This window comes from Erythrolamprus reginae, chromosome 1, assembly GCF_031021105.1.
Source record: "Erythrolamprus reginae isolate rEryReg1 chromosome 1, rEryReg1.hap1, whole genome shotgun sequence".
Classification (NCBI taxonomy): Eukaryota; Metazoa; Chordata; class Lepidosauria; order Squamata; family Dipsadidae; genus Erythrolamprus; species Erythrolamprus reginae.
The window spans coordinates 282,110,937-282,235,054 of NC_091950.1; the positions used below are offsets into that span (position 1 = coordinate 282,110,937).

Here is a 124,118-nt window from a genome sequence, read left to right on the forward strand (position 1 = left end):
GGCGAGCCGGGCGAACGGTGGGCGAAGGGCGGGTGGCCGGGCGAACGGCGGGCGAGCCAGGCAAACGGCGGGCGAAGGGCGGGTGGCCGGGCGAAGGGCGGGCGAGCGGCGAACGGGGGAAGACCCAGGGAAGCCGCCCAGCAGCTGATCTGCCCGGCGCCATCTACGCATGCGTGCCCATAGAAAAAAAGGGTGCGCATGCGCAGATGGTGTTTTTACTTCCGGGTTCAAAAATCGCCATATAGCCATTTCGCAATCATCGGGAGCGCAATACCCGGGGGATCACTGTATATCTAAGAAATAATAGAAAAGAAGATATAGGAATAGAATATATCAATGAAAGAATAGAAGAAGAGATATAGGAATAGAGGAAAGGTATATAGGAGATATAGGAGAGCAATAGGACAGGGGACGGAAGGCACTCTAGTGCACTTGTACTCGCCCCTTACTGACCTCTTAGGAATCTGGATAGGTCAACCGTAGATAATCTAAGGGTAAAGTGTTGGAGGTTTGGGGATGACACTATGGAGTCCGGTAATGAGTTCCACGCTTCGACAACTCGGTTACTGAAGTCATATTTTTTACAGTCAAGTTTGGAGCGGTTAATATTAAGTTTAAATCTGTTGTGTGCTCTTCTGTTGTTGTGGTTGAAGCTGAAGTAGTCGCCGACAGGCAGGACGTTGCAGCATATGATCTTGTGGGCAATACTTAGATCTTGTTTAAGGCGTCTTAGTTCTAAAATTTCTAGGCCCAGGATTGAAAGTCTAGTCTCATAGGGCATTCTATTTCGAGTGGAGGAGTGAAGGGCTCTTCTGGTGAAGTATCTTTGGACATTTTCAAGGGTGTTAATGTCTGAGATGCGATATGGGTTCTAAACAGATGAGCTGTATTCGACGATGGGTCTGGCAAAAGTTTTGTAAGCTCTGGTAAGTAGTGTGAGATTGCCAGAGCAGAAGCTACGTAGGATTAGGTTTACAACTCTTGAAGCCTTCTTGGCTATATTGTTGCAGTGGACTTTGGCACTTAAATCTTTTGTTATTAGTATACCAAGGTCTTTAACCGAGTGGGGATTATCTGTGATAATTTGATTATTCAGTTCGTATTTGGAGTTCAGATTCTTCTTCCCAATGTGTAGGACAGAGCATTTGCTAGTTGAGATTTGGAGTTGCCATGTGTTAGACCACTCAGAAACAGCGTCAAGGTCTTTTTGGAGAGTAGTTGTGTTATCGGTGGTGTTGAAGAGTTTTACATCATTGGCGAAGAGGACACAGTTGCTTGTGATGTAATCGCAAAGGTCATTGATGTAGAGAATGAAGAGCGTTGGTCCCAGTACACTATGTTGGAAGAAGCTTTTTTTTTTGTTAGTTTTTACTTTTTCTTGCAAGCCTTTGTTCATTGTGAGCCTTAGCTTTCCTCACTTCATCTTTATAGGCTCCAGATATTTGCTGGTATTCTGCCTTAGTTATTTCCCCTTCTTTCCCCTTTTTATACTTGTCCCTTTTGTCAATTTGTCAAAGAGTTCTTTATGCAGCCATCCTTTTGTTTCTTTTGTGACATATTATTTTTCTTCTTCGTTGGTATTGTGTAAGTCTGGGCTTTTATAATCTCACTTTTCAAAATTTCCCAAGCTTCTTGAGTTGTTTTCCCCTTCAGGATTCTCATCTATGGAATCTTTCCCAAGTTCTCTCTAAGTTTATTGAAATTAGCTCTCTAATTTCTAATTCCAATATTACTTGATCACTTGCCCCCAAGATTTCTGTAGTTTCAACAGTGTACACTGTTCAACCTGTTGATGTGTACACTGTGAGCACTGGAGACCAAATTCCTTGGGTGTCCAATCACACTTGGCTAATAAATAATTTCATTCCATTCGACTCTACTCCACTCTTTCTATCTTCAGTTTTAACACTATATTACCTTTTTATATCTTGCTAACCATGTGACTATGGTGGTATACAAATATAATTAATAATAAGTGACCAAATATATGCCATCATAAAGCAGTTAACGGCATATAGATCAAATCAATAAATAAAATGACTGTGCTATATATTTCAGTGAACTTTATGTTAACTACTATTTAGGGCAAAACACAAAAATGAATAGGCAGGAGTAAAACTCAAAATTGATAGTAAAATGACAAGGAAATATCTAGAGTATTGAACCAATTAGAATATGACCCAGCTAGATTTATTTTGGAAAAATCCCAAAGAGCAACGTCTGTTACAGATTAGTGTAGTAAGGCAAGTGTCTGAGTGAAAAAAGAGAAAAGAAATAGCCACATACCAATAGTACAGCTGTTTTGACACTGATAGCAGGGAAAATTATACATCAGATAATAAAAGAATGTATTAATAAGGTACAGCTGTTTTGACACTGATAGCAGGGAAAATTATACAGCAGATAATAAAAGAATGTATTAATAAGGTAATTTTGACAATAATCCCATGTTGTTATTTGTTATTAACATCTCATCAAATAAACATTATCTTGTTTTTGATCAAATACTCAGTGCTTGGACATTTCCAAATGGACAAGATTAAATCAATCAGAGGATTACGTAATCTGCAAATTAAGAGGGAGTAGGTTTCTTCAGTCAGAAAAAAAAAGCCTGGTGATAACTATTATTCAAATTGTGGATTTCTTGTAAAATTACAATTTAAAGGAAACAAAATAATCAGATCATCCAGATATGAACCCAGCCCTATTTGCTGTGATTACATAGAAACATAGAAACATAGAAGTCTGACGGCAGAAAAAGACCCCATGGTCCATCTAGTCTGCCCTTATACTATTTTCTGTATTTTATCTTAGGATGGATATATGTTTATCCCAGGCATGTTTAAATTCAGTTACTGTGGATTTATCTACCACGTCTGCTGGAAGTTTGTTCCAAGGATCTACTACTCTTTCAGTAAAATAATATTTTCTCATGTTGCTTTTGATCTTTCCCCCAACTAACCTCAGATTGTGTCCCCTTGTTCTTGTGTTCACTTTCCTATTAAAAACACTTCCCTCCTGGACCTTATTTAACCCTTTAATATATTTAAATGTTTCGATCATGTCCCCCCTTTTCCTTCTGTCCTCCAGACTATACAGATTGAGTTCATTAAGTCTTTCCTGATACGCTTTATACTTAAGACCTTCCACCATTCTTGTAGCCCGTCTTTGGACCCGTTCAATTTTGTCAATATCTTTTTGTAGGTGAGGTCTCCAGAACTGAACACAGTATTCCAAATGTGGTCTCACCAGCATTCTATATAGCGGGATCATAATCTCCCTCTTCCTGCTTGTTATACCTCTAGCTATGCAGCCAAGCATCCTACTTGCTTTCCCTACTGCCTGACTGCACTGTTCACCCATTTTGAGACTGTCAGAAATCACTACGCCTAAATCCTTTTCTTTTGAAGTATTTGCTAACACAGAACTGCCAATACAATAGTCAGATTGAGGATTCCTTTTCCCCAAGTGCATTATTTTACATTTGGAAACATTAAACTGCAGTTTCCATTACTTTGACCATTTATCTAGTAAAGCTAAATCATTTACCATATTGCCGACGCCTCCAGGAATATCAACCCTATTGCACACTTTAGAGTCATCGGCAAATAGGCAAACCTTCCCTACCAGACCTTCCCCTATGTCACTCACAAACATATTAAAAAGAATAGGACCCAGAACAGACCCTTGTGGCACACCGCTTGTAACCTGACTCTGCTCAGAATACTCACCATTCACAACAACCCTCTGGTGTCTATGCTTCAGCCAGCTGCAAATCCATTGAACTATCCAGGGATTAAGTCCAATCTTCACTAATTTATCTATCAGCTCTTTATGTGGAACCGTATCAAAGGCTTTGTTGAAGTCCAGGTAGGCAATATCCACGGCACCACCTTCATCCAACACCTTTGTGACATAGTCAAAGAAATCAATGAGATTAGTCTGACATGATTTGCCTTCAGTAAAGCCATGCTGATTTGGGTCCAATAATTTATTGTTTTTTAGGTGCTGATTTATCCTCTTTTTCAGTAGAGTCTCCATCATTTTAACGACAACTGATGTCAAGCTAACTGGCCTGTAGTTACCAGCTTCTTCTCTACTGCCCTTCTTGTGGATAGGCACAACACTTGCCATTCTCCAATCCTCAGGAACATCTCCTGTTAACAAGGATTGGTTAAACAAATCAGTCAGGGGGGTAGCAATGACAGATCTGAGTTCTTTAAGAACTCTGGGGTGGATGCCATCTGGACCCATTGCCTTATTTATCTTTAATCGTTCAAGTTCTTCTAAGACATCGGCTTCTAAGATCACTGGAGCTGAATCCGTACAGTTGGAGGCAATGCTATATCCCTCTATAGTATTATTTTGTAAGGTGTCTTTTGAGAAAACTGAACAGAAGTAGCTATTGAAATGGTCAGCGATCTCCTTATTCCCATTAATGCATGTATTTTTCCCGGTACTAAGCTTCGTGATGCCGCAGTTTTTCTTCTTCTTATCACTAATATATCTGAAGAAGGTTTTATCCCCCTTCTTTAGAGATTTGGCAATTTCTTCCTCTTTTGAGGCTTTAGCAGCATATATTATCTGTTTCGCCTCCTTCTGTCTCATTTTATACACTTCCCTATCAGCTATACTTCCAGACTCTTTATACCTCCTATAGGCAGCCTTTTTTTCATTGACTATAGTCCTTACATCATTGCTAAACCATAGCGGTTTCTTCTTCCTTTTACCTTTAGTTATTTGTCTTACATACAGTCCAGTGGCTTTTAAGATGGCCTTTTTAAATACAGTCCACTGGGTGCTCGCTCCTGCCATTTTATCCCTCCCCTTTAATTCATTATCTAAATATTCCCCCATTGCATTAAAATTTGTTTTTCTGAAATCCAATACTTTGGTTGCATTATAGGATTGCTCACAATGAGTTTTTACATCAAACCACAAACATAGATGGTCACTGCAACCTAAATTTTCTCCCACCTTGACATCTGAAACCCAATTCCCATTCGTAAAAACTAAATCTAGAATATTCTCCCCTCTAGTTGGTGTCTTAACCAGCTGTGCCAGAGCTGCTCCTGTAAAGGCCTCTACTATATTCTTACTTTTGCATGTAAGGGCACTGGGGATATTCCAGTCAACATCAGGCATGTTGAAATCACCCATAACCACAATATCTCCCTTTAGTGCCATTTGGGTAATTTCATCCACCATCTTGTTGTCATATTCCTCAGATTGCCCTGGAGGCCTATAGATCACCCCAATTCTAATGACAGAACCGTCTTTATTTTGCATGCAAATCCAGAGGGTCTCTAGATCTTGACATGTATTTTGAATTAGTGTTGTTTTTAGAGTTTCTTTAACATAAATGGCTACTCCACCTCCCCTTCTCTCTATTCTATCCTTCCTATACAGTGTATATCCTGGTATGGATATTTCCCATTCATTAGAATCCTTAAACCATGTCTCAGTTATGGCAACCAGGTCCAAATTATCTCTAGATATTATGGCCATTAATTCACAGAGCTTGTTGCTCAAGCTTCGAGCATTCGTGCACATTACACGAAGAACATTATTTTCATTATTAGTTTGCCCCTTATCATCAACAACTACATCTATTTTATTTGCAGCTCCCTTTTCATAAGCTTCCAAAAACTGCTTTATCCTCATTGGTCGGGGACAGAAATCACCCACATCACTTACATCTCTGTCCCCTTTACCTAGTTTAAATGCCTGTCCAAAAAAGTTCTGAATTCCTCACCGAGTACCTGGGTACCTCTGTATGATGGATGCAAACCATCCCTCTTAAACAACTCCCTATTAGACCACCTACTGACATCATGACTTACATAGCCAAAACCTTCAGCTTTACCCCACTGCTTTAACCACACATTAAACTCTATGATACACGTTGTTTTATCCTCTTGGCCACAAACCGGTAACACCTCTGAGAAAGTCACTGAATCTGCTATTTTACCCAGCTCCACACTTAGACATTGAAAATATCTTTTTACTACATTGACATTTCTCTGGGACAAATCATTTGTGCCAAGATGCACCACCACATCAATGTTATTACCTTTACTCACAGCCTTGACAATGTTTGTAATCCTCCTCCTGTCCCTGCTGGCAGTGGCCCCTGGGAGACACCTCAGCACCTTCACCACGTCCTTACTCTGTCCCAAATCAACACCTCTAACAGTCGAATCACCCACAAGAAAATGTGTCCTCTTTATATTTCTACTAACTGCACTTGATGGTTTGGTGACATTTACAACAACTTCCCCTTTGAATATCCCCTCATTCTCTGCCTGAGGGGCCTTGCTAATATCTCCAACATCCTTACTATTTAAATCCGCAAGAACAGTATAGGAATTCGATAAAGAGAGACCAAAATTACTATGTTTTTGCTCAACTGCACGCAATCTTCCTGAACCGACAGTTGTCCACACAGCCCTCCTCCTCGGGTGGCGCTGTGGAAGTGGAGGCTGGACACATTACTGTAGTTTTCAGACTATAAGATATGTTAAGTCCTCAATTTACAACCAATGTTCCCTCTAATTTTTTTTCGGCGTGTGCGGAAAAGTATAGTGTTCGAACGGCACATTTTCATGCCTGAGCACCTGAATTTGTTTCTCAGCTGTCACCCAAGACAATAACGAAATCAGTGTTATTTGAAACTTAAAGTTATGTTTCCCTCAAAAATTAGAAGGAAGATTGTACCATACTATACTGTTTACAATGGCATTTTAAGGTATGATCTAAAGAAGGGGAAATATGCTTAAACCAATTATGAAAATATTGCCATGTCAGATGATTACACAAGTAGATAATTTCAAACATTTTTAAAACAAGATGCTGATCTTAAGCATCAAATTCATTAATAATTTCTTTGATTCATACTACCTTCTGATATCCCAATTTGATATATTCTAGTTGAAAAAAGTTAAGGAGACAAGTGGCTTTTGTTAATTTTGTTATATTGCTTTTTCCTAAGATATTTTTAATTGGTATTCTAATAGCAGGAAGTTTAAAAAATATGATAAACAAGCAGGAGACATCAGTTAAATTTGTTGGTTTACTGCATGAACCACTATTTGGAAACTATAAAGCATCCATCCATCCATCCATCCATCCATCCATCCATCCATCCATCCATCCATCCATCCATCCATCATACTGGTAGATAAATGAGAATATTTAAGTCATCTAAAAAAGACTGATTCTTAGTTAGTCCCACTAAAAGTAATTAAGAGCCTGTTTGGTGTAGTGATTAACATACTTCGCTTTTAGTATTGGATTATTATTGTACACTGTTTTTGATTGCTGTTAGCCGCCCCGAGTTTTCGGAGAGGGGCGGGATATAAATCAAATAAATAAGTAAGTAAGTGAGTGAGTGAGTGAGTGAGTGAGTGAGTAAATAAATAAATAAATAAATAAATAAATAAATAAATAATACTGGCCTAGAAATCAGTAGACTCTGAGTTACTCATAAAGTAATAAAGGCAAGACAAAAATCGTGTGCATAAAAATAAATGAAATAAATAAAATGCATCCACTGATAGACTAACGGTGGTGATGCTTCTCCCCCCTCAGAATTCTGAGGCAGATGGTTTTCAGAAAGGCTCAGTCCTAGGTCTTTGCTCTGGATGAGACAGCCCCACCCCCTGGATTAAATGATTGGCTACCTTCCTCCTGCCTTTCTCTCCCTTTGACTTGCTGACATCTTCCCCCCAAAAGGGGAATTGGGAAGCGCTAGGACCCAGTAGGCTTGGAGAGCTCACTGGAATCTCTTCTGTGCAGAGTGGTGGCTGCCGCTGCTGCCATTTTTCCTTGAGTTCCCTGCTTAAAGAGAGAGAAAGAGAGAGAAAAGGAGGGCTGAGGGAAGTTACCAAGGCTAACTGAACTCAAGCGCTGGGCTGCCAAGGACTGCCATATTAATAGGGAGGCACTAGCATGCATAGCAGGGGTAAAGTGATTCCATAATTATATGTATGGGCGCCATTTTTATCTCATCACTGACCATAAGTTTCTTTTTGGGCTTACTTGCTGGAGATCGACAGAGGCCTCAGATAAGGTCTCCCTGCATGGCAAGGTAGTCTGAATTCTTTATTTATTTATTTATTTATTTATTTATTTATTTATTTATTATTTAGATTTGTATGCCGCCCCTCTCCGCAGACTCTTAGCCAGGTACAATTACAAGCTGATGGCTTAAGCCACTGCCCGCTGCCTAAACCACTGATAGACCCTGCTCCTGCAGCATCTGTCCTCGTCGGGGAATTGCAGAGCCAAATCTTTGCTGGTTAGGTAGTGGCCATGATCAAAAGTGACCTTACCTTATCCCAGGTCCTCAATTGGACTCATAGGGCAAAGCCAACGGGACCCGTGCCTGTTCAATTTCAACTCTTCCTAACCAGACAACATGAGATTTCCATCCAACAGGGCTGCCTGCTGTGGGGACATAGGGTGATAATTCCCCCTGGGTATAGACAGGCCATACTTTAGTGCCTGGACTCTGCACATCCAGGGATTGTGCATATGAAGGCACTTGGCTGCAGCTATGTCTGGTGGCCTGAGATGGATCAAGAAATAGAGGTCCCAATGCCCCACCTGTCGGAGTTCACAACCAGCCCCGCCTTCAGCTCCAATCCATGAATGTCCCTCTAGGACTCCATGGACCAGGCTGTACTTGGACTTGGCTGGCCCGGTGCAGGGGCACCTGTTCTTGATCATTGTGGACACTTACTCCAAATGGGTTAAGCTGGCTTTGATGACCACAACCAGCTCTGAAATGATCATGACCATTTTAGATAAGCTTTTTGCAACCCATGGGCTCCCCGGTGTCATAAAGCCTAATTGTCCCCATTGGGGGGGGGGGGGAAGAAAGGTTTAAAAGTGGTACTAATCTCTATGTGTTTTATTCTATTGTTTCAGGAGATGGTTCTTTGTGAAGGGAGGGCTGCCTGTCAGGCTGAAGCTACCATGGAGACTTTGGCCTGCCACAGTGGCACAGTATTAGGGGAATTGGGAGGGGTAGTTGAATGAGAGGGAAATTTACTAGCCACAACAAATTCATTTCTTAGAGCCCAAGGTCATCTTTTGTTCTGCATCAACTGAAGAAAAGAGGAAGTTGGTGGAATCCCTGCATTCAGACTGGTCCTCGTGATGAAATTGTGGGTGTGGGGATGTGGGATGAACCTTAACCTGGGTGGGGTACTGGAAAAAAGCAGTATCAGAATGGCACTAGCGTGACTAACATGGCTCTGATAATAAATCGAACCTTGAGTTGAGAGAATTGGTCTGGAATCTGCTGCATTCCAAATGTAGCTAGCCAAATTAAGGATATGCCATGCTCCCACAGTACCAGCACACCCTATAGCTAATGGGTTGACAGAGGGGGCTGTTAAGTCACTTGGCCATCATATCTCACTGCCCCAAACACCACCCCTTTACAGGTCCCAGTTCAGCCCCACTGAGTTGCTTATGAGCAGCCATCTTAGGGCAACGCTAGATGTCCAACTTCGATCCTGGACAACCAAGGGAATTCTCAGTAGAGGTTCCTGTTTTTACACTTAATTTTGGGGTAGGCCAGAAGTGGCTACTGGGACAGGTGACTCACCTAACTGGACCCTGTTCTTATATGGTCCATATCACTGATGGCCGCTTCTGGTACCAACACATCGACTAGCTTCGCCAAACATTTCCCTGCATAGACCCAGTGCCTGCAGACTAGGTCCAAGCCTCTCCAGCAGTTCCTTCACCGCCTCGGCCCCAATCTACCAGCCCACAGTTCCCTAGACTCTGTTGTGGTTAGCTCTGGCTGAGCTCCTGCCCCAAGGAATGTGCAGGTGGATGTGGGGGGAAACATCCACATGCCGCAGGCCTGTTTTGCTCCCGATGGAATCTGCCGATGAAGCCTCCTCTCTGACCAAGGAAGTGTGAGTGACAGGGAAGAGGGGAGTTTGGCAGACAGCCCAGGAGGAGATCAATCATCTGTATCAACCCTGGATTCTGAACAAGAATTAATGACACATCCACACATGCGTAGAGTGATGCATAGGAGACAACAACTGAAGGATTATTACAAGAGAAAATGAGGGTGGGGCTGCTGTAATTAGTGCTACAGATAAAAGTGCAGCTTGGTGTTTTAGCCTCATGGCAGTTTATCTGATTCATTGTTTCATCAAGATCGTGGGTTTTGTGCTGTTCAAGATTGTGTGGGGACTCTCTGGACTTTAGAATTGGACTCAATTTCCCAGTTATTGGGTGAGCAATTGGATTGCATTTAACCTGTGCCTTGTGTGTACCAGAAAATCCCTTTCACATTTAAAAAGGGAGTTGTTTCTGTTTTTCTGTTTATAAAACCTTTTGGGACAGGTAGCTCCAACATACGCCCAGCCACCTCCTTGTCCTCTCTTGTCTGGCACCGGCCCAATACTATGACGATCAGGGTGGAGTCGACATTGTCCAGCATATTTGGCCAACTATGCATATGTGAACTGGGAGGTAAGGGGTGTTAAGTTCTCGATTTACAACCCCACCAGAAACGCAAAGTCCTCAACTTATGACTGGCCAGGAAGGCTGATGCTGAAGCCTGATTGGCTAAGCACAAGAGGCCTTTTGAGTGGGAAGTTAAAGTATTGTGATTGGTTGGCTGTCTGACAGCCACACTATAAAAGGAGCTTTCAGAAGTCTGCTGTTTTAAGATGAACTGGAGTGGTACTGAAAATGCCAGAATAAAAGTTCTCTGTTTAAAAAGTCAGGCCTCTGCTAAATTCTGTCAGATTACATATTGAATATGAGCAGGCATTGTGATGTAGCAGAAAAATACAGGTTCCGATTAATAGATGTATAGCTTTCCAGTCTTGGGAAAATAATAATTCCAAATTATTTTACACTGATGAGAGTCCTGGATCCAGTTATGGTTACCATACTTGGAGAAGAGATGAAATGGAACAATGTCACAGTACAACAGAGTCCTTACACAATTGGCACTGAATATCTCAGGCACTGAAATGAAATGTATCATCTGTCATCTCAGGTTGAATTGAAATTGTATTATGAAATATAACATTGAATTAGAAATTGGTAGCAGGATCAATGCCTACATTATCCACCAATTATATTACAAAACTTTTAAGGCTTATATATGCAATGTTACAACATGAAATAATGAATGTTCCACATAATATGACCACAGCACAATACAAATATACTTTATGAATACTCTCACGCTCATTCCTGTGGTGCCAACAGGGAGGGTGGGAAGAAGGAAGGAAAGAAGGAAGGAAGGAAGGAAGGAAGGAAGGAAGGAAGCCTCTTCAACTATTGCTCAGGTACATTCAGTACAGGTGACTCAGGAAATTCCGAAGAGCTTTTTGTAAATGAATGTCAGATTACTGACACCATAGTTTCATATTTTATACTCTTAGCCTAGTTTATCATTCATTCTTTAATCTATTTATTCCTCTTTTAAATGTTTTAAATATATACAAGAGATTATACATGTTAGCAATTATTAATACACAACTTAACTTCAAATTTGTCTTATTTTTCTCCATGTCCTAAATCTTTTTCAATCATTTTGAATCTTCCTAATAATTTTAAAAACAGGAAGACCATTGAGAACAATATTTTTCTGCCACTAATTGTTATCTTCATTTAATCTTATTTTATCCTTGATGGTTTCCCAATAATTCTTGATAATTTAACCGTTTGTTTTGCCTGATGTTTCATTTCTATGGAATGCTTCTTGTGCTTAGTTTGACAAATGTATTTTGGTCACAACCTCAGTTTTTTTTCCATATTCTCAATATGGCACATCTAATAAAATGATTTTTAAAATCTACATTAATGTTAACTTTATTGTACCCTAAATATCTATGTCATCCAAGCCAAAGTAACCTTCTAACTCCAAAAGTCTCTTGGGTGGTTTGTTTGTTTTTTGCAAATCTATTCTTTACCCAGACCAAACTACAATCAGATAAACTGACCTCACCTTTTCCCATCTTTTAACACTTTTTATTTTATTTATTTATTTATTGTTAGAGTTGAAAGGGACCATGACAGCCATCGAGTTCAATCCCCCTGCCCAAGCAGGAACCCTATAGTACAGTGATTTTCAACCTTTTTTGAGCCGCGGCACATTTTTTACATTTACAAAACCATGGGGCACATTGAGGGGGGGGGGGGCGGCTAAAAAAAGTTTGGACAAAAAAATTCTCTTCCTCCCTTTCGCTATATTTCTCTCTTCCTCTTTCTCTCCCTCTTTTTTTCTCTCCCTCCATCCCTCTTTCTTTCTCTCTTCCTTCTTTCCTCTTTTTTGCTCTTTCTCTCTCCCTCCCTACTTCCCTCTATGTCTTTCTCTCTCTCTCTTGCTTTCTTTCTCTCTCTTTCTCTCTCTTGCTTTCTTTCTCTCTTGTTCTTTCTCTCTCTCTTGCTTTCTTTCTCTCTCTCTCTTGCTTGCTTTCTTTCCCTCTCTCTTGCTCTTTCTTTCTCTTGTTTTCTTTCTCTCTCTCTTGCTCTTTCTTTCTCTTGTTTTCTTTCTCTCTCTGAGCTTCGCGGCACACCTGACCATGTCTCGCGGCACACTGGTTGAAAAACACTGCTATAGTACACCAGTCAAGTGGCAGTTCAATCTTCTCTTAAAAATGTCCAGAGTGTTGGAGTTTACAACGTCCGCTGGTAGGTTGTTCCATTGGTTGATCGTTCTGACCGTCAGGAAGTTCCTCCTTATCTCCATGTTGAATCTCTCCTTGATCAGCTTCCAGCTGTTGTCCATTGTTCTTTACCTTGCCATTTAAAAATAGACACATATTTTGTCATTGTTTGAATAAAGCATCATAATAATAGTTTGTCTGAAACAAAAACATCATTTTGGCAAAACATTCATTTTTTTAACCACAGAAATATACCCTTACAGTGACAATGTTAATTTATTCCATTTTAGCATGCATATCTTTCTTGATTTCATCCAAGGTCTTAACATACAGTGTATGTCACAGAAGTGAGTACACCCCCTCACATTTTGTAAATATTTAAGTATATCTTTTCACGTGACAACAGTGTACACTATGTAGGGGTGTATCACTTTTGTTGCCAGCAGTTTAGACATTAGTGGCTGTGTGTTGTGTTATTTTAAGGGGACAGAACAGTTACAGTTAAACAAACTTTATACTCACTACTTCACAATGTAGCCAAATGTCATTTCTTCAGCATTGTCACATGAAAAGATATACTGAAATATTTACAAAATGTGAGGGATCACATTCTGTGACATCCTGTAGTTATTTTGAAATAACATACAATTCATATTTGCCATAGTAATACTAAAGTATTTTAATTTTTTCTCAATCTTAATACCATTTTTTCCATCAGTTCTAATTGGATTTTATAAATTTTATAGTTTAACACTTTCATTTTCTGATTGTTAATCTTAAAATCTGTGAACATACCAACGTCTTTTAACTTTCTCATTGATGTTTCTTCTCTCCCTCTAGTGGATCTTCTATTACTAACAGCAAGTCATCTCAAATGCCCTTAACTTATAAGTTTCTTTTAAAATCGTTACTCCCACGATTCTTTGACCTTGTCTTATGTTTCTATTATACATTTTAAGAACTAAAATGAACAAGAGTGGAGTTAGTAGATATCCTTGTCTTGTCCTTTTTTTCAATGTCACAAAGTATTGGTAGTTCTTTGTTAACAATTATTTGTGTTTTCACTGAAGTATCAATGAATGTTACCCATTTAATAACATTATCTTGAAGGTTCATATATTCCAAAATTATTTACAAGAAAACACCATTTAAATTGTCAAAGAACTTCTCTGTATAAGAATTTCAATTCAGCTTATTTTACATTACGTTGCTCCAAATATTCCAAAATATACATCATATTTCTAATATCAATTGTATTTTATGGTAAAAGCCTATATTGATTTTCATAAATAAATATTGGTAAAATTATTTTCAAACATTAAGTGAAAATCATAGTCATTAATAAATTGTCTTTATTATAGACCAGGGGTTGGCAACCTTAAACACTCAAGGAGCCACTTGGGCCTATTTCCCAGAGAGAAAAAACATTAAGAGCACAAAACCTAGGTGGGCAAGGCCAACTTGATATCAGTCACTCCCACCCAGTCACATGACCCAAAAATATGCTACATAGCAAAAATATGTTACATATATAGAATATAGTTTGTCAGCTATAAAAATTAAAGTAGAAATGGCGGTAGACTTTAGGAGAAACCCTTCCACCTCTCACAATACTAGACAACACAGTATCAACAGTAGAGACCTTCCAATTTCTAGGTACGATCATATCTTAAAATCTAAAATGGTCACCTAACATCAAAAACATCATCAAAAAAGCACAACAAAGAATGTTCTTCTTGCGCCAGCTCAGGAAGCTCAAACTGCCCAAGGAGCTGCTGATACAGCCCTACAGAGGAATCATTGAGTCTGTCTTCTGCACCTCTATAACTGTCTGGTTTGGTGCTGCAACCCAACAGGACTGACACAGACTTCAGAGGATAATAAGAACTGCAGAAAAAACAATTGCTGCCAACCTGCCTTCCATTGAGGACCTGTATACTGCACGAGTCAAAAAGAGGGCGGGTAAAATATTTACTGACCCCTCACATCCTGGACACAAATTGTTTCAACTCCTACCCTCAAAATGTCGCTACAGAGCACTGCACACCAAGACAACTAGACACAAGAACAGTTTTTTCCCGAACGCCATCACTCTACTAAACACATAATTCCCTCAACACTGTCAGACTTTCTACTAAATCTACACTTCTATTTCTTCTAGTTTTTCTCATTATTCCTATCATCCTTTTCCTCCCACTTAGGACTGTGTGACTGTAACTTGTTGCTTATATCCTAAGGTTTTTATTAATATTGATTGTTTCTTCATTGCTTATTTGACCCCTATGACTATCATTAAGTGTTGTACCACATGATTCTTGACAAATGTATCTTTTTCTTTTATGTACTCTGAGAGCATATGTACCAAGACAAATTCCTTGTGTGTCCAATCACACTTGGCCAATAAAATTCTGTTCTATTCTATTCTATTCTATATACCAGGGTGATTCAACAGAAAAAACATATAACCCTTCCCTGGTACAAAGCTGAAGGGATTAGATACTGTAGGCTAGAGGTTAATTCTCTGCCTTACAAGACAAAGGCTGCAAGTTCAAATCTCAGTGAAGGTAGGGCTAACTGATGAGACCAGAACAAGGCCAAAATAGATCTATCCTAGTCTCCCTTAATTTTCAAATTTAGCAAAAGCATGTGACATATACAGTGGTACCTCTACCTAAGAATGCCTCTACTTACAAACTAATCTAAATAAGAACCGGGTGTTCAAGATTTTTTTGCCTCTTCTCAAGAACCATTTTCCACTTACAAACCCAAGCCTCTGAAACTGTAACCGAAAAAGGCAAGCAGAAACCTCTGTGGGGCCTCTCTAGGAATCTCCTGGGAGGAAACAGGGCCTCCACCCTCACTGTGCTTTCCCCAATCGCATGCATTATTTGCTTTTACATTGATTCCTATGGGAAAAAATTGCTTCTTCTTAGTTAAGAACTTGGTCATGGAACGAATTAAGTTCGTAAGTAGAGGTACCACTGTGTACACACACACACACACACACATATATGAGAGCAAAAAATAGGTTGAAATAGATCTATATTAGTCTTCCTTTCTTTTCATTATCAGTATATGTATGTATGTACAGTATATCGAACAACCTAGCACAAGGACAAAAGCCCCAGCTTGAAGATGACGAGTGGGATCTCATTGAAACATTACCAGAAATCTTTGAAACCCTTCCCTGGTACAGAGCTGAAGGGATTGGATACTGTAGCCTATGGGTTAATTTGCCTTACAAGGCAAAGGCTCCAAGTTCAAGACCCAGTGAGGGTATGGCTAGCTGATGAGGCCAGAATAAGGCCAAAATAGATCTATCCTAGTGTCCCTTAATTTTCAAATTCAGGAAAACACGTCACACACACACACAAATATATATATATATGCTGATAATGAAAAGAAAGGGAGACTAATATAGATGTATTTCAAGCTATTTTGCTCTCATCATTAATTAACTTAGTTTTACCTTCTTGTAATTTTAATATCACATTCTTTCCTTTCTACATGCAATTTTTCTGGTTTATTTGCAAGTTCAAAATTTGTTTTGTGTATATCATCTTCATTTCCACCTGTCTCATTCTTACCACAGATAGTTCCCTCTGGAAAAGCTTAATTTGTTGAGTAATAGTTGTCATTCCTGGGTTATGGTATATATTCTTTAATTTTCTTCCTTTTTTAAGAACAAAAATCTCATTCCATCTCATTTTTGTAATCTGTCATTTTAAAATCTACCTTCAGATTTGCTTCACACATTTTTTGTTATAACTTGTTTCTCTTCCAAGGGATTTCATCCTTTTTTGGATATACATGGTAAGGGGGAAACACAGGCAATACTCCTGCGTCCTCCTTTCTTCATGGCAGCAGCCCTGTGAGGTTTGGTTGGACTGAGAAGTATCTGGCACTAAATAACCCCCCAGTTTTCATGCCTAAAATGGACCTAGAACTCAATGTCCTAGTTTTTAGTCCAGCATCTTCACCATCATGCCAAACTGGCTTATTTTTATGGTGGCACGGCAAAGAAAACAGAAAATTAGGCAAGAAATCTGGGATTCACAGAAAAGAATCATTTATTTATTTATTCATTCATTTGTCCAATACACAAATACATAGGAAGAAAAATAGACATGTAGTAATATATATAAGGGTAAAGTGAACTTAGAGGAGAGGATATATGAAAGAAAGAAAATATATATGATAAGTGAGAGAAAGGAAAGACAATTGGACAGGGGACGAAAGGCACACCAGTGCACTTATGTACGCCCCTTGTGGGTGTAGAAAGAAAAACTGAGGTTGCATAATGAGAAACTTCTCCCTTAGCATTGAAAACATGGAGACACTTATTATTATTTTTATTTATTTATTAGATTTGTATGCCGCCCCTCTCCGTAGACTCGGGGCGGCTAACAACAATAATAAAACAGCGTATGACAAATCTAATATTTAAAATAACTAAAAACCCTTATTAAAACCAAGCATACACACAAACACTATTTTTCTAACCTTAATAAGGAATTGATTGCTGCCTACCACCTATGCTGAGTTCAACAATGCTTTTGACCAAAAAAGGCAGACCACGTATCACAAGATACTTCACTATGATCACCATGAACCAATGAGGACTGTGCTGCTGACCACAAGCTTGAACAATTCTCAGTTTTAAAACAATTCTTCCCCAAAGGAAGATCTTAACAGCAGAAGTTGAACAACTAGTATTTCAGTCACAACAACAACACTGCCTTGTTATCTGCTCCTTCAAGTCCTTGGGAAACTTATTACAAGCTATAAAAAAGGCGCTGAATGATAGCACTATCATATCAAACTCTGTCACAGTTGATGGTAAGAGAGAGAAGTCACTGCCATTGCTTTCCTGCCTGTGAATGTCTTTTCCTAAGGTGGATAATGTTCAGTTTTCATGTCCCAACAACAGAATGAATTGGATTATCTTGTGTTACCTCTTCATAGTACTGCTGTAAAGATTCCGTTAGGGCCTGGAAATGAGAATAAGAAAGAATCCTTGTTTAATAATAAAGCAAACGTTTGTGCCAAATCCAAACAACCAATTGGGGGTCTTAGATTTGATTTTAGAACACTCTTCACACTGCAGGTGGTGTAAAAGATATTTTTATCCTTTATCTTTACAAAGATGATATAAAGATGATATGGTCGCGTTGATGGATGATCTCTGGCGGGCCCGGGACAGGGGTTTATCCTCTGTCCTGGTGCTCCTTGACCTCTCAGCGGCTTTCGATACCATCGACCATGGTATCCTTCTGCACCGGCTGGAGGGGTTGGGGGTGGGAGGCACTGTCCTTCAGTGGTTCTCCTCCTACCTCTCTGGCCGGTCGCAGTCGGTGTTAGTGGGGGGCCAGAGGTCGACTCCTAGGTTTTTCCCTTGTGGGGTGCCTCAGGGGTCGGTCCTCTCCCCCCTGCTATTCAACATCTACATGAAACCGCTGGGCGAGATCATCCAAGGACATGGGGTGAGGTATCATCAATATGCGGATGATACCCAGCTTTACATCTCCACCCCATGCCCAGTCAACGAAGCGGTGGAAGTGATGTGCCGGTGCCTGGAGGCTGTTGGGGCCTGGATGGGTGTCAACAGACTCAAGCTCAACCCGGATAAGACGGAGTGGCTGTGGGTTCTGCCTCCCAAGGACAATCCCATCTGTCCGTCCATCACCCTGGGGGGGGAATTATTGACCCCCTCAGAGAGGGTCCGCAACTTGGGCGTCCTCCTCGATCCACAGCTTACATTAGAACAACATCTTTCAGCTGTGGCGAGGGGGGCGTTTGCCCAGGTTCGCCTGGTGCACCAGTTGCGGCCCTATCTGGACCGGGACTCATTGCTCACAGTCACTCATGCCCTCATCACCTTGAGGTTCGACTACTGTAATGCTCTCTACATGGGGCTACCTTTGAAAAGTGTTCAGAAACTTCAGATCGTGCAAAATGCAGCTGCGAGAGCAGTCATGGGCCTACCTAGGTATGCCCATGTTTCACCATCACTCCGCAGTCTGCATTGGCTGCCGATCAATTTCCGGTCACAATTCAAAGTGTTGGTTATGACCTTTAAAGCCCTTCATGGCATCGGACCAGAATATCTCCGAGACCGCCTCCTGCCGCACGAATCCCAGCGACCGATTAGGTCCCACAGAGTGGGCCTTCTCCGGGTCCCGTCAACTAAACAATGTCGGTTGGCGGGCCCCAGGGGAAGAGCCTTCTCTGTGGCGGCACCGGCCCTCTGGAACCAACTCCCCCCGGAGATTAGAACTGCCCCTACTCTTCCTGCCTTCCGTAAACTCCTTAAAACCCACCTTTGCCGTCAGGCATGGGGGAACTGAAACATCTCCCCCTGGGCATGTTTAATTTATGCATGGTATGTCTGTGTGTGTGTCTGTTAGCATATGGGGTTTTTAAATATTTAAATATTTTAAATCTGTCTGATTGCTTATGATTTGTTTCTACATGTTGTGAGCCGCCCCGAGTCTTTGGAGAGGGGCGGCATACAAATCTAAGTAATAAATAAATAATAAATAAATTGTGCTGATTAGCTTTATTTATTAATTTATTGAATTTATATGCCATCCATCTCATCTCATCTGGGCAGCTTACAAACTTTAAAACTACAGTGTTCCCTCGCTTTTTGCGGGGGATGCGTTCTGAGACCGCTCGCAAAAGTTGAACTTCCGCAAAGTAGAGATGCGGAAGTAAATACATTATTTTTGGCTAGGAACAGTATCACAAGCCTTCCCTTAACACTTTAAACCCCTAAATGGCAATTTTCCATTCCCTTAGCAACCATTCAGATTATTACTCACCATGTTTATTTATTAAAGTTTATTAAAAAAATATTTATTAAAGGCAGACGAAAGTTTGGTGATGACATATGATGTCATCAGGTGGGAAAAAACGTGGTATAGGGAAAAAACCCGCGAAGTATTTTTTAATTAAGATTTTTGAAAAACCGTGGTATAGACTTTTCGCGAAGTTCGAACCCGTGAAAATCGAGGGAACACTGTAGTACACATTAAAATAATAAAAGAAAGAATAATAGCAATACTAAATACTAATACTCTGGCTTCATGAACAAAAATGGTATTGCCTGTGAGAGACCCTGCTATTACCTGTCAAAATGATAAAGAAATATGCAAATAGATTAAGTAATATGTGTCACTGCAAGATTAAATACATTATATTCAATTCTTAGTCCACTGATGTAGCCACCAATAGGAGGAATAGAAGAAATCTGAAGATTAGATCACTGCATTGGTAATGGGTGGAACCATTTAAATTTTAGAACATCTACAAACAAATTCAGCCTCTCAGATTAAAGGCAGTTATACAGCTACATCATAGATTATTTTACTTTGAGCACAAAATAAATAAAAATGATAGAATAGATAAAAACTGGAAAGGGAAATTGAAGTATCAAATCTTTCAAAAACCTGAGTTTTATTCAAACAGCAATATTAGGTTATAACTTAATATTATTAATATTACTATTAGTAGTCTGTTGTAGTGGCCTAGAAACCAGGAGACTAAATTCTAGTCTTGCCTTAGACACGAAACCCTAACCCTGATGTGGCTCCCAGTGAAATCGATTTGGCACCTCTGACGTAGATTAATAAAAGTATTACAGGTAGTCCTTAACTTACAATTGCAATGGTAGCTAGAACTTTGATCATAAGCTGTGATGGTTATACGTTGAAGCGACATGTGACCAGATCTGATTTTAAGACTGTTTTTATGGTACTCATTATGCAAATCATGCAGCGGTAGCTCCAAATCACACTGTTATAAATTAGAATGCAGTCTCTCAAATAAAGCTATTCTAAATCCAGTCAGCTGTTAAATGACCAGTTGTAAATTGAGGACTGTCTGCACTCACAATACACATGGACACACATTGTTTTAAAGTGTTATGGATTTACATCTTACAAATTTTATTGCATTAATCTTAATATCGTTTGAGTAATAAGTTAAAATTGGGTTATCATATTATCTAGCGTATATAAGGTGCGGTGAATTTTTGCAATATGTATATTGTATTGACTTTGAGGCAAGGATATGCCAAACTGGGAGTTTTATGTTGAAATTATAGTCTCAAGTATGATCAGATTTAAAGTATGTCACTTAGCTGGTCCATACTCCACAGGTGTATGCTATGGTTACAACATCCACTTCAGTGGGTGTATCACCTAGTTGAAGGTGTGTATCTGTTCACAAGAATAATTTTGCATCATGACTTCTGCATTAATATTCAAACTAATCTTCTCCAGTGGCTTGTGGCAATATAGTGGAGCGTAGGGAGACTGGATGTTGATTGTGCAATATGTATACTTTACTGGATTTTGATTTTGAAATGACATAAGAATTGCAATATACTTTTATGTGATAGTATGGTATTTTGAAATAACTATGTTAAGACCTGGTATAAAATTAAGAAGGGTATGTTAAGATGGGAGAAATTATAAGTTGTCATGGTTGGAGAGAATTTCTGTAATAAAAAAATTCAACGTTTTACCCAGAATGATGTTTTAGTTTCAAACAATACCTGTTTTGACAACTAATGCACCATTCAAACAAAATATATGTTGGGTTCTGGGATTAAAGAAGTTTACGATAGACTTGGCAAAACATAACTCTTTATGCAAGCAACAAGTAAGATCCAGCAAAGATCAGCTGACAGCTCTCCCTTTTATACAGAGCTGTCAGATGGCTTGACCAATCAACAGGCTTAATTTTCCCACATGAACAGTGGACCTTGGAGTAAACAGTATAGTCCTAATACCGTACTTAACACCCCTCTCTTCTTGGTTTGGTCCACCCATCAGTAGGGGAGTTGGCTTCGGACAAGGAAGTTGGGTCTGTTGCTTTTGGCTCCTCCCATAGAACCTCCTGGAACTTCTTGGGCAGGATCCGGGATTCCCCAAGAACCAGTTCGAGGACGTCATGCGGAGGGACTCTGGATCATCAGGGAGGTGTTCCGTCGCCCACGGGGTAGATTTAGCTGTAGGGAAATCATCGTTAGAGTGTGTTTAGTAATCTGTGGGATGACACCGGCACAGTTGATCTATGTGCTGCCACCATTTCCCCTATCAATATTACATAGGATTTGGGCCCTGTGATTTGTTCTGTTGCCATAGAGACCTTCTAAAAAATTCCTGGTGAATATGAGGTCTGTCTAATACAGATCGTAGGTGGTGGCCCATTGGTAGCTTGACTGGACTCCTCCCGGTAAGTGCACTGAGTGTAATATGCTGCACTAAGAGGAATTTGTCCACCCGGGCTTGCAAGTCTCCAGGGCCCAAGCACCCCAGGGTCTCCTTGGCTGATCTGACCATGTGTTCAGCTTGTCCGTTACTGGCTGGATGGAAAGGAGTGATCGATGTGTGTCAAATGCCCAGTTCTGCTCGAAAACCCTTGAACTGGGTGGCAGCGGGTTGTGGTCCATTGTCAGGCACTGATATGTCTGGTAACCCATGGGTGGGAAAGTGTCTCTGGAGCATCCGGATTACTGCATCAGTGGTGCTGGACCCCATTAATATAATCTCTAGCCACTTAGAGTATACCACCACCATAAAGGTTGCCCATGGAATGGCCCTGCGAAGTCGATGTGGATTCTCGACCATGGTGCCCTCGGCGTATCCCACTTTTGTACTGGGGTTTGGGGCTAGACTTTTGGCATGGTGTGCACCCTGCTACCCACTCAATTTGTTTATCCATGTTGGGCCACCACACATAACTTCATGCCAGCACCTTCATTCTGACTACCTCGGGATGACCCTCATACAATGCCCTTAGAATCTCCTCTCATAGTGATGGAGTAACAATTATATAATTTCCCCTCTAATAGGCAACCCCCTTGCACCAATATCTCATGCTGTCTGGTAGTCTATGGTCTGAATTCAGGTTTAACAGGACCATGTGGCTATCCCCTTCACACCTGGTTCAAAATAGTTCAGGAGACATAGTCTCATGTGGTTTGAGCAGCAATGTCAGTTGAGATCATCGGGGCACAGTTTAGACAATCCATGAGCAGTACTGGGGTGCCCAGAGTGGGGTTGTCCATGAATTCCGGCAGCAGGCACCGGCTCAGGGCATCATCATGCTCCATGGACTTGCCAGGTCAGTGGACCTGTTTGTATGAGTACCCTGCCAGGACCAATGTACACCTGGTGAGCCAGGGTGACAGTGAGGCCAGAGTGGGCTGGTCGCCAGCAATAAGCCCTAACAAGTACTTGTAGTCAGTGACCAGCTCAAAGTCTCTGCCATACAGATATTCATGAAAACATTTCATCCTGGTGACAGCAGCAAGGGCCTCCCAGTCGAGCTGGCTATAATTGCGCTCAGCACTGGAGAGTGTCCTGGAGAAATACGCGATTGGGACCTCCTAGCCATTAGGCAAACAATGGCTCCAGACACCTCTGACCTCAAAGGGGGAGGCATTGCAAATTAGCACAACTGGGAATCTCGCTGAATTGCAGCAGGAAACTGTTCTCTGAGAGGAAGCATTTGATAGCCCAGAATGCCTCCACCCCAGACCCAACAGGCAGACTTTGACAGTAGTCTATGCAGGGGCTTAGCAACGGTAGCTTTATTTACCAAGAAAACACTTTAGAACTTCAGGAGTCCTAAAAATGCCTGCAGCTTAGTTTTGTTGGTAGGAGCTGGAGCTTCTCGGATTGCCCTCACCTTGTCTCTAGTGGAGTGTATGCAGACCCATTGAACTTTTACCCCGGGAATTCTACTTCCGGCACCCCAATTTGGCATTTACTAGCCTTCAGTTTTAACCTGGCCTTTCTGAATCTGGATAGAACTTCCCTAAGTCTTTCTTTTAGTTAGTTTTTGTCTGTTGTTGAGACTAGAACATAATCAAAGTAGGGCATAATCCCAGGAATTTTGTACAAAATTTATTCTATAATACCCTGAAAAATTCCTGAACAACAGGGCGGGCTATAGGCTTGGTAGTGGGCTACACTTGGCTTGTTTGGCTTTAGTGTGTTTAGCAAAATTCAGCTGGTGGCCAGTAGAGGGAGACAGCAAGCGTATTCTAAGCTTTGGCGTATTTTAACTGAGATTCAGAGTGTGACCACCAGATGGCGCTGCTTCTTTGCTAAGGCTTGGGCATATTCAAGTGGATTTCCACATCAACCAGTAGGTGGCGCCGTGTGGTAGTAAAGGCTTAGGTGCACTGGCCCTTTAATTCCTTTGACTAAAGGGAGCCATGTGCTGTTTTCTAGAACAATCATTCAATTCTTAGGCATAACTTTCATGTAGGCTTCTTAGTGTTGTGGAGAGAGGCAAAGACTCTGAGTTTGTAGATCCACAAATAGTTGAAAAAGGCAAGCACAATATCCTTTAAATGCGAACGTGCCCCCCTTCTTCCCTTATGCTGAATAGATTAGAGCAATACTTTTCCAAGGCAATAACTGGGTGAAAGAAGTGGGGGGGATTTCTTTTCTCTTATTCTTAAGGCTTCAGAAGGCAGTAACGTAGCATGCAGCAACCTCAGGATGAGAATTTAAGACTTCCTGATGACCAAGAATTTGGTCATCAGGAAGAGGAATCAGACCTCTTTCAGGCTATTAAGTTTTCAGGGAACCAGAGGGATATTTAATCTTTTTTAGTAGGCTGATTACTTCTTTAAGGCGGCAGTGATTGCTTTGAGGTCTTGCAGCTGTGCCAGGGGACATGAATTTCAGCCTCTTTTTACTGCCTCTTTTTACTGTTCTGGTACAAATCAACTTTTCCCAGTCAGATAACTCAGCACAACGAGATATCCCAGATCATTTTATTACAGAAATTCTCATAATAACTCACAGTTATGATGCAATTCTTCTGCAGTATAATCTTTCCCATTGTGCAGGTAAAAAGAGGTTGAATTGACTCCGGCTCTAGGTGTAGCATCTACATGCTGGCTGGCTTAGTGAGTAAAGACAAAAGACCTGCTGGAATGTTCTCTCCAATTACCCCTCATCCCGAGTCAGAGCCAATAAGAATACACACATGTAAAACTACATTACCCAGAGTGCAATTTCACTATATTTCCCCTAGTGCAGTATCTTAAAGAGACATGCCTAAATACAGTCCAACTATCTCTGTCTCTGGGGACAGCACAAGCCTCCTCTGCAAATGAATGTCCTGTACCTCGCAAATTAGCTGGTCCAATAAGATATCATTGAGGTCGCAGAAATTGCAGTGTATGGCTGCTTTTTGCAATGCAGCCAGATACTGATTGATAGACTCTCCATTGTGTTGCAGGCATTGTCAAAGCTCATGACTTCTGAGTTCTGACTACTTTGGATGGTACTGGAAAGTAATGTGTCTGAAGCATGTTCTATAGAGTTGGCCAGGGAACCATCTCCACTGGTGTTAGCTCTGCTAGGTACTCTGCCATACCCAAAACCTCATGCCTGTCATGGCTATGGAATAGTGCTCTTTTTCTGTTGTCTGCTAGGCCTTGTGGATCATTGGCCTCTAAGGAGTAGCAGAATCTAGTTGTGTAGGACCCCCAGTTCTCTTTGGCCGGGTTGAAAGGAGTTGGCGGATGGAATGCTGACATCTTCCTTTAGCGAGGTTTGAATTTGCCATGCCAAAATGGCCATTGTTTGCGTTTGCTGCCGGGCTGGATCTTTGACATCTATTCAGCTCTTTTGGGGACCCTTTCTTAGAATTCCATCCTTGTCGTCAATTGTTGGGTTCTTGGATTGAAGAGACTTGAGACAAACCTGGCAAAACACAGCTCTATTCAAGCAACAAGATCCAGCAAAGACCCAGGCTGGCAGCTTTCCCTTTTATACAGATGGCTTGACCAACAAACAGGCTTCATTTTCCCACTTGAATAGCAGACCTTGGAGTAAACAGTCCTAATAAACTATATATTTAAATTTGTGTAGCAGAAGGAAAAAAACATCAGTTAAATGTAAGTTGTCACAGATGCAAAGAAGAGGATTGGGTTTACCTGATTTGAAATTATATTTTGCAGTTTGTTTGGTTTGAATAAATGTAAACCCAGGTTATGCATAAAACCAGCTTTATATTTCTCAATATGAAGCGTTTATGGAGAAGAAATAATACGCAAACAGAAACACAAAGCCTGTCATAGAATAATAGAATTTTGTCAAGAGGAATTTGTAAAATAAAATCAGAATAACTTATGGCTGAAAAATATAGTTGTCAATGGTTCTCTTATTTACTATTTTTTAAAAATATTCCATTTATTAATATCTGATTCTTGGAGACTGCCTGAACAAGTCTCTGAAATTTTCTTGATAAGGTTTTGCAGAAGTGGTTTGTCACTGCCTCCTTCCTAGGGCTGAGACAAAATGACTGGCACAAGGTCACTCAAGGTGGCTGTGTGCCTAAAGAAGGAATAGTTAGGTCCCACAGAGTGGGCCTTCTCTGGGTCCCGTCAACTAAACAATGTCGTTTGGCGGGACCCAGGGGAAGAGCCTTCTCTGTGGCGGCCCTGGCCCTTTGGAACCAACTCCCCCCAGAGATTAGAATTGGCCCCACCCTCCTCACCTTTCAAAAACGTCTTAAAACCCACCTCTGCCGTCAGGCATGGGGGAACTGAGATATTCTTTCCCCCTAGGCCTTTACAATTTATGCATGGTATGTCTGTATGTATGTTTGGTTTTTATAATAAGGGTTGTTTTTAGTTATTTTAGTATTGGATTGGATTGTTACATGCTGTTTTTATCATTGTTGTTAGCCGCCCCGAGTCTACGGAGAGGGGCGGCATACAAATCCAATAAATAAATAAATAAATAGAATTCACTGTCTCCTGATTTTTAGCCTGATGCCTTACTTAAGCACTTCACAAAATGTCCTTTCCTACAGTTTTTGAACACTGTTAGATAGGTCTGAAATAAATTATGTACATGTATTAATGAAGTTAATAAATGTATTAACCTTTATTGACATTTGAAAACAGAACAAGTGTGTGTGATAAACAGAGCTAAAAACTTTGATTGTAATATACTGATAGAAAAATGGAAAAAATTATACAAACATAGAAGATTGACAGCAGCAAAAAACCTCATGGTCCATCTAGTCTGCCCTTATACTATTTATGGCTGAAAGGATTGAAATAAGTTTTTTTTAAAAAAATGTACTATATGTGATCAGAAAATTGTCTAGAACAGGGGTGTCAAACTGGTGCCCACAGGCTGGATGTGTCACACAAAGGCACAAAGATGGAAAGGTTTTATTTCTAGTTTACTCTCCCCCCTTTAAAAGGATGTCATTATTAAAATTGTCCCCCCATGCATTGAAAAAATGTATATTTTTCCAAAACATAAACTACGATGGGAGAATGTTGATCTCCACTAAGAAAACATATATCTCACAGTAATGACAGGCCTATTTTCTGCATTCATCCTATCCTATCTCCATTTCTTGAGAGTAGAGCCAGTAGAATAGATTTAGCATTAAGGCAATGAATAGAGAAAGCTGCTGTAGGCTGTTTAAAGATAAGAATGAAAAGCAGCTTTACAGTTAAATCTAGAGATAGATTGAAAACCAAGCAAATGCCATAACATTTGAAGTTTATAATCTGCAAGCTCTAGTTAACACCTTCTCAGTTTCATTTCTCATTTATTGAAGTTTCCAAATAAACTTCATCTTAATATACAGCACATTATAATAATCTAATCTGGATATAATGAGGCAAAAATGAACAAAACAAGAAGAACCCCAGCTACAATCAATGAGACAGAAAGGTAGTCCTGTCAATATGATTGTGGTGTGTATGAATATGGTTGCATGGTTTTTAACTTGGGGTTTTTAGATCATTTTAAAATTGGGCTTTTGAATTGTTTTGCATTTTTATATGTTGTAAGTACAATAAATAAATAAATAAATAAATAATAATAAATATTCCTAACTAATCTAAATTTCCAGAAATACAGGGTGGCAGCCTTTGTTTGTGCCATCTTGGATTAAAAATATTCTGAACATGAAGTGGGTCAGGACAATTGTGGATATGTATCTGGAATGGGGTGCTCAGGCATGTTTCAAGTTGTGTGATTGGATTCCTCTAGCTTTATTTCCCCTCTACCCCCACAAAATATTCTGAACATGTGGTAGGTCGGGATATAACCTCGAATGGGGCATTCATCCATTTTTCAAGTTGTGTAAGGCATGGAGGGCAATTTCTAAAAATAGATGCAGTGCTCTTTAAGAAGACTGCTAGAATCTTGTTCAAAATACCATTGTTTGCAGGTCAGAAGCTCCGAGGTGACTGCTCTGTCTTACCGGAGCTGCGCCCTCCTTCGCCCGCCTCCTTTCCGGCAGGCAGGTGGGGCTGCCCAACTGCGCAGAGCGGCTCCTCCCCTCCAGACACACGCTTCCCCGACACGTGTCTGTGGCTCCACGCGTGCACGCCGCTTGGAGCCCTGAGGTTGAACTTGGAAAAGGGCTCACGAGGCTCCTGTCCCGCGGCTGCCCTTCTGGACTCTGGGGAGATGCCTTCGGGAACGCGACCCTTTCAATTTTTTTCCAATGTAATACATACCCCGAAAGTAAGACGTAGTGGGGCTTTTGGGGGTAAAAAGAAAGTAAGACACTGTCTTACTTTTGGGGAAACATGGTACTTCCCTTAGTGTTTTTTTTTTTTAATTGTCCCAGTAATATGTCTTACAAAAAGTCAGCAGAATCAGGGGGCGATATGATCTCCACTGGAAGGGAATGGTGTTCCACAATCTGAAAGCCCTGACAGGAAAGACTGTCTTCCAAATGATAGACTAGTGAGTTAGATCCCTTACATGCCTCTCCTGTCAGTACTGATGGGATGGGTAGGTGAACTGGGGAAAGATAATCTCTCATATAACCCCATCCTATGCCATGCAGGGCTGTATAGGTCATTAGCAGCACCTTGAATTTAATCTGAAAATGAACTGGCAACTAAAGTGGAATTTGCAGAACAGAAGCATAGTGCACCAATCGAGAGGTACTCAGAACTGATCTATATTTTGTTATCGGCTGAAATGTCAAAATATTCTCCAAGAGCAGTCCCAGGTGGATCACATTGTAGTAAAGTATTTTCCTATTTTTGATTCTTAAATATATGCAGGTATATGAAAGGACAGACCTCTAAAAATAGGCAAGATGCAATTGTGGCTCCACTTCCCAAGTCCTGCCTCTTAATTATGATGTTATCCATTGGATCGTGTTTGATGCTTGGCGATTCTATGTGCCAGGTCTTTCCACATCTTCCGATCTTGCACTACTTCTTTGAGTTTCTGCATGTAGTGTCATCTTTGATGGTGTCCAGCCACCCTGTTCTTTGGTCTCTAGTTCTTCCAAATATAATTGCTTTCTCCAGGGAATTCCCCCATTATGATATGGCCAAAGTGAGTGAGATGCAGTTTCGTGGTTTTGCCTTTTAGTGACTTGTCTGCTGTTCTGCACTCCAGTACTTCCTTGTTGGTTATCTTTGCTGTCCAAGGAATATGGAGGAGGCTTCTCCAGCCCCGCAGTTCAAATGAACCTGTTGAAAACATTAAAAGAAAAAGGCCCTCTCTCAATTATTAGTAAATAGATCAGAATAGATATAAGAACAAATGCATGGAAAACTACCATCAAAATCAATGTAAACAATTAAAATAAAATATTAACTGTGTAAATGCATGGGACAAGATGATGAATGATGGTGTGGGTACTCTAGGGTTAGCATTTCACAATCACACAAATGCAGCCCCACAGCAAAGAAGCTGTTTAGCCACCAAGATAATTTTACTTGATGGGTCACATGGAGTAAAGCCACTAGGAATGATAAACAATTACTGAACTGGTATGTATTTGGAAGATGTCGAGATTTTTCCCCCCTCTAGATTATTCAGGTCTTTAAGAAGCGATTATAAGGAAGTATCTAGTACTAGCAGTGCTGATCACTGTACAATAAAGTACATTAAAGTACATTTAAAGTGACAATAAAGTTATTCTAAGTCTGTACATTTAAAGTGACAATAAAGTACATTAAAGTACATTTAAAGTGACAATAAAGTTATTCTAAGTCTGTACATTTAAAGTGACAATAAAGTACAATAAAGTACATTTAAAGTGACAATAAAGTTATTCTAAGTCTAAGTCTTGGAAGTTCAATGAACCAACATTAAATATGCATAAGATTGCACCTTAAATATCCATAATAGTAAGTATCCATAAATATTATGTTTATTACATAAAAAGACCCTGTTAAAATTAAAACACATATTTGTTTAGGTGGTTTTTCATCTCTCATGCTTGACTTATAGTCAGAACTGTGACCTTTACACACTGATGTGGATCCCATATCATTTACCTATTGAGAAATAAATACTATTGTCCTAATACTAATATACTAACACTAATAATGTTTTGGACTATCACCTCCACCATCTCTCATTATTGGCCCTACTGGGTATGAAATAATCCAAAGCTTCAGCGGTATCAGGTTTTCCATCCAATTAAAATGAAGCTTAAACAGTGTGATCAGGCTGAACTCTTATCAAATCACTGTCCTGTGATTGACTCACATTTTTAATTAAGGGCAAGAAGAAAGGCTGCTTGAGTAAGCCAACTCTTCCAGTGTGTTTTCCTGAGCAGTACACTATTTTGCTTACTAAATAGTAGGCCACAAACTAACAGCCTCATCGCTCTGACCTTAATAAGCTAATTGCTTACTGCTTTCACCTCTGCCATGGCTTCTGTCTTCCTGTTAAGGGCTTAACAAGGTGAACAGTCTGTGCTAGTATGTAATCTTTCTTGCGGATCCCTCACTGTTTGACTCCTCCTTTCTTGGGATGAGCATTCCAAAGGGTGGGGCAAAGAATCTGAAGATCAAGAAAGGATGGATCTATCCCTTTGTGAACAGTCTGTGCTGTGCCAAACATTTCTTGTTGCCAGTGTTCCCTCTAATTTTTTGGGGGGTGGGCGGAAAAGTATAGTGTCTGAGCGGCAGTCCCTTTGGGACTGGGCGGCACAGAAATAATAAATAAATAAACAAACAAACAAACAAACAAACAAATAAAAAACCCACCCTGTTTTGCCTCAGAGAATTTCAAAATAAAATACTGTACTGTGTATCTATAACAGTGAGCTCATAATAGGGCAACTCTATCAATATCAAAATGCCACTTAAATAGTTGAGCTAGTTTCAAACTAGATTTTGATTTTCTTTCTCTCTTCCTTACTCCCATTCTTTTTCTTTCTCTTTTCCTTCCTCTCTTTTTTCTATCTGTCTCTCTCTCTTCCTCTCTTCCTCTCTCTCTCCTTCCCTCTCACTCTTTCCCTCTCGGCTTCTGGGCAGGTTTGGAAAACTCTGAGTTGATGATGATTTTTAAGTGAGCGATTGCTCACTGCTCAGCTTAAAGGGAACTATGCTTGTTGCTACAGGTAAAACTCAAAAAATTAGAACATCGTGCAAAAGTTCATTTATTTCAGTAATGTAAAGGTGAAACTATTATGAGAGAGACTCATTACATGCAAAGCAGGATAGTTCAAGCTGTGATTTGTCGTAATTGTGATGGAAATGGATACAACTCATGAAAACCCCAAATCTACAATCTCAGAAAGTTGGAATATTCATTCATTCATTCATTTATTCGATTTTTATGTCGCCCTTCTCCTTAAACTCAGGGCGGCTTACAACATGTTAGCAATAGCACTTTTTAACAGAGCTAGGCTATTGCCCCCACAATCCGGGTCCTCATTTTACCCACCTTGGAAGGATGGAAGGCTGAGTCAACCTTGAGCCAGTGATGAGATTTGAACCGCTGACCTTCAGATCTATAGTCAGCTTCAGTGGCCTGCAGTACAGCACTCTACCTGCTGCGCCACCCCGGCTCATCATATTGTGAAAATGGTGCAATATTCCAGGTTCAGCTAATTAAGCCATAATACCTTCAAAAGGTAGCTAAGCCTTTAAATGGTCTCTCGGTCTGGTTCAACAGGAATCACAATTATAGGAAAAACTGTTGACCTGACTGTTGTGCATAAAACCATCATTGACACCCTCCATAGGGAGGGAAAGTGTCAAAAGTTAATTCCAAACGAAGTTGGATGTTCCCAAAGTGCTGTAACAAAGCACATTAATAAAAAAAGTTATGTATGAGGGAAAAGTGTGGAAGAAAAAGGTGCACAATCAGCAGGGATGACCACAGCCTGGATTGCCAAGACAAAGCCATTCAAAAGTGTTGGGGACTTTCACAAGGAGTGGAGCCACCATACACAGATGGATACTGGACATGGGCTTCAAATGTCATACTCCTCTTGTCAAGCCGCTCCTGAACAATGAACAACGTCAGAAGCATCTTACCTGAGCTAAAGAAAAACAGACCTTGTCTATTGTTCAGTGGTCCACTCTTCTGATGAGAGCAAGTTTTGCATCTCATTTGGAAACCAAGGACCCAGAATATGGAGGAAGAATGGAGAGGCACAGACTGCAAGATATTTGAAGTTCAATGTGAAGTTTCCAGAGTCTGAGTTGATTTGGGGAGCCGTGTCACCTGCTGTGTTGGTCCACTGTGCTTTATTAAGTCCATTGTCAACACAGTCATTTACCAGGAGATTTTGGAGCACTTCATGCTTCCATCTGCATACGAGCTTTATGGGGATGCTGACTTCATTTCCAGCAGGATCTGGCACCTATCCACACTGCCAAAAGCACCAAAACCTGCTTCAATGACCATGGGATTACAGTGCTTGATTGGCCAGCACACTCACCTGGCCCGAAGAAAGAGAACTTTTGCATGATATTCTAATTTTCGAGTTTTACCTGTACTGCATGTGCAGAAGCAAAACCACACTGGGACGTGTGCACACACGCAAGGGAACCAAAGTCCAAATGGCTCAAGTGTTTAAGGTTGCTAAACCCTTGCCATATCAAAAGCCTTAGTAAGCCCACACTTAGAATACGGCATCCAGCTTGGTCACTACATTACAAAAGGATGATGAGACTCTAGAAATAAAGTACAGAGAAGAGCAACCAGGATGATTAGAGGACTGGAGACTAAAAACATATGAAGAACTGTTACGGGAGCCGTGTATGGCTAGACTAGTGAAGAGAAGTACCAGGAGAGACATGTTCTAATATTTCATGTTCCAATATCTGAGAAACTGCTAGAAAGGAGAGGGGTCAAGCTATTTTCCAAAGCACCTAAAGGCCAGTCAAGGTATAATGGATGGAAACTGATCAAGGAGAGATTCAACCTAGAAATAAAGGAGAAATTTTCTGACAGTGAGAACAATCAACCAACAGAACAGTTTGTCTCTAGAAGTTATGGGAAGCTTTTAAGGCAGTTTCTCAAATAGTGGGGTTGGGGAAGCGTGGAGTGATGGTGGTGCATGACCCTGGGGAACATTCTTTTTTTTGCCACAGGAAGTAGGGGATTTTTGCACCAAATAGCACACATCGCAGAGTAAGATATATGAAGTGCATATAGCAAACCCTTAAGAGACACTGTGGAAAAATATTTAACAGGAATGAAAAGAAAGGAGGAGAGAGACAGAGATAATGTGACAAACTTAAGTTTCCCGAAAGATAAGATGAGGAAATATGACGAAGCGTACAGGTTGCGTTCCAAAAGTAATGCAATTATTTTTTTTTAAAAAGTAATTTATTGAACAGATTTGCACAAACAAAATTCTTCAAAGTACTGTCCTTGGGCCTCTACACATTTTTCCAGCGACTCTGCCATGACTGGTACGTGCCCTGGAAGGTGTCTTCGGGGACCTCTCACAAGGTCTTCATCATGGCTGATTGGATCTCTTCTATGGACGAAAAACGGGTTCCTTTCAGGGCTGGGAACAAAAAGAAGTCTGCTGGGGCGACGTCAGGACTATGGGGGGGGGGCAGCGTTGGCACCTGGTGTTTGTCCAGGAACTTGCGGACTCGTAGTGCATTGTGGCAAGGTGTGTTTTTTGTCCATAGAAGAGATCCAATCAGCTGTGACGAAGAAGACACCTTCTAGGGCGCATACTGGTCATGGCAGAGTTGCTGGAAAAAATGTGTCGAGGCCCAAGGACAGTACTTTGAAGAATTTTAAGTGCTTGTACAAATCTGTTTACTTTAAAAAATAATAATTGCATTATTTTTGGAACACACCCTGTATGTAGCGCTTTTTTTCACTGTGACTATAGTGGGAGATGAGGAAAGACCGGTATGCTTATTGTGTCTATAAACATTAAATTAAATCCTATGGCATCTCAGGATTCCTCCACAGCTGGATTACAGCATTCCTGTCAAACAGACAACAAGTTGTCAAAATTGGAAGCACCATTTCCACCCCCGTCCCTGTTAAAAGTGGTGTTCCCCAAGGCAGTGTACTAGGACCTACTCTTTTCATTCTCTACATCAACGATTCTCTGCGATCATATCATAAGCAGCTGTGTTCTTTTTGCCGACGATGTAAAACTTTTCAATACCACAGACAACACAACTATTCTCCAAAAAGACCTTGACTTCATCTCAGATTGGTCTAACACTTGGCAACTTCAAATATCATCTAGCAAATGCTCTGTTCTCCACATCGGCAAAAAGAATTCGAACCTGGTATACAAACTAAATAAACAAAGTCTGACAAACAACACCCACACAGTAAAAGACCTTGGAATACTAATATCAAATGACCTAAGTGCCAAAGCCCAACAATATCGCCAAAAAGGCTTCTAAAATTGTCAACCTGATCCTACGTAGCTTCTGCTCCGGCAATCTCACACTACTCACCAGAGCTTACAAAACTTTTGCCAGACCCATCCTCGAATACAGCTCACCTGTCTGGAACCCACACCGAATTTCGGACATCAACACCCTAGAAAAGGTCCAACGATACTTCACCAGAAGAGCCCTTCACTCCACTACTCAAAACAGAATACCCTACGAAACTAGACTTACAATCCTGGGTCTAGAAAGCTTAGAATTACGATGCCTTAAACATGATCTAAGTATTGCCCACAAGATCATATGCTGCAACATCCTGCCTGTCAACAACTACTTCAGCTTCAACCGCAATAACACAAGAGCACGCAACAGGTTCAAACTTAATATCAACCGCTCCAAACCTGATTGTAAAAAATATGACTTTAGCAATTCAGTTGTTGAAGCGTGGAACTCATTACCAGACTCCGTGGTGTCAACCCCCAACATTTTTCCCTTAGACTTTCCACGGTTGACTTCTCCAGATTCCTTAGAGGTCAGTAAGGGGCGAGCATAAGTGCACTAGTGTGCCTTCCGTCCCCTGTCCAATTGTCTCTCCTATATTTTATATATCTTTTCTCACATTCACATATCCTTCCTCTACTCTTCATTGATGTATTCTATTCTCATATCTCTTCTTCTCTCCCTTCCCTGATATTTACTACTATACGTTTTTATTCTCTTTAACTTTCAATTTGTATTGGACAAAATAAATTTTAAAATTGGCAGCGGACAGCATGAAGCCAAATAAATTCAGGCATCACTTAAACACATTACACCCAAAGCCAAAAGGTGCTGAATATTGCAAACAATCGTCCCGGCGGGCGCGAAATGTTTACTTTTTCCTAGGGGGAGGCGCAACAGAAAATAATTGAGAAACACAATTTTAAGGAGACTCTTGCTCCTTAGCTCTTGCTTTTAAAGAGACTCTTGCAAGGGTCTCCTACTTGGGCGAAGAGTTGGATTAGACGACTTACGAGGTCCTTCCCAACTCTGGAATACTGAACTGCGAGACTGAGGCGACCACAGCCCACACTGAACTGAAACGCGGCCTCCAAGCGGTAAGAACTGGTTGACCCGCGAGCTTCTCTCCCCGCGCCCGAGGCTCAGTGGCCGATCATTTCGGCCGCCTGATAAAACATGTAAAGCAACCGGTCATCCAGGAGTGGCCCGGTCCGCTTGCCAATCAAACGACGATCCAGTCAGAAGCGGCCCAAGGGCCGCTCGCCAATCACACAGTGGCCCAATCGGAAGCGGCGTAAAGCTTCCGCCGTGGAATTAGCCAATCGCCTGACGAGCTGCTCCTGGGCGACGAAATTCAAACGGTGGGAAGGGCGGTACCTCCCCCATCCACCTCCCACACCTTCGTTCCTCCACGAAGTGACGGAGAATTTTAATAACACGAAGCCGGTGAGTTTCTCGGTTAACGGCGCTCTTCCCTTTCGGGCGCCGGTGGAGTTTTGCTCCGTTAGGGGAGAGAGCGGTGCTCTTGAGGTTTCTCGGGGGGGGGGGGCTTATTCGCGGCCTCTTTTGATGCTTGTTTGCGCCCCCCCCCCCTTCCCCTCTTTGAGTCGCTGCCTTCCTCGGTGTATTCGTTTCGTTTCCTCTGCCTCCTCTCCCGGGTTTTGGTTTTGACGGAAAGCCGAACCTCCCTGCTCGCCCTTTGGGTCCCGCTGATGGGAGTAAGAGACTGATTTTTAAATGAGGTGGGGGTGGGGGTGTCTGGTCGACCCAGACAAGGCCAAAGTATGTATGTCCACGGAGAGGGGCGGCATACAAATCCAACAAATAAACAAATAAATAAAATGTCGAAGGCATATGAAGTGCTGCTCTCAGACCTCCAGATTTTTGAGGGGGAAAGTGCTCCTGAAATATTCCATGGCTTTCTGTAAGTTGCGTGGCCTTGGAGGTGAAGATGTTTTGCTTTTTCCCATAGCTGGCTTATATAGTTCTCAACTTTGGGGTGATTATTATTATTAATATTATTATTTATTAGATTTGTATGCTGCCCCTCTCCGAGGATCGAGGCGACTCACAAGACAATACACAATATACAAATCTAATAGTTTAAAACAATTTTAAAAACCCTTATAAAATAGCCTTACAGCTCAAACAGACCATACATAAATTATAATAGCTAAGGGGTATATTAATTTCCCCATGCCTAGTGACATAGATGAGTTTTCAGAAGTTTACAAAAGGCAAGGAGGGTGGGGTGGTCCTAATCTCTGGGGGGAGTTGGGTCCAGAGGGCCAGGGCCGCCACAAAGAAGGCTCTTCCCCTGGGCCCCGCCAAATGACATTGTTTAGTCGACGGGACCCGGAGAAGGCCAACTCTGTGAGACCTAATCGGTCACTGGGATTCATGTGGCAGAAGGCAGTCCTGGAGGTATTCTGGTCCGATGCCGTGTAGGGCTTTATAGGTCATAACCTATAAAGTTGTGTTGCAAATCTCATTACCAAGAAATCTGTATGACTGCTATTATCACTACCTGAACACAACTCAAGCATTTCATTGGGGCTATATTACACATACACACGCATTTGCCGCACGCACACTCGTGTGTGTATATGAGATATATATATATATATATATATACATACATACATACATACATACATACATACATACATATATATATATGCACGCATAGATATATGCACACACATAATACATATACATATATACAGTATATATGTTAGCATTAGCATTTATACTGCTTCACAGTGCTTTACAGACTTCTAAGCAATTTACAGAATCAGCATATTGTGCCCAACAATCTGGGTTCTCATTTTACTGACCTCGGAAGGATGGAAGGTTGAGTCAACCTTGAGCCTACTGAGATTCGATCTGCCAAACTACTGGCAGCTGGTGATCAGCAAAAGTAGCTTGCAGTAGTGCACTGGTGCAGAGCTGAAGGGATTGGATACTGTAGCCTAGAGGATAATTCTCTGCCTTACAAGGCAAAGGTTGCAGGATCAAGTCCCAGTGGGTATGGCTAGCTGATGAGGCCAAAATAAGGCCGAAATAGATCTATCCTAGTCTCCCTTGATTTTCAAATTCAGCAAAAACATGTGACACACACACATTATCAACAATATACACAATATATATATATATATTGATATATTTTCTGTGATCCGACAGAAAAAACATAGCCTCTCCCTGGTACAAAGCTGAAGAGATCAGATCCTGTGGCCTAGAGCAGTGTTTCCCAACCGGTGTGCCGCGGCACACTGGTGTGCCGCGAGACATGGTCAGGTGTGCCGCGAAGAAATAAGCTCAGCTTCTGGTCTCGCAACTTTTTGCGAAGAGCAAAAAGTCGTGAGACTGGAAGCTGAGCTTCCTTCTTTGCGCCTTCCAAATTTTCCAGCAGCTGCAGCGCCCCGCCCGGCTGGAGTTTCCCTGGTGATGGCAGCGGGTGAGCTTTGGGGCTTGGTGGGAGGGCAGCAGCAGCGGGAGGGCGGCGCACAGCGGGAGGGTGATAGCGGCGGCAGCGGGCAGTATGGGGTGGCCAGCTGTGAGCGGAGCTCCGGAATGGAGGCACCGACCGGCGGCGGCTGGACATTTTGCTGTAGCCATGGGGCGACGGCAGGGTGATCAGCTGTGAGGCGGAGCTCCGGAAGGGAGGCACAGACGGCGGCGGCTAAACGTGTTGCTAGACGCCGTACATATCTAGCGCTGGGCATGGACGCAGCCCCACGTCCATGCCCAGCGCTAGATATGTACGGCGTCTAGCAACACGTTTAGCCGCCGCCGTCTGTGCCTCCCTTCCGGAGCTCCGCCTCACAGCTGATCACCCTGCCGTCGCCCCATGGCTACAGCAAAATGTCCAGCCGCCGCCGGTCGGTGCCTCCATTCCGGAGCTCCGCCCAATGCCGCTGCTGAGAGAAAGAGAGAGGGGGGAGAGAAAGAGAGAGAAAGAGATAGCAAGAGAGGGAGAGAGAGAAAGAGAGGGAGAGAGGGGGGAGAGAAAGAGGGAAAGAGATAGCAAGAGAGGGAGAGAGAGGAAGAGAGGGGGAGAGAAAGAGAGAGCAAGAGAGGGAGAGAGGGGGAGAGAAAGAGATAGCAAGAGAGGGAGAGAGAGAAAGAGAGGGAGAGAGGGGGGAGAGAAAGAGAGAGAAAGAGATAGCAAGAGAGGGAGAGAGAGAAAGAGGGAGAGAGGGGGAGAGAAAGAGAGAAAGCAAAAGAGTGATAGCAAGAGAGAGAAAGAGAGAGGGAGAGAGAGAGGGAGAGAAAAAGACAGCAAGAGAGAGAGAGAAAGCAAGAGAGAGAGAGAAAGAGGGGGGAAGGAGGGTGAGGGAAAGACATAGAGGGAGGGAAGGAGGGAGAGAGAAGGAGGGAGAAAAAGAGAGGAAGGAAGGGAGAAACAAAGAGAGATGGAGAGAGAGGGGGAAAGAAAGAGGAAGGAAGGGAGAGAGAGAAAGAGGGGGAGAGAGAGAAATAGAGCGAAAGGGAGGAAGAGAGATATTTTTTTGTCCAAACTTTTTTTAAAACACCCCCCCCCCCCCAATGTTCCCCAGGATTTTGTAAATGTGAATACTGTGCCGCGGCTCAAAAAAGGTTGGGAAACACTGGCCTAGAGGTTAATTCTCTGCCTTACAAGGCAGAAGCTACAGGATCAAATCCCAGTAAGGGTATGGCTAGCTGATGAGGCCAGAACAAGGCCGAAATAGTGCTATCCTAGTCTCCCTTAATTCTAAAAATTCAGCAAAAAACATGTGATACACACACATACATACACATATACGCACATATATATACACACATACTGTATACACACACACACACACATATACAGTGTGTGTATATATATATATATATATATATATATATATATATATATATATATATGTTTTCGTAAATTTTCACGGGTATATGTATGTAGATTGTTCTGAGTTCGGGTTTTGCCCTGTGTAATGTTTTGCATGTCTATGCGACGTTTCGGTGAAATCACATTCACCATCTTCAGGCTGGAGTTCCAACATATACATACACACACACACACACATATACAAACATACACACACATGCACGTGCACACACATATGGAACACACTGTTGGGGACCAAATTTAAATCGATGTATTAAGAAAAACAATAAAACCCTCTTATTTTCCAAAACAAGGTCCTTCAACTAAAATCAAGCTGGAAAGCAGCCAAATTCAAATTACTTCTCAAAAGGGAAGGATTACTGCACAGCCCCTCGGGGCACTCCTTTTATTCAACCCCTGATCCACTTTCAATCTTGATTCTTGCTTCCCCCAGCAGCAGTGCAGAAAAACTCGCTACCATCCCTCTGGGCAGAATTGGGAGCAAATACCCAGGAGCTGACATATCACTGATGCCTGCAGCTGAACCCTTGGAAAGGAAGGAAGCAAGTGCTTCCAGTTTGGCCTGGGAAGTTAATTGTTGCCTTGCCTAAAACAGGTGTGTTTTTGCATTTCCCATTATTTTTAATTCTGCCACTCACCATTGCATAAATGTTCCAGATGTTGCCAATCAGAGCAGGTTCACTTTGTATAATGAGAAAGGCAGCATATAAATTTAATGAATAGTTATATTTATATCGGAAACACTGCAATTAAAACCATTTCTGAAGGAAAAGTCATGACTTTTATCTGCCTCAGCTATCGGCATTTGGATAGGAGCTGTCAATCAAATTTCAGATTTATTATAGTCCTGAGGCCAGATACAAAAAAGTTATTGAATAAAAGTATATGGATTCTAACAAAAATGAAGAACGTCATATACTAAACTAAATCCAATTAAAATAGCATAAAAAGTAACAGTATGGTTTACAATACAAACAGTAGCACAAAATTGTGCAACTTGAGAGATTCTTTTTGAGTCATTGCCTGAAAGTAGTAGCATTAAATAGAACTCCCTACCTACTTGGAAATTTCTTCAAGATAGGATACATAACTAGAATTCTGACTAGAATTCTTATATAGGGAACAGTATAAGGGCATGTGGCTTAGAGCAGTGTAGGTGAACCTTGTCAACACTGAGTGCTGAAATGGGAGCGTGAGCGCAGGGGTCCACTAGAAACTGGAAGAGCAGCTGCTTGGCGTGCATGCACGGGAGCGCTAGTAACCAGAAGAGCAGTTGTCCGGTGTGCATGCGTGCCCCAGGAAGTTGAGCTTCCAGTTTCCAGCGTGCACATATGGTCACACATATGTGTGAAGACCAGTTGGTTGGTGCGCATGTGGGTGCTAGAACCTGGAAGACCAATAGGCAAGAGATGGCGTGCCCAGAGAGATGGCTCTGCATGCCATTTCTGACACATGTGCCATAGGTTCACCATCACTACATTGAAATAATCAAAGATAGGAGTATCTTTAAAACATCCAAGGACTGCTAAGAATATAGCAGTGATGGCTAAGCTTTTTGTTGTCATGTACTAAAGGCGTGCACACAACAGCACCCATAATGCTATGCAGGCTTTTCCCTGTGCACGCGTGCATGACCCCCCCCCGGGAATGTTCACGACCCCCCCCATGTGTCTGCCTCCCACTGCATCCCATTTTGAGCCTAGCAGGCCTCCCTACAGCCTCCTCAGACCAAAAAATGGACCACAGGGGGACGTGCATCTTCTGCATGCGCTCCTCCTGCGCCTCTCAAAAATCAGCTGGCTGGTGAGAGGCGCCCACACATGCACAGTGGAGCTGAGCTGGATGACGGTTCGCATGCTCGCAGAGGCCTCTGTGCCAACTGGCACGTGTAACATAGGTTCACCATCACAGAGATATAGTATTCAACCTGGCTGAAGTGAAGGCTAATGAAAGTTTAAAATTGGAATGAATGATAAATATGTGGCTGGAAGAGTAGTGTATGATGCCTAACTTAGAGTTATTTGGAAATCCGTATCCCAGATTTGTTGCAAAGCCTAATGTGCACAGACTTCCCATAGAGAAGTCCAGCAACTGATATTTATCTTAAAGCTTTTTAAAGTCATGATGATTTAGGCAGGATCAGTCTCTATTGCATTATTAATAGCAGGTGTTGTTGAGGTGTTGTTTTGTTATCCTCTATATACCTTTTTCTCTCTCCTGTCAAAATCATGCTATCTTCCCATCACAAAGTACTTCTTACTACTTTGCTTAGTTCTTTCACATCAACCATTAATCCAGTTATCTTTTGCGGCTTTCTAACAGTGCCCCAATTTAGGGCCCCACCCAATTAGTTTTTCCTTGGAGAGTAAAAAGGGAATGCTTTCCATAACTGGTAAAATATATAACTTTTTTGCCTTTTGTTCAATAAACTCAATGCAGCATTCCCATTTTTCTACATCAGTGATGGCAATCCCTTTTTTCCTTGGGTACCGAAAGAGTGTGCACGCACGCTATCGTGCATGTGTGAGTGCCCACAGCCATAATTCAATGCCTGGGGCGGGTGAAAACAAGTTTCCCCTGTCCCTAGAGGCCCTCTGGAGGCTGAAAATGGCCTGTTTCCCAACTTCTGGTGGGCCCAGTAGGCTCATGTTTAATACTCCCCAGGCTCCAAAGGCTTCCCTGGAGCCGGGGAGAGTAGAAACACCCTCCCCCATCCCCCTGGAGGCTCTTTGGAAGCTCTGGCCCTCCCAGAGCCTCTGTGCGAGCCAAAAATCAGCTGGCTAGCTGGCCAGCACACACATGCACATCGGAACTGAGCTGGGACAGTGGCTCATGTGCCAGCAGAAATGGCTCCATGTGCCACCTGTGGCATCCGTGTCATAGGTTCGCCATCACTGTTCTACATCTTCTCAACTTTATAAAAAGTGATGTTCTTCTGAAGTACATCAGGTTGAGAGAGAATGTCTGAACAAAGCTGAGTGACTGGGTTTAAAAGTTGGTTTTCCATAGTCAGACCCTATTTTTCTGTATGTCTTGCATTCTAACAATCCAAAATGTTCTGTGTTTCTTACAACTACAGGGCATTTTGATTTCAATCATTCCAGGAGAGCTGGCAGTGACTCCTTGGGCATACATTATTTAGGATGATGGTATAACTGGAGGAAACTGAAGGTTGCAGGCTTCCCAGGGACAGTGTACACTGCAGCTCATGTTGAAAGCAATTCTAGAAAACCAATGGGTTAGTTGAGTTGAAGTGAAGCTGATTGTGGAAGTGCAGAAGAAATGTGAGGCCCTTATCTAACAGCACTCTCCTGCTTGATCAACTGCAATTGGGGAAAAAAAGATACTGTACTTCAAGGTTACTGTTGGAGTCTCCATTAGTAAATCCTTTTCTATTAAGAATGGCTTGCCTTGGATCTAGCTCCACTATATATAATTATTTACCAGAAACCAACTCTGAAAACTTTTGCTATCCCAATGATATGCAATAGCTATCCAAACCAAGGATTTTGAGGAAGCAGAATACAATTTTACTAAAGATCTGAGGACACTAAGCCAATATTATTAGAAGTGGAGGCTATCCTCCTAACCCAAATAATATAGGCCTTCCATCTAAGCAATTATACAAGAAAGAGTTAAACACACCTTTTTGTAGAAAGAGGATATAACACAACTGTCACCCAAAATACCTTGGAAGAATTCGTGACTGATTCCTTACATTTGGGAAACACCTGGAAGTAATTGGACAAAAATTGAAAACCAGGAACACCTTGATGAGAAAACATTGCATATAGTGGCAGAATCATTAGTTTACTCTGTAGTGAATACCTGTTTATGGTGAAGAAGTCATGCCAACAAGATTGGTGCTTACCTTAATGACACAATAAGAATATCTGGAATCCTTAAATCCACACTGCTCTTGTGACTCCATGTTCTTTCTAACATTGCCCCTCCTGATCTTAGGTGGCAGCAACACAGAGTTTGAGAGTGGAATAAGATAAACAGACCATTGATTCCTGCAGATCTACCAATATAAAATATTGATTGACACTGCCTTGCATCAAGCTTGGGTCTAAGAAAGCAATTTGGAATAGTCTTACAATGTTGATGTAGAATGGTGATTTAAATGGATGAATTTTAATAACCATAGTCAAACAGATCATGCAGATCCAACAAAACCATTTCCAGGAATGCAGTTGCCTTGAAAAATATAGAGCCAACTGAATAAAATCAGGACAGGCCATGCCAGAACTAAGGCAAAGTTATTTACCAATGACTGAGAGCCTGCAATGCAAATGTTATAGGAACAAACTGTAACACAAATATCTCCTCAGGAAATTTCAAGGTACCTGGTATGACCTCATCACAGCCACACCAGGAACAGTTCTAGATATTGAATTATAACATCTATCCCATTGCAACTCTAAGGTGTCATATGGTGATTTTATTATGGTTTTATCTTAATACAGTGGTACCTCGGTTCTCGCCCACAATTCGTTCCAGAAGTGTGGTCGAGAACTGATTTGGTCGAGTACCAAATTAATTTATCCCATAGGAAATAATGGAAATGGGTTTAATTGGTTTCCAGCCCCTATTTCCTTTATTTCCTATGGGATAAAGATCTGAGGTCTAAGCACTCCAAGCTGTAGGAAGGGTGGGGGCAGCTGCAATACCGGCAGTTTCGGGGGGGGGGGCTCCTTTCCTCAGTGGTTCGTCTTGTTCCCTTTAAGGGAAGAAGACAAACCACTGAGGAAAGGAGGCCCCCGAAACTGCCGGTATTGCAGCCGCCCCGCCTCACCCTTCCTACACCCTTCCGCTCCAAGCTGTAGGAAGGGTGGGGGCAGCTGCAATACCAGCAGCTTCGGGGGCCTCCTTTCCTCAGTGGTTCGTCTTGTTCCCTTTAAGCAGCTGCACCAACTTTCTCCTTCCCGGCGGTGGCAGTGGCTTTCCTTCGAACAGCAGCAGCGCCGGGAACGTCAGCGGCTTCCCTTTCTCATGTCACATTCCTGGCGCTGCTGCTGCTCGAAGGAAAGCCGCTGCCGCCGTCAGGAAGGAGAAAGTTGGTGTAGCTGCTCAAAGGGAACAAGACGAACCACTGAGAAAAGGAGCCCCCCCCCCGAAACTGCCAGTATTGCAGCCACCCCCACCCTTCCTACAGCTTGGAGCACTTAGACTAGAGACTGGGAGGCTGTTTAGTGGGCGGCCAGGATGGGCGTGTCGGATTCCGACTCCCATTCCGTCTCACCCCGTCCCCTCAGATCTTGTAGCATTTCGGATAATAAACAAAATTTTCTGTGGCTGTTTGGTATCCAAATTTTTGTTGAGATACCAAAGCAAATTTTTGCCGAAAATTTTGTTAGGTATCCGAAATGTACGAGAACCAAAGCGTTCGAGTACCGAGGTACCACTGTATTTTATCTCCCATATTGTATTGGTTACTGTTAAATATGTAAATATGTAAAGTGTAAAAGGGTATCCAAAGTTCAGATTTGTTTAAGGGGGAAAATTGCAACAATGTCAAACTGAGCCTGTTACTGGGGAAGATCATAAATAGTTAGGGATGCCCCGCGCTTTCGACCAGACTTGGATACCTCGCGGTTACTTGGTATTCTAGCGTATAGCATTCTTGTAAAAGAGCAATGAACTGCTAATTGAACCAGTTTGCACTCCGAGCATTTATTACAGTTACAACACACAAATACACCAATGTGTGGACGCACACATATTTGCTGATGTTTTTATTTAAATTATATTTGCATATCAGTGATTGCATGACCTCTGTAGATGCCATACACTAAATAAATAAAAAATACTGCAAATCCTGTCCTCTCACCCTGAAACAGTTGCTTTCATTTCTTTCCTCCAAATGTTAAATACTATAGCTTGACTTCCTTTGCTTTTCTGTAATCCTTAAGCATTTCTGCTCTGCTACACATTTACTTTCTCACTGTAACAGATCTTTTTTCCTGATTTGCCCTGCACAAGTTGAGAACATACTGATTACCTGGGAAAGAACAGGTCAGTCCCCTGGGCAATAGTTTATAGTGCATCTTTGAGTGTGGTATCAGTATATAGAGATTTATTCGTAGAGAAAATCACATTGATGATTGTTAGTGGACTATATATTTAAGGCTTATGTACTGAGGCCAAAACAATGGCAATTTAGTTTGTATACTTTAAAAAATACAGAGAGATCCAAAATAAAGACTCTTGAGAAACATTCACTTCTACACACATATAGCAAATTTCCTTGACAGAGTGATTTAATTAATTCCAATGTTTCTTAATGGAATTTATTAGATTCATATCCTGGGGTTTTTTTTCTTTAAAAGCTTGAGTCTGTCACCTTCCTCCAATTTATACCCAGGACAATGACCATTTGTGGTGGTTTATGCTAAGACTCAGAGTCATCAAATGAGATCTGGTAATTCTGAATCTTTCCATTCTCTGCCCAACACTTTTAAGACAAATTCCTGACTGGTTCAGGAATTCTGGGAGATGAGAGGGGCCATACTTTCCCACCCTTGATTTAAATCCTACATCATGTTGGCTCTTTGGTAAGAGTAACAGCTGTTTTATCTATAGAACATAACTATAATTATAAGGCTCTTATTTATTAAATCTTTGATTTGGATATACTTCATTGGTGTATCCCATTGAGTGATGCAAGAACATTCTTACTGGATGAAAATAAGGGCATAGATTTAATAATGGTTTTATGGTTATCCTCAGATTTTGCATAGCTGGGAACATTACAGATCATTTTAGATTGATGTCATCTGGGTTAGTGACAGAAATAGTTAAAATCTAAATTTGATAGTTGCAGTGACAGAAAGGTGTTGGTAGTTTATGGAAATAAGTCTTGTAATGATGATGTTTCTCCATCATGTTCGAAGAGGACCTTGACATCTAATGGGTTGTGAGCTGTATGCAATATGGCTGGTAAGGCCTATACGGGCACAAAATGTTCTGCCAAACAGGTTCGCCTGGTGCACCAGTTGCGGCCCTATTTGGACAGGGAGTCACTGCTCACAGTCACTCATGCCCTCATCACCTCGAGGCTCGACTACTGTAATGCTCTCTACATGGGGCTATCTTTGAAAAGTGTTTGGAAACTTCAGATCGTGCAGAATGCACCTGCGAGAGCTACCATGGGCTTTCCTAAATATGCCCATGTCACACCAACACTCCGCAGTCTGCATTGGTTGCCGATCAGTTTCCGGTCACAATTCAAAGTGTTGGTTATGACCTATAAAGCTCTTCATGGCACCGGACCAGAATATCTCCGGGACCGCCTTCTGCCGCACGAATCCCAGTGACCAGTTAGGTCCCACAGAGTTGGCCTTCTTCGGGTCCCGTCAACTAAACAATGTCGTTTGGCGGGACCCAGGGGAAGAGCCTTCTCTGTGGTGACCCTGACCCTTTGGAACCAACTCCCCCCACCCTCCTTGCCTTTCGTAAAGTTCTTAAGACCCATCTCTGTCGTCAGGCATGGGGGAACTGACACATCTCCCCCGGGCCTATACAGTTTATACATGGAATGTTTGTGTGTGTGTTTGCTTTTAATAATGGGGTTTTTAGTGTTTTTTAAATTATTAGATTTGTTTTTTACATTGTTCTTGTTATTGTTGTGAGCCGCCCCGAGTCTACGTAGAGGGGCGGCATACAAATCTAATAAATAAATAAATAAATAAGTAAATAAACAAATAAACAAACAAATAAATAAATAAATGTTAGGCAGACATGTGTGGGCATCATTGTTGCAGCATTTGCAGCTCTAGCTTTGCGGAGTGCTCACTTCTCTTCTGCTATGAATGTTCTTCTGGTCTCAGATGTCTGGCAGCTTTGGTGGATCAGCATGCATCATGTTGGTCGATCTTGTGCTAGGGTTTCCCAGGAGGTGGTGTCTATATCGAGGGACTTGAAGGAGGCTTTCAACATGTTTTTGTATCGCTTCCTTTGTCCCCCATGCAGTCGCTTTCCTTCAGACAGCTCACCTGTTTAGGGATGCAGTGGTCTGGCATCCAAGGAACATGGCCTGCCCAGTTATCTGGACTTTAATCAGCAGGGTTTGGAATTGATGGCAGGCCTGCTCTGGCAAGGACCTCAGTGTCAGGCACCTTATCCTGCCACCGAATCCTCAGAATTCTATGGAGGCAGGTCATATGAAAGTGGTTCAATTGCCTAGCATGTCTCCTCTATACAGTCCAAGTCTCACTGGCATACAACAGGGTAGTTAGCACTACTGCTCGGTAGACTTTGAGCTTTGTAGCAAGGCTTATTCCACATCAGTTCCACATGTTATTCATTAGTCTGCCAAATGCAGAGCTTGCTTTAGCGATTCTACAATTGACTTCAATGTCAGTTGTCACTTGCAATTGGGAGGGTGAGAGGGTGCTACCAAGGAATGGTTCACTGCTTATAGCTTTTGTCCCTTTACTGTGATGGTGGGTTCTGAATATTTGGTTTTCGGAGCTGCCTGATTCTTTATGTTGATAAGGAGACCAAAGTTGTTGTCTTGTAATGATGATGTTTATCCACACTGGCTTGCATTTTCTGCTCTGATCCAGCATTCAGGGCACAGTCATCAGCACAGAAGAGATCACATAGCATAGTCTCCTTTATCTTGATGACAGTCTGGAGTCTTCACAGGTTGAACAGTTTCCCATCGGTCCTGTATCTCAGGCCAACTCCCAAGGAACTGTTCTGGAAGGCATCTCACAGCATGACTGAAGACATGCTGAACAAGGTCGGTGCCAACACACACCCTTGCTTGACACCGTTTTTGACGGAAAAGGCCTCTGAAGCTTCTCCATTGTCCAACACACAGGCCATCATATTGTCAAGAAATTGATGTACCATCAGGATGAATTTTTCAGGGCACCCAAATTGGGCATCTGACAGTGTCAAAAGCCTTAGTGAGATCCACGGAGGATTCACAATTCTGCTCTTGACCCTTCTCTTTGAGCTATCAGGCTGCAAAGATCATGTCCACAATGTCATGCTTTTTGTGGATACTGCACTGTGCTTCAGGTAATAGATCCTGTTCCAGATGGTCAGTCAGGCGGTTCATCTCAGACAAAATCGTGCAAGGATTTTGCCTGAGGTGGAAAGCAGTGATATTCCTCTAAGATTATCGCAGGCTTGTGGATTCCCTTTTTTCTTGTAGAGGTGTATTTATTTATTTATTTATTATTTATTATTTAGATTTGTATGCCACCCCTCTCCGGAGACTCGGGGCGGCTCACAGCACGACACAACAATTCATAACAAATCCAAATATAATTTAAAATATTTTTAAAAAGAACCCCATTTTGCTAACAAACACACACACAAACATACCATACATAAATTGTACATGCCCGGGGGAGGTGTTTCAATTCCCCCATGCCTGACGACAAAGGTGGGTTTTAAGGAGTTTACGGAAGGCAGGGAGAGTAGGGGCAGTTCTAATCTCTGGGGGGAGTTGTTTCCAGAGAGTCGGGGCCACCACAGAGAAGGCTCTTCCCCTGGGGCCCGCCAACAGACATTGTTTAGTTGACGGGACCCAGAGAAGGCCCACTCTGTGGGACCTAATCGGTCGCTGGGATTCGTGCGGCAGAAGGCGGTCTCGGAGATATTCTGGTCCAGTGCCATGAAGGGCTTTAAAGGTCATAACCAACACTTTGAATTGTGACCGGAAATTGATCGGCAGCCAATGCAGACTGCGGAGTGATGGTGAAACATGGGCATACTTAGGTAAGCCCATGACCGCTCTCGCAGCTGCATTCTGCACGATCTGAAGTTTCCGAACACTCTTCAAAGGTAGCCCCATGTAGAGAGCATTACAGTAGTCGAACCTCGAGGTGATGAGGGCATGAGTGAGTGTGAGCAATGAGTCCCGGTCCAGATAGGGCCGCAACTGGTGCACCAGGCGAACCTGGGCAAACGCCCCCCTCGCCACAGCTGAAAGATGGTTCTCTAATGTGAGCTGTGGATTGAGGAGGACGCCCAAGTTGCGGACCCTCTCCAAGGGGGTCAATGATTCCCCCCCCCCCAGAGTAATGGACGGAGAGATGGGATTGTCCTTGGGAGGCAAAACCCACAGCCACTCCGTCTTATCCGGGTTGAGTTTGAGTCTGTTGACACCCATCCAGGCCCCAACAGCCTCCAGACACCGGCACATCACTTCCACTGCTTCGTTGACTACTTCGTTGTATGATGGGCGCATCTCTCAGTTCCTGAAAGGTGTTGGTGGTTTATGGAAATAAGTCTTGTAATAAATGTAGATGATATGCCATAGTCTTCGCACCTTTCATTTTGCAGCCTATTATGCAGCCTGTTCTCCCCTTCTGTGCTCCTACACATGTGAGCCAATCGAGAAAAACATTTAATGTGCCTATTGGTGCTCATCCATGCAGATTTTTGCCACAATACATATCTTACCTCATTTATGTATTGATTGCAGCATTCTAAATGTGTCTACCTCCTTAGAGATGGAACACCACAGAGTGTCATCAGGAAGTGTGCCAACTGAGATCCAAAAAGCCTTTGCTTGTTTCCAAATTCTTGCAAGTCCATATTTGTTCAAGAGCCTAGGATCAGTTAAGGCAAGGGAGTGATTTGTTTGTGAAAAAAAATCAGTTCAATCAGAGAAACAAACTGAGCAAAATCTTTGACTGCCAGTGGGAAAAGTTGCCTAACACTGGTGGTGTAAATACAAATTATGCTTCCTCTCGCCTCCACACGAGTGAGATTTGGGGCATTAGGTCTGGTGTTGGTATAAAATTGTGTTTCTTAATTCTTGTGTGACAGTGTGGGAATGCTTTGTCGAAAACAAGATTCTAAATTAGCAATCTTGCTTAATTTTAAAGGATTATTTAAGATAGAAAGATTTTGTGTGTTCATGTGCATATGCAATAATGTTAGAAAACAAATGTGAGATTATTGTTGACATTTGCTTTCCAAATTGTTTTCATTTCAATTGAAAGTGGTGTTGTTTATAGGATTATGTTATGCTTATTGTCATTGCCCAGGATGAGTAACAGAGAAGTGTTTCCTTAGCCAATATGCTAAGATTCAAGTTGCTTTAAAATTATATTAAACAAAAGGATGTATTGGCTAAATTGCAGAATAACGGATAATGATCAAATATTGTTGATACTTGAAAGCTATAATCTAAAAACATATCCTATCTTTTCCTTTAACTATGGATTTCCCTGGCTACTGTATAACCTACCAAGCTAATGATCTACAGAGCTTGATACACTTTGAATCTATAAAACCAGATGTGATTGTCAAGCATCTATCCCAATGCATACTGTGGGTCACATTTCACTTTTGTAGATTGGAAAGTGAATAGGTCTGATTTTTTTTATAAGACTTTTATAGTAGAACTTCAGTCTCAATTCTTAAAATCAGGTTATAATGAATAACATAAAATTAGTATTCACCTGATTCAAGATTAAGGTCTAAGTACCTGAAGTATCTTAATGATTTCCTTTCCACAATATGGAAAAATATCTGGACCATAACAAAACCCATGTGACCGTAAGTCTGTCTTTCTTATAATTCAATGTTATGGTCTATTAATAATTTTTTTTGGCAGCCTGGTACCATTTTCCTCATTCACATAAATTTTCTGCCCCAGCTTCTTATGAACTGTGGACATTATGGAAGAGCCTATTGAGGAATTTTATGGACGCATAAAAGGATCCCAAGATAAAAATCCATTTTATCCAACACTAGATAAATTTCAAATCAAAGCAATTCATAACAAAACATTAGCTTCAACTTTTATTTTTTAATTATTCATGCAATGACACCCCCTCCCCCCCATTTTGATCAAGTCTGGTATTTCAGTTATTATAGTTCTTTGTTCTTATGACTCTAAGACATCAATCCTCTGTTATCAGAAAATTGAATGTTTGTATGTATTAAAAATACAACAGTGTGGCTCGTTCTGCACATGAATTAATTTTATGCAAGGGGAATCATTGTGTACCTACTGTATATTCTGATACACAAACTAGTTTTCATCACTCAATTTTTTCAAGAAGGAAAAACAGTCAAGATTTTTAGAAAAAGAAACCCAGGAAAAATATTGATATGTACAAATGACTATTAAGATGTATGCTTTATTCCCCTGCCCCCCCAAGAAGAGATAGGGAAACTACTACCGTGTTTCCCTGTAAATAAGACCCTTTCTTATATTTTTTGAATCCCAAAATAAGCGATTGGCCTTATTTTCGGGGAGGTCTTATTATTTTGGGGCACATGGAGTAAGACAAGAGCTCCACTTGCCGTCTTACCTGATTTCCAGCTATCGTCTCCCTAACATTAACCAGAGGAAATGGTATTTAGGGGGGGAGGGCTTATTTTTTTGGGAGGGTTTATTTTCAGACGTCTCATTTTCGGGGAAACATGGTAGCAGTGAAGAGAATTGTTTGAGTGAAAGAAAAAAAAAGTCAGAAAAGAGGTGGGACAAGAAAAAACTACCCTAGCTAACTTTAGCAAATTAATGAAGAAAAGAAATCTCAGCAACAGATGAAACAGAAGACTCAGTCATTCTGAATTTACAGATAATGTCCACTATCTGACTTTAAGAAATTGGAGAAAATTGGTTTTCCCAAGTGAAAGTAAATCGTCAAACAGCCTAGATAAGATGGTTAAGCAAGAATGACTTAAAAACAAATGACCACCTTCAAAAGTCAAGAAACAGGTAGTATTAAGAGTCTTTAATACACTTTAATAAGGTTTAGATTATTGCAACGCTCTTGAAAGCTTGTCAAAGCCCCTTTCTATTTCCATTTAACCCAACCAAGGTGGAGCTGTTTTCAGGTTCCCCCACCCCCAGGCTTTCTGCTTTCCCAGGAGTCAGATACCTTTTTTGTAATGGTTCAGCATCCTCCTCCTACTTACATACCTTCTCGTCCAGCAGGATCGATGAAAAATGTGCTCAGAGATAAATGGACTTCATTTAAGAGGATGAAAGTTTGAGGTGTCTATTAAACAGAGCCCCCTCTCCGCTCCTTTCAGAGCAAATGGATGCAGTCTTTAGCGATACCTCTGTAAAAAGGAAAAGGGGCACTAGAAACAATTGATTTTTGAGAGCAGAGTTATTTCCATTTCCATTAATGTGGTTCCCAGGAGTATGACAAAGAAAAAGAAGTAAAGGAAGATTTGGATATACAGTGGAACCCCGACATAAGAGCTGCTCTACTTAAGAGCAACTCGAGATAAGAGCTGGGAGGGGAGAGATATTTTTGTTCTACTTACAAGCCCAAATTCGAGATACAAGCGCCAAGGAGCTGTCTCCTGAAGCCAAACGCTAACTTCCGCGTTCGGCTTCAGGAGACAGCTGCGAAGCGGCGCGCGTGTTTTAAAAGGTTGCAGCTGGCCTGGGGGGCTCGGGGGGGTGCTTGCAGCTTTCTTTCTTGCTCTTTTTCTTTCTCTCTTTTACCTTCCCTTCCTCTATTTCTTCTTTTCTTTCTCCTTCCCACCTTCTTCCCTCCCTCCCTCCCTTCACTCATTCCTCTCTTACTCTCCCCTTTCATAAGTTTCCTTGCTTCCTTCCTCTGTTCCTGTCCCTTCCCCCTTTCTTTCTTTCTTTCTTTCTTTCTTTCTTTCTTTCTTTCTTTCTTTCTTTCTTGCTCTTTTTCTTTCTCTCTTTTACCTTCCCTTCCTCTATTTCTTCTTTTCTTTCTCCTTCCCACCTTCTTCCCTCCCTCCCTCCCTTCACTCATTCCTCTCTTACTCTCCCCTTTCATAAGTTTCCTTGCTTCCTTCCTCTGTTCCTGTCCCTTCCCTCTTTCCTTCCTTCCTTCCCACCCTCCGTCCATTCATTCACCCATTCCTCTCTTGATCGCTTAAAGCCGGTCCCTGGTGCAAAAAGGGTTGGGGACCTCTGTCCTACAGGATTGGGTGGCAGAGAAGTTGAACATATGTAAATTTAAAAGTTTAAGAAAGTTTACAAGTTAAGTGAAAGAAACTTCATTATTCATTTATATGTACATGTACATTTCTTCATTAAAAACATGTCTTTCTGCATAATTTAGACTAACTTTGTGAGTTTTTTGAGGGCTGGAACCAATTAAAATTATTTACATTAATTCCTATGGGGAAAAGTCGTTTGAGATAAGAGCTGCTCGACTTAAGAGCCCAGGTCCGGAACGAATTAAACTCGTATCTCGAGGTACCACTGTATTTTTCCTAGCAAAACATCACTGATACATTTAGTAGTAGATTTTTAAAAATATTGACAATTTTTATCTCACATTCTAGATTGTATACTTTTGATTTAGACTCCGAATGAGGATGGACTGGGGAGAGGCAAATGTGGCAATTCTCTGAGGTGGCTTTATACTGCTTCAACTGGTTGCTTTTGCAACTTTTCCCATCTCAGTACGGCAGGACTAGTTTGTTAATGTGCTCTCTTGCCAGAAAACCTGAATGCATATGCTACAGGTGATTATGCCATATTCTCAGTTGCTTGTCTGGCTTTGTGGGAACACAGAAAACATTGCATTAAAAACTAAGCTAGGCAAATGCAAATATGTCTTACCAAGTTGCTTATTTTTTTAATGTACAAATTAATATGATTTAAATTGCTTTTCATTGAATTCTTAGTACTGTATATGTACTGAATAAAGCAGAATTTGGTTAGATCTAAATTATTCTATTTTACTGAAATATACAGCATTACAATGATTTTGAAATTCAATTTTTATGCCACCCTTCTCCTTAGAATCAGGGCGGCTTACAACATGTTAGCAATAGCACTCTTTAACAGAGTTAGCATATTGCTCCCACAATCCGGGTCCTCATTTTACCCACCTCGGAAGGATGGAAGGGTGAGTCAACCTTGAACCGCTGAGATTTGAACCGCTGACCTACAGATCTACAGTCAGCTTCAGTGGCCTGCAGCACAGGACTCTACCTGCTGTGCCACCCCGGCTCATTATTTATTTATTAATTCGATTTATATGCCGTTCAATCTCGAAGGACTCAGGGCGGCTTACAACTGTATAAAATACAAGACAGTAAAAAGAAGTCATTTCTGTAAAATACTGGTTGTAAAGTTATCCCATTTTGTTTTTAAAGTTAAAGTTAAACATTCAGATTTTTAGAAAGCTCTGTATTTAATATGACTTTTCTTTTTCCAGAGATGCAGGAAAATGATTTGAGTGAAAAAGGTCTGTTTGTTGCATCTATTATGAGTAGAGTTAGAGACCTAAAAAGCAAATATAAAAATGAAGATAACGTTACAGATGAACTTAACTTTACTAAAGTATCAACTGATACAACAGGTATGTCACATTTTAGCTAAATTAAAGTTCAAATGCATAGAAGAATTTCTTTCCCCCCCCAAAAAATGTCTGTTTTTTTAATTTTTTAAAACAAATTATGTTCAGTGGCCATGTATTAAATTTCTTCTGACAAGAGAAAAATACTGTAAATGTAGTTTATCTTCTATAATTATTACTTTCTATTTTTCCTCCAACGTTTTTCTAAGGTAGTTATCTACTTTTGTACTGACACTTGTTTAACTTTGTTTGTTCCTCGAATCTTAAAGATTTAAGTAATACTTATTTTTAATAGCCAAATGTAAGAAACATTTGTTTGTTTGTCAGTTAATGACCTCAGGTGGAATGGCCTATTTTCAAATATGTTGCCTACTCAGTCTCTCTGTATTATTTTGCATACATGAACACACACACATACACACATACACGCACATGTGTGGAAACAGAGAGCTTCCAGTGGTTACTTGATATTTTGAGTTTCTTTCAACTAATTTGAAATTATTTAAACCTCTAAGTTTCTAGGTGTAATGCATTTTCATATGGAATAATTCAATTCAAAAAGCATTTAAATCAAATAAGTTGCAATATCTGATGCTGTTATGTAATGCACACAAGCCACCAGTCCCTCTTCACAATTGTTGCATTATAAATTAAAATAATAACCTAGACATATAATGGGAATTGTTACATCTAGTCAGACACGCACGCACACACACACACACGCATCTGTTTGTAAATTTGATTACTATTTTGCGAGGAATCATTTCTAATAATAATTTTGAAGATGGATTTGATTTTTTTTTTTAACACTGCCTTAAAGACACTTTTGTTTGTGTGTTTTAGATAATTCTGGAACCGTTAATCAGATTATGATGACTGCTAATAATCCAGAAGATTGGTTGAGTTTCTTACTCAAAATAGAGAAAAGGAGCAATTTTCAGACTGACACAAGCTTACTAAATAGATTAATTGGTCGTTACAGCCAAGCAATTGCAGCATTGTCAGCAGAAAAATATAGCCAGGATGAAAACTATGCTCATATTCTGGTTAGATTTGCAGAACTGAAAGCGTAAGTATTTGTAATCTGGAAAAAAAAATCAAATGAGCTCCCATTTACCCCCGACCATGCTTGCTTGCTTGCTTGCTTGCTTGCTTGCTTGCTTGCTTGCTTGCTTGCTTATTTATTTATTTATACGCCGCTCCTCTCCGAAGACTCGGGGCGACTAACAACAATCATAAAACAGCGTACAATAATAATCCAATGCTAAAAACGATTAAAAACCCCTTAATATAAAAAACCAAACATACATACAAACATACCATGCATAAAATCTTAATTCCCCCATGCCTGGCGGCAGAGGTGGGTTTTAAGTATTTTATGAAAGGCAAGGAGGGTGGGGGCAATTCTAATCTCTGGGGGGGAGTTGGTTCCAGAGGGCTGGGGCCGCCACAGAGAAGGCTCTTCCCCTGGGTCCCGCCAAGCGGCATTGTATAGTTGACGGGTCCCGGAGAAGACCCACTCTGTGGGACCTAACTGGTCGCTGGGATTCGTGCAGCAGAAGGCGGTCCCTGAGATAATCTGGTCTGGTTTTGTTAAAGTCATAAAAAGTTCTGGAAAAGCAAAATAATCCTGAGATATCAATTTTAATTGCTGCCTTTTTGTTGCTTTTGCCCTTGCATTTCTGGATTAGAGCCATTGACTCTGCACAGACCTCATCTAGAACATAAACTAGTCCTGCTGGATCAGGCCCACCTTAGCTCAAGATTTTACTTTACACATCCAACCTCTTAGATAGCCTGAATGAGGAGGTGGAGACAACCTTATGTTTCCATTTTACCTCTGCAACTGTTTAGAAGCACCTTCCCCTCAGATTGGAAATGATATTAAGCCATCAAGACTAATAGACCTTGATAGGTTTGTCTTTTATGAATTGATTCAGTTTTCTTTTAAAGCCATCCACATATGTGGCTATCATCACCGTGATTGACTTTACAACCCTTTTAAAAAAAATCTTTATTTGTCAAATTTATATGGTTTTCCATCTAATGCAAATTGACTCTGGAGGGTGTACAATAAACCAAGGATTAAAATACTTCTGTACTATAAAATCCATCTTCCACAAACCTAATGTAGACACAAATAAATAATGACATAAATCAATAATGACAGATCAATAATGACAAAAACCAATAATTTTTTATGAAAAGCCAAACAATTTTCCTATGAATAAATCATTGATTATCTTTAATCGGTTTATCACCCTCCCTGATATGACACTTGTCAGTTGCTGTCACCGCCTTCCATTTTGTATGTGATTACATGGCTCTTCTTGGTTCACCCCATTCACATTGTTTGGGATCAAAAACCTAGAATACTTAGAAAAATTCAACCTGTTACTTAAAGCACAGGAATGGGTACCTATTGCAGGCTTCTACAATTGCACCACAAATGTCTTGCTTCTCATCCAATGAAGTGACAGAGCAATGCTAAAGAACATGACAGATATTCTGCCACACCAGTACTGCCATCTGTGGACACTGGAGGCATTTGTCATTCAACCTTTCCATGTGTGAAGTTATAATTCTGTCAAAATGTCTTATTATTTAATCGTTACATAACAACTGCTTTTGCATTTGCCTTTTGACTGATCGTTCACCCTGTTCAAAATGATTCTTCTGCAGCTCTTCAGAATCATACTACGTTTCGCCACCCCAAAGAGATGGTGTTGTTTGCATACTTGGCCAATTCAATGTTTACCTTTAAATCATGATAATTAAAAGCAGTTTAAAAACTAAAACAGGTCCTTAAGGGACTCCATTTAATCACATTCATTAATAATTTCTGTTTATTTATTTGTATTTTTGTTTTATGTACTGTATATACAAATTTTTAGAAGATCTCTACCTTTCATCCCTTAACCACTAATTCAAATGCTTTTGAAAATTCAAGTAAGCAAAGCTGATAGGGTAATCCCTAGCATTACATTTATTGAAGCTCTCAGAAAGTCTCTAAAAGTTTGTGGAGGGCACGAGTTCCAAAATTTCATATACATGATGAGCTCTACATGGTGTCGGACCAGATTACCTGTGGGACCGCTTCTGCCGCATGAATTCCAACAATCAGTTAGGTCCCACAGAGTCAGCCTTCTGGCTGATGAATGTTACGTATGGTTGTTGTTTGAGTGGGTATGATTGTTTTTTTAAATAATACTGGGTTTTATAGACTGGTACATTTAGTTTATAAATTAATTGGATTTAGACGATTATATTGTATTGTTCTCCTTTTTTATGTGTTGTAAGCTGTCCTGAGTCCTCGGAGAGGGGCGGCATATAAATCCAATTAAGTAAATAAATAAATAATAAATATCCTTCACTCTTTTCTCATTTAATTGTCCAAAAGTCTGATTTCATGGAAGGGAGACTATTCGACAGGGTTCTTTTGAAAAGGAAAAAGACCTACTTCCTGGCCTTCCCTTCCTTCCCTTCATGGAAAGTAGAAAAGGCTTAGTAGGTTATCACAGGAAGCAAGCATTCAATAGGTTGATTGTTATTGAAAGGGGTAGTCTTGACAATACCTAATGTCAAATTTTAAAGATGCGACATTATCAATTCTTATTGCTCATTTTGTTTTGTTCGCTATCTACTGTATTTTTGTCAATTCCTTCCACATTTTCAGCTCCTTTTGTAAAAAAAGTAATAGTGAAACAGTTCTGTACTGTTTCCAAGAAACCCAGATGGATGTCTTCCATGACGCCCAAAGTTAAGTACAGTATAAAGAAGATAGTTTTGTGTTAAATGTTATAGCTTCTGCAATCTTGTATGGGTTTTATTTATTTTTTAAAATCATATTTTAAATATTCTCTGAGTTAATCAGTGTTGTATTGGGTTTTTCTATTTACAGTATTGAAGAACCAGAAGATGCACGTGATCAATTCCATCTTGCTAGGCTGAACTGCAAGAAAATTGCTTTTGTCCATGTAGCTTTTGCACAATTTGAACTTTCACAAGGTTTGTAGGAACGGGTTTATAGTTAAATGTAGATTTGCTGCTATTAAGCCTATCTGTAGAGAGATTCAACAGTGCAGTTACAGTCAAATTTTACTTCTAAGGAAGCAATTATTTAGTTAGGTAAGAGAACACATTGATTGCAGAACGATTAAATGCTTTTTTTTTCTTTCTAAAGGTAATTTCCAACAAATTTTACACCAAAGCAGACAAAATTAAAACAGACCATTCCTTTACTATAAAATCATATTACCCTGTCCTCACTCAGTATTTTTTCACTTCACTACTTCTCCAATGCATTGAAAGTTCAACTGATCAAAAGGACACTTTTAAATTGTGAGATAAAGATACTTTTGCTGTGCAGTGCTTGGGTAGCTGTAAATTTAAATAGTGAATAGAAATAAACTAAGGTAAACTATGTAATAGTGGTTGTTTAATAAATAAATCTAAAATATTTTAAATATTTTAAATATTCTTTAAATTGTATTTATTTCTTTACAGTATGTATTTCCCATCTTTATTTTATATAATTCAAAAGAGTATATATAATCCTCCCATCTCCTATTTTCTCCATCAGAGCAACCCAATTAGGAAAGTTGGACTAAGAGAATAACTGGCCCAAAATCATTCTACTGACTTTCATGCAAGGGGAAGACTAGAACTCAAATCCTCAAATTTTTATCTCAGCCCTTAACCACCTGCCAAACTGGTGCTCATATTTAAATTATTGAATTTAATATTAAACTTTCACAACAAGTACATTAAGATCTTAGAAAAATACTGAAATATACAAATTTTAACTCTTAAATAAAGGAAATACAGATAATCCTCATTTAATTATCGTAACTGGGATCAGCAACTCTGTTGCTAAATGATGCGATCATTATTATTTATTTTTATTATTTATTTTGTTCAATACACAATGAGAGTTTTAGTGAGTATATATATACTATATATACACACATAGTAAAATACATGATGAACGTTATAGAGGAGATACTCATAGTAAAATATATCTATGAAATAATAGAAAAGAAGATATAGTAATAGAACATATCAATGGAAGAATAGAAGAAGAGATACAGGAATAGAAGAAAGGAATAGGAGATATAGGAGAGCAATAGGACAGGGGACGGAAGGCACTCTAGTGCAGTTGTACTCACCCCTTACTGACCTCTTAGGAATCTGGATAGGTCAACCGTAGATAATCTAAGGATAAAGTGTTGGGGGTTTGGGGATGACACTATGGAGTCCGGTAATGAGTTCCATGCTTCGACAACTCGGTTACTGAATATTACATTATATTTTTTACAGTCAAATTTGGAGCGGTTAATATTAAGTTTAAATCTGTTGTGTGCTCTTGTGTTGTTGTGGTTGAAGCTGAAGTAGTCGCCGACAGGCAGGATGTTGCAGCATTTGTTCTTGTGGGCAATACTTAGATCTTGTTTAAGGCGTCGTAGTTCTAAACTTTCTAGGCCCAGGATTGAAAGTCTAGTCTCGTAGGGTGTTCTGTTTGGAGTGGAGGAATGAAGGGCTCTTCTAGTGAAGTATCTTTGGACATTTTCAAGGGTGTTAATGTCTGAGATGCGGTATGGGTTCCAAACAGATGAGCTGTATTCGAGGATGGATCTGGCAAAATGTCATATGACCATTCTGTTTAGTGACAGCAGTTCTGGCAATCCCACTTGGTGAGGACCCACCTGGATCCAATCCATTCTTGGAAGAAGATATGGGGCTGTTTCCACTTCATCTTCCTCCATCCACCTATCCCTTTCTGCTGATTCTCCCTGCTGCTCAGTCCTTCCTTACAGTGCCCACCATATTACCTGTCACCACTGTACTTGATCAACTTTTTCTATGCCCCATTCTTTTGTGCCAGTGCGGTGGAGATCTCGTGGATGCTGACCTTATCTCCATTTGCGGGGGGGGGGAAACCCTAGCCAAAGTTTAAGAGGGGCTCCAGCCGGTGTGCAAAAGGAAGGCCCTAACTGTACTAGCATAAAGATAATGTCCCTAGTCTGTTCCGTGGTGGAGAAGTGAAGTGGCATGATAGTGGCAGGCAAGGCCAGACTCCGGGAGCAGCCAAAGGCAGCAAGTAGATGGGCAGCCAAAAGGGGATTATAGCACTTAGCAATAGCATTTAGACTTAAATATTGCTTCATAGGCTTTTTTAGGCCTCTCTAAGTGGTTTACAGACTCAGCATATTGACTCCAACAACCTGGGTCTTTATTTTACTCACTTCAGAAGAATGGAAGGCTGAGTCAACCTTGAGCCGGTGGTGAGATCTGAACTGCTGAACTACAGCTAGTATTGTGGTTATGGGTGATTTCAACATGCCTGATGTTGACTGGAATATCCCCAGTGCCCTTACATGCAAAAGTAAGAATATAGTAGAGGCCTTTACAGGAGCAGCTCTGGCACAGCTGGTTAAGACACCAACTAGAGGGGAGAATATTCTAGATTTAGTTTTTACGAATGGGAATTGGGTTTCAGAGGTCAAGGTGGGAGAAAATTTAGGTTGCAGTGACCATCTATGTTTGTGGTTTGATGTAAAAACTTATTGTGAGCAATCCTATAATGCAACCAAAGTATTGGATTTCAGAAAAACAAATGTTAATGCAATGGGGGAATATTTAGATAATGAATTAAAGGGGAGGGATAAATTGGCAGGAGTGAGCACCCAGTGGACTGTATTAAAAAAGGCCATCTTAAAAGCCACTGGACTGTATGTAAGACAAATAACTAAAGGTAAAAGGAAGAAGAAACCACTATGGTTTAGCAATGATGTAAGGGCTATAGTCAATGAAAAAAAGGCTGCCTATAGGAGGTATAAAGAGTCTGGAAGTATAGCTGATAGGGAGGTGTATAAAATGAGACAGAGGGAGGCAAAACAGATAATATATGCTGCTAAAGCCTCAAAAGAGGAAGAAATTGCCAAATCAGTAAAGAAGGGGGATAAAACCTTCTTCAGATATATTAGTGATAAGAAGAAGAAAAACTGCGGCATCACGAAGCTTAGTACCGGGAATAATGCATGCATTAATGGGAATAAGGAGATCGCTGACCATTTCAATAGCTACTTCTGTTCAGTTTTCTCAAAAGACACCTTACAAAATAATACTATGGAGGGATATAGCATTGCTTCCAGCTGTACGGATTCAGCTCCAGTGATCTTAGAAGCCGATGTCTTAGAAGAACTTGAACGATTAAAGATAAATAAGGCAATGGGTCCAGATGGCATCCACCCCAGAGTTCTTAAAGAACTCAGATCTGTCATTGCTACCCCCCTGACTGATTTGTTTAACCAATCCTTGTTAACAGGAGACGTTCCTGAGGATTGGAGAATGGCCAGTGTTGTGCCTATCCACATGAAGGGCAGTAAAGAAGAAGCTGGTAACTACAGGCCAGTTAGCTTGACATCAGTGGTAGTTAAAATGATGGAGACTCTACTCAAAAAGAGGATAAATCAGCACCTAAAAAACAATAACTTATTGGACCCAAATCAGCATGGCTTTACTGAAGGCAAATCATGTCAGACTAATCTCATTGATTTCTTTGACTATGTCACAAAGGTGTTGGATGAAGGTGGTGCCGTGGATATTGCCTACCTGGACTTCAGCAAAGCCTTTGATACGGTTCCACATAAAGAGCTGATAGATAAATTAGTGAAGATTGGACTTAATCCCTGGATAGTTCAATGGATTTGCAGCTGGCTGAAGCGTAGACATCAGAGAGTTATTGTTAACGGCGAGTATTCTGAGCAGAGTCAGGTTACAAGCGGTGTGCCACAAGGGTCTGTTCTGGGTCCTATTCTTTTTAATATGTTTGTGAGTGACATAGGGGAAGGTTTGGTAGGGAAGGTTTGCCTATTTGCCGATGACTCTAAAGTGTGCAATAGGGTTGATATTCCTGGAGGCGTCTGTAATATGGTAAATGATTTAGCTTTACTAGATAAATGGTCAAAGCAATGGAAACTGCAGTTTAATGTTTCCAAATGTAAAATAATGCACTTGGGGAAAAGGAATACTCAATCTGAGTATTGTATTGGCAGTTCTGTGTTAGCAAATACTTCAAAAGAAAAGGATTTAGGGGTAGTGATTTCTGACAGTCTCAAAATGGGTGAACAGTGCAGTCAGGCGGTAGGGAAAGCAAGTAGGATGCTTGGCTGCATAGCTAGAGGTATAACAAGCAGGAAGAGGGAGATTATGATCCCGCTATATAGAATGCTGGTGAGACCACATTTGGAATACTGTGTTCAGTTCTGGAGACCTCACCTACAAAAAGATATTGAAAAAATTGAACGGGTCCAAAGACGGGCTACAAGAATGGTGGAAGGTCTTAAGCATAAAACGTATCAGGAAAGACTTAATGAACTCAATCTGTATAGTCTGGAGGACAGAAGGAAAAGGGGGGACATGATCGAAACATTTAAATATATTAAAGGGTTAAACAAGGTCCAGGAGGGAAGTGTTTTTAAAAGGAAAGTGAACACAAGAACAAGGGGACACAATCTGAAGTTAGTTGGGGGAAAGATCAAAAGCAACATGAGAAAATATTATTTTACTGAAAGAGTAGTAGATCCTTGGAACAAACTTCCAGCAGACGTTGTAGATAAATCCACAGTAACTGAATTTAAACATGCCTGGGATAAACATATATCCATCCTAAGATAAAATACAGAAAATAGTATAAGGGCAGACTAGATGGACCAGGAGGTCTTTTTCTGCCGTCAGACTTCTATGTTTCTATGTTTCTAGTAGTAAGCTGAAGTAGCCTGCATTGTTGTATTCTTACCACTGCACCGTCTTGGCTTTTATAAATGTAGGTAATCCAGAATTTTGGTCCATTGATCCCAGGGGTGCTAAAATGGCTGGAACTTAAAGGACCAGTCATAAATCCTTTCATTAGCACCATTATAACTTAGAAAGATATCTGAACAAAAGTATATTAAAAGAACTGTGTTTACTTATCTCAGTCTATAATAAAAATCAAATCAGATTTGATGTCTACATCAAACATTGTTTTCTTTTAGCCTGATAATGTCAAATTTTAAACAGAGAAAATGCATTGACCATTTAGTTGTTTTATATATCTGTGGTACATTGAAAACTGTCTCAAGTAAATTTAATCTATTTGCCTAATTATGGATTATTTATTTTGATAAACCTATTCTGTGTAAAAGATTCTCTATAATACTTTACTTTTGAAATTAATGTTTCACAAGAAACAAAAAGAAAAGCTTGATGCGCTGTAAAGGAAAACAAATTTGGTAGAACGCTTTGAGAAATAATCCTTTTGAAAATAATTGCAACAAGTAGTAGTTATTTGTTAAATATTTGCGCCAGACGGGATTGGTTCTGATTAGATGAAGATTTCCAGGGAATTCTGTTGCTTGAGGTTAGGTTGGAACATCAAAGGGCATCTTGAAAGATTTGGTGTTGTGAAGAATGTTGCATTGGTATATCCACATAATTTCACCACAGCAGGGCATTCTTTTCCTATTATTTTCAAAAAATATGTGATTCTTTTTTCTTGGATAAATAGAAGGACTGCTGTTATCTTTTACTAGGAAATTTCAAGAAAGCGAAACAGCTGCTTGAAAAAGGTGTACAATCAAGAGCAGTTCCAGCAGAAATGTTAGAAATTGCTCTACGAAACTTAAACTTACAAAAAACACAACTACTTTCTGATGAAGAAAAAGAAAATTTGTCAGGTGAGCCATAAACTGTCGATCATATGAATTTTAATTAAAAGGATTATAACTTGGGTAAGTAACCTCACTCTGTTCTAAGCTAATCCTATAGACTTTAGAATTTTCATATAAACTTAAAGTTTCCCATAAACAGAGTCAGTGGGAATGTTGGCAGAGACAGATGCAAGTCACCTCAGTAAGTTTTCCCCAGTATTTTTTCCCCTGAGGAGTCCACCACTGAGTATGAGATCCCAGATATCAGTATCAACGCCCAATTGTATCTTTCAACTCTGGGGCTGGCCAAGTGATGCTGTCGAGGTTAAGCAACATGAGAAAATATTATTTTACTGAAAGAGTAGTAGATCCTTGTAACAAACTTCCAGCAGACGTGGTTGGTAAATCCACAGTAACTGAATTTAAACATGCCTGGGATAAACATATATCCATCCTAAGATAAAATACAGAAAATAGTATAAGGGCAGACTAGATGGATCATGAGGTCTTTTTCTGCTGTCAGTCTTCTATGTTTCTATGTCAGTTGTACTTTTTGCTAGATCATGGGATCCTTTTAGCATGCCTTAGACATCTCACGTCTCAACATAGGGCTGCCCTTGAAGACCACCCAGAATCTTCAACTTTACATTGTTTTTAGCATTTTATAAATTGACCAGAGTTATTGGGAGTTGGGCAGTGCATACATTTAATAAAAAATAATGATTTTCCTCATTTTCTGCATTATTCTGCATCATTTTAAAATTATTTTTATAAGGGGGAAGGAGCAAGAAGTATGGAAGCTTTGAAAGCCTGCTCCCAAGCACTGGATATTTTTATTTGTCTAGATGTTACCAAGTATTATATATGTGTTTTAGATTCTATACAAATGGGCATGCACATAACAATTCATTCCTGAGTTAAACCAAATGTGTATTTTGGGGGTATCATGCATCAGCCATGGAATGTAAGTGTGCCAAGATGCAATTGCTTTAAGGTGTTCCTGATAGATGCTATATGCCAGTCCCATAGGCACTTTGAAATATGTTTTGCCCTTTGAATCCCATCACTGCATAGGTCTAATAGGTAATATGAATTTTAGAAGAATGAAGATCATGTTGATGTATTTAGAGTGATCTATGTGTAATTATGAACCATGATGTGACATTAATTCAAATCCTAAAATGTTATTCAATATGCCTTATTTGCTAGAAAAAGATGGGTAAATTTCTTAAAGTTTTTCACCATGCTATGATAAAATATATTAAAACATGTATTCTGAAATATTGTGAATTTTATTATAATGTTTAAATGTACAGTATTCAGCAGAGATTGGATACAATATTTTAATTTTGCATCTTGATAAATTGCATATTTACAGGACCAAACTTGCACAATATAACTGGAAACTTGCAGAATAAGAAAAAAAATACTGATTTTAATGAAACCACTACCAGTATGCCCAGTGTTTTCCCAGGGTAAGTGGATTAAAATATTACACAATATTCTTTTTGTTCTAGCTTCAATCACCTTGATACAACTGCATGTCTTATGTTTTCATTTTAGAGAGAAAAATGATTCCTCGAAAGAGACTGAATTGGTTTTTGGTGGACGCAAACCATTAACACAATTAAATAAGTCTAATCAGGTAGAAAGCTTTATGTTTCTATAAATATTTCAACATATTCTTTATGTTTCTTTTATATTTATTTATTGATTCCATCTGATCAGTTCTATTGTATTTTATTATTTAGAAATGTATGTTTGGGAGAGTTCCTCTTCAGTTAACAAATGAAAGTGAGAGTGATGCAAATGAATCATTGAAGGTGGAAATTCCTACTGTTGCAAAGAGGTATGAAGCAATTAAATTGGCTATAGCAAAGGTTTTTGGGATTTTGACAGGTAGGATTATCCTGATGTAAGTTGACATTGAAAGGGCAGAGTCCACAGTATGTTGCCTTGGAAGGTAGTTTCCAGACTAGAGTTCCTACATTGTACAGAATAGCATGAACAATCTAGGTTGGATCTCTGATAAAATATGAGAAAACTAAGGCCAATAGTTTAATCTACAGAACTTCTCTGTCTTACTGTTACTTGAAAAGTCTTGTTTGGGCAGCAGAAGCCAAATATCGGTGGACCTTTCTGGTGATGGCCAGGCTACATGAAAGATTCAGTCTTGAACTGAAGTGCAAAGAGCATGAATTAAGGAATGAAACTTTTAAAAAAATGACTGGGTGATTTTAGACAGTTACTTTCTCTTAGCCCAATTCATCCCACAATGGATTGTGAGGGAAATGAGAAAGAAGAGTATAGGTATGTTCACCACTTTGAGTTGTAGATGAAACAAGGCAGAATTAACAATAATAATAAATAATCTTTATTTAGAATATCTGCAAAATGAGTTATATATGTGTTTGTGGAAGAAGAAGGATGTAATAGATTTACTTTTAATTTTCCTCTCACGCTTTCTATTTTTTTGGTTTACTATTTCTTACTCCCTTTTTGTAGCATGCATAACATTACTTATTCTAAAGGGGAATAATGTGATAGATATGAATGTAAGGGCAATTACCTTTTCTTTGGGATAATGTATCAGTGTTAAATGCTTATGGTGAGTAAGATAAAATATCAGAACAATTGGGTCTGGGGGTTTTTCTGTTTCTTCCCTACATATAGTAGACAGGGAAGGAGCAGGTAACTTTCCAGACCTCTGAATAGCTTTACAAAATTTGCTTAGATGTAATTAGGAAATTTTATTATATCTATTGAGACATAAAATATCTATAAACAATTGACAAATAGTAGCAAGTACAGTATATGTAACTCAAGGATAAGTAGCTTATGCAACTCTGGGGCACAAGCTGGTCATCTCTGTTACAGACTAATGTTCCAAAACACTAGTCTGTAATAGCATTTGCTTCTAAAAGACAATTTTGAATTAAGATTATGAAAGGGCAGAAAGGATTGTAAAGATAATTTTCACTGGAAAACGTCTGTTGAAGTTTTATTTTAAAATGTTTGAATTTATTTAACAAGAAAAAAGTGCCAAATTGAGACAGTTTGGATATCGTGTATGTGTATTACCAGTAGTTTGTTTTTATTGCTAATTTTTGGGTACTGTTGCTTATGTCTGGAACCTTGAAACTTAATTTTAACATTCTGGGAAACTAGGCAAACACCTAGGACTAATCTGATCCAGCTACTACAGCCTGAACCTAACCAAAGTGGTCCTTATCTTCACAGAGATTTGAAGGTAATAGATTACTCTGTTTCATGTCTGTTGTTATCGTTTATGAACTTGTAGTAGTAATAGTATTAGTAGTAGTAGTAAGACAAATGGAATTTGATTGTAAATTGTGGGGAACTGCATGTAAAAGTTACAGGTACAAATAAGAAACGGGGTAGGGGAGGCGGGGAGGCAGATATCAGATTTGTAATCCTAGAGGAAAAATCTGCTTCTTGATGTCCATTCTCTACCCAGTAACACAGGGAAAGGGTTATTGCTGCTGTCTCCTACACAGAATTATTTTGTGAGGAACTGTATCAAGAAGTTACATAATCCCCCCCCCCCCCCCCGACAGTACAACTGTTGTAAATACATACTAGTATTCAAACATCTGAGTTTTGATCATGTAACTATGGAGATTCTAAAAATGGTTGGGGTGAAAAACGGTCATAAATCTCTTTTTTATCAAAGTGTTATAATCTAAGGGGCTTAGATGTTTTGCCTATGTCATGGTCAGACCATTTTCTACTACGGCTTGACTTCAAGGCTCCAATCCTCCCCCGTAGGGAGGCAGAACTGACGAGGTAGTTCCGCCCCAGAACCCTGATGGACCCAGAGGGCTTTCAGAGGGCACTTTGGGTTTTACCAGATTCACTCGTACACAGTTTGGCAGAGTCTCTTGCCGTGGCCTGGAGCAGGGCTGCGACAGAGGCTCTTGACTGGACTGCGCCGTTGCGACCTCTCTGTGTCTCTAGACCCTGGAGAGCTCCTTGGTTCATCGAGGAACTCTGGGTGTTGAAATGCCAGAAGAGACGTCTAGAGAAGCGGTGGAGGAAAAGTAAATCTGAGTCTGATCGGACACTTGTAAGAGCTCATATTAAGACTTACAAAGTGGCGCTCAAGGCAGCAGGATGCACATACCATGCCACCTTGATTGCATCAGCAGAATCCCGCAGGGCCGCTCTGTTTAGGGTGACCTGCTCTCTTCTTAATCAGGGGGGAGTTGGGGAGCCCTTGCAGAGCAGTGCCGAGGATTTTAATACATTTTTCGCTGATAAAATCGCTCGGATTCGGACGGACCTTGACTCCGATTGGATAGCAGTGTTGGCTGACAACGAGTCAGTCAAGGTGACTGGGGCCCGTCCTTGTCCATCTTGTCTGGGAGGAGTTTGACATGGTGACATCTGATGAAGTGTACAAGGCCATTGGAACTGTGAGTTCCGCCACCTGTTTACTGGATCCATGTCCCTCTTGGCTGGTTTCGGCTAGCAGGGAGGTGACACGGAACTGGGTCCAGGAGATTGTCAATGCTTCTTTGAGGGGGGGTCCTTCCCGGCTCCCCACAAGAAGGCACTTGTGCACCCCCTCCTCAAGAAACTTTCCCTGAACCCAGCCGTATTTAATAACTATTGTCCAGTCTCCAACCTTCCCTTTGTAGGGAAGGTTGTCGAGAAGGTGGTGTCGTTCCAGCGGTCCTTGGAAGAAGCCGATTATCTAGGCCCTCAGCAGTCAAGATTCAGGCCCAGCTACAGCACGGAAACTGCTTTGGTCGCGCTGATGGATGATCTCTGGCGGGCCCAGGACAGGGATTTATCCTCTGTCCTGGTGCTTTTTGACCCTTCAGCGGCTTTTGATACCATCAAACATGGTATCCTTCTGCGCCAACTGGACGGGTTGGCACTGTTTTACGGTGGTTCTCCTACCTCTCTGGTCGGTCGCAGTCGGTGTTAGTGAGGGGTCAGAGGTCAACCTCTAGGTCTTTCCCTTGTGGGGCGCCTCAGGGGTTGGTCCTCTCTCCCCTGCTATTCAATATACATGAAACCGCTGGGTGAGATCATCCAAGTGCATGGGGTGAGGTATCATCAGTACGCTGATGGTACCCAGTTATACATCTCCACCCCATATCCAGAAGGCGAAGCAGTGTAAGTGATGTGTCGGTGCCTGCAGGCTGTTAGGGTCTGGATGGGTATCAACAGGTTCAAGCTCAACCCTGACAAGACGGAGTGGCTGTGGGTTCTGCCTCCCAAGGACACTTCCATCTGTCGGTCAATTACCCGGGGGGGGGGATTGCTGACCCCGAGTCAGTAATCTCTTGGTCTCATTCTGCATTGTTCAGCAGAATGAACAATGTTCGTTGAGTTCAGTTTTAAACTCAATAGGCCAGTGTTTGGTAGCTTGCACAGAGGAGAGCTTGGGAAACTGTTCTCTCGGCCTTAAATTCTCTTTGAAGGGTGCATCTGCTTAACATGGTTCAGACCCTCTTGATGTGCTGCACATTTTCATCTGTGGATTTGGGGCAAGTGGGAATAGGGAAAAGAGTGAGTGGTCATGCAGCCATTAATTGGAGCCTTATTTTTCTGCCTCTTATTTATAGCCTTTGTCCATTTTACACTCAGATGAAGAGAATTCAGAAGTTGGTACGACTCTAACATTAAAGGAGAAAAATGATCCCGTTTATGTAGAAAAAAAAGGTTTGTTTTAATGGATGTGGAATTACAATAATTTTATTTTTATAATTTATTAGCATTGTTCAGTCAGTGCTCTGGGTTCAAAAGCAACAAGGTGGGATTTCAATGCATCTGTGGAGTGAACAGCTTTTGTAAAGATGCAGCTGCTTTAAAGAATTTGAAAGATGCTTCTTAACTGCCTCCATATGCTCTAAAAGTAACTTTTCCCCTTTGAATTCAAGGAACTGCAAAGACTTATGATTTATACCTTGAATATTGTGTGACAAATTTGATTTTGCATTTTGTATTAAAAATCGAATTCTGACAAGGAAGCAATGTTCTGTGCTGGTTTAAGATATACTTTCTATGGGCAATTAAGTTGGCATGTATACATTTCTATGCTCAAATAGAGAGCATAGAAATAGACATAGCACAGTCTTGTATATGAATTATAGAAAGAGGAAAAAAGAGAAACCCACTGGTTGAGTCAAATCAAAATACAGTGATACCTTGTCTTACGAACCCCTCTTCATACGAACCTTTCGTGATACGAACTTGGTGTTTAAGATTTTTTTGCCTCTTCTTCCAAACTATTTTTACTTTACGAACCCAGCCGCCGCTGTTGGGATGCCCCGAAGCGCTGGGATTTCCCTGGGAATCTCCGCCTCCGGACTTCTGTTGTCAGCCAAAGCGCCCATTCTTGCATTGCTGGGATTTCCCTGAGGCTCCCCTCGCTGGGATTCCCTCCATTTTTGCCAGCACTGCTTTGAATCCCAGCAACAAACTCCCCCCTTCCAAACTGCATGAGGGAAATGAGCGCAGTGGGGTGGACAAAAATGGGAGGCAGGGACTCATGGAGCTCAAGAGAGGAGAAAGGTGTGGGGGAAACGAGCGCAGTGGGGTGGACAAAAATGGGAGGCAAATACTCATGGAGCTCAAGAGAGGAGAAAAGTGTGGGGGAGATGAGCACAGTGGGGTGGACAAAAACAGGAGGCAGGGACTCATGGAGCTCAAGAGAGGAGAAAGGTGTGGGGGAGATGAGCACAGTGGGGTAGACAAAAACGGGAGGCAAATACTCATGGAGCTCAAGAGAGGCTCTTTTCGCCTTGATTCGTTGGGACTGCCAACTCTTGCCACCTCTCGCTGTCCCTCCTCCCACTCCGTTCGCTTCAGTTTCGTCTGCCTGCCACTTTTTTAAAAAAGCTTTAATGTTTTGGATTTTCCTAATGGGCTTGCAGGCATTATTCGCTTTTACATTGATTCCTATGGGAAACATTGTTTCATCTTACAAACCTTTCTTCTTACGAACCTCATCACGGAATGAATTATGTTAGTAAGACGAGGTACCACTGTATAACAATATAGATTCTTACCGATTTCTTCAGAAACTACACGTAGCCCTTGACTTATAACCATTATTGGTAAGGAGGGTAGGCAGTGCACAGAAGAGAACCCCTGCAACAGGCTGCAGAAATGAAGCTGAGATCTTCCTGATCCTCTCATTTCCCTCTACAGAAGGGAAAGGAGAGGATCTGTTGTGTTGGGCTGGAGAAATAAAGCAGGGATTGCTAAGATCCTAGCTTCATTTCTGGCCGATGTTCTGTTGGAGCAAAATTCAAGGGCATTCATGAATTCCATTTTCTGTTTCAAATCTTTTTCAGCCATAGAAAACAATATGTAAATTGGCAAATGGATTACTTTTAAAAAGATTTTATTTTCTATATGATTTGTCCTTTCCTTGACTGACTGTTTTACTTAGATATTCAACTGGAATCTCTGTCATATTCATTTTAATAACTAGATTATTTGTTTCAGAAACTGAAATGCTGCAGGAGAAACCAAGAATAATAGAATCTGCCTGTCTGGAAGGACAACAGCAATCCCTTCTTTCTCTTGGAAGTTACCAAAAGGAGCAGGAACAGGAGCAGTTCAAATTAAATTGTCTTGCATCTAAAAATAAATGGTCCCACCTTGAAACACAGTATCAGAGAAACTCAGAGGTAAATCTGTTAATGCAAATTATTAATTTAGTCAATGTAAAAATTGATCTTGAGCTACCCATCTTTTGAGATTGTACATTTGCTGGAATTATAATATAGTAATGTTTTCTGTCTTTTTTATTTGACCCCATCTTTTCCTGTCCATGAAAAAAAACTCATTTCTTCTGTGAGGGTAGAGAATCTAGTGCAGTGATGGCAAATCTTTTTTTCCCGCTGGTGCCGTAAAAGTGTGCGTGTGTGCTCACTTCTATAATTCAATGCCTGGGGAGAGCGAAAGCAGCTTTCCCCACCCACCTGGAGGCCCTCTGGAGGCAGGATATGGCCTGTTTCCTAACTTCTGGTGGGCCCAGTAGGCTCGTGTTTCTTCCTCACCAGGTTCCAAAGCCTTCCCTGGAGCTGGGGGAAGGTAAAAACAACCTCCCCCATCTCCCTGGAGGCTCTCTGGAAGCCAAAAATGCCCTCCCAGAGCCTCTGTGTCAACCAAAAATCAGCTGGCCAGCACACACATGCACATTGGAGCTGAGCTAGGGCAACGTCTTGTGCCAGCAGATATGACTCCATGTGCCACTTGTGGCACCCGTAGGTTCACCATCACTGGTCTAGTGCCTGGGATCGTACTAATATAATTCCAGATATTTCATTTAATTCCCATCAGATTCCTTGTTAATTTGATATTCATCTTGACTTTATTTTAATTTATTATCTGATTATTGTGCACCTCCCCCAGAGTCATGATGATTAGTAAACCTGAATATTGTTTACAATGCTAGTAAACTTGAATATTGGTTAAGTTTCTACTCAAAATGGAGAAAAGGGGCACTTTTCAAACTGACATAAGCTTTCTAGATAGATAGCTTGGTTATTGCAGCCAAGCATTTGCAGCAGTGTCAGCAGAAAAATACAGTGATACGTCGTCTTACAAATCCCTCGTCATACAAACTTTTCGAGATACAAACCTGGGGTTTAAGATTTTTTTGCCTCTTCTTCCAAACTATTTTCACCTTACAAACCCAAACCGCCGCCACTGGGATGCCCCGCCTCCGGACTTCTGTAGCCAGCGAAGCGCCCATTTTTGCACGGCTGGGATTCCCCTGAGGCTCCCCTCCGTGGGAAACACCACCTCTGGACTTCCGTGTTTTTGCGATGCTGCAGGGAAATCCCAGCAGCGCAAAAATGGGCGCTTCGGCTGGCAAAAGGGGTGAGTTTTGGGCTTGCACGCATTAATCGCTTTTCCATTGATTCCTATGAGAAACATTGTTTCGTCTTACAAACATTTTACCTTACAAACCTCGTCCCGGAACCAATTAAGTTCGTAAGATGAGGTATCACTGTATAGCCAGAATGAAAATTATGCACACATTTTGATTAGATTTGCAAAACTGAAAGCGTAATTATTTGCATTCTCGGAAAACAATTCAAGTGGGCTGGCTTTGATTGCATATTACACAAATCCATGTTTATTTTAACCTTGTCAATTTAATCATCTAGAAAAACAAAATAAACCAGTGATTGCTTCCATCACCGGGGCTTTTCAGAAAAAGACTGGACAACCATTTTTCTGGGATGGAAAAAAGAGTTCTGTCTTGGGCAGGGGTTGGACTAGAAGATCTCCAAGTCCCTTTCCAGCCCCACGATTCTATGATTTCTCCAATGACTTGTTTTTCCCCTATAGTGTTAAGGTCGTAATATTCATTGTAGAGAGTAAGTAATATTATCCATTTCTGCTTCTATGAATCACTGGAAGTGGAAATATACTATGTTCCTCTTAAGAACCAATCATATAAAAGTCTTCCCCATTTTGCAGGGAAAAAACTCAAGTTTTGAACATGCTGCCTTTCCAGTTCCTAAAAGATGTTCACCATCAGAGCAAGTTTTGCGTACCATTTCACCAGAGGCTGTTTCAGAGAGAAAGAGTCAAGCTTTTGTGGGTGGAACACCTCGCAGCAACATGGTTCATGATTATGTGGCCTGGTAATTTCATTTGAGGCTCTTTTCTTTTTAACATTCAATTTTATTTATAGGTTATTTGAATTTGCTTTTGGACCGTTTAAGTCATCATAAAAAAACCAGACATGTGAATGAAGAGTTGAACTCACAAGCCATTGTCAGTAGCAATCTCTGCAGCCAAGAGGACATGTGGAGGACAAAGGTAGGGGCCAGCGAGTAGGCGGGACTACATTTGGAGTATAAGATGCACTTTTTCCCCCTCCTAAAGGAGACTGAAAATTTGGGTGCATCTTATACTCCAAATGTAGTCCCGCCTACTCGCTGGCCCCTACCTTTGTCCTCCACATGTCCTCTTGGCTGTAGAGATTGCTACTGACAATGGCTTGTGATTTTGGCCTCTACACATTGCATTTTCAGTCTCCAAACGCTCGTGTGGTGCCCAAAATGGCTACCCAGAAGAGCTGCTGCCTTCTCTTACCTCTTTTGCCTGCTTTAGTCACTGGAGCTCCCTCCAAGGATCAGCTGTGCTTTTGAAGCTGTTTTTCAGCCCAAACACAAGCTAAGCAATCTTCATGCTTTGCCTGCTTTTCTAATTGCTGCTCCCTATGACAAGCAACTATGGTATAGCCCCAATTATCCCCAACCTCAAAACCATCAAGTGAACTAATGTGCTGAAGCTGACCAGGCTAAGGGCTCGCCAAATGTATACCTGGTAGGCAGAATTCCGCCTCCCCTCCCCCCAAATTTTTGCCTCAAAAACTAAGGTGCATCTTATACTCTGGTGCATCTTATACTCCGAAAAATATGGTGTATGTTCTGAGAGATTCATGTGAATTTGAAAGTGAAAAAGTAATTCTGGAAATTTATTTCATGTTGACCTAACATATTTCTTAAAATATTGAAATGGCATATACTCCACAAAAGTCCAATAAAACAAAGTCTTAGTGCTTAGATGAAAAACCCCCCACCAGTTGTTCATTATTTGCCAGTGTATGATTGTTAGGAAATACAGTATTTTGTGCATGGATTATAATTATATTTTTTCTTCCTGCTTCAGTACTCCAGTTGTAAGAAATAATTTTCTTCCTATGGATAAGGCAACTACACCATACAACCAATTTTCATATTTGCAACATTGTACTCCAACAATTCCATTCCAACTACAGAGTGGATTACAGGTACCAGCTATTTCTAAATTGTATAAAATATTGCAAAAGAAGTGTTGGTTTCTAAATAACGTTTCATTCATTTGATCAAGAAGGAGTTAAGAATTTTGTTGGTAGTTCCATATTAACATTAATTCTTTTAAATTTAATTTTTATTGAAAATATTTTGTATAGAGTAAAACAATACAAATACAGAGAAAAACAATACAAACAATACAAAGAATAAGAAAGTAAGTTAGTGAATAAGCAAGAAAGAAAAGAAATATAAAAAGCAGCTCCCAATCTTCTTTATTACAATTATGAATGCAATAAAACAGTTATATTTTATTTTCTATCTGAATTCCTTCCTCCATATACTACCCTTTCTAACTGTCAAACCCATAAATCACAAATCCATTTGTTTTCTGTTTTGTCACTGAAAGATGTAATTGTTGTCTTTTCTCTAATCAAGTGAGTCAGTTTTGCCATCTCTGCAAATTTTGTCATTTTCACCAACCATTCCTCCATTGTGGGTATTTCAGAACCTTCCATCTTTGTCATATAACAATCATGATGCAGATGCCATGTACAAAAATTATGTTTCATATGCCTTTTCTAGTTGGGTATTCATTAGTCCCAACAAAAAAGTTTCTGGTTTTAATTGAATATTATTCTTTGTATCATTGTATGTATCTGAAACCATTTTTTTCCAGCTTTTTAGAAGTCCACAGGCATAATAAAACAACCCTTTATGTTTGCCACATTTCCAAAAGTTGGAAGCATCTTTCTACATTCTAGAAAGTTTTCTGGTGTCATACCAGTGGTATATCATTTTATAAAAAATATTTTTTACAATCACATATTTTTCTGACAGAAAAAAAAAAAAAATACACACAGAGCTCTGTTATAATAATCAAAAATTTATTTAGAGAAGGAAAAAAAGTAGACATAAAAAGTATGTCTAGCATCCAGATATGTATACATATATGGGATCGCAAATTAAAACCTGCGATACCTTACCAATGAGTACAATGATATATTTATAGTACTAAATATGACATTGACCGCCCTTTTCTTATTGACTGTATTTGGGCATATTATTCAAGGCCAACTTCCTATTTCTTCATGTTTCCTCAGAACCATCTATCTGTGTATTACCATGTTTCCCCAAAAATAAGACCAGGTCTTATATTTTTTGGACCGCCAAAAAAAAAGTACCAGGTCTTAATATCAAGGAGGCCTTATATTTTTTCCTATACCGGGAAGGGCAGGGGAGGCGAAATGCCCCTCCCGCTTAGCACCTCCATGGTCTCATTAAACAGTTGATCTATGTTCCTTTCAGAGCCTGAAAGTCCTCTGCAGAACAGCTGATCTGAGCCTGCATGTCTTCGCTAAACAGCTCCGCAAAACAATCAGCTGTTTAGCGAAGACATGCAGGCTCAGCTCTTCTGAGGAGGACGCTCAGGCTCTGTAAAGGGCAGCCACTCTGCTGATCTGAGTCTGCATGTCTTCTCTAAAGAGCACTTTCCTGCTGAGCCTTCAGCGTTGCAATCTTGGGATACGCTGAAGGCTTGGAAGGGAGCAGAGGTGAAATTCTGACAAGTTCTGGAGAACTGGTAGCGGAAATTTTGAGTAGTTTGGAGAACTGGCAAATATCACCTCTGGCTGGCTCCAGAGTGGGGTGGGAATGGAGATTTTGCAATATCCTTCCCCCTGCCGCGCCGAGCAAGCCATGCCCAGAGAACCGGTAGGGAAAAAATTTGAATTTAATTCTGTGGGGAGCCTTTTTGGCAATCAGGGAAATGGGTAGGGGGATTTTCCTGTCTGTCCTCATTTTCTTAAGCTCAGCACAGACTGAGAAAAGGAGTACAGGCAGGAAAACAGGTTCCACAGAGTTGGCCTTCTCCGGGTCCCGTCGACTAAACAATGCCATTTGGCGGGCCCCAGGGGAAGAGCCTTCTCTGTGGCGGCTCCGGCCCTCTGGAACCAATTCCCCCCAGAGATTAGAACTGCCCCCACCCTCCCTGTCTTTCGTAAACTACTCAAGACTCATTTATGCTGCCAGGCATGGGGGAGTTAAGATATTCCTTCCCCCTAGGCCATTACAAGTTATGCATGGTATGTTTGTTTGTGTGCATGTTTGGTTTTATTATAAGGGTTTTTAGTTGTTTTATTAATTGGATTGCTACATGCTGTTTTTATCATTGTTGTTAGCCGCCCCGAGTCTGCGGAGAGGGGCGGCATACAAATCCAATAAATAAAAATAAATAATAAATCCCCCTACCCATTTTCCTGCCAAGCCTTCAGCGTTGCAATCCTGGGATACACTGAAGGCTTGGGGGGGGGGAGTCTTATGGTAGAAGCAAAGTGCAGCCTCTCCCTTTCAAGCAGTCAAATGTCTGTGTGTGAGAGAGAGAAAGACAGAGAGAGAGAGAGAGAATGAGAAGCAATGGAGGGGAATAACAAGAATTGCAGGCAACGTTGTGGTTTCCTTTCCCCTGTTTCTCTGTCTCTGTCTTTCTCTCTCTCTCTCTCACACACACACACACAGAGACACACACACACATGTTGAGAAAAGGCAGAGAGCAGGCTACCAGGTAAGGAGACTGACCCTCATCTGCCTCCAGCTCAGCACCTGCTCAGGGTGGTGCCCCGAAGCCCGGCACCTATCTAGCTGACCCCCACTTGGTAAATGAAAGAAATGGGTTCCCTCGTAGTGCCTCCTCTCCCAGTGTTGGCAGCCAGGATCAGATCAGAGCCACTGCCAGCTGAGATCAGGCCAGACTTGGTGAGCTGGAAGCGCCGCGCATACACAGCCACCACCTGGAAAGAGAAGAGTGCTCTGGAGACCAAGCACTGAGCCTTGCCAGACTCGGAAATCAGGGATCTTGCAGGCATCCTGGCCACATAAAACCTGCCCAAATTCCCCGGGTTGTTTGCAACTCAAAGAAACTGTGCAGCTGTTCACCCCAAACTAAATGGGGTTGTATAGCAGAAAGCCATGTCCGAAGCAGATCTTTACAACAATTGTTGCGGCAGTTGTTAAACAAATGCAGCTGCCATTAAATTAACACCATGGTTGTTAAGTGACTTGTTCACTATGGGGCAGTTTTTGTCAGAAACTGGAAGTTAACATTTGTCATAAATCAAGGTCAGATGACCAGAAGGAGCTGCAAACACCATAAATGGGCTGGTTGCCAAGTATCCAAAATGCACTGTTGGGGGATGTTGGAACTTTGAAGCTGATTTTTTTTTGGGGGGGGGTGTTTCATCATAAGTTTGAATGCTTGCTAATTGACCGATCATAAGTCGAGAATTACCTGTATGTACTACAATCAGTCAGTCTAAAAGCTAACATAGTTTTTATTTATTTTGTTCCTTTCTAAAAAAAACCAGCTGGAAAATAGCACTTCTGAATCGCGAAGAGAGTCACAAAAAGTCTTGATTTTACCTTTTACAATTTCATAAAATAGTTTTGCTTATTGTACATCCACCCTTTGTTTTAAAAACAACAGCAACGAACAATTCATTATATATAATGTATACCATGCAACTCAGTGACTCTGGGTAAAACCAATAAAATATAAATGGTAAAAATAAAATAAAATACAGTAAATGCAATGAAGCCAGAGATTTCATTTGATTCTTTCTATGTACATTTCTTTTCACACTACAAACTTTTTTTTATTTAGGTTACAGCTTCTGTACCAGCAAATGAATGCATACTTGTTAAAGGAAAATTGTACTCTGTGTTAAAACAAATAGGCAGAGGAGGATCTAGTAAGGTAAGATAATATTGTAATATAAATTGGTTTGATTTGATGAAAGCTGTTATTTGTGAGAAATGGTTTGTTGCGAAAGATCATAAAGATCATTGTATCCTGTGAGCTGCCCTGAGTTTTCGGAGAAGAGCGGCATACAAATGTAATAAACAAACAAACAAACATACAATGCCTCCCTTTTACATTATATACTTTCTCAATTCTCAAATTCATCATGCAATTCAGTTAAAACCTCAGATTAATATAGAATGGTAAAGTGCAAAAGCTATTGAGTGAATTACAATCAATCAGAATTACACATAATGTACAAACTTGTCAGATCATTTAAATTTGATCATCAATATTCCCCCCCTTCCCATTTCCATATTCTAGTGCAGTGATGGCAAACCTATGGCATGGATGCCACAGGTGGCATGCGGAGCCATATCTGCTGGCACGCGAGCCAGCATTGCCCCAGCTCAGCTTCAATTCGTATATGTGTGCTGGCCAGCTGATCTTTGGCTTGCACAAAGACTTTGGGAGGGGATTTTTGGCTTTCAGACACCCTACGAGGGATGGGGAGGACGTTTTTAACCTACCCCGGCTCAAGGGAAGACTTTGAAGCCTGGGAAGGGCAAAACACGAGCCTATGGGCCCACGAGAAGTTGGTAAACAGGCTGTTTCTGGCCTCCAGAGGCCTCTGGGGGGTGTCATAAGCTGTTTTCACCCTCCCCAGACACTGAAATATAGGTGTGGGCACTCACACATGTGCAATAGCACGCCCGCACGCTCTTTCAGCACCCGAGCGAAAAAAGGTTTGCCATCACTGCCCTAGGGTGACTGGGCCCTGGAGATTGGCAAGCCCGGGTGGACAAATTCCTCTTAGTGCAGCATATTACACTCAGTTCAGTTATCAGGAGGAGCCCAGTCAATGTGCCAGCAGCTGTGATCTGTATTAGATAGACCCCATATTTGCCAGGAATTTTTTGAAAGCACCCCTATGACTATATGGGGCAATAGAAGAAATCACACGGCCCAAATCCTATATAATATTAACTGATGGGGGAAATGGCGGCAGCACATAGATCAACTGCGAGGCCATCATCGCACAGATTACTAAACACTCTCTAACAATGATTTCCCTACAGCTAAATCTACCCCTTGGGCGATGGAACACCTACCTGATGATCCACTGTACCTTCATATCAGGTCCTTGAACGGTTCCTAGAGAGTTTACCCTCCTCTGGCTCCAGGGAAGCCTTTGGAGCCTGCGGAGGGCAAAACATGAGCCTACTGGACTCACTAGAAGTTGGGAAACAGGCCGTTTCTAGCCTCCAGGGGGCCTCCGGGGGTGGGGGAAGCTGTTTTTGCCCTCCGCAGACATTGAATTATGGGTGTGGGCACTCACGCATGCGCAATATCATGCACACTTGTTCTTTTGGCATCTGAGGAAAAAAAGGTTCACCATCACTGTTCTAGTGGGGTGCCTCAGGGGTCGATCCTCTCCCCCCTGCTATTTAATATCTACATGAAACCGCTGGGTGAAATTATCCAAGAGCATGGGTATCATAAGCATCATAACTATTCTTGGTTCTAAAATATTCTGTGTTGGAAAAGATACTTGTTTCATGTCTATAACTGAAAATATATTTTTATATTTGGTTACATACTTCCAACCGCAGAGTAGACAGTTCTAGCAGCTCATATATTTTCCTTGAAAAAATGACTTTTGTTTTATCAGTAAAACTTCCAAATTTGACCATTATCAGGGTTCCAAGTAAATACCCCCAATGAAAGAAAACTCTGAGGCTTGAGTTTCTTCAAAGTTCTATTTTACTAGAGATGTCATATTGGCACATCTTGGAAAACCCAAATCTGAAAGCTTCCAGTTTTTCACACTCAAAAGCAAGTTCAAATCCCTGCTCCAGCACCCAGAGGTCCATCACATGGCCCAATCAATGCACTGTCTCAACTGGAGATGCCTCCCAGGTGCAGTGCAGAGTGACCTTGACCCTTGGAGAAAGGAATGATATTTTGACTATATTTCTTCACTCACAAAATCACCCCCTCCCAGTTTCCCACAGCACTAAATGTGGTAGGGCTGAAGATCCAATGCCCAAGATGGCTTTCAGGCCTGACAACTATAACATAATGACCATAACACTTGATGTAATCCTGAAACTGCAATCCTGTGTATGCAAGGCTAATAATCTACGTTATTTCAGTGGCTGAGATTCCTGTATACATATTTCTACCATCAAACCCATGCATAGTGCTATTTATCTATCCCTCCCACTCCTTAATAGCCTACCCCACTGGTTTCTGTACCAGATGGAACATCTGGACAGCCTTCAAAGCTAGCTTATTTGGAACACATCATATGGAACACATCCAATTAAGAGTTTATTAGAGGCTTCCGGTTTGGTGGAGATCGCGGCGAGACGTGTCTGGCAGGGCTCTGCCAGGCGAATCTCTTCTACCCCCTCCGAAGGTCGCATTTGCGATCGGATCGGGCCCGGATGGCCCGATCCATGAACAGGGGGCTCTCCTCTGCCCGAGGACCCATCGCCAGGACTCCAGAGGCAGCGGTTCGCCCCGCAGCTTCGGAGACGGGAGAACCGCTCCTCTTTGCTTAAGAGGACCGGCCAGCGCTTTCTCCCCTCACTCAGCGGGAAGAATAAAAGCAAAGAAGTGAAAGTAAAAATATCTACATCTACATAGAAAAAGAATATACCAGAGAAAGGACTTAAGGTAAAAATCTCCATTGTGTTTCGTTTTTAAGTCAGAAGATCGTAAAACTTTTAAGTAAAAGTTTTTTTTTTCCAGGGCGAAAGTGAAAGTTTTTTCTTGTTTAAACTCATCCGCAAATAACAGCCGGACCTAATTTTTTCTCTTTACTTTTACTTTTCCATTTTGAACGTGAACTTGGGAATCTACAAAATAATTTTCTGACTTTATGCTTTAACAAAATAGTTTAAATTTGACATGACTATTTAGAAAATTTTAACTGCTAAAGGAAATTTCTAGTGATGATCAGAATTTGTTCTTGATAGACTTTTAAAATCATAATCTTCTGGACTTAATTTTTCAAGCGGAGGAACACAGTCTTGCTGCCTTTTTTTTCTTGCTGCCTATTTTCACAACATGAATAACTTAATAATCATGAATTAAATGGAATCTAGAAGAGATTGAAATCACTTCTTTCTTGGATTACTTATTGTTGGATTAACCTATTTGGAATACTTGCTGAGCCTTTTGGACTATTTGCTGACACCTTTTGGATTATTTGCTGAGAACTCTTGGTTTAACATCTGCCTGCTGCACGAAAATTAACTTGACTCCATCTTGGGATCTCTTTCTTTGTTCTTTGTTCCTGTTTTGAATTTGGAAAATAAACTGACTCCATCTTGAACACAAGCAAGCTTTGGAATTGCTTTACTCCTTGAATTTTGAATTGAAATCAAATATAACTTTACCCTTTGAGATTTGGATTTTCATTTCTACTTCCTAGCAAAATTACAGGATCTATAAGAAGAACTTAAGTATACAATACTGTTATTGTGTCTTTGAATAATTATCTGGTTTTTTTCTCCCTGATTTTTCTTTGACTTTCTTCCTTACATTTCTATTACTAGAAGAAGTTTGGTTTGAACTACATGCATTGTTAATAAACCTTGGATTCCTGCTCTATTCCAAATAGTTGAACTAAAATATCACCCTCCTTCTTTTTCTTTTTGAACAATTCTTTTCACTTCACTTTTTCCCCCTTTCTTTTTTCTTCCCTCCTCCTAAAGTCTTTTCCTCCAAAAATTTTCTTTTTTTTTTCTTTTCTTTCTTTTGTCTTCTATATATAGTTGATATTCTTTCTCTTCTTTCATTTTCTGTCCTCCTTTTACTTGAAAAGGCTAATATTTGTTTTTTTTCCCTGTGGCACTAAACAACAATATTTCTTTTTTCTTCTTCTTTTTTTGAACTCTGTTATTAATTGAATTGCTATTGAATTGGTATAGTCATATTATAAGGGAAACAAAATATATTGAATAGATTTGGAATTTATAGTAATTTCTTTTCCTTTTCACTATATATAAAATTGAAACTAACCTTAAAATTTGAAATAGTGGATTCTAATTTGATAATGTCCCACACCTCAACTCTTGTTAAAACAACAAAGAAACAAACAACACCAACTACCCTATCTCCACAAGTGTCACCGCATTCTTCTCCTTCGCATCAAGTGTTAACCATGTCTACCAAAGACAAAGACAAAGACAAAACAATGCAGTCCAATCTTGCAACTATGCATGAGACTTTGAATGCTTTGAAGGACTTTATGGTCAAATCACAAGAAGATGCTACTCAACAAAGAGAGGCCATAAAGGAGGAGGCAACACAACAAAGAGAAGCCATAAAGGAGGAGGCAACACAACAAAGAGAAGCCATAAAAGCTGACTTGGCAGAATTTAAAGTGGAGATGGCTCAAATGAAAGCTGATATGGGCGAGATGAAAGATCAGATAAAGCAGATCCAACAAACTCTTCAAGAAAGTGATGACCGAGTAAAAAAAGTTGAAGAGCAAGCTGACAAAAATGAGAAAAGAATGGAGTATCTTGAAGGGAGAGCTGATGAAAGATACAAAAGATATGATGAATCTATCATCCAGCTGGAGATGCAACGAGCTTCGTACGGACTTCGATTTCAGAATATAAAAGAGGAAAAAGATGAAGACTTAAAAACGACTATGGCGGAAATCATTGGAGGTATACTTCAAGAGGACCCCATGGCTTTACAGAAAGAAATCGATGAAGTATACCGAATTTCGAATAGCTATATCCGTCGACACAACCTCCCAAGAGAGATACATATTAAATTTACAAGAAAGGCGTTGCGAGATGAGATACTTCATTATTCAAGAAACTCCCCGCCTCAATGACATGGAGTAGAAATAAAGATATTAAAACAAGTTCCAAGAAGTGTCAGAGAAAACAGAAGAGATTACCACTTTTTAACTAAAATCTTGATTAAAGAAAATATCACTTACCGTTGGCTTATTCCACAAGGACTTTCTCTGACATGGCGCTCTACAAGGTACAAACTGGAAAACGTAGATCAAGCTATGTTCTTTCTTGAACAGAGTGGCTTGGGCCACTCCGACCATGCAAGTAAGCAACTAGTGGTCCAACTACAACCAGCTCAACAGCAACCAGGGGAAAAATCACTAACTCAGCAAGAAGAAAACCTGGGGGCAACTGCCCAAGTAATAGAGCAGGACCAAGGTTTTAGAAGAGTTCAACCTCAGCGAGAAACCAAAAAACCTATTAAATGACAACGAATAAAGACTTGAAAATCTTTTCCGTAAATGTTAATGGACTTAACGAACCAAGAAAAAGGAAGCAAATTTTTTCCAAAATCAGAAACCAAAATGTTCAGATTGCAATACTACAAGAAGTTCATATTAAAAAAGATAACCAAAAATTACTGTTGAATCCCAAAATTGGAAAAATGTATGCTGCATTAGCAGACCAAAAAAAAAGAGGTGTAGTGATGTATGTCAAGAATTCTATAAATTCCAAACAAATATATAAGGATAAAGAGGGTAGGATATTGATTGTACAAGTAGACATTGAACCCAGACCTCTAGTGGTTGTTTCTATTTATGCCCCCAATGAAGACCAAATGACATTCTATAAAAATTTACACCAAATAATAACAGATTTAGCTATTGATAATCTATTGATAATAGGTGATTTTAATGCTATCGCGAACAGACAATTAGACCACTCAGGAGGGGGAGGTAATAAAAAAAGGGGAAAAGGTAAAAAAACAAGAAGAAACTTGCTACCCAGTACTTTTCAAACAATGAAAGCGGAACTATTATTAAGTGATATTTGGAGGGAAAGACACCCTCTCAAAAGGCAATTTACCTTTTATTCCAATCCTCACAAAATTTGGACGAGAATTGACATGTTATGGGCACCAAAAACGGTGGCAGAACAAATAAGAGAAGTTGACATAGACGTTAATACATGGGCCGATCACAATCCAATAGTGGTCTATATGACGATGAATAATAAACAGAACAATTGGCGGATGAACAGGTATATATTAAACGACAAGAAATATAAGGATTGGATTGAAAAGGAATTAAAAATATTTTTTGAAATTAATAAAACATCAGACACTACTCCACAGAACTTATGGGATACAGTTAAAGCGTACATAAGAGGTTTAACAATATCTTATACAGCAAAATACAATAAGGAAAAGAAATTAGAGTATTTACAATTAACAAACGAACTAAAACAATTAGAATCCTTATCGCAGCAACATACTAAGAATAGAGATCTAAAGACAGAAATAAACGTAATTAAACATAAAATTAGAGTTATAGAACAAAACCAACTAACTGAAAAGATTAAAAGAGCAAAGCAACAATACTTTGAATATGCAAATAAACCTGGCAGATGGCTAGCGTATAAACTTAGAAAACAGAGTCAATCAAAATTAATCCAAAAATTAGAAGATAAAGATGGTAAAATAAAATACGATACAGAAGGTAAGGCAGACATTGTGTATAATTTTTATAAGGAATTATATGCTAAAGATCATGTCATTGAAGATGAAGTTTTTAACTATTTAGAGGCTTCAAATCTACCACAAATAACAGAAGATCAACAGGCTACCATGGATGGACCAATAACAATGGAGGAACTCCTAATAACAATTAAAAAACAGAAAAGCAACAAGGCCACAGGCCCAGATGCCATACCTGCAGAATGGTATAAGATAGATAATGAAACAATAAGAAACCATATGTTAGAAACTTTTAATTCCTGTAGACTTGACGGAAAAATTCCTAAATCTTGGTCAGAATCACTGACAACCTTAATACATAAACAGGGTACAGAACCAGAAAAAATCAAAAATTATAGGCCTATATCACTATTAAATGTAGACTATAAGATCTTTATTGCCATTTATGCAGAGAGACTCAAAGGAGTTATAAATGGAATAATACACCAAGACCAAAATGGGTTTCTTCCAGGGAGACAAATTAAAAATAATATTAGAACTGTAATAAATATACTAGAGTACTATGAACAACACCCAGATAAGATGGCATCTTTAATGTTTTTGGATGCTCAAAAAGCCTTTGACAACGTTAATTGGATATTTATAAAAATGCAATTAAATAAAATGAGATTTGGCCCAAAATTTGTTAATCTAATAGATACCATATATTCAAAACAAACAACGAATATAATATTGAATAACAGTCAATTACCAATACTTGACATAAATAAGGGAGTTCGCCAAGGATGTCCTATATCACCACTGTTATTTATTATGACCCTTGAAACCTTATTAATTAAAATAAGAGCGGACCCCAGAATAAAAGGTTTAACCGTAGGAGATGAAATCTATAAACTCCAGGCCTTTGCAGATGATCTAATGTTTATAATTGAAGAACCGACTACAACAGTTCCTACTTTATTACAAACCATTGAACAATATGGAAACGTAGCAGGTTTAAAGATAAACAAAAACAAAACACATTACTTGACTAAAAATATGAACAAAACACTAGAAACTAAATTAGAAACTATTTCTGGAATAAAGACTGTAAAAAAGGTAAAATATTTAGGAATAAATTTAACAGCGAAAACAATAACATTAAAAAATGATAATTATATGAAATTGTTAGCAGAAATTAAAAAAGACTTAGCAACCTGGAACAATTTGAAAATATCTTTTTTAGGAAGAATTGCAACAATTAAGATGAACATTTTACCCAAGGTTTTATTTCTTTTTCAGACAATACCAATAAACCCAGGGGGTATCTTTTTAAAAACTTTAACCAACTTAGTTAAAAAATTTATATGGCAAGGTAAAAAAGCAAGGATAAAAATGAATTGTTTAGAAGATATCAAAGAAAGAGGAGGATTTGGCCTTCCAAATTGGAAATTATACCATCAGGCCGCTGCACTAACATGGCTTAGAGATTGGATAATCTTAGATAATAAAAGAACACTCGAATTAGAAGGACATGATTTAATGCTTGGATGGCACGCATTTTTATGGTATGATAAGGACAAAAACCATTCATATTTTAAAAGGCATACATTAAGGAAATACTTACTAGAAGTATGGAAAGATATAAAGAAGAATCATTTCTTAAGCATCCCAGATTGGTTAGCTCCCTTAGAAGCAATAACGCATCCAAAGTCTATAAAGGACAAGAAAATGACTCATAGATATAAAGAACTATTAAATGATCAGATGAAGCTTAAATCTAGAATTGAACTACAAGAAGATGGGATAATAATAGATTGGTGGCACTATGCCCAGATCCGATCTAGATATCAGAAGGATAAAACTCTTTACATTTTTAATAAAAGTAAGAATCCTTTAACTACCTTAATAACCACTAACTCTACAAAAATGATAGGGAAAATATATAAACTACTTATTGCTCATAAAAATATAGAGTTGACTTTAAAAGATACTATGATAAGATGGTGTAGAAATATTGGTAAGGAAATAGATATAGACACATGGGAGAAAGTGTGGATTAATAATTGGAAAATGACTAAATCAGTTTCTTTAAAAGAAAACCAAATCAAAATGTTCTATAGATGGCATCTCCCACCAAATAGGATAGCAAAAATGTTTCCCAAAACATCCCCAATATGTTGGAAATGTAAGAAGGATATAGGAACTTACTATCATCAATGGTGGACATGTAGCAAAGCAAAACTATATTGGAAGATGATTGAAAAAATATTAAAAGAAATAATAAAACAAGATATAGATAATACCCCGGAATTTTATTTATTAGGTGTCACAACCCAGATCTATAAGAAAGAAATTTTTTATTTAATCATACATATATTAACTGCGGCTAGAATAATATATGCGCAAAACTGGAAAGGGGAGGAAATCCCCAAGGAAGAAGAGGTTATAGCTAAGATATTAGATTGCGCTGAAATGGATATGATGACAAGAAGATTAAACGATCAAGAGGATACTAAATTTTACGAAACATGGAACAACGTTTACAAATGGATAGATAAGAAAAAATAAGATATATCGTTAGTGGTTGTTTTTTCTTTCTCTTTATTTTGTATTAGTTTTTATTTAGATGATAATAATAGTAATATTAGTTTAAAAGGATTTTTTGATGATTATGATATAGCTATGTATGTATAAGTATAAGCAATATATTAAGATTTTTGAAGTATAATAGTTGAATTTAGTCTTACCGTTTAGATTGAAGGTTTAATACTATTTTATTATAGTAATTAGGATTATATTAAAGGTATCTTTCTTTTTTGGTAACTATGTTATATTAACCTTAATACCCACATTAAGATTTGTAAACTTCAATTCAAATTTATTAATTTTTTCTTTTTTTTATAATAGTTAATACATATGTATTCTTTTTCTATATTTGAATTTATACTTTCATAAGAAGCGGGGGAAATACACCCCCACTTTATGTTTATTGTTTGTTTGTATTTGTTTGTCTTTTTATGAAAAATAATAAAAAAACTATTAAAAAAAAAAGAGTTTATTAGATGTGAGTCATTGAAAACATTTAATCCAAAAACACTGATCATCAGCCAAAGTTAATCTAGAATTTTACTTTTTTCTTGGAGCTCAAAATGTTTAGATCTCCACATATATAAATTCATAAAAAGTCTGGTTGAAAAGTACATTCATAATGTTTTTTTCATTTAAAAAATTGATAGACTTTTCAACAAATGCATTTAAACCAACAATAACAATGCTGAATGGTTATACTTATTAATTCTCCTTAACATTGTTCCAGTCGGTAGCAATATGCAAATATGTGGATAATCTTGAGTCAGTGATAAATACTTCTCTCCTAATGATAAGAATGCATATATTTATAATAAATAAGTTAGTTTTGAGACTTTGAAAATAATGCAGGAATAATCATATATTGTTTAAATGCTCTTAAAAAAAACTCAAAACAAGATTGTGGATAGGGGTGGTCCAGTGAAAAATAAAACATTGTTCATTGGCTTTAATATAGTGTATTAAATGGGAAATGGACCTCAGTCAAGCCTGTTGTATTTATTACTTCATACATGATTGATGATTCTTTTTGTTTTTAAAAATATATAGTATTTTTTATACCATATGTTGAAATTCATAGCTGGTTAATGAGTACAGTGAAGTTATGTATATATTCAAAATAAAATGATAGAGTAACTATAGCAATAATCTAATTATGTTTTTTAAATTGGTTTTAAAGGTTTTTCAGGTACTTGATGAAAAGAAACAGCTTTTTGCCATCAAACAAGTTAATCTAGAAGAAGCAGATCAACAAACCATAGTAAGCTATAAAAATGAGATTGCTCACTTAAACAAACTTCAGCAACATAGTGATAAAATCATCCGACTTTATGACTAGTAAGTAAACACTTTTGTAAAATCAGTTTAATCCCTCTTTCTGCCTCCCCAAACATGCATGCTCAGATGGACTTTTATTTTTGCAACTCTTTTATTTTAGTGAAATCAGTGAAAAGAATGTCTACATGGTGATGGAATGTGGAAATATTGATCTTAATAGCTGGCTTAAAAAGAAAAAGACAATTGGTCCATGGGAACGAAAATGTTATTGGAAAAACATGCTTGAAGCTGTACATACAATTCACCAACACGGTAACTTCTGTTTGCATGTTCAAACTTTGTTCTTTAGAATAGCTTCTCTCAGGAACAACTGCAAGGATTGCAGTTAGAATAGTACAACTGAAGTCAGAGAAAATAAAACAGCAAGACAATAGGTGCGTGATATGATAGGAGTAAAGTGCACATCCCAAGAGTTTCTAAAAAGAAAAATTCCTGTTAAACCCACTTTCAACCACATGTATGATATGATCCTTTCAACTTTGCCTTAGTTACAAGCACATTATTATTAATTATTTGTTTGTTTGTTTATTTGATTGATTTATTGATTTATATGTCACTCCTCTCCGGGGACTTAGGGCAGCTTACACCATATAAAAGAACAATACAAAATATCCTAAATCTAATATTTAAATTAAAACTAACAATCTAAAAACCCAATTTATTAAAAAAAACCAGTCACTTATTCTAACAAACCAAGCATATTTTCCATTCATTGCCAGGGGCTGATGTCTAATGTTCTCAGAGTCTTCAGACGCTTGCGGAAGGCAAGGAGGGTGGGGGCAGTACGAATCTCTGGGACTGGAGGGCTGGAGCTCCCACAGAGAAGGCTCTTCCCCTAGGTCCTGCCAAGCAACATTGTCTAGTTGATGGGACCTGGAGAAGACCGGCTCTGTGGGACCTAACTGGTCGCTGAGGCTCATGCGGCAGAAGGCGGTCCTGTAAGTAATTTGATCCGATGCCATGTAGGGCTTTGTAGGTGATAACCAACACTTTGAATTGCGTTCGGAAGCCGATTGGTAGTAACATTCTTTGTTACTACCATGTTTTCCCCAAAATAAGATCCTGTCTTATATTTTTTGGAACCCTGAAATAAGTGCTTGGCCTTATTGCTATGCATTCAAAAGCCTGATTAGGCTTATTATCAGGGAAGGTCTTGTTTTGGGGAAAACAGCGTACCATATCATGAAAAAGATTGCTCATCCACTTCTTAATATACAGCTAGATATAACACTAAGTGCTACAATTCATTGTTAGAGTCATTAATATTCAGCTATGCGAACAAAGAAAAGTGATGGTTAAGAATAAAGATTTTCCTTGGAGGATTTGAGGCACTTCAACATCCTATCTGAGAAGATAAAGGAAGAAAGAAAACCATTTGTCAGCATATGGGAGTGAATTTTTGCTTCATACTTTTCTGTTTCCCAGAGCTAGCTGTGAGGAAAATAAATAAATTGTAAAAATATATTATTATTATTATTATTATTATTATTATTATTATTATTATTATTATTATTATTATTATTATTATTAAATATTAAATAATGCCACATTTTAGTTAGATATATTTATACGCATACACATTGGAGATATTTTTTCTGTCAGCCATGACAGGAATTACTTATATAGGTACACACGTTTCTAATAAGTAATTCTACTCTAGAAAGTCTGACAAGCCCTTGCAAAAAAAAGTGACTGCTGCTATTAAAAATAATCCAGAGGGACCACCTCTATTTAAGAGATTCATATACATTTTCCCATTAAAAAAGCAGTGTAGCTTACAAATTACTATAGAGACATTCTATTTAAAATAACTTAAATACATGTACAGGAAGTTATAAAGGAAAAAACAAAACTAACAATGATTGTTAAAATAACAGGCAAATACAGTATTATTGTAAACTTCATTATTAATTATATTAACTTCATTATTAATATAATTATTTCTATTAATGATTCATTATTATTTACCAAAGGGAAGTACAAAGTCAAACCAAACATTTCCCCCAATAGTTACAAATCAATCCCATAAAGTTATTAACAGCAACCTAATTCAGCAAATATTAACAGTAAAACAACCATCCTAACAATAGTACATTTAAAACAATGCCTTGGGATTGGGCAAAATATTTATATATCCATAATAATGTAAATAAGTGTTTAGTTAGAACTGTTGGCTAAATAACATCTGAGTGGAAAAAACTCTACACTAACCAATTACATACCTACCTACCTACCTACCTAGTCTCCCTTCTAATTCAGCAACAATATGTCTCTCTCTCTCTCTCTCTCTGTCTCTCTCTCTGTCTCTCTCTCTCTCACACACACACACATCTTCTAGCCTCCTTTAAAACTAATCAGATTTTCACAGAAACCAAAGGAGGAAGGAAGCTTATTATAGGCTCTTGAGGCAGCAAATTGCACTTCAGGATGAGACTGTCCTAATCATAGTTCCCTCTAAGCTGAGCAGTGAGCAATCGCTCACTTAAAAATCATCATCAACTCAGAGTTTTCCAAACCTGCCCAGAAGCTGAGAGGGAAAGAGTGAGAGGGAAGGAGAGAGAGAGGAAGAGAGGAAGAGAGAGAAACAGATAGAAAAAAGAGAGGAAGGAAAAGAGAAAGAAAAAGAATGGGAGTAAGGAAGAGAGAAAGAAAATCAAAATCTAGTTTGAAATTAGCTCAACTATTTAAGTGGCATTTTGATATTGATAGAGTTGCCCTATTATGAGCTCACTGTTATAGACACACAATACAGTATTTTATTTTGAAATTCTCTGAGGCAAAACAGGGTGGGTTTTATTTGTTTGTTTGTTTGTTTGTATATTTATTTATTTATTTATTTATTAATTATTTCTGTGCCGCCCAGTCCCAAAAGGACTGCCGCTCAGACACTATACTTTTCCGCCCACCCCCCCAAAAAATTAGAGAGAACACTGGTCCTAATTGCTTTCTTATGAATTGCTATCATCAGCCTCTAAAGGCATCAGCATGGTAAAGTAGCAATGGATCTTAAATGATGGACAGGTTGAAATAGATGGAGACAGTTTCCAAGTAGCTAGATCCCTATTTACGGACTATTTAAAATTCTAAAAATAAAAGGCAGGATTTCAAACTTCAACTGGAATTACACATTTATAATAGAAATGTTCTGTACTACTTGAGGATTCCAGATGTTTTCAGAGGCAGTACAGAAGGTGACAATGTTCTGATGTGTAGGAATGTGATCATTATGCAGTGGGCAAATTAGAAGAAAAAATATATATAATTCAAAATTGAACATATGTCTCCGGAGAGTTTTCTAAACCAGGTATTCTACAATATATAGCAGAAAAGATCAAGTGATAATCAGAGACACAAAACCCCTCCATTCCTAATTGCCTAGATACTTTACATAGGATTTTTATTTTTTTCCCTATCTTGTGTTTTTCTGTCTTGTGATTCTTGACACATTTTGAATTAATTGAACAAATGTTAATTTGCAGGTATTGTCCATAGTGATCTGAAACCAGCAAATTTTCTATTAGTAGATGGAATGCTGAAACTAATAGATTTTGGCATTGCAAATCAGATGCAACCAGATGTGACTAGCATTGTTAAAGATTCCCAGGTGAGACAATTGTGAACCTCTAAACATAAAAGAAGTAATTAACTTAAATAACTATCTGTTGTTTGATAATGGAGTATGATAACATTTTGTAATCAGAAAACATTCAGCAACACACACATTGCATTTGTGTGCTTCATTTACTTTCTTTCTTGGTATGCTTGGACAGAGTCAGATTTTATTTTTCCAAAGATTTGGATTGAAGGATTCATAAGGATTTCTATTGAGAGAGAAAAGTGAATTGTTCTAGCTATTATGGTTACAGTTATTACACTTTGTTGCTGTAAACTTTAAGGGGAGTCTTGTATATATAAATGTATGGGACTATGAAGCGTATTAAACATCTAAGGGTTTAAATACATTGATAAGACAATAGTCTGGTCTCTAGATGTGGCTTTAGCTCTCATTATTGGATGGATGGCTATTCTGATTAAAGGTGACGAGAAGCTAGAATCCAACTGATTTAATATTTAAATGGCCACCTCCAGGTTTAAAAGCTAACACATTGTGCTATTATTTGTAGAATTGTTCTACTTTAAACTAAGGTTAAGTAATCATGAATAAGTTGTATGATTGCACTCTTAGTAAACAAGTTTCTCTTGTAATAACAGTAGCTAATTTAATGTAGTTATTACCGATTCTAGAATGAATTAAGATTTTTATTTTACTAGAATTCTAACCAGAAAGCCTATTTAGCCTTTATCATGGTTAATATTACATTATATCAGGAATTCCTGATGATGTAAAGAATATTAGAGCAGGGGATAGTTACAAAGTATCCCCAGACATATATTGGACTTAAAATGGCTTGAACTCTTATATTGAAATGTTCAGTAAAATAGTCAAAAGCTTATAAAATCTTTGGGATTACATTGTTAGAATCTCATGTTATTTGTGGGGGAAAGTTTGATTTGCAGCATCCATAAGTTATTCTCAAAACCCCAGAGGAAACAACTCTCTAATATTATATTTTAAATTTTAAAAAATTTATAGATGTATATACTTTATATAATTAATATAAATGTAACTATTATTTAAATGTACATAATTCTATTTTTTATGTTAATAGGTCGGCACCATTAATTACATGCCACCAGAAGCGATCAAAGATATGTCTTCCAGTGCAGAAAATGGAAAGTCAAGATCAAAGGTAATGTATTTTTTCTATAGTTAAAATGATAAAATGTTGATTCTGTTTTCTAAATTGGAAAACATTTTATTTGAACAAGAAGATAAAATAAACAAGGCAGCTTTAGAAGAAGGCTGAGGCAAACTCCTTTTTCCTGTCATATCTCCTTTCTTCAGAAACAAAACGAAAGACAGAGTTCCCCTTAAATACAGACAGCTGCTGATTGACATTTATTTATTTATGCAGCATGAAATTGTGAGGGCTGTGCATGCTTTAAAGAATGATTTAGAATTGATTTGGACCTTTCACAACTACAGCACTTTTCTTCTGTCCTATAAAAGAACTAAAAGCAGCCCAACTTTTTCATGCTTCCACAGGAGCTAAAAAAAAGAGAGTTGCTTTGGCTTTTTGAGTTGCAGTAATTTTTGAGTGGGTTCCTTAGAAGAGAAGAATGATGTTTCCGTGCTTTGCTACATTAGACTGACATTAAGTGAGTAGAAGACATCTTACTAAAATAAGAAGCATCTTGCAGGCAGACTTAGATTTAATATTAATAGATGATGACTTGCTTAGAGAGTAAGAGGCATTATTCTCATAGGCATGTGCAAAAAGTTGACAATATCAAAATGATGACATCTGTGTTGAAATATTATCAAATTATGATGTTATGTAATCTGCATCCGAGAGTACAATTTGTAATCCACTGACCTCTGGATAGTGCAGTGGGTGGCATTGGCCAATGCTTTCTTTTGTCCTCATTTTTATGTTCTCGATGTCAGGAAGATTGACAGGGAGTTTCCCCCATCCGATGTTTGGTTTGAACTATTCGATTCTTGATGCCAAAATTTAGCCCACAACAACTTCAAGTAATGTTGCTTTCAAGTACCAAAATATAATTGGAGTGATACCCTGCCGATTTCTTCACCCTGGCCTTATCTTTACTCTACTGTACATTTTTCTTGATACATAGGCAAGTTGCATGATGTAGAACTACTGCATACTATGCTGTTGCTGTTGTTCAGAACCACTTCCTAAAGTGTGGAAATTCTGCTTTCCTGGTCCAGTTTTCTCTGCCTATTCTCAACTATTCTTTGTCATCCCTGACATTCAGCTGAATCTGTTGTTAAGGAGGTTAGATCATACAAGTACACAGACTTAAATGCAGAAGCTTTGGTACTTAACTTGTGATTTAATGGATACAAAATTTTAGCATTCCTTTATCATTATTATTATTTATTATTATTATTATTATTATTATTATTATTATTATTATTATTATTTATTGGATTTATATGCCGCCCCTCTCCGAGAACTCGGGGCGGCCTATAAATCCAATGAATAATAATAATAATAATAATAATAATAATAATAATAAAAAAAAATAATCATATTCCTAAAAGCTTGACCTGTTGACTAGGCCACTTAGATTGTTTACCTTAAAGCAGTGTTGACTTTTAGTTACCGTATTTTTCGTTGTATAAGACACACCGGTGTATAAGGTGCACCCAGATTTTAGAGGAGGAAAACAAGGAAAAAAGTATTCTGAACCAAATGGTGTAGTATTATATTGTTAATAAAATACCAGTGTAGCAGAATACTTTTTACAATCATGTATTCTTTAAAAAACCATGTACACTTTTTACAAACTTCAAACTTGACAGCTTCAAGACTTGTGGACTTCAGCTCCCAGAATTCTTCCACCAGTCATGCTACCTTAAGAATGGGAGTTGAAGTCCACAAGCCTTAAACTTGCCAGGTTTGAAGACCAAAGTCAAGTTTCACCCAAACCCAGCTTATTTGACCCCTATGACAATCATTAAGTGTTGTACCTCATGATTCTTGACAAGTGTATCTTTTATTTTATGTACACTGAGAGCATATGCACCAAAGACAAATTCCTTGTGTGTCCAACCACACTTGGCTAATAAAAGAATTCTATTCTTTTCTATTCTAAGCAATGTCCCACAAAGCAGAGAAAGAAAGTAGTAAGCCTAAGAAATTAAAGAAAGGAAAAGAAGCACTGTTTATATGTTTCTGCCCTTAGAATAATATGTCTATTATCCAAAAAGATGCTAAAACATCTAGATTAAATGTTTTACTATTAGGCAATGAATACAGATAACAGAACACTAAAAATCAAACTTAAGGAATAGGGGGAAAATACTGCATTAATTAATAACAATAATTTTTGGCACAGAAATTGAAGTGTCAGCAGAATACTCTTTTTTTACCCTTTTTGCAATTTGTATTAAGAATACATTTTTACAAATAAATATTGAATAAATGGAACAGCTTTTAGAATGTTTCATGTAAAAGTTCATATTCTCTGTGAACCTTATCTATACATCTTCTGATTGTATTTTTGTTCATTGGTGCATCTGAGGGGAGATCTGCTAGTAGGTCATCTTCATTTGTGTTTATTTCCTGGTTCCTGAGGAAAACACTATATGTAAATGCTTAGGTGAAGAAACCTTGCAAACAAAACTGTAGGCCCTCAACTTCTTATTGCATATGTATATTGTGAATGGATTTTTCAAATTTAAATATGTATTGTTATGCAATATGTAGTCAAATGGGTCAGAAAAATCTAGCAAAAATTTTGTCCACTCTAACAAAAATCTTAGGAATTGGAACACATCTAACTAAACTAATGTATTTTTTCATATTGCCATTTTATTGCTTCAAAAAGAATCGTTAGATTGGCAAACTGGAGGAAGAATTTTTAAATAGGTTTCTACCTTATTTTGCTCCAACTGTTACTGCCTTCCCCCTCCGCTCCCTTGTCTGCATGTGTGTGGGGGTGTGTGTGAGTATGTGCGAGAGAGAGAGAGAGAGAGAGAGAGAGAGAAAACACCAGATGGGTGCAACTAACTGGACATAAGCGGTGGCTGCGCCACTTTCAAAGCCTCCTGCATGATGGATTCTCTCTCTTGGAGCCCCGTTTCCCCTGCCCTGCGCACCTCTCATTTCAGCCTGCGCTCCAAAAGCGCTTATCTCACCGTTTAGGACTGGTGCTCTTCTCTCGAGTGGGGAAAACGGAGCCACAAGCGCTGCCTTCAAACTCTGTGCAGGGCGGCCACAGGCGCTTCCAGTATTCGGCCAGGCAAAAGTCGCGGCAGCGGAGGACGCTCGCCCGAGCTGCTTTTCGGTGTGCTGCCGGTCTCCTGCCGGTCTCCCGCGGGGAGGGAAGTAGCCAAGGGCTGCCTCGGGGACAGCCGGCGAAGCACGGGAAGGCTGCCGCTGCTGACTGTTACCCAACTCCCCCCCTCCCCACAGCATTCGATGTAAAAGACGCACCCAGTTTTTGATGCACTTTTTTGAAGTAAAAAGGTATGTCTTATACACCAAAAAATGTGGTAATTATCTTTCACTTTCATTGATTTGACTGTGTATATCGACATAGGCAGATGTTAATATACACCATTTGGCATTATGCAGAATCACAGTGAATGATTGTATAAATAAATGGTTCCCCTTACTGCATAATCAGTTGTATCAGATACAGTTAAGAATGTCAAAATAATGATGTGATTGAATTAGCCTATTTTTCTTTCTATTTTTTAGATTAGCCCCAAAAGTGATGTTTGGTCATTGGGTTGTATTTTATATTGCATGACGTATGGAAAAACTCCATTTCAGAACATAACTAATTATATAACAAAACTTCATGCCATAATTGACCCTAATCATGAAATAATGTTTCCTGATATTGCAGAAAAGGATCTTCTGGATGTCTTAAAGGTAATATTTTATATCTCTTTTTTATAATAATTTCATGCTTGGAGTTCTGGTTTAGAGATAATTTTCCAAGTCATGATTTATTTTAATTATGTTTATACATACATACATACATACATACATACATACATCCTTTAGAATGATTGGTTTTATTTTCAATTATTTCCTAACTTTGTCTTCCCCACCAGAATTGTTTAATTAGGAACCCTAAGCAAAGAATATCTATCTCTGAACTTCTGAGTCATCCCTATGTACATATACAATCCAATTCACAAACAGGTAAATTCAATTTTTGATATTACTATTGGTACTAGTAGTACTACTATTTGGTTCTATTTTACCAAACTTCATTTGTTTAAAAGTGATATATATTTTCAGATTAAAACACGTATGTTAGTTCACCAAGTGCTACGTTACAAAAATTTCAAACAGTTTTAAATCAAATCATAGGGCAGATATTTCAAACAGAATTTAATTTTAAATTCTCCTTAGGACATCAAAATGCAAAAGAAACAACAGAAGAAATGAAGCGCATCCTTGGTCAACTTATTGGCTTGAATTCTCCTAACACTATTTCTAAAGCTGCTAGAGTAAGTACTGGCGTTAGTATAATTAAAATAAAAATAATAAAATTGTGTTAGAACTATATATTTCTCACTCAGAGTTTTTTTGGGGGGAGAGAGAAATAGGCTTAACAGAGTGGTGAATGTGTAATGAGAAATGGCTTCAAGAGTTAGTAAGTAAACAATAAGAAATTATGTTGTTGATGAAATAGAATCTCTTATAAAGTAGACAGTGATCAATAGTTTGAGTTAGATAAAGAGGGACACTCTTCTACACAAGTAGTCCTTGCTGAACATATATTCATTCAGCGATTGTTCAAAATCATGACAGTGATAAAGAAAGGGACTTATGACCAGTCCTCACATTTCTGGTTGTTTCATTACTCTCGTGGTTACATAAACAAAATTTAGGCTTGCTTGAGCCTACCTGTATTTATGATTGCTATTGGCCAATTGCTCCCACCTCCCAGCCCTGTCCACTACCCACTGCAGTGCTATGTGTCACTACTGTACTGGGGGAGTCTTTGTGCCAACTTTCATGCTGGTGCTGCCAGGGCTTCTCTCATGCCCTGGCCATGGCCTGTATTTGCATAAAACACCCTAACAGGGTCCTCTTTTCCAACCCAGCACATCAGGAAAACATAAAATTGGCTGTGGATAATTGGGGAAACTTAATTTTCTTTCAAGAGATTGTCACTCAGAGTGAGTGGGAGGAGCGAGTATTCACAATTTACTCTATACGTTCTAATCATGAGGGGAGCAGTGCTATGAGTATAGTTATATTCCTGAATGTCTTTAATTCCAGCTCATTCATTAAGTGTGGCTTGAAGCATCAAGTAAGCTATTTTAAATCAACAAGTTTGGAAATGTGGAAATAGCCATTTGATTTCTCATTGTTTTCTCTGCTTTTTAAATACAGAAATAATAGAATCGGAAATAAAATAAAATTTAAGTAGGCAACGTTCTCCAATGCACTTGCAAGGAGAGTCCAGGATGGGTAATTCTTCAGTCTGATTGGTAGGGACTGAGTTTAATTTAAATATTAGGCAGGTGCCGCCCCCTTAGCCCTCCAGTCTTAAAAACTCAGTCGCAGTAAAGGGACTTTGAGTTTTTGCTCTACCAATAGTATTGGTTTGAGAGGTTTAGGCTTTAAATGTTATTTGATGTTTTTTGATGTATTGATTATTATTAAATCTGTCTTTTTCTTTCCCCTTTTTCTCTTAGGTGCAGCTGGGGGTTTCTCCTCAGGCAGCTCTGGTTTCAGACCTCCAGTGGGTCTAATCCAGTTGACTGCAGCTCCTCCTTGTCTGTGAACCCACACAAGGGCCTGGCTTGTGGGTTCAGGAGTGAGCGCCCGGGGAAACTACCTCCGAGGTAGACTCCGGAGGAGAGGAGCCGGTTGACGCCGCGGGGGGGTCCGCCCTCCCCCGTGGCGAATAAACCAAGGGGAGGGGGCGCAGAACAGGCCTCGGAGGACATCCGCGCCCCCCCCCCACACACCCCGCCCCCCCGATCGCCCCGCTCACAACGCTTATGAAATCGGGCTGATTTCGCTGCCCGTGGCACAGCAGGGAGCCTTCTGGCCGTTTGCCTGTCAGTTCCGACGGCCATGTTTGTTGGAGGCCGATGTCGGAGGTTTCGCGCCCAAAGTGTTTGCGGTTGCCAGGGCAACCGGCCGGCGGCCATTTTCTTCAAGGAAAGTTGAAAGCGAGGCGGGGCTTAGCCGGCCTGTTTGGGCGCGCTAATGTTACAACTGGAATCTGCCCTAGCTACACGCAGGCGCAGTGGAGCAGTTGCCTGTCATTCTGCCATTTTCTGGTCAGAGCAGTTGAGGAGTTTTGGCCTTGATTTCTTTCTGTCTCAGGCAATCTCCTTGTTTTTGTGGCAATATGGCAGATCAGGCGGGCCAGTTGGTGGAGGAGCCCTCTGCAGGGCCTAGCACTCCAAAGGAAAAGCCCCAGAAGGCCAAGGTATCTCAGGGGGCCTCGCTGAGGGAAGCAGAAAAGCGCATCCGGGCCCTGGAGAAGCAATTGGAGGCTTCTCAGAAGGTAATGGGCCCTGTTCCTTCTGCCAGTCAACCCGGTCCTTTGATGGCCTCCCCCACGTTCCTGCCAGGGGTTGTAGGCTCAGCCACGGAGAGAGATTGGTCTCCAGAGAGAGTGAGGCTGCCAGCACCCAGGGCTGAGAGACAATGTGCTGCAGGACTGTCTGCATATCCAGCCTTTCCAGCACCCCAGTCTGGCCAGGCAGCCACTTTTACACCTACAGCTGCAGGCCTGCGCAGCTCCAATGATGCCTGGCAGAGCATGCCTCAGTCCTTGCAAGACCTCATTGCCACAGCTTATACCCAGGGTGTGGCGGTGGGGACTCAACAACATCAGCAGTCTCCAGTGGGACTCCCTCCAATGAGGTCTAGAGACCCCTGGACTGCCCCTGTCACCCTCTCCATGGAAGGCTCAATGGATGAGGAGCGGTCATCTAGAGACGATTTCAGTGGGGCTGAGGATGAACTTTCTGGTGATGAGCAGCCCCCTGAACCACCCAGTTTTCCTGGACTCTTTAAGTCATCCCTTTTCAGGGTTCTTTTGAATAAAGCCAAGATGACCATCGAGCAAGCAGGTGAGGGGGACCAGGCAGCGGCTTCTGAGACGGCCCAACCGGCAGGGGGCCTATTTGTCTTCCCCAAGCAGGAGACGGTCCACATTCCGTCTTCCCACCTGTTCAGAGAAACTATCCAGCGCCCGTGGGAGAACCCAGCCGCCGCACAGGGGCCATCTAACCTGGATCGCAGATTCTATACATTTGACCAGGCGATGGAGGACCTGCTGGAGTTTCCAGTGGTGGATAAACCGGTGACGAGCCTGGTGTCCAATGCCCTGGTTCCCTCAGAATCTCAGGAGGGTCTCAGAGCAGAGGACAAGAGAGCGGAAAATGTGGTGCGCAGGACTCACCAGATGGCGGCCTGGGCTCTGCGAGCCGCTTCGGCGGCATCGTTCTTCAATAGGGCCACGATGCTCTGGATCCAAGAACTGCAATCCAGGGTTAATCCGGAAGATACTAGACTCCGCCAGGACCTCAACAAACTCCTGGCGGCCACGGAGTTTTCGGCGGACGCTACGGTCAACGCCGCCAAATTTGCTTCCCGTGCAATGGCCTCCTCTGTGGCCTCCCGTCGGCTCATTTGGCTCCGGAGCTGGCAGGCGGACGTTAAGTCCAAATGGAGCCTGGCATCTGCCCCATTCAAAGGCAAGAAACTGTTTGGGGAGGTCCTGGACGACGTCCTCGTGGAGGATAAAGACAAGAAAAAGGTCATGCCTAGGGCAAACAGGAAGCAGGATAGGAGATTCACTCCCTATCAGAGAAGGCAGTCCTTTCGGTCTGAGCCCTCCTCGATGGGCACCCAGGCGTCGAGGCCGTATTTTCAGAGCTCATTTGGCCAGGGGTCCTTTCGGGCGGATAGGTCTTTCCAAGCGGACAGGAATAGATCTTATCAAGGCCGCCGCCCCTTTAGAGGAGGAAGCAGAGGCTTCAAGAAGTCGAAGTGACTCCGAGCTCAGAGGCTGTCTGGGCGGAAGACTGATGTCCTTCCATGCAGCATGGGCGGCGACGTCCTCAGACCCTTGGGCGGTATCTACAGTTGGCCAGGGCCTGAGAATAGAATTCTTCTGCCCTCCACCTCACAGGTTTCTCCCGTGTCGAGTTCCATCAGATGGGGAGAGAAGAAGACTCCTATTCAAAGAAGTCGAGCACTTACTGGACATTGGAGCTATAGAGGAGGTTCCCTTGACACAGCAAGGCAGGGGCTTCTACTCGGCGATCTTTCTCATTCCCAAGTCGTCGGGGGGAGTGCGGCTGATTCTGAACCTGAGGCGCTTGAACCTCTATGTAAAATACAGGAGGTTCAAGATGCACTCTCTCAGATCAATACTGGCAGCCATCCGCCACAGAGACCTCATGTCCTCCATAGACCTGAAGGAGGCATATCTCCATGTCCCAATATTTCCTCCTCACAGACAATTTCTCAGATTCTGCATTGCCGGAGCACATTTCCAGTACAGGGCGATGCCCTTTGGCCTATCATCAGCCCCGAGAGCATTTACAAAGTTGCTGGATGTCCTTACGGCGCACCTCAGATGTCAGTCGGTACGCCTCATGGCGTATTTGGACGACATCGTGATTTTGTCCAGAACACCGGATCGGGCACTAAAGGACCTACACTTAACCATACAGACCCTGGAAGACCATGGTTTTTCCATAAACTGGGACAAAAGCCACCTGACGCCCACGACTCGCCTGGCCCATTTGGGGACGACGATAGATTCCGAACTGGGCGAGGTCTTTCTGTCACGGGACAGGCAATCTACAATCAGGAGGTTGGTGAGAGAGCTGCGCCTCCAGCAGTACCCAAGTCTGCTATTCCTGTCCCAGCTCCTAGGGACGCTAGTGTCATGCATTGGCATACTGCCGTGGGCAAGGTTCCACCTTCGACCATTACAGTGGTTCCTTCTCCCCTTTCAGAAGCAGAAATCGAGCCATTCTCGCAGGAAGGTTTTCCTCAATGCCAGGGTTCGCAGATCTCTCAGGTGGTGGGTGTCTCCAGCCTTGAGCAGCGGTTCCTCCTTTCTGGACAAGGAATTCCTCACGGTGACGACCGATGCGAGTCTGCGGGGGTGGGGAGCACATCTTTCCTCACAAATAGCCCAGGGCCTGTGGTCGCAGCAGGACCTTTACAACGTCAACATAAACTTCTTGGAGCTGAAGGCAGTGTCACTGGCCCTCCACAGCTTTGCTCACCTGGTGAAGGATCAGCACGTATTAATTATGACCGACAACGTAGCCACGCGTTCCCACATCAACCGACAGGGGGGAACTCGGTCAGGGAGGCTGATGGCAGAGTCGGAGTCTCTTTTCAGGTGGGCAGAGACCAATCTGGCATCGCTTTCAGCGGAACACATCTCTGGGGTGGAGAACGTTTGTGCAGACTGGCTCAGCAGGGAGACACTAGATCCAGGGGAATGGCAACTGGAACCCGGGATCTTCCTAGAGATCACCAGGAGGTTTGGGATGCCAGTTCTGGACTTGTTTGCAACGTGTCTCAACTCCCAGCTTCCCCGCTTCTTCTCCCGATTTCCATCCCAGGGAGCGGAAGGAGTGGATGCTCTGCGCCTCAGATGGCCTCCGGGTCTTTTATATGCGTTTCCACCGGTTTCCATCATTCCCAGAGTAATTCGGAAAATATTGCAGGAGCAGGCAGAGGTGCTGTTGTTGGCCCCCTTTTGGCCCCGTCGGATCTGGTTCGCAGACCTGATGCAACTCTCAATTGCTCCGTCATGGCGGATTCCGGACCACCGAATCTCCCTCTTCCAGGGGACCATGTCACACCCGGAGCCTCAGTGGTGGCAGCTAACCGTGTGGCGCTTGAGCGGGAACGTCTGAGGAGTCACGCTCTGCCAGACACGGTTATCGATACTATACAGGCTGCCCGTAGGCCTTCTACCAGGAGGATCTACCAGGCCACTTGGGAGGCCTTTTCTAAGTTCTGTGCACTACGACAGGTGGAGCCTCAGGTAGCTTCTCCTCCTATGGTACTGACATACCTGCAGGCAGGTCTGGACAAGGGCCTCGCCCCGAATACTCTTCGTCGGCATGTGGCTGCTTTATCCAGTATCATTACATTGGACAGTCATCGCCCCTTGAGCAAACATCCATGGATACGAGACTTCCTGAGAGGGGCGGCTAATCTTAAACCGCCAGTCATTCATCGCTTCCCGTCATGGGACCTGTCCTTGGTGCTTCACTCCATCACAGCACCTCCATTTGAGCCTCTACGGCAGGTTCCTATACGGCTGTTGACTCTTAAGACTGCCTTCCTGGTAGCCATTACGTCTGCCAGGAGGGTCTCAGAGATTTCGGCTTTGTCTACAAGACCGGACTTATGTCGCTTTCATCCGGACAGAGTGGTCCTTAGGCTGGACCCGGCTTTCTTACCTAAGGTGAATACCACTTTTCACAGGGCACAAGACATCGTGCTACCGGATTTTTGTACACATGGAACTCACCCTTTAGAGTTGAGGTGGCACAAGCTGGACGTGAGGAGAGCCCTTAAAATCTATATTCGCAGGACTCAGTCCTTCAGAGCTTCAGAGGCCTTGTTTGTATCCTTTTCAGCACGTTCTCTGGGGTCCAGAGTTTCCTCCCAGACCATCAGCCGGTGGCTCCGTGACTGTATATCGGAGGCGTACAGAGCTAGAGGTTCGCCGGTGCCACATGGCATCACTGGACACTCGACCCGCAGCGCCGCCACCTCGACGGCATGGAGGACACAGGCGTCTTTAGAGGACATTTGCCGGGCGGCCACTTGGGCTGCTCCCTCAAGCTTTATAAAGCATTATCGTATAGACTCTTATGCTTCATCAGAGGCAGCTTTTGGGAGGAGGGTCCTACAGGAGGTTTGTTCCTTTGCCGAGCCACTGGTCCAGCCTTCTCCCTCCCTCTAAGTTTTTCTTGGGCATATCCCATCCTGGACTCTCCTTGCAAGTGCATTGGAGAAGGACCGTTGAACTTACCTGAACGGTCTTCTCGATGCACTGCAAGGAGAGTCCAGACCCACCCAGTTCTGGACCAGGGGCCATGTTATGGTTTAAGGTTCCTTTCTTTGAAGTTGTTGTGTTTTTTCATATGGTTCAATAAATGTGTTGGACTTTACTGCTCCTTCGTTTTAATGAGACTGGAGGGCTAAGGGGGCGGCACCTGCCTAATATTTAAATTAAACTCAGTCCCTACCAATCAGACTGAAGAATTACCCATCCTGGACTCTCCTTGCAGTGCATCGAGAAGACCGTTCAGGTAAGTTCAACAGTCCTTCTTCTAATTATTTTGATCAATATGGGGCTTTCTATGTCTCATATTTATGGACACGATTTCCAATTCCTTTTTAAAACAATTGCAACAAAATACATTAATCCTTTTCTTAATATTTTTTTAAATTAAAATTGATGTTTTTATTAAAATGGTAGAGAAGTCTTATAAGAAGTATGACTATATTCTAAATTATTAATTATTAAACTTGCCACTCCTGAGCTTGGTCAAAATAAATTCCAGAACATTATTTGCAATATGTGTGGGAAGAGCAAGAAAAATGTGTCTTTCCAAGACTATGTAAACTAATAAGATCCAACTGTTAATCAGCAGGTACTTCCAAACCCTTGTTTTTTATAAATGCACAAACACTTTAGTCAAGCCTCAGAAATATAACTTTCTCACTAGCTGCTTTTGATCCTGCTAAGAAAGTTATTTTGCTATGTTTTTCTGCATTTGTAACATCAACTGGGTTTCTTTGATCATTATTTCTTTTTCTTCAGAAGAATAATGGAAGCAAAAATAAAAATTTGGGATGGGAAGAAGAGTAAATATTTATTAAGGATTTGTTTGAGATGGCGATCAAAAAGGATTAAGCTCAATGTTCCATTGTGGGGGGGAAAGAAAGTAAGGGGATTTGAAAGTAAAGTGATATTATTTAGTAATTTCTCTTGTCTTTTTAAAATTTCAGACTTTATACGAGCAGTGCAACAAAGGTGAAGGTTTAGATGTGTCTGCTTTTTCAAAATCTGACAGTTGGACTACCTGGAAAACAAAGTAATAAAGCCTGGTTTACAAAAGATATTAATGAAAATAAGACGACATAAGCAAAGGCTGGTCCCATCTGGATATATTTGTCTTGCCACTTATGAATACTTGTCCTCGTTTGTTCCTCTAGTATTTGCATATGAATATTATGCATAGTCCCTGCTATATAACATGCTGGTCTGCTGTTATATTTGGATAGCAAATACTTGTGGATTAATTAAATAAAGCTTAACTGTAATTCTGAATCTTGAGAAAAATATTTTGACTTGTTTTAAGATCAACTAAGAAACTCTAGTTCTGGACATCTATCTTTAAGAGTCAAGTCAATTATTTTCTTTTCTATCAGATTAAGCTATCATTTTTTCATATTTTGCTGGTGGTAGATACTATAAAAGCAGTACTTCAAATTAGGCTGCTTTTATACATTATTTTATCCTTTACATATAGAAAGATTCCCATGGAAAGATTTTGATGTACAGATGATACAGTCTATTGAAACTGATGTTCAATTTTGTAAATAAAAAGATACATATCCTGTGTTAATCTTGCAGTTTCTAAGTAAACAAAACATCCTATAGAAATCAAATATTCTGATTTGAAAATCTTAGCAAATTAGTAATCCTGAAATTGAAATTGTAATCTATTAATTCTGGTTCTATAAATTGGTTCCTCTTTACTGTTAAGCTTGGAGGTTTCCTTTTAATTTTTGATTTAACATTTTGTGTTATGATTTAACATTTTGTGGTGTTAAATGTGCATTGCAATTTAATAATTTTCAGGCCAGTTCCTATTTATGGTCCTTAAAAAGACAAAACAAAACAAAACAAAAAATAAAAAAGCTTAAGAACAATTTATTGTGCAGACACATTCCATGGACTCACTCAATTCATTCTTCCCTAACAATCATAGTGGGCAAGTGCCTAAGACAAGATAAATGTCTAATCCTCAAAAAGTTATAGTTTACTCCTTAGGTCCCCAGATGTAACATGGATTACCTTTTCACTCTGAAATATAACACTACTTAAATCCCAGCCGATTTCTCTAAAATATTTTATGGTCTCAGAAATCCTTGGAGATGTCACTCCCTTCCTAAAGAATGGGTGTAGAAGAAGACAGGCAGAATCCTCCAGCTCTGAGGTATCACAGGAGGAGTCACAAAGGGATGGGTTGGGAACTGGATAAACACTTAAGCAAATAAAAGATGGTAGATTGACAAAACTAGTCTAGCCTCTTCTACAGTTTCTCTCTTTTTAAGCAGATTTGATCTATTGCTGTCCTATATTTCTTTTAAGTGTTCTTTCAGGCTGTTTTGACTTGGTAATTTTATTAACGTCTTGGAAATATTAGAACAGTTTGCCATTATCTTTTTTCTATAATTATGTGAGGTCCCCCGTCTGTCCCCCATGTTCCAGTCCAGTCTACAACCACAGATATATTTTTTTAGTGATTTCCCATCTAAGTAGTACTAAGCAGAAGTAGTTACTTCTGAAGTTAGAAGAAGTTGGGCAATAGAGTTTACAACTGACGTTTAATTCACTGGTGGTGTGCCCTCCCATGTAAATTATTTGATTGTAATTTATATAATAAACTATGATTAAATAAATGTTTATCGTGAGGTATGAATAACAGCAATTCTTTAGTTTTTAGGCAACACCTCCTCCTTAGTTTATTTATGGAAATGTTGGTATTTCAACATAAACATCAACTCATGCTTGCTTTAGACAGGTGCTTTTCTGAATTCATAATACTTACATTCCAACATTCCAAATTTGTTGCCCATCAAATCAAACAATTAGCCAAATATTTGTCAGATATTTTCAGATATAATTTAAGTTAACCTACATACACATGTATTTTATTACAAACACACAAAAGATTTACAGTAGAACCTCGACTTACGAATTTAATTGGTGCGGGAAGGAGGCTCGTAAGTCGAAAAGCTCGTATGACGAAACATTGTTTCCCATAGGAATCAATGGAAAAGCGATTCATGCGTGCGAGGCCAAAAATAAGAAACCGTCCGCCACCACCGAAGGAGGCTTGAGCCTCCCGATCCTCCCCGCACCTTTGCTATGCATGTCAGGAGAGAGAGGGAAGGAGGGAGAGAGAAGCAGACGGGCAGCAGCCGCAGCGGAGGCCAAGTCTCGCTCCGGGCTGTGCTCCCTCTGAGCGCTCACCGCCTGTCCCTGTCAGCGGCCCAGCCACCTTCACCCGCCCGGACAACCGCCAGAGAGGCTCCGGAGGGGCGCATGGGGAAGGGCTTGAGCCGCCGCCTTCTCCTTTCCCCGTGGGAGCGCCGCACCTCTTGTCTGCCTGGCCTGAGAGGCACGAAACCGGTGCTCATGCCGGGCGGCCCGCCTGGAACGCCAGCAATGCCGCTGGGCCGATTGCCAAGCGGGGGCGGGGCGCGGAAGGAGGCGAAGACGAGGAGAGCGCTGCTAACTGCAAGAATCTTGTAGAAGTTTGCCCGGGGGCGCTGCCCACATCTCAGAAGGGAAGAGGCGTAGGGAAAAAGCGGGGCGAAAAGTCCTGAAAACACCGCCAAAGCCGGCATCCCAAACCGTACGCGAGGGAACTCTCAGGAAGAAGGATGAGTCAGAGGCAGGTCTTGCCGGGCCGATTGCCGAGCGGGGGCGGGGCGCGGAAGGAGGCGAAGGCGCCGCTCCGTCCGGGATGTACAGTTTCTTTTGGATCAGGCATGTATCCTGCATGACCAGATGCAGTGTTTTGGTTACAAAATGGGCAGTGGTTGTTATTGCTTTCTTCCAAGACGATTCTCCAAATTTCCAAGCTAAGCTCCAGCCCTGCTATTCCTTTAATCTCCCACCCATATGCTAGGTAGGTCTACCCTATTTAGCCTTTTGAGATCAGCCAAAACCAAACAAGGCTTAGTGCAGTGCGTCAGCCTAGCTAATCGTATCTACCAGTACTTCAAGAGTAGATAAGAGAGCCGGTTTGGTATAGTGGTTAAGGCACCAAGATAGAAACTGAGATTGACTTTTAATCTTCCCTTAGGCAAAAATGCAGGTGGGTGACCTTGAGACTTTCAGGCCTAGAAAAAAGGCAGTGGGCAAACCACTTCTGAGACCTTGTAAAGGAAATGACAAGGACCTATCCAAGCTGTTTCCGAGAATTGGACATGACTGAACAGGGAAAAAGAAAGCGTAGGATTTGGGCTATTAACATTCTCTTTGAAATTGTTTTTGAATACTCTTATCAGTTTCTTCATCTGTGAAGTCTAATTTTGCTCCATTTGAATATACAATGAAACAAACCATAAAGGAAATATGCATGGGTGCACATACACTGCTCAAAAAAAAATAAAGGGAACATTTAAACAACATAATATAAACTCCAAGTAAATCAAACTTCTGTGAAATCAAACCACTTAGGAAGCAACACTGATTGACAATAAATTTCACATGCTGCTATGCACATTCAACTTTGTACAGAACAAAGTATTCAATGAGAATATTTCATTCATTCAGATCTAAGATGCGTTATTTCAGTATTCCCTTTATTTTTTTTAGGCTTTGAGACGTCTTACATTTGTTTAAAGAAAAGCAAGTTTCTTTAACAGCAGAATGTCAAGATCCATTTTAGAAATATAACCAGGTTTCTATTTAAATTATAGACTACATGCATTCAATATGCTACCCTAATAGCGTTCATTAGTTTTTGCCTTAACATAAATGTCCTAGTACAGCGATGGTGAACCTTTTTTATAGCCATTGTTTTTTAATGCATATATCCTAATATAAATGGAATTCTGTCTGTATTCAGCACAATAACATCAAAGTTTTCTCAGAGTTGATGTAATAGGAACAATGATAGTTTTGACTTAGAACCTCTTGTCATTTTCTGCAACCATTCATTGATATTAAATATAAACAGGGCTGTATTGGTAGTGAATAAGTGATGATTTACTTAACCATTACACGTTGATTAAATCTTGATGTATCTTGAGTGGGTTCTACTTACATTCCACATCGGTTCACACTGCAATGGAAGTGCCCGTTTTGTGTACACACATCCCTTCACGAAAAATAATCTGTGTCTGCTCAGCACTTTAAAAAAAACAAACCCCTTCCACATTATAAATGAGGCAAGGAGCACAGAAAACAGCTTTAGAGCAACAGTTCAATCTGCCGCCCCGGATCACCTGGGCATCAGAAGCAGAGATGCTTCAGTATAATCCAGGTGTGGGCAGTCCCATGGCTTGGAGTTAGAGTGACTGGTTCTAAAGAACTGGTCAAAACCGGCAGCAACCCACCACTGATATATTTAATTTGCAAAGCTAATCTAAGTCATTAGTAAGGTATTACTGCAATGAGCGAAGCAAGTAATTATGCTGTATCAAAATTTATTTTTAAAAAAAAGGAATATGGGGAAAAAAATCCTCAGACATTTGACTGGCATTCTTATCCAAGAACCTTAGAAGCGAAGGATAAGAAATGAAAGTTTTTGTTTTAAAGAAAAACAACCAAGGAAATTCAGTTGCCTTTTGGAAAAGCCCCTTTGGAATTGCCGGCTGCAACTGGTATTAACCTTCCTCACCTTTTACCCTGACTACCTGATCATCTTCATTATGTTTCACTGCTGATAATTCTGTGTGCCTTCTTGGTTGTTTGATTTACAATCCCCTCATTAAATCAGTTATACCGATTACTCAGTCTGGAACAGGACAAGTCGTTTTTATCATTGCAGGTAGGTCAGTATTTTAATGGTGGTTGTTTATGCAAAATCTCAAAACCTATGTATTTATTCTGCATCACTTTGAAGCTAAGAACACTTTCATATTTTAAGAATGTACAATTTACAAATTTGATTGTGAAAGCAGTTTGATAAATTCTGCAATGGACTTGATATTCTGAAAATAAGCCAAAATATTGGATCAAAGAGATATTTTTGAACTTTTTTGCTAGTCATATGTAGAAACAGGCTTTTGGCGGGGAGGAAATCCAGACTACAATAAGTTGATCCAATTTGGCAATTCATATTGATTTTCTAAATGGGTTTAAATAATCAAGCTGAATCAATTTTCCGAACCAAATCTGGAATTTGCATTAAAGTTTCTCTGAAACCATTACTAAATTTCAAAATAGCCTGAAATTATCTTGAAAGAGGTCCAAAGGAATCTTGTCAGTCTTTTTATATGACCAATTTATATATAATACAAATAATATATCAAGAATCCACATTGACTTGTGAAGCTAATTCACTTTCAGGCCAGGTTCTTATTGATATAGGCCCACACTTGATGGAGGACATAGGATAAGGGTTTTTAAGGGGAAGGGTGTTTAAGAGTCAAGCAATGCTGAAGAGAAGACATTACACTGAACTTATAAATGGTATAAAATTATAGCAATTTGTAATTATCTATATGTATGAGTCAGGAATTATTAGCGTTACATGGTAGTCCAGATAAGCACAACTAATATTAGCTCTATTTTTATTGCAAGGTTGTATTAACAGAATCTTGCAAGTCTGAAAGTTCCTCTTTTCACTTTTCTCCCAAGGTCCAGGGAGGATACCTTCTGAGAAGCTTTTGCCACCTATCCTCCTTAGGACAAATTTTCATTCTCAATCCTAACAACTCAAAATTGTCTGAGCTGCAGCTTTTCCTCTTCTGTCTAGCACCTTTTCTGACTAACAAACAGCATACATACTTTTTCATGAGCTACAGCTTCCTTCATCAGATGCAGAGTGTTTCAACTGATCAGTTAAGTACAGTGGTACCTCATGATACGAACTTAATTGGTTCCAGGAGGAGGTTCGTAAGGTGAAAAGTTTGTAATACGAAACAATGTTTCCCATAGGAATCAATGTAAAAGCAAATAATGCGTGCAAATCCTTCAGGAAAATCCCAAACTTTAGAAGGGAGGCGAACAGAGGGCAGGGAGAAGCAGCTAAAGGGGGCGGGTGGAAGAAGCAAGGCTAGGTTAAAGGGTGAGTGGGAAGGAAGAAAGGCAAGGGGGGCGCCCCTCCCTTTTCTTTCTTCAAAAGACACCCTTTCAGTGCCTGTGGCTGTTGCAAAGTCTTTCCCCCTCCAAGCCGCCCCTCCCTTTTCTTTCTTCAAAAGACACCCTTTCAGTGCCTGCAAGCACACTGTTCTACTTTTGTTAATGCAAAGTCTTTCCCCCTCCAAGCCGCCCCTCCCTTTTCTTTCTTCAAAAAAGGGGGAAAAAAGAAACCCCTTCATCCCAGCAGCAGCGGCTTGGGTTCATAAGGTGAAAATAGTTCAGAAGAAGAGGCAAAAAAATCTTAAACACCGGGTTCGTATCTTGAAAAGTTCATTAGAAGAGGCGTTCGTAAGATGAGGTACCACTGTATTAACATACTGTACTCCCTCTGATGCTTTCATTGAGAATCTGTGTTTTCACAACACAACCTACACATGACTTGCTTCACCTAGGACTTAACAAGGCACTGAGAATGATAGCCTTTGACAGAGGCAGGATTTAAGGCCACTGAAAGTTCTTTGAGATCAAAGGTTATAACTGGCATTATGAAGAAATCTCAAGAACCCTTAAACACGATCTGCATGCAATTCAAACATGATGTTCTGTTCCCAAGCATCTTTTCTTTAGGTATTACTTCAGATCCTGTAATCTACCTGAGCACAGTATTGCCCCATTTATATAACTGTCAATTATTAGTCCACATAATTGCTGGTTGTATTTTAGATCCTTTGGCAATCAACTAAGCCTGAGAATAGTGATCCTTTTAAGATCTCAGGTACTGTGCGTAAAGAAATTTAGAGTTGAGGAACAATATTTTTTTTTTAAAAAATATTTTTTTATTATTTTTCTCAAACAAACATAACAAACACAACATATAACATTTAGTGGAGCTACAGTCGCTCCACTCAAAATAGAAGTCTTCATTATATCAAAAGAAGAAAGATCTTATTGTTGTTTAACACCGTCTACAAAATATATAAAAATATCTATTATAAGACACTACATAAAAACACATCAAAAAGTTTATAAGGATATATATAGAAATTCTTAATTTGTAGATTAAATCAAACTAAAATAAAGAAGATAAGAGAAAAAGAAGTTACATTTATATTATAGATAATCACATTCTCCAATGCACTTGCAAGGAGAGTCCAAGACGGGTATTCTTCAGTCTGATTGGTAGGGACTGAGTTTTAATTTAAATATTAATCAGTAGGCAGGCACCGCCTCCCCCTTAGCCCTCCAGTCTAAAAAACTCAGTCGCAGTAAAGGGACTCCTGAGTTACTTCTCTTAGGTATATTTATTATTATTAAATAGTTTATACCTTTATTGTACTAATTTTTTTCTCTCTTTTTCCTTTTTTCCCTTAGGTGCAGCTGGGGGAATAATTCCTCGGGCGGGCCTGGGTTCCAAACCTCCAGTGGGTTAACCCAGTTGCCTGCAGCTCCTCCTAGCTTAAGACCCTCACAGAAAGATCTACCGATGCCAGCCTGGGTCTGGGAGTGAGCGCCCGGGTAGCCTACCTCCGCGGTGGCACCCGGAGGACGAGGAGGTGGTTGCCGCCTCGGGGGGTCCGTCCCTCCCCCGGCGAACATACCACGGGCCGGGATACACGTTGCGCTCCGAGCGGCCCGCAGGGGAGGCTAGCGCCCCCCCCCCCCCCAACGGAAGGCAGGCGGGAGCGATCCGCGCCCTCAGTCGAAGGCTCGCCGCGGCGGATCGGCTCCTCAGGAAGGAGGCATCGCCCAGGAGAGGACAAAACGGGCGATTGCAGAGGGCGGGAATCGGCGGTCTTTTCCCGCCCGCCTCCCAGAGTAAGCGTCCGGTTGCCTAGGGAACCGGCTGGCAGCCATCTTGGTGGGGTCAGGCGGCCATCTTGAGATGGTCCGTAGACCCCCGGCAGCTGCTTCTCGCGCCCAAATTGAGCCCGGTTACCATGGGAACGGGCCGGCGGCCATGTTGGTGAGGTCGCCGGCTCGACACTGGGCACGCAGGCGCAGAAGGGGTTTTCATTCCCCAATTTCGTTTTCGTTTCTCCCGGAGGCTGCCGCGACACTAAGGAGCTCGGTGGGGATCGCAGGTGCATTACAGGCTGCAATCGGTGATCGTGAGTTACCAATCCGGCCATGGCAGACCAAGCGCCACCTGCTGGGGATGAGGCTTCTGCTAACAAGCCCAGTACCCCCAAAGAAAAAGCCTCTAAGGCGAAGTCAGCCCAGGGATCTTCCTTGAGGGATGCGGAGAAGCGCATTAGAGCGCTGGAAAAGCAACTAGAGGCCTCACAAAGGGCACCAGGACCGGCTTTGCCCCCTGGCCAGCAACTGTCTGCCAATTCCTCCATATCTCCCCCTATGGTCTATCAGGGGATGGGGACCTCAACATCTGAGAGGGATTGGTCCCCTGAAAGAGGAGCCCAGGCCTGGTCATCATCCAGGGCGGACCCTTATAGCCTGGGGAGGCACCCAACAGGCTGGCCTCCTAATTACTATTCCTCTCCCCATGCGCAGGCAGCCACTTTCACCCCTACGGCTGCAGGCCTTCGTGATTCTCAGGATACCTGGCAGAGCATGCCCCAGGCCCTCCAAGACCTGATCACTAATACATACAACCAAGGCATAGCTACGGGAGCGCAACAGCTTCAGCAGGCTCCAGTGGGACCCCCTCAGATGAGACCCAGAGACCCCTGGAGGGACCCGGCTACGCAGTCCTGGATGGAATCAGCTGAGGAGGAGGATTCCTATAGAGATGACTTCAGCGCTGCTGAGGATGACCTGTCTGGTGATGACCAGCCACCTGAGCAACCCAGTTACACGGGCTTGTTTAAATCCTCCCTCTTCAGGGTGCTCCTGAATAAGGCTAAGTTAACCATCGATCAGGCGGGAGAGAGCGGTCAGGCGGTACCCTCTGATGAGGCACAACCCGCGGGAGGTCTGTTTGTCTTCCCCAAACAGGAGACGGTGAACATCCCATCTTCCCACCTGTTTCTAGAAACCATCCAACGCCCATGGGAGAACCCGGCGGCGGCCCAGGGACCCTCCAATCTTGACCGCAGGTTCTATACTTTCGACCAGCAGATGGAGGAGCTGCTGGAGTTTCCAGCCGTGGACAAGCCTGTCACAAGCCTGGTGTCCAATGCCCTCGTGCCGTCTGAGTCACAGGAAGGTCTGAAGGCCGAGGACAAGAGAGCGGAAAACGTGGCTCGCAGGACTCACCAGATGGCGGCCTGGGCCGTGCGAGCCGCTTCGGCGGCCTCGTTCTTCAACAGGGCCATGATCCTCTGGATTAAAGAAATTCAGGCCAGAGCTGACCCAGAGGACGGCAGACTTCGTCAGGACCTCAACAAATTGTTGGCGGCCACGGAGTTTTCGGCGGATGCCACAGTGAATGCCGCGAAGTTTGCATCACGAGCAATGGCCTCTTCTGTGGCGTCGCGCAGACTCATTTGGCTCCGCAACTGGCAGGCGGACGTCAAGTCCAAATGGAGTCTAGCCTCTTCCTCGTTTAAGGGGAAAAAGCTGTTTGGAGAGGTCCTCGATGATGTCCTAATCGAGGACAAGGACAAGAAGAAGGTGATGCCCAGAGCTAACAGACGACAAGATAGGCGCTTCACCCCCTATCAGCGGAGACAACCCTTTCGGACAGAGCCCTCCTCGAGCAATTCCCAGACGCCGAGGCCATACTTCCAGGGCTCCTTCAACCAGGGATCCTTCAGGTCGGACAGGACATCCCAGGCGGATCGAAATAGGTCCTACCAGGGACGCCGCCCCTTCAGAGGGGCCAACAGAGGCTTTAGAAGGAACAAATGACTCACTGGGCACTGCACCCCTAGGCGGCAGGCTACTGCGGTTCTCGGGCATCTGGGAAACCACGTCCTCAGACGCTTGGGCGACATCCACGGTTTCCTGGGGCCTGAGGATCGAGTTTCTTCGACCTCCCCCTCAACGCTTCCTGCCTTGTCGCATTCCGTCAGACCCACAAAAAAGGAAGCTCCTATACCAAGAGGTGTCCCACCTTCTAGAGATAGGGGCTATAGAGGAGGTACCCCCAGCTCATCGAGGCAGGGGTTTTTACTCGGCAATTTTCCTCGTGCCAAAATCCTCAGGAGGAGTCCGGATGATCCTCAACCTTCGGCAGTTGAATCTCTACGTAAAATACAGGAGATTCAAAATGCACTCACTAAAGTCCATCCTGGCATCCATAAGGCAGGGCGACCTTATGACATCTATAGACTTGAAGGAGGCCTACCTCCATGTACCTATATTCCCGAATCACAGACAGTTCCTGAGATTCTCTTTCAACGGGGCACATTTCCAGTACAAGGCAATGCCCTTTGGACTGTCCTCCGCCCCCAGGACGTTCACCAAACTACTGGACGTCCTCACGGCCAGTCTCAGACGCCAGTCGGTACGCGTGATGGCGTACCTCGACGATATCGTCATTTTGTCAAGAACCAGAGAACAGGCGCACAGAGACTCACAGCTAACGATCCAGACACTACAAAACCACGGTTTTACAATCAACTGGACAAAAAGTCACCTAATACCTACACTCCGTCTTGCCCACCTGGGCACCACTATAGACTCCAACCTGGGTATGGTTTTTCTGTCCCAGGAGAGACAAAAGACAATCAAGAACTTGATGAGGGAGCTGGAACATCATCGATATCCCAGTCTTGCACTACTGTCAAAGATTTTAGGAACTCTGGTCTCGTGTATCGATATAGTGCCATGGGCAAGACACCACCTACGACCACTCCAATGGTTTTTGCTACCATACCAAAGACGAAAGACAAGCCACTCCCACAAGAGAGTCTCCCTCACCGCCAGGGTACGCCACTCTTTAAAATGGTGGAGTTCCCCCTCACTAACCAGGGGCTCCACGTTCCTGGATATGGACCCTATCATCATAACAACGGACGCCAGCTTGATAGGGTGGGGAGCTCACCTCTCCTCGCACATGGTTCAGGGCCTCTGGGAACCTCAGGACCTGCAAGAGGTCAACATAAATTTCCTGGAGCTGAAGGCTGTTTCTTTGGCCCTCCACAGTCTTGCTCATCTAGTACGGGGTCGACATGTACGCATCCTGACCGACAATGTATCCACACGTTCCCACATCAACAGACAAGGGGGAACACGGTCAAGGAGGCTGATGAAGGAAGCAACATCACTTCTCAGATGGGCAGAGGAAAACTTAGCCTCTCTGTCAGCGGAACACATCTCGGGAGTGGAGAATGTGTGGGCGGACTGGCTCAGCCGACAGACACTCGACCCGGGCGAATGGCGGCTGGATCCCGAGATCTTCCAGGAAGTGGTGAGGAGGTTCGGAGACCCGGTGATGGACTTGTTTGCCACCAGCCTCAACACCCAGCTTCCTCGCTTCTTCGCTCGATACCCATCCCCCGGTGCAGAAGGAGTGGACGCCCTAACTCTTCAATGGCCTCGGGGCCTTCTATATGCATTCCCGCCTCTATCTATTCTCCCCAGGGTGATACGGAAGATCCTGGAGGAGAGAGCAGAGGTGCTACTGATAGCCCCGTATTGGCCTCGCCGCACCTGGTTCGCGGACCTGGTGCAACTTTCGACGGCACCCAGCTGGAGGATCCCGGACCGACAGATCTCCCTGACCCAGGGGTCCTTGTCTCATCCGGAGCCACAGTGGTGGCAACTGACCGTGTGGCACTTGAGCGGGAACATCTAAAACGCCAAGCTTTGCCAGACACGGTCATTGCCACTATTCAAGCAGCCCGCAGACCCTCTACCAGGAGGATTTATCAGACCACTTGGGCCGCTTTCTACAAGTTTTGTGAACAGCGGGGGATAGATCCTCAGACGGCCTCTCCGCTTGTTGTTCTAACTTTTCTGCAGGCGGGCCTGGAGAAGGGCCTTGCCCCAAATACATTACGCCGTCATGTCGCCGCTCTGGCCACCATCATCTCAACAGATAGTTACCGTTCCCTTACCAGACATCCCTGGATCAGGGATTTCTTAAAAGGAGCGGCCAATCTAAAACCACCAACGGTTCATCGCTTTCCTTCCTGGGACCTACCCTTGGTGTTACATGCATTGACAGGTCCCCCGTTTGAACCCATACGTCAGATTTCGTTACGGCTACTGACCTTCAAAGCAGCCTTCTTGGTTGCTATCACTTCAGCCAGAAGGGTCTCTGAAATAGCCGCTTTGTCCACAAGACCAGACCTTTGCCGTTTTGAGCCAAACAGAGTGGTCCTTAGACTGGATCCGGCGTTTATTCCGAAGGTAAACACATCCTTTCATAGGGCTCAAGATATAGTGCTCCCTGACTTCTGTTCTCATGGGACTCACCCCTCTGAATTGAGGTGGCATAAACTGGACGTGAGGCGAGTCCTAAAAATTTATGTTAGGAGGACTCAGCCTATTAGACGGTCAGAAGGCCTGTTTGTGTCCTTTTCCACTAGAACCATGGGCACCAAGGTGTCCTCTCAGACTATCAGCCGCTGGTTGAGGGAATGTATTTCAGAGGCATATAGGACCAAAGGCTCCCCAGTTCCACCGGGGATAACTGGACATTCAACTCGAAGTGCGGCTACTTCATCGGCCTGGAGGACCCAAGCTTCCTTAGAGGACATATGTAGGGCGGCCACGTGGGCAGCTCCGTCCACTTTCATCAAACACTATCGAATTGACTCGTTTGCTTCGGCGGAAGCAGCATTTGGGAGGAGGGTACTACAAGGGGTCTGTTCCTACTCGGAACCCCTGGTCCAGTCTTGTCCCTCCCTGTGATTATAACTTGGGCATATCCCATCTTGGACTCTCCTTGCAAGTGCATTGGAGAAAGACCGTTGAACTTACCTGAACGGTCTTCTCGATGCACTGCAAGGAGAGTCCAAACCCTCCCGATTCTGGGACCAGGGTTCCCGTGGGGGTGTGGTTTCTGGTTACGGTTCAAGGTTGCAGTTTGATATTGTTTAATAAATGGTTTTTGCTTTACTGCTCCTTCGCTTTATTTTAGACTGGAGGGCTAAGGGGGAGGCGGTGCCTGCCTACTGATTAATATTTAAATTAAAACTCAGTCCCTACCAATCAGACTGAAGAATACCCGTCTTGGACTCTCCTTGCAGTGCATCGAGAAGACCGTTCAGGTAAGTTCAACGGTCTATCTAATACGCTTTTACTATTAAGTTCAAATTTTCAAAGTAATATAACAACAAGCTTATCTCTTTTTCTTTTTATCCCATCAAGTATCATAAAGATATCATAAAATTCTGAGTCTTCTTGATTATTTAACCATCTTGTCATCATGTCGAGCTCGGCGCATTCTAAGACTTTTTTAAGTATCTCAGCTTCTTTTGGAATCTCAATTTCTTTCCATTTTTGAGCAAAAACTATCCTAGCTGCTACTAATATATGAACTATTAAGTAATATATGTCTTTTTTATATTTGTTATTTGACATACCTAATAAAAAAATTCTGGTGTTTTCTTGATTTCTTGCTGTGTTATTTCTCATCCATTTTTCTATTAAATTTCTGTTTTGCACTTCCAACAGTTAGGTGACTTAGTTTGAAACATTTTTGAAATTCTATTTGGTGGCAAGTGCCATCTATAAAACATCTTGATTTGGTTTTATTTAAAGGAAGTTGACTTTATTATTTTCCAGTTATATGTTCATACCCTTTCCCAGGTATTTAAATCTATCTCTCTGTTTAAGTTTCTGCATCAGCTAATCATATTGTCTTTTAGTATCCATTCTATATTTTTACAGTTAATTAAGAATTTATATGTTTTCCCAATCAATTTTTCTTGGTTTGTTGTTAATAGTTTACCTAAAATATTATTATCTTTTCTATGTATATATGTTGTTTTATCTTTATGGAACCTGTGCATATTGCCACCAATCTATAACGATACCTGCCTCCGACAGTTCCTGGTTTGTTTTTAAATTCCACTGATTATCTACTAGGTCCCTATATTTCCATATTTTACCTTCTTGTATTAAGTTTGGGGAACTTATAGTTTCAATCAGGGATATCCATTCTGGCAAAACTAAAAAAATGATCTTTTTTTAATATCATTCCAGACTTCTATAAATGCCTTTCTGATTGTGTGTCTCTTAAAGTAGGAATGCGTTTTATACTTTTCATACCATATAAAAGCATGCCACCCTAACATTAAGTCATGTCCTTCTAAATTTAGTAGTCTTCTATTTTGTAAGGTAAGCCACTCTTTAATCCAAGTTAAAGTTGTAGCTTGGTAATATAACTTCCAATTTGGGAGGGCAAGGCCTCCTCTTTCCTTTACATCTTCTAATGCACACTGCTTTATTCTGGGTTTTTTGTCTTGCCATATACATTTTTTTGTTATCCTCGTTAGTTCTTTAAAGAAATCTTTTCCTGGGTTTATCGAGATTACTTGAAATAAAAACAAAACTTTAGGTAAAATATTCATCTTAATTGTGGAGATCCTACCTAGCAATGATAGTTGCAGGTTATTCCAAATTGCTAAGTCGTTCTTAATTTGCTTTAAAAGTTTGGTATAATTATCTTCTTTTAATGACATGGATTTTGCTGATATCCAAATACCTAAGTATTTTACTTTCTTGGTTATCTTCACGTTTGATTTTGTTTCTAATTGCTTTATCTGAAGGTCTGTAATATTTTTAGTTAATATTTGTGTCTTATTTTTGTTGATTTTCAGACCGGCTACTCTCCCATATTCTTCTATTGAGACTATTAACTTTGAAATAGAAATTAATGGATCTTCTAATATAAAGACAACATCATCTGCAAAGGCCTGTAGTTTATATGTTTCTTTTTTAATTTCTAAGCCTTTAATGTTTTTTATCTTTTCTTACCTTCATCAATACAGTTTCTAATGGCAGTAAAGGGAGATATTGTGGTTATGGGTGATTTCAACATGCCTGATGTTGACTGGAATATCCCCAGTGCCCTTACATGCAAAAGTAAGAATATAGTAGAGGCCTTTACAGGAGCAGCTATGGCACAGCTAGTTAAGACACCAACTAGAGGGGAGAATATTCTAGATTTAGTTTTTACAAATGGGAATCGGGTTTCAGAGGTCAAGGTGGGAGAAAATTTAGGTTGCAGCGACCATCTATGTTTGTGGTTTGATGTAAAAACTGATTGTGAGCAATCCTATACTGCAACCAAAGTATTGGATTTCAGAAAAACAAATTTTAATGCAATGGGGGAATATTTAAATAATGAATTAAAGGGGAGGGATAAAATGGCAGGAGCAAGCACCCAGTGGACTGTATTAAAAAAGGCCATCTTAAAAGCCACAAGACTTTATGTAAAGCAAGTAACTAAAGGTAAAAGGAAGAAGAAACCGCTATGGTTTAGCAATGATGTAAGGGCTATAGTCAATGAAAAAAAGGCTGCCTATAGGAGGTATAAAGAGTCTGGAAGTATAGCTGATAGAGAGGTGTATAAAATGAGACAGAAGGAGGCGAAACAGATAATATATGCTGCTAAAGCCTCAAAAGAGGAAGAAATAGCAAAATCTGTAAAGAAGGGGGATAAAACCTTCTTCAGATATATTAGTGATAGGAAGAAGAAAAACTGCAGCATCACAAAGCTTAGTACCGGGAATAATACATGCATTAATGGGAATAAGGAGATCGCTGACCATTTCAATAGCTACTTCTGTTCAGTTTTCTCAAAGGACACCTTACAAAATAATACTATAGAGGGATATAGCATTGCTTCCAGCTGTACGGATTCAGCTCCAGTGATCTTAGAAGCCGATGTCTTAGAAGAACTTGAAAGATTAAAGATAAATAAGGCAATGGGTCCAGATGGCATCCATCCCAGAGTTCTTAAAGAACTCAGATCTGTCATTGCTACCCCCCTGACTGATTTGTTTAACCAATCCCTGTTAACAGGAGATGTTCCTGAGGATTGGAGAATGGCCAGTGTTGTGCCTATCCACAAGAAGGGCAGTAGAGAAGAAGCTGGAAACTACAGGCCAGTTAGCTTGACATCAGTTGTAGTTAAAATGATGGAGACTCTACTCAAAAAGAGGATAAATCAGCATCTAAAAAACAATAACTTATTGGACCCAAATCAGCATGGCTTTACTGAAGGCAAATCATGTCAGACTAATCTCATTGAGTTCTTTGACTATGTCACAAAGGTGTTGGATCAAGGTGGTGCCGTGGATATTGCCTACCTGGACTTCAGCAAAGCCTTTGATACGGTTCCACATAAAGAGCTGATAGATAAATTAGTGAAGATTGGACTTAATCCCTGGATAGTTCAGTGGATTTCAAGCTGGCTGAAGCATAGACATCAGAGAGTTATTGTTAATGGCGAGTATTCTGAGCAGAGACAGGTTACAAGCGGTGTGCCACAAGGGTCTGTTCTGGGTCCTATTCTTTTTAATATGTTTGTGAGTGACATAGGGGAAGGTTTGGTAGGGAAGGTTTGCCTATTTGCCGATGACTCTAAAGTGTGCAATAGGGTTGATATTCCTGGAGGGGTCTGTAATATGGTAAATGATTTAGCGTTACTAGATAAATGGTCAAAGCAATGGAAACTGCAGTTTAATGTTTCCAAATGTAAAATAATGCACTTGGGGAAAAGGAATCCTAAATCTGAGTATTGCATCGGCAGTTCTGTGTTAGCAAAAACTTCAGAAGAGAAGGATTTAGGGGTAGTGATTTCTGACAGTCTCAAAATGGGTGAGCAGTGTGGTCGGGCAGTAGGAAAGGCAAGTAGGATGCTTGGCTGCATAGCTAGAGGTATAACAAGCAGGAAGAGGGAGATTGTGATCCCCTTATATAGAGCGCTGGTGAGACCACATTTGGAGTACTGTGTTCAGTTCTGGAGACCTCACCTACAAAAAGATATTGACAAAATTGAACGGGTCCAAAGACGGGCTACAAGAATGGTGGAAGGTCTGAAGTATAAAACGTATCAGGAAAGACTCAATGAACTCAATCTGTATAGTCTGGAAGACAGAAGGAAAAGGGGGGACATGATCGAAACATTTAAATATGTTAAAGGGTTAAATAGGGTTCAGGAGGGAAGTGTTTTTAACAGGAAAGTGAACACAAGAACAAGGGGACACAATCTGAAGTTAGTTGGGGGAAAGATCAAAGGCAACATGAGAAAGTATTATTTTACTGAAAGAGTAGTAGATCCTTGGAACAAACTTCCAGCAGACGTGGTTGGTAAATCCACAGTAACCGAATTTAAACATGCCTGGGATAAACATATATCCATTGTAAGATAAAATACAGGAAATAGTAAAAGGGCAGACTAGATGGACCATGGGGTCTTTTTCTGCCGTCAGTCTTCTATGTTTCTATGTTTCTATGTTTCTAATGTTAAAATAAATAACAGTGGTGAAATGGGGCAACCTTGTCTAACTCCTCCTTGTATTTCAAACTTTTCTGTTTGGTCATTGTTAAGAATGATTTTGGCTGTTTGTGTAGAATATATAGCATCAATTATATTGAAAATTTTAATTCCAAAATTCATTTTATTAAGTTGTAGTTTCATAAAGGACCAGTCAACATTATCAAATGCTTTTTTGCATCTAAGAATATTAATGCCATTTGTTTTTCTGTATGTTGTTCATAATATTCTAATGTGTTTATAATTGTCCTCAAATTATTTTTAATCTGCAAGTGAGTTAAAATAAACTTAAAATTTTTTATTCCCTATAGTTTAATAAATCCAAAAATAGAAAAGGAAAGTAGGGAGAAAAAGAAAAAAATCTTATGCTGATTCAAGGTAAATCCAAATAAATCCAGGTATAGATCCAATTATATTAAAATGTGTCTAGTCCTTTGTCTGCTCTTAATCCTTTAGTCCTTTGTCTTCTTAAAATGTTAAGTCTCCATCTTGTATAACTGTTTTCCTGTTGTTACTGTAGCTACTGTTGATACATAAATTCACACAGAAATCCACACAAAAGGAAGGATAGCTACAGTTTTAATCTTCAATTTCAATTTCCAAGTAGAGTTCTATCCAATCTTTATCCCCTCGGATCCACTAAATTTAGTTGAACTTTCCAGGAATAAAGTCAGGAGAAAAAGTTTTTAGAATGCTCTAATGTAGTTGTGGTAATTTAAAAGTGAAAGCTGTTCCAGTTTTTTTTCCTTTCTTCTATGCAAACCGGCAAGTTATTTTAACTTTTTTCTTCACCTTAATTAATCATATGAATTGTTCTGTTTTTAATTAATTGTGTAAATAATAGTCTCTTTACCTTCTTTTTCTTCTTTGTCGGTCTTTGTCAGTCGGACTTCTTTGTCTTTTTTTCCCTGCTTCCTCTTTTGACGGAGGTGCCGCTATGGCCAGGCGCCGGGCATTCGGAGCCCGGGTCTTTGTCCCTGGCGCTGCGGGGCAATCCTACACCTTGGGGCATCGGCGGGTGCCCCCCA

General features: G+C 40.7%; 1 protein-coding gene and 1 long non-coding RNA gene across 4 annotated transcripts; one reads left to right on the forward strand and one right to left on the reverse strand.

Moving 5' to 3' along the window:
* Positions 1-27,199: 27,199 nt before the first annotated feature.
* On the reverse strand, positions 27,200-35,463 carry LOC139160779 (uncharacterized). The gene is made up of 2 exons (XR_011558009.1): positions 35,322-35,463; positions 27,200-29,157 (listed from the first exon to the last, which is right to left on the reverse strand). It is a non-coding gene; the product is annotated as an uncharacterized lncRNA (long non-coding RNA).
* A 181-nt stretch (positions 35,464-35,644) lies between these two features.
* Positions 35,645-106,621, forward strand: TTK (TTK protein kinase). Of its 3 annotated transcripts, none has more exons than XM_070733098.1 (23): positions 35,645-35,754; positions 39,612-39,773; positions 54,322-54,465; positions 55,306-55,531; positions 58,364-58,470; positions 64,038-64,181; positions 65,533-65,629; positions 65,718-65,799; positions 65,906-66,003; positions 67,323-67,404; positions 69,752-69,848; positions 71,640-71,824; positions 73,629-73,795; positions 74,829-74,949; positions 78,609-78,701; positions 88,957-89,114; positions 89,215-89,366; positions 92,594-92,718; positions 93,785-93,865; positions 97,409-97,585; positions 97,771-97,861; positions 98,075-98,172; positions 105,695-106,621. In XM_070733098.1, the coding sequence occupies exons 3-23, from the start codon at positions 54,324-54,326 to the stop codon at positions 105,782-105,784; spliced, it is 2,613 nt and encodes an 870-aa protein (XP_070589199.1). In that variant the 5' UTR covers positions 35,645-35,754; positions 39,612-39,773; positions 54,322-54,323; the 3' UTR covers positions 105,785-106,621. The 3 variants fall into 3 exon arrangements, with proteins under 3 accessions (XP_070589199.1, XP_070589198.1, XP_070589200.1); XM_070733097.1 differs by having other exon boundaries at positions 35,650-35,754; positions 39,615-39,773; XM_070733099.1 differs by lacking the exon at positions 39,612-39,773 and having other exon boundaries at positions 35,724-35,754.
* Positions 106,622-124,118: the final 17,497 nt, after the last annotated feature.

What these genes read in the sequence shown, in the direction of transcription:
- TTK (XM_070733098.1), top strand. Translation starts at nt 54,324, where the DNA reads ATGCAGGAAAATGATTTGAGTGAAAAAGGTCTGTTTGTTGCATCTATT. An exon ending in ATTCCTACTGTTGCAAAGAG is followed by an intron (nt 66,004 to 67,322) that starts GTATGAAGCAAT and finishes CTGGGAAACTAG; the next exon opens with GCAAACACCTAGGACTAATC. An exon ending in CGTTTATGTAGAAAAAAAAG is followed by an intron (nt 69,849 to 71,639) that starts GTTTGTTTTAAT and finishes TATTTGTTTCAG; the next exon opens with AAACTGAAATGCTGCAGGAG.